The following is a 125,013-nucleotide window of genomic DNA, read 5'->3' as shown; positions in this document are numbered from 1 at the left end:
TAAATCTTTCTTCAAGGACTGTGCCCACTGGCTTTCATTTGATTTCTGCATGAGAGAGAACACGCGTGCTCCGCTGTCCTGCCCCAGCCCTTCCCGTGCTTTAAATCACCGTGATTCGCCCGTGGGTTCCTCTGTTCTTCATCAGAAGCACCGCCAATTCGCTCAACATCTGTTCGCAGGGCACCTTCACATTTCTCCTAACGCCTGGTTCTTTTCTTGAAACACGTGCCATTTAGACAGCTCCCCTAAAGCAAACTCAGCTTTCTGGGGTGATTGGACCACCCGAGGTGGATATCCCCGCTTCCTTCTTATAGATGGCCCACTTCAACCGAGCATCAGTTTCTTTTCTAAAGGCGCCTCACTCTGTTCATCGATTCTTCTTCTATGTACGACTCCGTGTGCTCTTGTTAAGGATTACGATAATCCCCCATGTGTGTGGGCTGGAAAATGAGTAAGTGGAAGCCTGGGTGACTGAACAGATGAATGGACAGGCGGGCAGCTACGAGTGAGACCAGGAGAGGCCTCACTTGGCTTTCACTGGCCCGGGACCTCCGTAGCTATGGAGGAGCCTGAAGAAATCCAAATCCACATTCTTTTTGTGGAAAGAAAGGTAAACCCTAAAGTGGTGAACACATGTTAAAAAGTAAAATTAAAAGAGTAAGAAAAACCAATTCTGGGGCCATCGTCTGTCTTTTAATCGCCAACAATTCTAACTAACAGCAGACGCAGATTGATAAATGCCTTTGGATAAGAAGTCGTTTTTGTTTTTATTGTTTTCACATCAATATGTTCACTCTGAATTCTGTGTAAAACCTTTTCAAACACCCAATGACAAGAGATTTTTTCTCCACTGAACTAAACCACACCGGGGGAAAAAAAAGTCTATCTGTTCATGGGATGCACAAAGCTCGGGTTCATTCACATAGGAATCTGCAGGGAATCTCGGACACAGAAGTGCATCATGGCTCCCATTTTCTTAGTTCAGATTTATAAAAGAAGATTCAAAATTTGCGCCTAAATAAATGAGAAAAGGCTGATCAACTAAAATGGTTGGAAGAACGAGTCATTGCCTTTTAAAGTGAAATCGTCGAGCAAGGAAACAAATTTGCCACCTGCTACAGTCATTGTGTGTATGGGGTCTGTGTCCTGGATTCCGGCGTCGGAGAGGCTAGCAGGCTGAGCTGTGCTGACCTTGCGAAGCAGATAGGCTTCTTCGCTTCCCTAGCCTCTCCGCTTATCAGGGCTGGAGGCAGAATTGAGGCCGGATCAATGCCCACCCCGGGCCCCCCATGGGACAGGGAGGAGAGGGAAAGAGATGGCTGCTGTCTCCTCCTCTCTCCCTTCTCCTCTCATATCTTAAAAACAATTGGTTGCATATGATGAGTAGGCATTTAAATCAGTATACCCGGCTGTTGATAGTCACCGTAGTCAAATGAATCCCAACATTTAACTAAGTGTCTCTAAGCCTACCGGTTTTCACCGGGTCACTTCCAACTCACGGTGGCCTCATGTATGTCTGAGCAGAGCGGTGTCCCCTAGGGGTTCATAACTGCTCTTTGGAAAGTAAAGCACAGGCCTTCCCTGGGAAGTCCTGCTGAGTGGACTCAAACCTCCAATCTTGTGGTGAGCGGCCAAGTGTACCACCCGGGGCCTCTTTTCTAATCACTGCCTTGAGTTGATGCCGGCTCATAGCAGCCTTACGGGACAGGGCAGAACTGCCCCGTGTCAGTCTGCCAGGCTGGAACACGGAGGAGTAGAAAGCCCGGTGTGTCGGGCTCCGCGCGGCGGTGCTTTCAAAGTGCTGCCCTGGCCCAGTGTGTAGCCACTGCTCCATCGGGGCTCCGGGATGGAATGGGGATGGGTGGCATCTATTAGATTGTCCTTGGTCTCGTTATTCTTGCTGGGATTTGCTTTCACTTGTAATATTTTTCTAGTGTGAATAAAACGCACATAACTCAAAAGGTAATTTATTTTTTAAATCCACCTTTTAATACATTTATGTTCTCAGCCAGAGGATTCTGCCTTCTCTGAATGGCACTGGAACAATATTTTAAACGGTGGACATTGAACTGCTTCTCATTATCTGTCTGCAGGCTCTCCCCCTACCCAGCCCCCACACCCCATCCCAAACCCCCTGGCCCAACTGCAAAACCTGCTGCTTGCTTTAAAAAACAAAAAATGGCAATCAATTCATATTGTGAATATAAAAGCTCAGATTGTCTCGTTTGAAGTGGGTCTGTGGTTTTGCATGAACTTATTTGGCATGTGCTCATATGTGACAAAATAGAACACATTGCCTCGGATTCTGAAGGCTGTCCCTCAGAGGGATTATTTTAAGGGAGTGTGGTCCCCCAGTTTTGAACAAAAAATCATCTACAGCCACACGGATGCATGAAGGAGGGAAGGCAGCTGGCACCCTTTCTACGAAGGACCGACTCCAGGGCTTTAACAATTCAACAAAGGGACTTTAGAATGATGCAGAAATGTGAAATGCCTTCAAAGGTCAGTTATTAAGAAAAAGTAACAGCATCTATTTCCCTGGAGGCCCTGAAAAATATAATACAACATTTTTTTTCTTCAGGAAAGACACCCCAGGAATGTCTCTTAACATCTGTTGTAACGTTCCACACAGCCAGCCTCGAAACATCTGGAAACCCCACCAGGAGTCTGCCGCACGCTGGGCAGAGCTTCAAAGCAGTTTCCACACGCAGACTTCACTGCAGAGCTGAAGGTGGGACCAGGCTTCCACTCCCCTCTCGAGATGCTGACGTGGTGGCAGTGGTTCGTCTTCCCTGGGCAAGTTTGCTTCTCTGTTTGCAAGAGCAGCATTCAGTTGGTGTCACTTGTCAGGCCGAGGGGTGGGGGAAGGGGTGTGTAGCGCAGAATAGCACCGGTCAGCTACTGAGGACTAACTGGCAGGCAATTCAACAGCGATCGAAAAGCGCCCGGCAATGTGGGAAGCACAGTGAAAGACCAAGAGCCACTTGATGAGCTCAGCAGAGTCGGAGGTGGGCCCATCTGATGAGACTGACATTGATGCAGGCCTGGCCAGACTGGGCGGCCCCGCGCCCTTGCCCAAGTGCAGGGCGGAACTGCGCTCCCTTGGGGTTTCTCGGCCGTGACCGTTGAGAAGCAGGTTGCAGCCCCATCTTCTGAGGGGTGCACGCAGGCACTCCGTCCTCATTGCCATTGCCCTGATATTTCCCTACACACAACCGTGACTACCTTTGGTGACAACACTCCAAAGGCCAAGGACTAGATGGTTGGGTGGCTGCATTTACCTACTCCTCCCCAGGTGGCCACAAGTCAGAATTCACCCCAAACTCACTGTCCTTGAGTGGATTCCATCTCACAGTGAGCCCATGGGACAGTGGGGCCTTGGAGGCTGCGGACATCTCTCTGGTCTACCCAAGATAGCACCAAGCAAAAGACCTGGGAAATACAAATCATTAGCCCACAAAAAACATGCACGGTTTAAAACAGGACACAACTTTTTAAAAATTGACCAGTAGATGTTACCACCTCTGATAGGTAAAGGTCAGAAATGGCTATCAGAGAAGTCCCCGACACAGCTGGGCAAACTTTACAGGAAACGAGGTGCTGGCACTCCGAGGGGCACCCTGCTGCTCTCCCTGGTGTTGCCGACTTCAGGAAAGAGTTTGGAGAAGTTCCGAAATGCCAGAGATTTGAAGCATGTTCCTAACCCCACCCTCTCATTTTCTGAAGAATACTGAAGTTGACTTAAGAGATCAGCCCCTGGGCAAGGACATCATGCTTGGTAAAGTGGACAGTCGGCCCAAAAAGAGGAAGAATGCCAAGGAGATGGATTGACCTGGTGGTTGCAACCATGGGGCTGCAGCACTGAGACTGTGAGGCTGGTGCAGGGCCTGGAGTGGCTGGTTCTACTGTGAGGCTGGTGCAGGGCCTGGAGTGGCTGGTTCTACTGTACAGAGAGTTGCTGTGAGTTGAAGCAGACTCAAGGGCACCTGGCAGCACACAGCTAAAGCTGGTTGTTGCTGTGTCTCTTTTGTAGCCCTCTCATGAAATAACAATACTGATTTTTACTGGGGTTAAAGTGAAGCAAATATACTAGGGGGTACCCCCGCCAAAAAGTGGAATAGCTCTGCTGGGTGGAGCTTTTGTAAGTACGCGTTTTCCCTACCAGGTGAGCATCTAGCAACTCGCTCAAAGTGGCGTCGCCGGGGAAGGTTCTCTCTGGTCACAGTGAATTTTTTCGTGAAAGCAGTTTCACTCAAACCTCATCTTTTGTGATGGCCGATTTAAGAGCACAGCGTGCAGCTGTGAAGAGTTTTGTGTCCTGCTGGGGGGGGGGGGGAATGCCACAGAAACTCTTGTGATGTTGAACCCAGCTTAAAAGGACAGCGCTGTGGAAAAAACTCAAATGTACAGAGTGGTGTTCTCATTTCCAAAAAAAGGGGAAATGTCGATAGATGACAAACCTCCTTCTGGACATCCATCAACTTCCTGAACGGATGAAAATGTCAACTCATGGTGCAGTTCGAGTTTGTTCCACCAGGTCAGACTGTTCCTGAAGCTTGCTAGTTAGAGGTCCTGTAAAGATTGCATTACAGTGTGAGACAAAGGGCCTGATTTGTGGCAGATATAGGACTGGTTTTGCTACCACCACAAGGCACCTGCTCATACAGCCATCGCAGTGCACCAGTTTTGGGCAAAAAAAACACCATGTCTTTCTTGCCCCACAAACCTCACTCACCTGACCTTGCTCCATGTGACTTCTTTTTGTTTCTGAGAATGAAGAGGAACATGAAAGGACAGCAATTTGATGACGTAGAAGAAATGGAGAAAAAAAAACAAGAGAGGTGCTGTCAGCTATCCAAACAGATGAGTTTGAAAAATGTTTCCAAGAATGGAATCGCAGATTTGACGAATGGATTAAGTGTAATGGAACGTGCTTTGAAGGTAATAAGGTGGTTTTGTTAAAAAAAAATTAAGTACATAGCTTTAGGAAAAAAAAGTCCGGTGTGTTTTGGGTACCGCCTCGTATGAACTTTAACTCCAATCTCTCCCTGGATTCTCACTTGACTGGGCCAGTTAGAGGGGTCACCTCACGGTGAACTTTTCAGAAATGATTAGGAATTTAATTCCTGAGGTGGGTATCAGGGGAAGAAGCTCAAAGCCTGGGAAAGCAGAATAAACATTCCATATCTGAAGATAAACACTTGGGATCTTTATGATATTCAGGTTTAAGTTTGTGTTGGCCATACTGCCTTATGACTCAGCTAGGAAAGGCAAAATATGAATGGAAAAGACCAAATATTTAGGTTTAAGAGAACAATGACTTTCATTTGGAAAGATGGAGTCTAGAATAGCTTAGAAATAAGTGTAAAAAGCCTATTTACTTAAATGACTAATAGAATTATTTCATTGTTTCCTTTTAAAAATACGGTGATAGTCTGGGTTGACTAGAGAAACAAATTTCTAAACACTCATAGTTGTATAAGAAGGAGCTTTATATAAAGAGTAATTGTATATTAACAAAACATCCCAGCCCAGTCCAGATCAAGTCCATAAGTCCTATATTAGCTTATATGTCCCATACCACTCTGTAAATCCTCTTCAGACTCACACAACACATGCAACGATGCTGAATGCAGGAAGATCAGAGGCCAGTGGGTGGAGAACCTTGTGGATCCAGTGGCGGTGGAAGCATCTCAGTGCTGGCATGGGTCTCCACGTGGCTCCTCCAGCTCCAGGGCTCTGGCTCCATCGGCTTAGCTCCATGTGGCTTGTCAACAGGAAGGTGAAGCAGAGAGTGTGGGTCTGGCCTCCCGTGAGCTATTCATCTCTGTAGTGCCTCCAAATGAGGCCATCACGCTGCGACCTGATTGACAGGCTAGACCCCACCCCTTCACTCTTAATAGTCTCACGTTGATACCAGATTATGCAACTTCCACAAATACCAGACCATCATCACACATGCTATATAGCAGAGAAATAGAAATACATATTCTACAGTTCCTCCTTAACACACTCAATTTTCTTTCAGCTGACTTCGGGAAACAATGCTGATACATTTTCAAAAATCTAAATGCTTATATATGAACCAATTTCTCTTTAAGAAAAAACAAAAAACGCTTTCTGTCAGCACCGAACACAATGTCCTGTGTGTCCTTGGGAACATTGTGCCAAAGGAAGTGGTTGACAAGCTTTAACGAAGCCTTGGGGTGGAGGGGTGACTAAAGCAATCTGCTGTGAACAGAATGCATGGCAGCACCAACACCCCAGCCCCTCCCTGAGAGAAAGGTGTGGCGTGTGTTTCTGTAAACATTGCAGCCTTGCAAGCCCATGGGGCACTTCTAGCCCATAGGGGTGCTGTGGGTCAGAATCGACTTCCTGGCAATGGGCAACTAGGAGGGGCCATGGGAAATTCCATTCTCTTTTCATTCAATTTTTCCATAAATTTTTCTAAGTCCCTTCCTATAATACTGATTACATCCAAACCCAAGCAGCTTGTAAGATATCCTACCCAACTCCAATAAACTAAAGTCTCTATAAAGTACCCGTATCCTTCAGGGAAAAGCAGGGAGCTCACTCAAACACATATACACACTCCATCCCCCACCCTCAATATAGTTGCCAGAGACACAGATTCTTCTCTGGGATGTGCACATCATCCGCTATCTCCAGGTAGATTCTAGAGTCTAATAAAGGAAACCTACTTTTCCTCCATCTCCTATGGAACTAGGACAAGAAGTAACCCATTTGCGGTGACCATCCTTATATGCAACGGCCCAGCATTTCATTATCTGACTCCTTCTCGCTGTCATGGAGTCCATGTCCACTCACAGCAACCCTACAGGACAAGGTAGAACTGTCTCTGGGGCTTTCCAAGACTAGAACTCTCCGGAGTAGAAAGCCTGGTCTTTCTCCCAAGTCTTGGATGTGTTCCACAGCTGATGGCAGAGCTGTCACAGGGTCTTGGAAGCCAACACCAGGAAGTCCATGGGGACGGAGAGTCTGGAAATGGCCGGGTGACTGCAGGTGGACACTCAACAGGAACTCAAGGCAGGAGCAACTGGTCAACCGGTGCAGCGATTTCAACATCCTAAGAACTGTCTGCAGGGAAGCCCTGGTGGTGCAGCGATGGTGCTTTGGGCTGTCAGCCTCCAGGGCAGCAGTTTGAAACCACCAGCTGCTCCTTGGGAGAAAGACATGGATGTAGCATAATTCATTTAACAAATCTATTGGTGGTCATTTAACTTCTCTTCCCATGAACAATATTGCAAACATATTCATATGCACAATTTCCCACATTTTCCTTGTCACTGCCTTAGGTTTCCTTTGTGTAGAATCAGGCTCCAAGTAATGCATGTTGTAAATTTTAATTTTAATACATAATTCATACTGCCTTCCAAGAAAGGTGCCGTTTCACCTTCCCAGTAAGCAGTTATGCTAGTGTCTTCGAGAACATTCTTAAGTGATTAAGGATTGAGGCCATTGACTTGCCGTCTATGCCACCAACTTGCAGCTCTGAACATGATTGCGGACATGGGCTCACATTTGGGTGAGCGGCTTGCCAGTTACATGATGCTGCTTCCGTACAGAGCAGCCATGGAACTAAGTGAGATTACTAGTGGTTCTCAACCTGTGGGTCGTGACCCCTTATAGGGGTCAAACAACCTTTTCACAGGGGTTGCCTGATTCATCACAGTAGCACAATTACAGTTATGAAGTAGCAATGAAAATAATTTTATGGTGAGGGGGTGGTCACCACATGAACTGTATTAAAGGGTCGTGGCCTTAGAAGGTTGAGAACCGCTGGGTTAGACCTATAGTTGTATGTATCTAAAATATCACAGCAAACTTCACTTTTTCATATTTCCCACTGAGTGTGCGGTGTACTCTTTAAAGCACTAGGGTGTACTAGGTATATGCATTCTAGCTAGAGAATGCGCTGTGAATGCTCTCTCTCCTCCAGAGAACAGGCACAGCTCAGGGCAGGCTGTCTCACCTTCAGACGCCCGCCGTGCTCCGTGCTGAGCAACCATGCTGCCCTCGAGGCACTTGGCGTGCCGCACTTACGGACACTTACAGTCCTGCGCCGACCGTGCACTTGATGGCTGCCGGCTCTGCGCTGCGCCGGTGCTGAGACCCAGCAGTGAGTACCAAATGCGGGGTACCTGGCCTGCGGTGATTGTCCCTTCTAGAAAAGGCGGGCCGGACCTCCTGCCAGCACGAGGCTAGTGTGGACCACCTCTGAGTATTGTGCTGGGCAGGGGGCGCTGAGAGGTTTGCCTAAGTAAACGTGCCATGGGAGCTGGGTTTGGCAGGGAAGGAAGAGCTCTCTCTGATCAAGAAGTGGCATTCCAGGCAGAAGGAAAGGCCTGGGTGAAAGACAGGGTTCAGGTTTGGAGGATGTGGGTGCACCAAAGCTACAGTATGGCAGGGGTCGGGCCAGATCTCAAGGAGCCTTGTGTGCTGTGTGTTAAGGTGCCTGCACTTTGTACTGGTTTCACAGAGATGGAAACTGAGGTGCAAAAAGGTGATGTGACTTGCCAGGGACTCAGTACATTATTGAAGAGCCTCATCGCGTGTTTCAGTAAATTCATTCCTCACTATGAATAATAATGCCTTATAATTTCCCAGGCCTCTGAGTTTGTATTTGTTTCAAAGCAAAGACCCAGCCTTAGCTGACATTTACATATAATATTTACTTTGTTCAAAGTAAAATAAATCATCCGACTTCTAAACTGACTCACAGGAATTTTTGTTTTTGTTTTCACACCATTTAGAAACAACCACACAAGCCTTGCTTGAAAAAGAAAGAAAAGTTAAAACATTGCGGATAAGCCAGAAGTCCCTTTCTAGCCTTTATGCCAACCTCAATTCTATTCCTCCCCCCAAAGTAACTCCGTTTGTTGTTACCTATTGGCTATATCTCCTTTTGGATCGTGGTTGTTGTCATTTATGTGTGTGTTGACTGAAAATAGAAAACTGCCCCATTCTTCCCTCATCTTAGAGTGTCACCCTTATTGATTCTTCCCGACAGTGTACAGGTCAGCTAACCCTTGCCTTCCCTACATATCATAGATATCATAAGAATTCGCATAATGCCTCGCACATAGTAGGTGCTCAAGAAATGTTTACTGAAGAGTGAAAGATTGCCGTTAAAGCACCTACTAATTCTCACACTGTCCGTCGGCGTCGACTGGACGGCAGTGAGTTTGGCTTGGTTTGGAAGGCACTGATTAGGTAGGTGGACTCGGCCAAGTCAAAGGTCAGCCACCTGGATGAAAAAATCCTGGTCAGTAGCTGGGTTGTCAGCTCCCTAGTTCTAGGCCCACGGAGACATCATTTGGCCTAGAGATCCGTACTAGAATGGAGATTAATAATGGCATTTCATCAGGAATGGCACGGACGCACCCCCCAACACCTTGGTCTGGCAAATGGCCCAGGGTCTGCACCAGCGCCTCATCCTGGGGTGAGACCTCGTGCTGACTTGTTTCCGATGCGCTAAGACGCAGCCGCGCGGCTCTGGGTGGGCTGGCCTTCATAAATCTGATTAGCAGCCTTGGCAACTGAAAGCCAGCCGCGTGATGAAGTAAATGCTCTCCTTCCAGATGAGCCGGCATGTTCTCTTTGAGCGGGTCTGCGGTCACAGAGTTAATTCATCTAGAAGGCGGAGGGCTTTCTGTTTGGGAGAGATGAGGCAAGATTGCTGCTCTGGGAGAGAAGAGACAGATTTTAATAGCACTTGCATCTTTTCTGCAAGGTGCTCAGACCAGGGGTAAAATAGGGGGTTGGAAATTAGGATCCGCTCCCAGTGTAAATCATGAGAAGCAGCAGTGCATTGAGCTAGCTAATTAAAGCCTGCGTCCTGGGCCCCTCCAGGCAATCATTAACAATCCAGTCTAATCTCACCTCTCCCTACAAACCCATCACTTGCTCCTGAACCCAGTTGATTCGCAGCAACCCTGTAGAACAGGGTAGACCTGCCCCTGTGAGTTTTTGAGACTGTAACTCTCTCCCGGAGTAGAAAGCCTCATCTTTCTCCCACAGAACAGCTGGTGCTTTTGAACCCAACATGTAATTCACGACACCACCAGGACTCTTCTGCCTGAACCTTAGCAGGTTCAAAATACAGGTTGAATAAGAGGTTTGTTTGGTTTTTTAAATTTCAGCTAGTAAACATTTCCTGGTCCCTACTATGTACCCGATAGGAGGCTGGGGACTCCTCAGAAGGTGTGGCATGGGCCTCAGGAGAGAAACTGAGTTTCATGACGATGTGTTTCTAAAGGTAAGTATCAAATGGTCAGTAGTGGCAACCAGGCATCCTGGGGTTTTCAGTGGCTGATTTTTGGAAAGTAGACTTGCAGGCCTTTCTTCTGAGGTGCTTCAAGGTAGACTTGAACCTCCAAACTTTTGGTTCACAGATACATTGGAAGTCCTTAATGAAAATCACCAGCATCAAATTGAGTAGGCGCCTACAAGGAACTCTAAATGATCAGGGTCACAAAGGACGGATCCTTACAGATGGAAGAACTATATGGAAAATGTCTAGACGGCCTGGTCTGATGGAGACAAGGGGACTCCGAGAGACAATCGATTGCCTGGGATACACATTAAGCCTCAAACAGAAATGATCCCTTGAGGCCAGCTTTTAACTAACAGATTGGCTCATAAAATACACAGTGCCACCTCTGAGTGATGACTTCCTTTTAAAAATCTTCTACCAGACACCAACCGGTCCAAGATTACTCTGAAGCAAAGGCGAGGAGGTAAGCCACCACTGCCATTGAGTCAATGCTGACTCAGCGACCTTGGGTTCCCATGGCTGTCAATCTCTCCCTGAGCAGAAGGCATCACCTTTCTCGTGCACTGTGACTTTGCTCCTAGTGGACGGGCAGGGCTGCAAGCAGGCCCACTCGAGTACCTGGAATGGTGCCAGCAGAAGGTCAAAACCGAGAATGAGGCACAGTGTGAAAATGTAGCCAGTATCACTGACTGGTTGGTGGAGACTTGCTTTCCTTCCCTCAGTTCTTTCACCTTGAGATATGCTTAGCGTGTTCTTCCTTTTTGGTTTTTTTAACTCTACATCTTTGCACATTTCCTTATAATACTTTTTTTCCAACTGTTATACTGGCATATAGTCACATGTAGTTCGGTAGTTCAAGGACATCAAGAAGAGTTGTACACTTATCCCCACAATCAGTTTTAGAAGAACACGTTCTTCGGTCTTGTACTGGTCATTAACTCCACGTTTCCTCGCACCATCCCCTGCCACACTCACTCCAATCCAGTTGCTGTTTCTATATCCTGGATTTCATACGTCACGTTCTTATTCTTAATAAATCATTTTATTGGCGCTCTAACAACAATCCATGCATCAACTGTATCAAGGACATTTGTACATGTGTTGCCATCATTTCGAAAACATTTTTGTTACTTGAGCCCTTGGTATCAGCTACTCTGTTTTCCCCCTCCCATCTTTGTGAACTTTTGACAATTTATAAATTATTTATATTTTCATAGTTTACACCATCGCTGCTCTCCGTGATTGGTCCGTAGGTGCTTTTTATCCTCTCCAGGTGCCCTTTGAACTTTCTGTTCATTTCTTTGACTTCATCATTTCTTCCCTTTGCTTTCGCTACTCTATATTCAAGAGCAAGTTCCAGAGTCTCTTCTGACATCCACTCTGAACTTTTCTTTCTTTGCACTCGATTGCTTTTTTGCTTTCTTCATGTAGATGGTCTTGAGATCACCCCACGGCTCATCAGGTCCCCTGTCATTAGTGTGCACTGAGTTAAACCTCCTTGGAAGCCAGGAACTGTCACTTTACACACGGTGCAATATTATTAAGTAAAAAATATGCTTTTACACGTGAAGTAGAGTTCACAAGGAGAACAAAAAGAATTTTCTCCCCAATAAGCACGGTTTTAACTCACCACCGTGCAGGGGAAGATATCCTATGCCAGGAATGTGAACCCTGGCCACAGGAGTAGTAACCAAGTCGTAAATGTGTTTAATTGACTTCATTTAAATTAATCCTGCATAAATCTGATAGCGTTTTCTTTAAAAGAATTCTAAGGTTCTGTAGGCCTACCTGCGATGGTAATCTCTCTCCCACTCAGTTTGAAAATGCCAAGGGAGCAACCAGGTGCCAAAATCCATGAGCAAAGGCTAGATACTGGACTGAGAAACCCTGTCTGCAGGAGAGCTTTCTATGGCATCCCTGTTAACCGCAGCTGGCATTGTAGAGAGGGAAGGATGGGCTGGCACAGGTAGAATTCATGTGCCATCCCATCTCCCTCGGGATCTAAAGCATCCCCCTGCTGCCTTCTTGGGCCCCCCTGTAGGACGGAGTAGTCTTGCTCCACGATGTTTCCTAGGCTGCAGTCTTTGCAGCAGCAGGTCCTCAGGGCTTTCTGGGGGAACGCCGTTGTTAGGACAGTGTCTAAAAGCACTGGCTGCCGCCAGCAGGATGAACTAGGTTGTGTCCAAGTGAAATAATAACAGAAACAAAAGCTTTGTAAATCTCAGGCTCCGAAAGGTAAAGGTCATTTCCCTCTCTCCCATGATGTATGTCCAGAGAAAATTCACCGGCAAAGAACATGGATCTGGAGCGAGAAACTCGAAGGTTGTCCTTAGGGTTCTGCCACCGGACCCACCTCAGTTCTGCTTTTCTGTGGTCCAGGCTGATGCTTTTCCCCCAGGTCCAGGCTGATGTCCTTACAGTCCCCAGTGTTGGGGAAAGAGTTTCTCCTCCCTGTGAGCCCCACAAAAACCTCAGCAGGAAAAATTTGAGTCAAATACCCGTCCCTGAGCCAGTTCTATGAGAGATGAACATGCACGGCGTAGCCTAGAGTTCATGGCGGGCTTTAAAAACAAACAAACAAACAAACCCACACAGTTACCATCGAGTCTATGGTGACTCAGGGAGACCTCCCATGTGTCCGAGCAAACTGTGTGTGCGCCATAGGAGTTTCACTGGGTCATTCCTCTGAAGGCCAGTGTCAGGACGGTGCTGCCAGGTGCCCCTGAGGGATCCAGTGCCTCCCATGGAGAGACTGGCCCTGTCCCAATTAAGTCAGCTGGAACTGAAGAGGAAGTTATTCAAGCCTGGAAAATCCAGGGGATATTACCAGATGGAGGGAGACTGGATGTTAGGCAGACCATGATTACAGTCTAAGGCTTGAAGTCCATTTACAGGTCCAGTGCAGGCCCTGATGGTCTCCATGTTACAGGGGGTAACAGGAATGACCCCTATGTTCTCCCTTGACTGCTAGAAGACAGAATTATCCCATTTTATTTCTTCATTCAACAAGTAGCTATTGAGTGCCTACAATATGCCAGGAAATCTGCTACCTGCTCCGATCACAATGCCAAATGAAATACAGTCCTTGCCATCAAAGAACTCCCAGGACCAAGACATGGAGCACATAGTTCCCAATGGCTGTGCTATTAGAAAAGGGGCATGCAGGGAAATGCCAGGTGGGTGGCATTTGCCCTGAATTGACTGGTCATTGAGCTCATTGTCCCAGATCAATTCTGAATCTCCAAAAAACCCCACTTCAACCCAATTTTTTTAAAAGTTCCAAGAAAAAAAGGCTAGTATTTTTTTTCCTACGAACACAATGTTAAATAATAACCAGGTTTCCAAAGATCAAAGGCTCACTTGTGACTTCTTTGTGGTTTCCCTGTCGATCTTGGATTTAAAATGAGGTGGATAAGTGGCATTCTAAGACCGTGTCCAAGTTTAATGTGCCCTTGAAAGCATTTCTCTTTCTTTTCCTTCAAACAAAAATAAGGAAGGCCTCGGGGAGATAACCGTCACCCATTTGGGGGAGGAGCAGTCAATGAGATGCAATCTCATCTGTCATTCAAAAGATAGCAGAGCTCTCCAGAAGGGACTGCCTTAGCCCCAAGCAGCTACATCAGGGGAGGACCCGGGAGGCCCAGAGTCCAGCTATGGCCATCAGCTGGAGGAAAGCCTTGAGTGACTTGGATATGAAAGGAGTGGATCGTTCATCCGACATGTGTGCTCTCTTCAGAAATCACAGGAAGTTGCCTGGAACACACAACAGGGAGGAAGGAATTATGCGTGAAATTTGCAATTATTCCTGAAATGAACTCAAATCAGATGGTGACAGGTCTTCTTATCTTTGACTCAAAATAAATTCATGCTAGGGAGAACGTGGGCACGGGGGATTAGAGCAGAGCAGACCGACCAGACTTTATTTACTTCCTTTTGTGGAACATTTATCGAGCACCTACCATGTACCTCATGATGCTCGGTGATTTGCATGCAAAAAAAAAAACCCCAACAACGAATATTACACCATCCTGTCTGGTCTCCCTGTCTACAGGGAGGGAAGGGCATAAACAATAGCTACAGCATGATGTCACGCAACAGGCTTTTACATGGTGCCGGAGGAGAGTGCAGTGTAGAAAGTCTTGTTGGAGCCAAGTCTTCAAAGAGGCGTGGCTGGTCCCCGAGTTGATGGGGGCAGAAAGAGCCATCTTAGCTTGAGTGTGTTGTGAACAGGGAAGTTCATTCAGGTGCGGGGGAAGAGGGAGGCACCGGAGGATTTTAAACACGTGAGCCAAATGATCAAGGTAACGCCTCTGGAAAATCCTCCTGGGGGTTCCAATCAGATGGAGGCACGAGAAGCAGACATTCTGATCCTGCTGATATTCAGTTCAGACACGGGGAGGGCAGTGAAGTTGGTGTGGGGGGGCCATGTTGGTCAGTTGCGGGAAAAGTAAAAACAGCAGGGCTGGAGGTCCGTTATAAGGGGGGCCAGGGCAGGGCGGGTTAAAGGGGAGGGGTGTGTCCGGCGTGGCTTTTAGGTAGGCTCAGCCTTCTGGTCTGAGACTTGCTCAATTGTATAGGCCCCCACGTAGAAAACGTCCCATACTTGGTTGACTGCTCGGCTGGCCCCATCTTGACATTCTTTGTGTTTGAACAAGGAGCCCCCTTTGCTCCAGGCCTGCAAATCACAGAGCTGGTCTTGTTCCCAGGTTTCCGTCTTGAGCTAGTGGGCGGATCAGGGTGACAATAATTGAAAACAGAAGTGGGGAAAGGAGCACATTTTATTGTACCAGGGCTGGTTGAAAATCTGAGTTCGGTCATGCACACATGAAGTGCGTATGCCCACTGGTCATCAAAGGAGGCCTCCTGGTGCTGTGCAATAAGAATTGGGCGGCTAACCACAAGGTCAGTCCGTGGTTTGAAACCACCAGCTGCTCTGAGAATGAAAATGAGGCCGTGGGTTATGGTAAAGATCTGGTCTTGAAATCTTTTTTTTTTTTTTGGTCTTGAAATCTTATAAAGGGTCGCTCACCCTGAATCAGAATTGACTTGATGGTAGTGGGAGGGGTGGGTGTGGTCATCCAAGAAGAGATACTCAATAGATTGCTAGAAATTCAACATAAAATCCTATAAAATTGGAACCAGGTACGGACTGCAGATACAGGTGTAGGGGCCACCACAGCCAAGGTGGTGATGAGAGCCATGGGCATGGAGGAAAACATTCAGATGAAAAATCTGCTGTAAATAGAACCTTTGAGACATCAACATTTCCTGATAAGAGGAGGACCACTGAGAAGACATTTTGGAGGGAATTGTGTTCTGGAAGGGGAGCCCTAGTCGCAAAGTGCTTACACATTGGGCTTCGATCCGCAAGGCCAGTGGTTCAAAACCACCAGCGTCTAAGGGAGAAAGGGCTTTCTATTTCCATCTAGACAGTCACAGTCTCGGAAACTCACAGGGGCAGTTCTTTGTCCTATACAGTCCCTATGAGTCAGCATCCAACTTGATGGCAGTGAGTGTGATGTTTGGTTTTGTGTCCTGGAAGCCCAGGAGTCTCAAGACGGAAGGCAGGACCATCTGGAGCACACGTTACAAAGCAATCCAGGCCCGTAACAGTGCGGAAGTGTCCTTCCCATGTGGCAGTTGGAAGGCTGGAGACAACAATGAGGACGGAAGCCATGTTGTAATGGAATAGAGGCGAGAAGGAGGCGCAGCAGGCAACCTGCTGTCGAGGACCCTTTAAGACCCTAAAGCACGACGCCAGAGGAAGGAACATAAAGTAGAAGGTGCACAGGAAGGCAGGGGGTTGTTACTTTAGGTGGGAGCCCAAGGGAGCAGGTTTGGGAGGGAGCACTCACAGTAAATGGAGGCAAGAGCACTGCTGTCAGGTAAGAGGAGAGCACCTTTCAAGGACAAAAATAATAAAGGGGGGAACAGAGCTAGATGAACCCAAAGGTCAGCAGTTTGAAACCACTAGCTTCTCCCAGGGAGAATGAGGAGAGACTCTACTCCCTTAGAGTGACACTCTTGGAAACCCACACGGGCAGTTCTACCCTGACCTATGAGTCGGAACCAACTCGATGGCAGCAAGTTGTGTTGTTTTTAATAGAAGCAAAACCGCGGGAGGCTGCAGCAGGGCCCGTGCTGCTCTGGTGAGTGATAAATTCATCACCTAAACCTGAGGCTGCAGCCTCCCTGGATCCACTAAGGGGGTTTTACAAACCGGTAATTCAGCTTCGTCTGGGGTCTAATGATTAAACTTCCCTGAACCGTTTTTCATTACAGCAAAGTTAAAATCTCACCAACTACCCACTTAAACCTCTCTCCCTGCACCGATTAATTAGAGAACAAGCAAAATCTCTAGACTGGACAGACGACTATTGTCCCCAGGTTGCCGGGAGGAATGCTGAGCAGCGCAAGTCTTGACTCCAGCCACACTGAAAGAACTAAGACAACTCTCAGTATGTGAGTGAGTGAGTGAGTGTGTGTTTGTTCCTGGCCAACCTCAACCCCCGCCCCCAGGCGATAAACAAGCTTATAGTCACTTATTTAACCAAAGAGTCCTAGTGGCGCAGTGGTTAAAGCCCTTGGCTGCTAACCCAAAGGTGGGCCTTTGCGTTGTTCTTGTCAAGAGTACAGCTTGTGAAATGCTGGGGGCTGCTCTCCTCCTCCCGGGTAGGTAGTGATGAGTCACAATTGAATGGCTGGCGAGAATATGTCCAGGTTTGGGGTTTGTTTTTCTTAACTAAACTGGTCACACTTTAAGAGACCCTTCCATGCATGCCTTCACCCTCCCCTCTCCACTTGTAGAATGTGGAGCGCCTCTCTAGAATGGTCCAGGTTGTGCTTCCAGGTTCATGGGTGATGGGTAAAGCGATCACCAAAGTGTGTCCATCGAGGCAGGGGCTGGATCGATGCTACCGTCTGGATTCTGCTAGGAGGTCGACTTTTACAACTAGGTGGGTAATTGGAAGCATTGAGGTCTTCCGTGGCCTGAATGCGCGCGCACAGGTGCCCAAGGAAGGGTAGATCTCTACTCCGAGTGAAGACATTGCACGTGGCGCGAACTCCGTGGGGCCGCCCTTTAAGGAGAGGGTTAACCCGCCCTCCCAGAGTGCGGGGTGCGGGCGTTTCTCGCCTTGGGCACCTTTTCGTGACTCACTTCTTACAAATGTAAATGTTCGAGTCCGCGGGGCGGGGTGGAGGGCCCGATCCGCACGTCCTGGCATCCCAATCGGTACACCTACGACCCAGGCCAGCCGGGACTCATCCCGCCCCCCACGCTGGACCGCCGAGCCCTCCACGCACACCTCTGCGTCGCGGCGGCCCCGCAGCCGCTCGGGGAGAGCCCAACCCCGAAGCGAGCGCCCGCAGACGCGCCCTTAAAACAAAAGAGGAGCCCCTGAGGGTTGGCCCGCCACTCACCTCCACCCCCTCCTGACCAAGTGGTGGCCTCCCGCCGCCCGCCCCCTCCCTAGCCCCTGCCTGCCGTGTGCGCATGAGCAGAGACGCCTCCCTGGGTTCCTCCCCAGGCGAAACTTTCCAATTCCCTTCTTTGGGCTGAGGCTGCCCGGGGTAAGCCGAACAAAGTGGCGCCGCGGCCCCCCGCCCGCCCCCCACCATCCCCGGCTTCCGTGGGAGCGGCAGGAAATGGAAGGGCTCCCCTCTCCTCTCTGAACCTTGGCCTTTTCTCTCCCCCTCTCCAGAAAGCGAGACGGGAAGAAAGGGAAGCGGCTCGCCGGACGCGTTCTCCCCCGCCGCCGGCTCCCCTGGGCTGCAGAAGTCGGACATGGGACTGCTCCAGGTGTTCGCTCTCGGTTTCCTAGGTAATTCTGTGGGAAGCGGGGGCCGGGAAGAACCCCGAAGCCGTTTGCTTCCCCCCACCCGGAGTCGTGGCAGCTTTGGGGGAATAAACGCGGCCCCTGGGATGAAAGGCCAGCGCCCTGGCCTCGGTGGTGGCTGGAGACGGCGCGCGTGGAGCAGGAGCGGACCCGTATCCCTGGGCTCCGGCGGCCGCTGCTCCTTGCGCCCCCCGAAGGCTGGGTGTCCCCACCGCGAGTGGGGGTGGGGTGGGGAGGTCTCCCAGCGGGGAAGAGGCTCGCCGCGAGGACTCCCTGGGAACCCGTTCCCGGGCCAGCCGAGCGCAGGCTTCGTCCTGGGCTGACTGGGGCCATGTGGCTTTAATTAACCCTCGCTGATCGCCTCCGGATGGCACGAGAAACAACTGCACCCGAGCTTCCCTGGAATGGCGAGGGGTCCCTGCCCCTCCCGAGTCGCCGGGGCAGCCCACGGGCCCCTTGCTGGGAAAAGCGGCCCCAGCTGCTCGCGCGCCACCTCTCCGGACCAGGCGTCCCCAACTCGCGCGCGCCCCACTGGCGCCTCCGCGCGCAAAGATGTCCGCAAGCACACACGCGCGCACGCGCGCCCCGGGGATGCACAGGCCGCCGCGAGCACGCGGGCTAGCTCGCGAGCGTCCCCCCACGCGCGTCCCCGCGGTGTGGAGTGGCCAGCATCTCTGCGTCCTGCGCCCGGGCACGTCGAAGTGGCCGGGATGCGCGGGAACCCTTCGTGATGGACGCTGCCCTCCCGGGCCCATCGGGGTGGACGCGGGCGTGTGTGGGTTTCCCACGCGCGGTGCGCCCGGCTGATGGACAAACGTAGTGACGTGTCGATTTCTTTTTCTGCCTTCCTCCCCCTCCCCCTGCCTTCTCTGCTTGCATGCGCCTCTTTCCCTTCTGTGCCTTCTGCTTTCTCTGGAATCTACCCCGACCCCCCATGTTCTGGCTCGCTCCCCTCTCGTGATCGCCTCCAGCCCTTTGCGGAGGCCGAGTGTGCGCCCAGGAACCGGAGTTCAGCTACGGCTGTGCGGAGGGCAGCTGCTACCCGGCCACGGGCGACCTTCTCATCGGCCGTGCGCAGAAGCTCTCGGTGACCTCGACGTGCGGGCTGAATAAGCCCGAGCCCTACTGCATCGTCAGCCACCTCCAGGTGAGGGCGGACTTGCGCCGCCTCCGCGCCAGACCTGAAGGGGCAGGCCCAGGGGACGCCGCGTCCTGCCAGCTATCCAGATAGGAAACGAGGCTAGCCTGGGAGTCCTAGGATTAGGCTGACAGCACACCCTTTATCCAGACTCCGTTTGCACAGTTGCATCCGCCAAACGTTTCCTGCCGCCCCTGCCTCTCCAGAGACATACTCGACCCAGGGCTCCAAAAACCCCTATTTTTCCCTTTAATGTGTTCTTTTTGGAAGTGTGTATTAGAAGCAGCACTCCACCCCCCCCCCTTTCCTGTACTAAACAGTGATCTTGGATTTCTCCCAGAATCTTATCGCTTGGGTAAAGGGCGTCCAGCAATGACAGACGCCTTGCAAGGTGACCTCAGTTACTGAACTGGGTTTCCTTTCCTGGTGACATCATGTTTCCACCTCCCTCCATTGAAGAGCAGGGACAGATGCTTGGTTTCACAAGAATGCCCTCACTTTTTCAAACATGCGGGAGGCCAGTAACATTTTAGGGTGTTTCCTGAAAGTGTTCTTTTCTAAAGGGTTTTGGTAAAAGTGAACCAAGGTTTTAGATTTCGAAGGTCGTGAATTTACCGAGTCAAAATTGATTTTAAGAGAAGACACCCAAAGGCTAAAGTATTCAGCATCCCTTCCCAGAATTAAAAAGAGACCGGACATGTCTGGCCTCTAACTGAAGACGCTAAAGGCCACATAAAGGACATGCCCCAGGCCAATTCCTCTAATTCTAGTCACTACCACCTGGATACCTGCCCTTGCCAAGGAGAGTGTTGTGTGGTTTGCACAGGTGATGCCTTAAAGTGGAGTCAGCTTTGCAACAGGTTAGGAAGAACCCATCGTGGAGATGTAATGAAATAAATAGCAGGAATGTGGTAAAGTGGATTCCTCTCATTTGCTTCCAGATTTATACAGAAATGTCTAGACGGCTTCCTCCTGATTAGAAAGGAGACTATAATTATGCTGGTGTTTTTTTTTAAGTTCTGGTAATTGTTCCCTAGCACTCGTTTCCTTTACTACAAGCTAATGAAGGCATTGATGTTCCATTGTCTAATGTTAGCATTCAGCTTTTTACCTAATAGTTTGTGCCGTCATTCAAAGACCTAACCATCCTGTAAATGAATCACTCGACCCTGAAACCAGCTTGGACCAGAGTTAGAGTTAGACTGTCTCAAAAGCCAGTAGGGCGGGCTCTCCTGTTTTTGATTGGTCATGAAATTGGGACGTACGTCTCACTTTTATCAGATACAAGGACCAAAAAGAAAAGATTGGTTAATTTGCCTCCAACATTTAGTGGGTTTAAAAAGGTGTAAACGCACTGCTCCACCACGATTCCTACTGTAGACCCTCACCGCACAAATTAAAAAAACAAAAACAAACCACAAACGCTTCTCTAGGTGCCCAAAAGTTGATTCTTATTCATTGTGACCCTGTAGGATGGGGTAGAACTGCCCTTACTGGTTCCCAAGATTACAAATCTTCGTGGAAGCAGCCAGCCTATTCTTCCTCCCTTGGAGTAGCTAGTGGATTCAGAGTGCTGACCTTGTGGTTGGTAGCCCAATGGGAAATCCCTGTGTCACCATGGCTCCTGTAGAACCGAAAGTGGACCTTAATTTCACAGTCCGTGGCTGATGCCAGCACCTAACATACTAACCAAAAGGTTGGGATTTCTTTGATAGCAAGGCTTGATCTACTTCTGAGAATTCTGCCCACCGGAACCTCTGTACAGCATAGTTCTCTGGCACACACTGGGTCACCGTGAGTCAAGGTTGACTCAAAGGCACCTATTTTTGTGTGTTTCCGGATTCCAAGAATGCCGGTCCGTTTGGGGCTTCCTTGGGTTGTCACTAGCTTATAATGGTCCCCCCATCTTCAGGGCAGCCTGGTAGCCCCTCCCCCAGATAACCTGAGTGCTGTGTAGGTTAGCCTGCGTGCCGCTGCCTCTGCTCCACTGAGCAGATTTGAAGCTAAGGATGCTGGTTCTGTAAATCCCAAACCCTCTCTAAATGTTTCTGCCTAATACTTGATTCCTGCCTTTTTGTCAAGGTTTTAGATCAGGTCAAATGTATTGCGCTCTCCTTTTTTTTTTCTTTCATTTTCAGTTTCTTTATATCAGCAAAAATTCCCTAATACCCCTTTTGCCTATAGGTTAAGCTTCTCGCTATTTAAGATTAAGATTTAAGCTTGGGAATAGGGTTTTGATTAAATTAGTAGCTTGTGGAAACAATGCTCTCTTTTACTTTTTGCCTGGGATTTTCAGAGGAAGAACTTCTTTCCAGAGGTAGCGTCGACTTGGTAAATCAACGTGGTCGGCTTGTGAGGGGCTCGGGTGTGTCACATTCACTTGCCTTGAAACAACTAGGTTGGCCTTTGATATTGTGGGCTGGAGTCCTTGTTGCATTGTGAGATTGTTTGCCAGACTCATGAAACACGCTTTGTTTTCAGGAGGATAAAAAATGCTTCATATGCAATTCACAAGACCCTTATCACGAGACACTTAATCCTGATAGTCATCTCATTGAAAATGTGGTCACCACCTTCGCTCCAAACCGCCTTAAGATATGGTGGCAATCGGAAAATGGTATGTGGTCAGTGTGGGAACAAGTTCAGTGGCATGTGGTTGGATGGGGTTATGGGCTTTCGTGTGTGTGTGTGTGTGTGTGTGTGTGTGTGTGTGTAAAAATACCGAGGAGTCTCTGTCCTGTAATTACGGCCTTTGACAGATTTATTGCCTGGAGCACCAAATTCTCTGGGTAAAATCTCATGGTTCTTTCTGAAGCATGCACTTCCTCAAAGAAAGCAGTCTTTCATGCTAGCCCAGGGGTGCTCCCTGGTTTTTATCCTGAGAGGGAGGGGGCCCGCAGGAATGTTTCAGTTTGGAATGGGGGTGAAGTCTGGGGAGGGTGTGGGAAGGGCCCTGTACTGTCTCCAATCTTGATTCTTCCTCTGAAAAACATCGCATCTTTGATTCACTCAACCCCAGAGGAAAGGGCAGATGGACAGTTCCGCCGCCCCTTCCACGCAGAGAGAACTTGATACTGTCCTATGAATGAGCACCAGGTTGTCAGTTTTTCAAAGACTGTCAACATGGGTGTGACTCAAAACTACTGGCCTCGTGGTGGTTTGCATCCAACCCCTTGTCTTTTCTCTGTCATTTGGCTTTGCATTTAATAAATTCACCAAGTAGGCTAAGGTACAATCACTGTACACCTGAGCCTAGATTAATTTCACATTTGCTTCATAATAGAGACGCTGAAATGTGGGGCCTAAAAGTATGGTGTGTTGGTTCATTAACAATGTATCGTCATACTTGGGTTTGGTTGCTTTGTTTTTTAAATATGGGAAGTGATCAGAAGCCCTGGACTCTACTAGAGCATTTAATTGAAAGCCCCACACCTGGGAAGCTTGTGGATGCCGGCACTCATTTCTCATTCTGCCAAGAGTAACAGGGTTCAGTAAACTTCCTTGTGGTTGACTGTTACATGTATTTTTCTGGAGAACCGTGGTTCTTGTTGGTAGATGGTGTCCAGTCGGTTCCAACTCACACCGACCCTGTTTACAACAGAACGAAACACCATCCGGTCCTGCACCATCAACACAATTGTTATATTTGAGGCCATTTTTGAAGCCACTGTGTCAGTCCGTGTCGTCAAGAGTCGGCTCCTCCTCCTTCACCGCTCCTGTGCTTTACCAAGCACGAAGTCCGTTTCTAGGACTGATCTGTCCTGTGGGCTTGTCTGAAGCATGTGAGACGAAGTCTCGAATCCGTGCTTCCAAGGAGTGTTCTGGCTGTACTTCTTCCAAGACAGCTTTGTTTGTTCTTTTGTCAGTCCATGGGGGTTTCCCCATTCTTTGCCGGCACCAAACGTCAAAAGTATCCATCCTTTGGTTTTCCTTATTCAATGTCCAGCCTTCCCATGCAATGGCCATCTGTTTTGAGAGATGACTCCTAGGGAGCGTTATTCATAAGTTGGCCTTGGGGGCCCTTTGGTTGCAGACGCGGTTGGGATAGACTGCTTTCTTGGAAAGCACACATCATCTAGAGCAGCAGCGTGAACTTCTTCCAGGAGAATCCTTGGTCGGAAGTTCAGTGCACAGCAGTGGTCTCTGTAAAAGTGCGCTCACATCTCAGAGGAATCCTGAAAGTAGCATAGAGCTTTCGGGGAGCAGAGAGGGAGGATTTCCTGTGAAACAGAGAGACCTCCGCAAGAAGAATGGCTACCGAGTTCAGGTCAAGACTGTCCCGCTTCAATCGGCAGTCAGGAAAGGTTTTTCAAGTGCTGTTGTGCCACGGGCAGCTTTCCTGAATTGGGTCAGGGACGAGTTGACTTCTAGACCTTTGAATTCATGGGACAAAAGGGACTGAGGGCCAGAAAGAAGGAATTTCTAAATACGGGGGCTTTTGGGTTCCCAGCTGCTCTGCTGGGAGCCCTGGTGGAGTAATTAGGGGTTATACATTGACCTGCTAATTTGAAGGTCGCAGTTGGAAACTGCCCCCCACTCTTCACACAGATGAGGCTTTCCACTGTAAACAGTCAGAGGCTTGGACAGCCCTGGGGGCAGTTCTACCCTGTTCTGTAGGGCCACTGAGAGTCGAATGGACTTGAGGGCAGTGGGTGAACTGCCTTATCAGAACTGTTTGGATGAGATTAGTCATCAGGCAGATGGTTAGAACCACCTGTCATCGCTCAGCTGTCTGGTTGTTCGCAAAGACTGCAAATCTGACTTCATGGATTCTCTGTGCTGTACATGTGCCATACCTCATGGCACTGAGTCACCATTGCCCAGGCACAAAAGTGGCCGTGCTGTGGCGTTTGTCCAGGTGCTTCTGATTTACCCATAATGTGGAGCCATGTCTAGGGTTGACCCAGTCAAGTATAGGAGAATTCTCTTCCACATTGTTTTGCTTCCCACATTACAATAAAAACAGCAGTCCTTCACTGGGTGAGCAGCTGTAAAATGGAATGCATTTGGGGTGACTATTGGAGCCTGTGGTTTTACAGTACCGATCGGGCCCTCGCCCGGCTTTGTACCGTCTATTTCCCCCCTCATCTCTTCATTTTGAACACATATTGCAGGTCTTTCAAAGCCTGGCAGAGGGGGAGGGACTGTGGCTTAGCTGACATTTTCACTCAAAAAAAAAGCATGTCCAGGGTAGGTTTGTAAGCCAGTTCTATTTAAACAAATTAGATAAGGTTAATGAGTGTGGTGGTAATGTTTTTCTTTAGCATTCCAGCTAACTCATATCCGTTCCAGTGACCACTCCCCCCCCCCCCCCCCCAGTAGATCTGGCAGTTGTCCAGCAGGAGGGTTTATGTCAAAAGGTTCTACTGGTTTTCTGAAAGCACACCATCCTGTGACAGGATTGGTTCTGACACATCCCCATGTGTTTTCTTGCATCTGAGACTTCTTTCGCTCGAGATGGAGAGACAGTCTCTCTCTCTCTCTCTCTCTCTCTCTCTCTCTCTCTCTCTCTCTCTCTCTCTCTCTCTCTCTCACACACACACACACACACACACACACAAGAACTGCAGAATGGCTTCCATTATCTAACTGAGCTCAGCCCGAGGGCCTCAGGAATGGGGTGGGGACGAATTCTGTCCCTGGAATTCCAGTGTGTCCAAGCCAGGCTGGTTGACCCTGGGGCACGGTGCAAAGGCTCATTTGTTGGTTCAGGCTTTGGCCTGAAGGGGAGATGTTAGTGTCTGTTCTAGGCCAGTTTATTGATCCGACCCTCCTTTTCTCCCTCTGGCATTGTCTTTCACTTGTGGAAGTGCACTCTAAGGCTTTTCTGAACTGAATTGGAAGTGGGGCTGACTTGTGTGGTGGGCACTTCTTTTTTTCTTTTCCCCCTTGCTGCTGCAAAAGAGAGAGAAAAGGAATATGTGTGTCTATTGTAGAAGAATCTTGTCCCCAAGCTTCTGACTGCAAGCTGACCCCCCTACTGTGCACAGGAAGTATTTTCCAACCCCCTCCCCTGGGAGTCATTGGCTCTGAGGGTTGGGAAGCTGTTTTACTTCATCCTCAGCAAAGGATGTCTTTTTTGACAGCAGTTGGAGGCACTCTGCCAGCCGTCGTGTTTTGGAGAGCAGTTTTACTACGTTGGGCTCCAGGATGATTTGTAGACAACCAAAGAATTTGCGCTTCACCACCCGAATTGAGCCGGGGCTTTTTTTCATGATCTTACCTGTGGGTCTTCTGGGCCAGGTGGGATCCAACCGGGGATTTCTAGGAAGAAAGACCCTGCAGAGTATTGAAGGGGAAACCGTTAATAACTGCGCCCTGCGGTTTCTGTTGGCCTTGCTGTTTCCTTCTGTCATTCTTAAACCATATTTTTTTTATTACCTCGAGGCATGGAAAATGTCACGATCCAGCTGGACCTGGAAGCCGAATTCCATTTCACTCATCTCATCATGACTTTCAAGGTAAGGAAGCCATATCGTTCTCACGGAGTCATAGGGGACATCGGGTAATGTGGAAACGGCTGTGTGAGTCACTTCAGTGTTCTCGTCGCTGTAAATTGGGTGGTGAAACAGGACGGTGACATATGTGCTTTCTGTGGCTGGAAGGAGAGAGCACCCTCTGCTGAGGTAGTTCAGTTGCACGGTGAAGTTTTAATTCAAGAGCATTGTTTATTTCCCCATGGAGAGAGGTGGCCTTGACTTGCTTCCAAACCACAGTGGACATCTGGAGAGTAAATCCCTGCTGTTTATGTTCTAGGGCAGAGTCTGGTAACTGAAGAAGAAATCGTGTTATCTTTAGCTGGTAAGGTTTTGCAGAAGTTTTGCAAGAATGGTGTGACCGAGATAATGCGATTCCTCCTCCAATGTGGATTTTCTCGTTGTTTTTTTTTTTCCATTTAGAAATGTAACGTGACTCTGAGACTAGGGAATGTCTCGGTACAAAGTCCCTTTGTTTTCTACAGCAGCTGCCTGCTAGTGACAGACTTTGCATGGCTTAAAGTATGTGTCGGTGCACATAAGACCCTTCATTTGCTTATTGCTTCTCAGATGGAAATTACTTTTGAATCATCCTTCCCCCCACCCCCGTTGGAGGTGTGGCCCATATCTACCCCACTCTCAGGTTAGACACAACTGTGAGGAGTGGATTTCCCATAGGCGTAAGGAGGGTGGGTCAAAGGCTCACTTATGTCCTCTGCTAATGCCTGTGAGGGACGTCTGGGAACAAAGATGGGTCTAGAAGCCAGAGAAGGACGTTACTCAACTCATTGGTGTCAACTCCATTCCCACTCAAAGCCACCGTGTAGGACATGGCGGGAGCATGAAGCTGACTCTTGCTAGCAGTTCACCAGGTCACCCACTGCCTCGACAGGACTGTAGGAGGGACATTGAGGCTGAGCAGTTCAGTCCTCCGCTCTGCATCACCATGCCCACTGCCCCACCCGTCACTGTAAGGCAGGAAAGGTTCATGTGACTTTGACACCCGATAAAGACTGGGGGGGGGGGACTTGCCTTGAATAGCGTATTCTTTGTCACACAACCCTCTCCCTCACTTACAACCACACGCCCATCCTGGTGCTTAGAATTTACCATCAGCTGCACATAGTCTCATGCGACCCGACACCTGAAAGTCCTCGTCATCGTTTTCGTGAGTGTGTGTGGGGCCTGTGTTTTGGATATCATCTCTGTGCATGTGAGCAGGTCTGCGTTCATTTATTATATTCAGAAGCCCTTTGGGTTATACTCTGTAGTTGAGTACTCACTCATTCGAGGGAATGCAGTGGACCCACCTCCGTGCAGAAGGCGCAGTCGAGATGGAGATTGAACTGATCCACGAGGAATGGGTACAAGCTGTCAGAGTTCTGTTGATGGGAAGAAACCTGCCCATTGGGCCCCAGCTTGTGCAGGAAGAGCATCTTTGGGTTAGACAGGCGTGGGCACGAACCCCCAAGCCTCTGTTTGGCCATCCGGTGGCTTTCTCATTGATCCAGTGGAAACACTGTTGCTTCGTCGTCTATAGGTTGTGTGAAATCACTCCCTGCGCTGGAAGCAGGAGGAACCTTGCAGCGCGTAGCAGAGATGTCGTAAATCATATATGCTGATGCTTGACATGTAATTGCTATGTGTGGGTGAGTGGTGCATAGCTAAATGTATCCAGCAACCTTCTGTGTGCCAAAAAAACAAAAAACAAACCCCTGCCCAGTGCAAGATGGCCAAGCCAGACGGGCCACTTCTTTCCAGGGACTTCCAGTTCTGTAAAGGAGAAGCTGCACTGGTAAACAGGGCATGCTACCTGAAGGAATGTGCTAGCCGCTGTGGGAGATGTCCAGTGAAGGGGATGCGTTCAGTACAGCTAGTTTCCCCCGGGATGCTGAAGAAAGCCGCATGCACAAGGAGAGGACCAGGATGGTATTCCACTGGACACAGGACACGGAGCGAGATGTCTGTGAGAGGTGATGGGGGGAAATTGTCTGCAATCAGCAGGGTTACTCGGGGCTGGCCAGTTCAGGGTGATGTGCTGCCAGCATCCTCCGTCGGTCTGCCTCAGGTGTAAGGAGACAGCGAGTGAACATTGAAAAAGCAGGCTTGTGCCCGCAGGACTTTGCTCCCTGCGGAGTGTGAGCTTTGTGGACCGTTTGGGAGCCATTGACTAGGAACTGAGAGGTAGGGAAGGAGTGGAAGGGAGCCCAGAAGGAAAGAGGGAGGCGCGGGGGCCGGGAGAAGAAAAGGCAGGTTGGAAGGCCCTGGTGGAAGTGCAGGAGGAGGATGTGACTTGGCCGGCCATGACACTCGCCCAGGAAGGCACTTCCCCCAGCGACCCGGGGGTCCCAGCAGCTTCACTTGGAGAGATTTTTCAGATCACACCTCCCTCCCTTGTTGCCATACTCTGAGACCTGCTGCTGCAGCCGCTGCCTTTGCGGGTCAGTGCGCCAAGGAGCGCCTGCTTTCTAAAGCCTTAGAACCAACGGCTGGACCAGGGATTGGGAAGGACGCCCCTTGAAAAGACAAGAAGCAGAGCAACGGGAGAAAAAGTAGAGGAATGTATGAATCAGAGATTGCCTAGATGCCCAGGCTGGGTCAGTAGCAGGATGGGGATGCCACTGAGTGTCCAGAACAGAGCGGAACTAGAGTTAGGCGGGAGGAGGAAGACCACGTGACTGATTCTTAACCTGCGTTTGTCATGGCATTGGCTGGTCACCCACTGGCTGGCTAGGGTTTCTTAGGCTAGCTAGCAGATCTCCGTGTCTGTGCGGTCTGTGTTTGTAGAATAGCCAGGTGTTTTCAAAACTCACGATTCTCTTATTTATTATAAATTCGGAGGCAGCTTTGCAGAAACAGACCGAAGGAGTTTGAGGACTAATGAAAGACTTTTGTTCTTTCGCTAGCATGTGGCCCCGTTTCCACAGGAAGTTGGGTAGCTCCTCACTGCCCTTGGGGACTTGGATCTTTCCAGAAGGGCGGGAGAAGGAAGCGCAGCCAGGACCGGCTCAAATGTGCTTCCTCTCAACTCCCTTTTAGCCCCGAGACACCCGCCAAGGACTCCCTTCCCCGTCTCTCTCCTCGTCCCCCCCTCAATCCTATTAGGATTGAGTTTGGCATGCACGGTTGGCATGTGCGGTCCCGTGTATTCATTGCTTTCCCCCTTGAAAATTCTCGTCACACATCCTCTTAGGCCTAATGAAGTGCTGTTTCTTTATATTCCCACTCGGTTCACTTTCAAGAGCAGGAGCAGTTCGTAAATGAGGAAGTCAAGGGCTCTGTTAAAGTGTGAGCCCCATTTGGCTTAATCCCTAACTCCCCTTTCTCAGAGAAAAGGGGCCGGCAGTGCTCGTCGGGAAGAGAAGTGTACATTTGAGCGTGTGCTGGTTCGCTCTCCCAGTTCCATCAAGACGTGCTTGGCATAGACTGGTCGCGGTCTTGGTTCAGGTTCTGTTTTCCAGGTCCGTTTGCTCTCCTTTCTCTGTAACCTGCCTTCTACTTGCACCGGGCCCTCGCCATGTTCAGCAGTGTTGCAGCGTTCCCCATCTGCCTATTTTGGGTGCTCAGTCTGCCTCACATTTCCACCGGGCCACCCACAGCACCCTCCCAAATCCCCATCCTGCCCTGCTTGTCTGAATCCCTCATTTTCTACTATCTTTTCAGTATCCATGTCTCAGTCTTCTCCTCTGCTTTGAGTCAGTGAGGGAACAACATAGATCGGGTCATATTTGGGTGGGGGCGGGGGTAGCTTCGATATTTCCTGGAAAAATGGAATTATAAGATTATGGGGTTATCCTTGCAATTTTTTGAAGCCCCCTCATAGACTCCTGTCTGGTACCAGTAGGGAATCATTGAGTGATGAGATGGGCGAACAAAGGACGTGGGCACTCATCAGCCATATTGCCGGCGTGATGGCTAAACCATACCGACGTGTGTTTGTTACCAAGGCCTGTCTGCTCACGGTCAGCTTCTAAAGAGAAGCAGGGTTCGGCTCACTGGGCGGGTCGGGTGGGAGAAAGTGTAAAACTCAGAGGCCGATCACTTTCTTTGCTAAAAGAGGCTTCGCGGAGCAGCCTGAAGCACGTGACATCCAGCCACGGTGTGAAATGCCAACCCCATGCAGTCGGGGCCCGCCGCACACCGCTGCGTGATCATTCCTTATGAAACCTCGAAAATACAGGTCCCAGATGGAAAGCGCCAGCTGTGACTTTTCCTCCCCGCCCCCAGACTTTCCGGCCAGCCGCCATGCTGATCGAACGCTCGTCTGACTTTGGGAAGACGTGGGGCGTGTACAGGTACTTTGCCTACGACTGTGAGAGCTCATTTCCAGGCGTTTCCACGGGCCCCATGAAGAAAGTTGATGACATAATTTGTGACTCCCGATATTCTGACATTGAACCCTCAACGGAAGGAGAGGTTTGTGTTTGCTTTGTAATGGCCTCCTTGCAAAGGGACCTTTGGATCGTTGCAAACATGCCACTTGCGCTTCTTTCTGTCTCTTCGTAGGTGATCTTCCGGGCGTTAGATCCTGCCTTCAGAATAGAAGACCCGTACAGCCCCCGGATACAGAGTAAGCTTGTTTTAAAATCAAAGCGTTGATGGGCAGCAGCGTCCAGGAGGTACTGTCCTCATCGCCCTCCGCAGAGTGGAAATCTTAGGTGCTACCCCCCCACCAGCGTCGTCTTCCTTCTTCAGGACCCCACCCCACGCCCTTGCCATGCATACTAACCCAAGTCCTCCCTGCTTGGGAGCAGCAGGGGTCAGGGGAAAGACTGTTGGGCTTCCCGCCAGCAAGGTGAGCAGGCGAAAACCACCAGCCGCTCCGTGGGAGAGTGTGGTTGGAGTTGAAAGTCCTCACTGGTCGGGAAGAGCATGTGGAATTGTTAAAGATTGATAAGTACTTGGGTAATGTCTGTGGTCATAATACTGTATTTTATTGCTCGGTATTTTCTTGTCTGGATGAAGCTGTTGTAACAAAGTAGCCCCCGCCCCAAGACAGTGATTTGAATAAGATAGATGTTTCTGGTTCCTTTACAAAATTATGCAGAGGGATTTCCAGCGAGCTCTGGTGGCGTCATGAGTTAAGCATTGGACAGCTAACTGAAAGGTCAGCAGTTTGATCTCACAGCTCTTCCACTGGAGAAAGCTGTGACAGTCTGCTCCTGTACAGGTGTACAGCCTCGGAAACCCCATGGGGACGTACCTCTCTGTCCCATGAGTCCGCCTTGCGGCACTTCCCACCACTGGTTCCCTGGAGTTTGCCAGGTGTCTTCTGTCTTTTACGTCTTTGTTCACGTTTCCTCATTCCATCCTGTGGGCAGTGGCAACCTGGAGGGCAAGCAGATTCCCTCTAAAGGGGAGACTCGGAAGCTGCTCCCCTCTATTTCTGCACGAGGTGGTGGGCAGTCTCTCTAGCCAGATGCCTAGGCACTGGGCTTTGTGTTGGGCGTTCTCATTGTTCAGGGAAGATGGGGAGAGATCCTGTAACCATCCTGTAGCCATGCTCAGGACAGCGAGGGCTGTATGTCCGTTTGACGGATGACTCAGCTGAGGGTCAGAGAGCTCTGGTCACAGGTGTACGGGGATGGGGCTGTAAATGGCAGAGAGAGATCTTGGCCCCTCCCCCCCTCTATGTTCTGAGCCTCAGGCCAGAGCTCTCTGGGGTCTCACAGAATGAGATTTTGATTTGGGGAGGCAGACTGTGCAGCGGCTGAAAGAATGGATTTAGAGTCAGACCTGGCTTTGTATACCGTTTTTCACTTATTGTGGCCAGGTGATCTTCAACAGCAATTAAGGTTATCCTACACCCCCACCCCCGCTTCTTTCTGTCTTGAGCCATGGTGCCTCTTCTGTAAGATTAGGAATTTTGCTCTTAGCATCATTCCGGGGTGGACATGTGTTAATAGATGCATGCCATCTATCAAAGTGCCTAGCACATAAAACCCCAACTCACTGCCGTCAAGTAGATGACTCACAGTGACCCTACAGGACAGGGTAGAACTGCCTGTCAGTTTCCAAGACTCTTTAACAGGAGTAGTGAAAGCTCAGCCTGTCTCCCAAGGAGCTGCTGGTGGTTTCGAACTGCTGACCCTGTGGACCACAGCCCAAATCGTAACGACTACCGCCACCTGGGCTCCTCACTGCCATCGAATGATTGCTGACTCAAAGCAACCCTCTGTGGGTTTCAGAGTCTCTTAGAAAGCTCAGTCTTTCTCCCTGCAGGGGAGCTCCTGCTGTTTTCAAACTTCAGACCATGCGGATCACTGTCCATCGTGCCATCAGGGCAGAGTCCATGCAGTGCTCAGTCCATGGAAGCCGCTGCTAGTTGTTGGCGTTGACGCCATCGCTGTGCATAGGTCTTGAGCAGTGATCCTGTATGCCCGCGTGCACAGACGGCCTGGCCGGCCTCCTCCCCTGCTCTCGTGCAGTCAGTCCGAGGAGGAGGGGCTGGCCTGGTTTCCCCACTGCCTTTCTGATAGTAGGTGCTTGGCTGTATAACCAAGCCCTTGTGGAATGCTATGAAGCCAGGAAGAAGTCCAGGGAATATTTCCAGCAAAGTGCCCTTTCCCCGCTTAATTTTACACCTGACCCAGTCTCTGGTCCATAGTTCTCCCCTTGCGTCTGTCACAAAACACTTTTTAAAAAATTTTATCATTCCTCATTTTATGGGGAGCTCTTACAGATGTCATAACACTCCATAATTCAAATAGGTCAAGCATAGTTTTACAATTGCAACTACAATCAGTTTCAAAATATTATCTTCTCGAACTCATTGATATCAGCTCCCATGTATCCCCTCCCTGTCCCACCCTTCCCCCCAGTCAAACAGATATTGAATGACGTGTCCAGTCCACTGCCAGCTTCTGAGTGACTCTCAAAACCCCTTTGGGAGAAGTGCCCATGGCAAAGTCCCCCTTAGTACCTTTACAACTACGTCGCCATCTCCTTTTCAGGAGAAATTGGTGAGCCTTGAACAGTGTGTTGCCTTTGTTATCCGGTGTTCCCCCTGGTGGGTTGGCTTGGGAAAGCCTGTTTCTGCACAAAGGAGAATGAGTCTATTCTAGCCGGTCATGCCTTGGGTTTGCTTGGTAAGCAAAGGAACCATGTCGTGTGTGAGGTCCTCGTTGGCACCTCTGAAACCCACTGCAGAAGTGAACTTCCCCTTAGAGCATCAGTCTGCGTGAGAAGCTGGCTCGTTATCTGGGTGTCGTGCACCATGGAGGGGGAAAGTGGTGGGAGCATATTTGCCCTCTCTGCGAGCTGCCCCAAAGATCAGTTCAGGGTTATTAGCCACTCCAGCTGCTGGTCAATAGACGCTTGTGCTCGCTTTTGTGCAGCAGATCTGGGCTGGCCAGGGGGAGATGTTGGCATGCTGAAGGCCTATTCAGCTAAGTAGCACCACGGTTTCTCTGTCGCCCTTTTGATTTTGCTGAGTGCCTAACTTCAATGCCTGGAATGTCTTGTCAGCCCACAGCCGTGGCTGTAATCATAGCTGTAAGGTCTGTGGTCTTATAAGTATTTAAAATGGCCTTTGGGTCTTTGGAACTGTCTGATCTATTCAGGTCACTACCCCCATTGTCTTGGGCTGCAAATCATTAGCACGCATCAGCATAACTGAAAATAAAGCTGAGAAGCAACGTGAGGTTTCAGAGCCTTTTGGCTTCCACTTCAGCAAGAGCAACTTGGTGATGAACGAAAACACCAGTGGGGAAAGTTGAGTGGCTCTTTGTCAGGTGACTACAGACTGTAATAGATAGTCCAAGTTCAGGCCAAAGTGGAGGTCGGCAGACCTAGACCAAGGAAAAGTAAGATCAGTGAAACTGACCCACAACTCACTTATAGGGGGAAAAAAATTGCCCCGACTCCCTAGCACTAAGCTCCTTCATCCTTAGACCGTGAAAGTGACTTTGTATAGCTGTCATCAAGAATCGTCGAAGGAAATGTTAACTTAGTCTCGTTGGATTGTAGCTTTTCTGTGGTGTTAAATCTATTTCAGTAACTTAGATTTCCTTACAGGGGTGAGACCTTTCAGGTGGCTTTATCTTCCTCACCAGCAATAGATGCCGCGATTGCTCTGGGAACCAGGAGGCGCTGCAGCTGTGGCAGTCTAGTCTAAACGGTTTCCCCACTTCCAGCCCCCCCAGAACACTGGCCGCAAACAAATCACCGTGAAACACACTTTAAATCTAATTAAACCGGTGGTCATGGCCACGGGGAATGGCCACGTGATGTTATGCTCTAATATTCCGGTTCGCTGCTGTCACGCACGGCCAGGCCGTCCCATAAAGAGAGATGCCATTATGTCATTGCACGAGACCTCCTCTTTGACCGGACTTCTCCTCCTCTTGATGCCCATCCCAGATCTGTTGAAGATCACCAACTTGAGAATTAAGTTCGTCAAACTCCATACCCTGGGGGACAACCTTCTGGACTCCAGAATGGAGATCAGGGAGAAGTACTACTACGCCGTGTACGACATGGTGGTTCGAGGCAACTGCTTCTGCTACGGCCATGCCAGTGAGTGTGCCCCTGTGGATGGGCTCAGAGAAGACGTGGAAGGGATGGTAAGCCCGCGCCTGTTTCCGCATTACACGGGGGGGGGGGGGGGGGGGGTCTGAACAACCAGTGGCAGCCTGTCTGGCCTGAGACTTTTCATGCTTTTGAAGGGTTTCCGTTTCCCAGATGGACATCTTGCCCCGCGGGGGCTTGGTCCCCGATGTTCTCGTTGGCAAGTCTCTTGGAACACGAGAATGTCGGGACTGCTCATTTCGTCAACACTGTGTTAGCTTGTGGAACTTGTTGCTAAAGTTGATATTTTAATCAACACGGATTAAACGATTGTGTAAACAACAATCCGGTTGCCTTTACGCACGGGGAGATTAGAAACCACAAAATCCAAGCCGTCCCGCTGGGAGGCATGAGTCAGTCCCCACCCTGAGCAACTGAAATGTCACCCAGCCCCAGCAGATGCGCCTCAAGATCAAGCAGACTTTGTTTCCATCTCCTTTGCTTCAGAATTCCATCCCTGCCCCATCTGTAGGCTGTGTTTTCTAATCTCGTACCTTTTTTGCAAACATCCTGGATTTGAATGGTTTGCCAGGTGGGTAGCAAGTTTTGCGAGTGCTTGTACCAGCCTCTCGATGAATTCCTAGCTACTGATAGAATGTGAAAACCAGACAGGACTTGACAAGGTCACCCAAACCTGGCCGTCCAGATCGGAGGAGACCAGGACCAGCGACTAAATAATTTGGAAAACCCGAAAACCTCAAAACACACTGCCATTGAGTTGATGCTGAGCTGTGGGTTTCCGAGACTGCAGCTCTTAAAGGAGTAGGGAGCCTTATCTTTCTCCCGCGTGGTACTTGGTGGCGCTCTGCAGGCCGAAGCATAACCCGCAGCGCCACCAGGGTCCTGCTTTGCCACAGGGAAGATCAGTATCCGATATTAAGTGGGACTGGACTCCAGCTCTTGAGACTCCCCCAGTGTTGTTGTTGTTCCCACCAAACGTACATCTTCCTTTTCACTTTTCTGACCAAGTTTATTGTAGATGACGTAACACTGGCCATTGTATGCATCCCAGTGGGGCTAATGACTGACACTTGTAGCCATCATCCTTGCCTGTTCTCAGAAGTTTTCATCATTCTAAACATGAACTCTCTACCCATTAATTACTCTGTTAGATCGCTCGTGGGACTGATATACCTACCTCAGTCCTTGGCTTTGCGCGAGAGAGAATTCACGCCGAAGCCTGGTTTGTGCACCAAGTGGGTTTATAGAGGATAGAAGCCGCACAAATGCGTGGGACTGTGGCCCTGCCGTGCTGCACTGTGTAGCAGCCCCAGGGAGAGAGGGCCAGAGAGCAAAACTTCTGGCTTTTCAGGACAACGCCCCTTCCTCCCTCCCTCTCCCCCACCCCTTAGGAGCCATGCTCCATAAACTGGTTGACCTCATTGGCTGAATCAAATTCACCTGGCCTAGATGGGCCAATCCAGGTCTACCACCTACCTAGGTGTCCCACCCCTTCCTGGCGGGGAGCTTGATCCTAACAACTCCTTATCACCCCTCCACTTCTGATCTGCTTTCTGTCTCTGCATAATTGTCTCCTCTTCAGTGCCTGGCTGCTAGCTGAAAGTGGATAGTTTGAACCCACCCCCGTGCGTCCACAGAACCAAGGACCTGGAGATCTGTTCTTATTCGACGGGCAGTTGGTTCTGTTCTGTCCCACTCTGGCATAGAGTGGCTGTGAGTCTGGGGGTCAGAGTTGACTCAGTGGCATACGACTGTTCATCTCGGTAGAATTAGACAGTCTTTGCTCTTTCCTTCGGGCTCTTTCACTCAGCATGACGTTCTAAATGCCCATTGATGCCGTGGCATTCCTTATTTTGGCCAAATCATGTTCCGACCAGGAGTCCTGCTGGCACCATGAGTAGTAAGCGCCTGCTGCTGGCAGTAGGGTTGGCGATTTGATGAGCGCACCAGCTGCTCCATAGGACAAAGACGGGCAGTCCGCTCGGTCAGTGATGAGAACCTGGGGCATCCTGAGAGGCAACCCTTCTGTTCTTTCTCGTGTCCTCGAGATGAGTCAGAATTGACTCATCATCAGCGGGTATTAATAGTTCATTTGCTGCATCTTGTTTGTCTGGGTCTCCCTTCCTGGTGAATCGTGTTTTCGGCTGGCTTACTTACCTGTCAGAGGTCAATATCCTGGACTAAGCAGGTGCCGGCTTTAGTATCTGTAACCCTCTTGCAGCATCGGCATTGCCGGGACTCCAGGTAGATTTGTTTTTTTTTTGCGTAGGTACAGTTGAACGTTTAAGAGCCTGAGGAAGGGCTGTGTCTCTAATCCTGTGTTCCTCTGGGAGAATCCGAGAGAGGCTGCATTTACTTTGCAGTGTAATCAGCCTGGTGCATCCTGCAGCTCGCAGCATGTTCTATTGTTTATTCCGAGACCACAGAGGCTTGTGGTGTGTGCTTTGGAATGGCTCTCCTTTCTGTGAAAAACCACCTTGTAATCAGGGGATTTCCGCCTTTGCTAACTGCACTGATGACTAGGTGGGCCCCGGGTGGACCTGTCTGCCAGTTCCTGAATTCCCTTCTGCAGCGCGCAGTCGGAGCCGGGTGCTGGTGCACAGGCGCATTTGTGGGCCCAGAGTACTCACCTCTCACGGGGACGCCTCAGGGTTCATAAGCATGTGACAGGATTCAAAGTGGTGCCCCAGGGACCCTTTGATAAAGCAAGCCCGTCTGTATCTTCTGAGATGGTTCTGTTTCCTGAAAACAAAATGAACACACACACAAACGCCCATGTGGCAAATGGCTAATTTTTTAAAATCTCATTTTGGTTGGAGGTTTTTTTGTGCTGGCCCTGAAGTTGAAGCAAAGTGAATAACTGCCTTTGTGGTAGGTGGGGTAGCAATAAAACATGCAACTTGGCTCCCATCTGATGTGTGTGCACTTCAGCATAGATTTCTTTTACCCCAAAATATAGGTACATACAGATTAAAATATTAAAATGAATTCCATATTTTAACATTTTCTGCATTTTGTGCATCTGGGGTCTTGGGAACTTGGTTGAAATGTTTGGGGTGTCTTAGGTAATGAGAGCCCGCCAGAGAAGGGGCGAGCACAGATTGTGGGGGCCAGGGAGAAAGGACCAACTCAACAGAAGGAAATCCTCACTGGAGATCCGGAGCTAAGGCTGAGCGGTGCTGGAGGTTTCCCCCCTGCTTGCGGATCAGAGCCGGCCGGCCGCATCTCCCTTAACCTGGGCTCCATCTGGCTTTGTAACCTCAGGTCCACGGACACTGCATGTGCAGACATAACACCAAGGGCTTAAACTGTGAGCTCTGCATGGATTTCTACCACGATTTACCATGGAGACCCGCCGAAGGTCGGAACAGCAATGCCTGTAAAAGTAAGTCTCCGTAGCGGGCACTAGGGCCGGTCGGGCTGCCCGGATCCGTTTTCTGACTAGAGCGACTATAATAACAGTGCGCCGTGCTACCGAAGGGGGAGGGATCAAGATGTTAGTCTTCTCCTAGCCGTGGCCTGCTCCTCCTAGGAAGCCAACCGTCCCACTGAATTCAGTTCAGCCATGTATTCGGTGCAGACGCTTGCTCAGTCAGAGCCATGTGCTTAGCCCTGGGCTGGATGCTTTGACAGTGTGAGTGAAAACCCGAGACTTTCTCCTTGACTTGGTCCTTGTCTTTAAAGGAAGATGATGGGGGAAAACGAAGGGAAGTATGGCTTTGAAGATCAGTACGGTCTAAGAGGTCCATAGACCTTAAGAGTCACGGGGCCTTGTTTCCAGGGCAGCTCCGATGTATCCATCCATGCCAGGGTTCTCTGGGCAGAGCTTTGGTTGGACACACTGCCATTCCTCCCCACAAACAGACACCCTGCTGTTTCCCTCTCCCCTAGCCCTACTGGAAGACTCTTGTAGAAGTTCAGAAACTCCTGAAGATTGCTCAGGGCTAGCTTAGGAGGTAGAGATCTGGGGGAACTGGTCTTGGGTAAATAGCTGCCATCCTTCAGGGAAAGAAAGGAAGAAGGACGGAGGAGAGGTCTGATAAAAGGAACAGGAGATGAGGGACATTCTTGTGACCCACCCAGAGCACTTACACTGGGAAGTGATTCCAAGGTTGAAATTCAGCCAGTGTGTTGGGGACAGAATTCTGCTAGATACCAAAGATTCAGGAGTGGTTAAGACTCTGGCCTTCCTGGCAGGACATTCTGCTGCAGGGGGAGGGCAGTCCAGTTGGGAAGGCTTGCACCCAGTGCCCGCATGAGGGCCAGGCTGAGCTAGGAATTGTTGTGAGCAGGGAGGGGGGATCCAGGTGGTTTGCTGGCTGAAGAGATGATTGACATAGGTTGGAGCAAGGTGACTTTGCCAAGTGGGTGAAAGAAAGCCAGGGCCGCCGTCGAGAAGATGTCTGCTCGATGGACATTCCTTCCTACTAAAGGTCCTGGCATAGCAGGGGGTGGGGGGTAGTGGTCATAGAGATGGGAAGCAAGGGGCTCAAGGCCCTCAAACCCATGGTCCTCCAAGCCTGGAGTCCAACCTGACTTTGCCAGGAACCTGTCACCCAGGAAGTCCTTTGAAGGAGCCCCACTCTGTGTGGGGTCCAGAGGCAGGAGGTCCCGCCGGTAAGTTTTCTGGGGAACCTTCCCAAAGGTTTTCCTGTTCTTAATGCTTCTCCAAGGAGGGCAGATCATTGTACTTATTTCATCGAGGTCACGCTTAGAAAGTGTCCGGCCTAATTGAGCGTTCAATGAGCGTCTTCAGTAGACAGACCCTTTTTCATCCGAGTTTGCTGGTTAATTGCCTTTGTGGCTAAAGAGTAAACCCTTGAGTTTTCTGAACCGTGGCCTCCCTCCTTCCGTGACGCGCGCTCTCCTGCAGAGTGCAACTGCAACGAACACTCCGGCTCCTGCCATTTTGACATGGCCGTGTTCCTGGCGAGCGGAAACGCCAGTGGGGGCGTGTGCAATGACTGTCAGCACAACACCATGGGGCGCAACTGTGAGCAGTGCAAGCCGTTCTACTACCAGCACCCGGAGAGGGACATCCGAGACCCGAACATCTGTGAACGTATGTTGGGGCCCATGGCTTGGATATTGGTCCAGTGGAATGGGCTGATTGTTAGTTACACCTCCTTCTCGCAGTTTCTAAAGAGAATCAAACCCAACACTGTCATTCTCGTTGCTGCGTGGTATTCTGGGAGTGGGATTAGTTGGGTTTTCAAGCCTCCTTTAGTAACAGCCTCTCTGCCTCACACTGTTTCCTGGTGGTGATAACCCGGTCCTTTCTGTTCTTAGACTGTACCTGTGACCCAGCTGGCTCTCAGAACGGGGGCATTTGTGACAGTTACACGGATTTTTCTGTGGGCCTCATCGCTGGCCAGTGCCGGTGTAAATTGTACGTGGAAGGAGAACACTGTGATATTTGCAAAGAAGGCTTCTATGGCCTCAGTGCAGAAGATCCGTATGGTTGTAAATGTAAGTACGTTTGCTACAGGCGCTGGGGTAGACGCGTAGGTGTGTGCATGTAACTATTTCACATTGTCGTAGATGCATAAACCATTTGTGCATTTCGACGACTTCCACTCACGTGGCTGGTGTTTCCCCACCTTCTGTGTCTTCAATAAAGCTTGCGCTTGCAACCCCCTGGGGACAATACCTGGAGGAAATCCTTGTGACTCGGAGACTGGCTCCTGCTACTGTAAGCGGCTGGTGACAGGACGGCGCTGCGAGCAGTGTCTGGTGAGTAACCCTCCTCACCTGAGCCAGCTGGTGATGCTCTGAACAGAGGCTGCATCCTGCCACTGCTTCTGTCCTGCCTGTTCAAAGACGAGTCGAAACCCATAGACCGGGACTACTGCTTAATCGTTTGACAAAATGTTCACCATCACTGTTAGAGAGGCAACTGAAAACCACAGTGGCATGCCAGCTTTGCCGATTGCATGGGCAAACCTTTCGTAAAATTCTGTGTAACATTCGAGATGGCACAGTGCGCTCTGCTGGTCGGTTTGTCCCTCGGAAGAAGTGTTTCGTTGAGACATCATAGTAGCTCTTGGAAATGTGCCCCCTCCCTTAGCCACCCCTCCCGCTGTGACCCACTCATCCCCTTCTGACATTCCGTCATCCTGAACCGATCACGAAATTGGACAAAGATGGTGTAATCAGCAGACGGTCCCTTGCGAAAGGCTTGGGAGCAACATTGGGCAAAGAAGCCCATCTGGGGACCTCTTTACAGCGTGCAGGTTGGTTGCCGTCGAAAATGGCCGTAACATGAGGAAATGCTGATGCCGTGATGGGAAGGGAAGAAAACAAAACGAACCGAGCCCAGGATGTGTTAGGAGCTGATAGTCTGGAGGTGGGGAAAAGGCATCAAACACAAACTCCGGAGGGAAATCCACCACAGTAGTCACAGGAGTCTTCTGGGGGGAGTAGTTACGGAGCCATTGAAAGCAATCTCTCTCTCGATTATACCATTTTTGTATTGCTTTTTTATTCGGAGGGGAAGCTAGTCGTTGGCCCCAATCGGTGCTCTGGGCCCAGTAAGTAGGGTTATTTCCCTCCTTGCCATCCTGCTGAGAGTCTTACAGTAGATTTCTGGAAGTCCGATTTAAATTGGTGAACCTGCTCATTCAGCTCAACTCTGCTGACTGCCATCGAGTCCGGGCCCTCAGCATCCTGGTGTGCCAGGGCAGAGCTGCCCCTGTGGGTTTCCGAGACTGTAACTCCTTACGAGAGTCAAAACCTCCTCTTTCTCCTTTGGAGCCGCTGGCAGTTTTGAACTGCTGACCTTCAGGTGTGGTTAGCAGCCCAAGGTATGACCACTGCTCCACCAAGGCTCCTTCTCTCTGCTCATTAAAACCAAAAGAACTAAACTCCCTGCCTTTGAGTTGAGCGCGGAGAGATCTCTGTCCCTGTGCAGAGCCTGCCTCGCTTCCTGTTAGTTCTGGCTTCGAGGCTGCCAAGACTCTGATCTCTCACCTTCCACTTGCAAGAATTTCTCTGGCTTTCTGTGGTGTTCCCACAGAGGTAGCTGCTACGGGGTTTGCCTCCAAGGGGCTTGCGACAGACGAGTTTAGAAGAGTGTACACATCTGCCAACTGTTTGCCAAAATATTTGTAACTGTAGGTTTAATTTGAATGAGGAAAAGCGGCATCTTTATGTCTTGCTCCTGTGAATGATCAAAAGAGATCTGTGTGCAGGGCAAACAGATTACTCTGTGGGCTGGCGTTTTCAGGCGGTTAGAGGTAACCTGATCTGGCGCTAGGGACCCCCAGTGTGGGCTCTTTATTTCAGGGTACTCATCCCTTTAGTTAGCTTTCTGCTTTGATGGGGAAAATGAATGTTTGATGGAACAATCAACGCACGCCATAGCTTGTTTCTCGCTGGGTCTATTGTGTAATTACAGGAACCTACCTTTAGATGTTTAATCTTTTATTCTGCAGCCAGAGAATTGGGGTTTGAGCAATGATTTGGATGGATGTCGACCTTGTGACTGCGACCTTGGGGGCGCATTAAACAACAAGTAAGTGGCAATTCACCTAAACTCTTACACCCAGACTCCACGGAGTCTTCAAGACCTCAAGGGAGAAGTATGATAAATGGCTTTTGTTTTCCTATCTGTCTCAACCCTTTATTTAAAAAAAAAAATCATTTGGTGACTCTTAGAGCTCTTAGCATAATATGTACATACATATATACATTGTGTTAAGCACATCTGTACGTTTGTTGCCATCATCATTTTCAAAACATTTTCTTTCTACTTGAGCCCTTGATATCAGCTCCTCATTTTCCCCTCCTTCTTCTACCCCCCACCCCCAAACCCTTGGTAATTAATAAATTATTACTATTTTATGTCTTAACACTGACCAATGTCTCCCTTCACCCACTTTTCTGTTGTCCATCCCCCTGGGAGGGGGTTATATGTAGATCATTGTGATCGGTTCCCCCTGTCTCCTCCCACCTTCCCCTTCCCCTCCTGGTATCACTGCTCTTCTTGTTGGTCCGGAGGGGTTTATCTGTCCTGGATTCCCTGTGTTCCCAGCTGTTATCTGTACCCATGTACATGCTGTGGTCTAGCCAGATTTGTAAGGAGTCTCAATGTTTCAAAGCAGTTTCTCTATCCCAAGAGTTGGCTTTGAAGTATTCTAATAACTTTATAATTTTGCTTTTAACGTTGTTGCTGTTACTCATTTTTATACTTTTCTGTATTTTTTAACTGATGGAAGCCATATATGCTTATTGTTTTAAAGATATTTACACATACTTCTACAACTTATTTTCATCTGGAGCTCTTGGCTCAGGCCAGCATGTAATTATCTACCTCCTTCTTTTAAAAAAAGCTGTTTGGTATTCTAGTGCAGATCTCTGGTGGCGAGTTGGGCTGCGCCCTGCCAGGGCAACAGTTTGAAAACATCAGCCTGTCCAAGGGAGAAAGATGAGACTTTCCACTCCCTGAAGGAGTGACACTCTCAACAACCCATGGGGCCCTCCTCCCCTGTTCACAATGAAATCCGAATTGACTCTGTGGCGATAAGCTTGATCATGTGACAGTACCGTGATTTGATGACTTCTTTTTACTTTCTATAAGTTTCATCATAGAAACCCGTGTAGATGGTGTGCAGATACGTGCGCAGTCCCAGGCCTGCAGTTGCCACGTCAAAGTACTTGTGCATTTTTATGTTAGTCGCGACTGTTCTGCAGAGAAATTGCTCTTGTCTCTTTTCTTTTTTAACAACCAGTTCCAAAGTAAGTTTTGCCCGTTCCATCCACCTAGTGGTTGGCGTCATCAGAGGTTCTCTTTTTTGCCAGTCGAAAAGATCGAGTCCTGTTTCAATTCATGTAAAGAATTTCTCATCTTTCTTATCTCCCAAGTCCGTAACTGCAGCTCCCATACACTGGTTTTCAGTTAAAGTGCGCTTGTGTTTCTTGAATCGGTGCAGCGGGAAGCTCTCCCAGGATATTCAGCTGTGCGCCCTTGGCAAGATGTAAAACTGGCGGGGAGAGGAACCACCTTTGAGTCAAAGGGAATGAAGGGCTCTGTTTGTTACTGGCTCCGAGTCAGAACATCTGGTAAAGACAGGGTGAGTGTCTGCTGAGAGAGGAGACAGATGCTTCCTTGCTGCCCGGAACCTGCCCCGAGAGGACAAGCTGGCTCCTGGCCTCCTGGATTCAAAGTTTGACTCTCCTACAAGATCAGTTCCCGGTATTGAAGCACCCTGCTGGGAAGGCGTATTTTATGTAGAAAGAGCTTGTCCTCTTTGGCCTCCTTATTGGCGTTTGTTCTGGCCCGGCTCGTGGAGAGGACTCGGGATGGCACGAGGCCTCGGAAAGCCCAGAGCGAATGTCTGTTCTTAGACTCCCTCCAGAGGAAAGACGGGTGCGATCACTGCGTAAGAGCCGGCGGAACCACAAAGCTGCTCGCCCCGTCTTCTCTGACTTCCCTTGGCCCCTTCCAGAACGCATACCGATTCCGTTGCTACTTGATCCGCACGCTTAAAATCCTGGGTTGAGTGGAAGAGGCACCCACGATTGTGCATACCGCGTCCTGAATTCCGCAGCGTTCGTGTTCCCGTGCTTTCTACTGCACCCTGCAGAGCCATTTCTGTTCTTTGCACTCACGTCTGTTTTTCCATCTCACACTTGTGCCTCTCTCAGAATCCGCAGACCTCCGAACGTGCCAACTCAGAAAGTTTGCGAGGCAGAAGCATTTCTTAGAATGTTTGAAGCACATCTTTTTTTAAGGAGGTTTTTTCAGGAATAGTTAGGAACAGATTTGCGTCTTATCAAATGCTCTCTCTGCCGCCATCAAGCGAGCATATGGGGTCCCCTCCTTCATTTTGAGGATGTGCTGAATCACATGGATTGTTTTTCTACTACTCAGCCAGCCTGGCAGATTTGGTCTGAATCTCACTTGACGGTAATGTCTTATTTATTATTTTTTTATTACTTTTACTGGGGACTCTTACATGTCTGATCACGATCCATACATCCATCCATTGTGTCAAACACATTTGCACACATGCAAAAGCAGATCTTTTAAGCACGATTGGTGAGATGCCCAATCTTTAGGCATCGTCATTTTCAGAATGGAGAGAGGTGTGTGTGTAAAGATCTCCGCTAGGCTGGAGATTGTACACCATCTTCTGGTGCTTTGTGGTTTCCCTCCAAGAGAAATGTCTCTACTTTCCCCTCTAGGTGACAGAGGCTAGCTCTCCTGAAGCACTAATCCTACTCGGCATGGCCCGCAGGAAGAATAAATGACTTTTTACCAGTGGATCTTCCTGGCCTTTGGCTTAGACACATAGTAGACATTGGGGAAATGCTGCTTGAGATGAATGGTCTGGAGAACAAAAGATTTTAAGAAATCTGTGCTCCTCCCCCGTGGCAGCCAAAGCCAAGTGCCCCACACACATGCGGACGTAGACAGTAGAATGTGTTGGTTCACAGACTAGAAGGCCAAGCCTGCGCAGCAGCAAGGCCAGGCAAGATCTCCCCAGGCGTGCCTTGGCTCAGTGCCACAACTTACCTCCGCAGACACACGAGTTCTTCCTTCTTTCCTCTTGTCTCTTCTTTGTTTTAGGAACACCTCCCTCCCCCCCCCCCCCCCACGCCAGCAGGGTCTCCGAGTCACTGATTGCATCTTCAGAGACCCTGTGGGCCAGGGGGCAGGACTTCAACGTAAAGTTCACGTGTTTTGCTTATTGGGGTGTTAGAAGAATATACTAAGAGGATGATAATCTTAAGTATTATATATATTGCCAGCTAAGCTAAACTTGAATATTTGAAAAAACAGGAAGAGCTAACTAATTTGAATAATGAATTCAAAACCGGTTACTGAAGTTTCCTGCCTAGTGGGGCCCTTTCAATGAGTAAGTACAAGCCCGTGGCCAGGATTTCTATGTAAATGCCACTTGTCAATGTTTAAACTTAATGAGACAATATAAACCCCTTTATAGCTTCCTATAAAATTAATGCATTAATTAAATTGCAGACTTTCATTTCTGGCTTGCAGGCTACCTAAAAAAAAAAAAACAAAAAACCTTCCTGACGGCCAGTCCCCAATGCTGTCTTTGTCTCGGCATCACATAACCACTGTTGCTCCTGGCCCTGCTTTCATTCTGACTTGCTCTGCAATTGAACGTGTTTAAAAGCCCTCTCTCTGGAGGGGCTGTGTCCTAGTGCGTGTTTGTTTTATCTCCCTTTGTTCATAGTCAGCGGGCCTTGTATGTATGTCCTCGGTCAGTGAGCAAGTGGAGTTGATTATGCTTTGAAACCAGAGCAGAAGCTAATAGATGTTTTCCTCAGGGTGATTGTGGTGCATCCATCCATCCTTTGCAGGTTACCATGGAGGAGACACATACAGAACAGAACCCTGACCCTTTAGGATCCTGGTGGTGGAGGGAGGGTAGGAACAAGTCATTGTGAAGCCAGCTCTTCTTTGTAATGAGAAATGACAGCAGGGATACCAGTGTGAACAGAGTGGTTGCTTTTCATACTTTATCTGATAAATCATTAAAAGACTCTTTGAAGAGTCTTAACTTTTCTCTGTGACTAAGTAATTAGGTAGAAAACATCTTGGTAAACTTGATTTACTTACCTAATTATTTAGTCATAGCGAGAAGTTAAGACTACAGTATTTTCCGTCCTCGTTTCTATATAAATTAGACAGTTTTCCTCCCAATGGGTTTCATTTGTCGACTTATAAACCGTCCGTGGGTTTACAGTGCAACCTTGGCCTCATGTCCCTGGTGGCGAGGGGAGACGACAAAAACACCTTTGGGTGAAGCCATAGCAAATGATCTCAATGTGGCGGCTTAAAGAAGCACAAAGCTCCAGGTCGGAAGTCCCCTTCACTTGATGGAGACTTGGGGGCCAGCAGCCGGCATTTCTTGAGACTCGGTGGGCCTCAGTTTCCTGCTCATTTGGGTTGTCGGCAGAAGCCAGAGGGAGGCGGCCGTGTGATGAGCCTGCTGGTTTCTTGCTGGCTGTAGGCAAGCCCTGGCCCTTTGTCCCCGCCGTGAGCCCTCTCCCTCCAGCGTCTGCGCCAGCCATGGTGGGTGGCGTCCTTCTCACGGCACATCTTTCTGACCCACCATTTCAACCTGCCTGGTCTACGTTTAAGGAATCCTGTAATTCAATCCAGCCCACCTGGTTAATCCAGGATAATCTTTCTCTCTCAAGGTCTAATCATTTCTTCAAAGCCCTGTTGGCCATATCAGGTAAAGTACCCAGAAGTCCCGGCGGTGGGGACGTGGCCCTCTTTGGGACTCATTATTCTGTCCACCACAGGGCTTCTCGGCCGTGACTCTTCCTTACTGACTCGGTGTCTAGAGACAGGGTACTGCATGGTGGGAGCAGCTACAAGGGGGTCACTATTTCTATGAGCCATGACTTTGGAACACAGGAAAGAACATGGCTTCTAATAAATCCTTGTGCTCCCTGTGGAGGAAATGGAATTGGAGCTTGGTTTTCAAAGGTGATTCATCTTTGAAAGATGAGACCGGTGGACAGGGAGAGCCTTCTAGCTGCAATGGAGACATGTGTGCCTGTGGCACTTTCAGGGGACAGACACCCCCAGACCACTGGCTCCGGTCTTCTGCGGTTTTCCTCTGACTGTTTATCATGATTGCGTCTGTCTGCCACAGGCTTGGCAGTTAGCATTCTGATGCTGGCTAGACAGCGTCCCTCTGTTCTTTAAAAATCCTTCTTTAAGATAAATCCCATTATCTCTACGGCAATCCTGGATCTTGCCTTTCTGGCCCCGTCTCTGTTTACATTCCTCGTGCCTCACCCCCTTTTGCTCTGGTCATCGCCCGCCTCTCGTGCCTGTGCAGCCCCTCTCCTGCGTGCCGGCCCACCTCTTCCATCCAGCCTCTGTCTTCCCGGTCAGGGAAGCCCTGCCTGTCTGGACACCCACAGTGCTTTGCTTATGGCTCTCTGCCCTGATCTGTTGTGTTAGTCAGATGCCTGATTGTTTATCTCCCCAATTAGATGACACATCTGCTTTTCCTAAATAAATATTTCATTAATTGACACCCCCCCCCAATTTTTCTTTGTGTCACTTGGACAAACCAATGGACTTAGCAAGGAAGTCACAATGGGTTCAAGAGGCAGTTTGACAGTGGAGGAAACTGAGGGCATCGACACCAGGAACACCACTTCCAGGGCCAGTGTTTGCTCAGGAACTACCTGCAGGAGAGTGAGGAGTGCGGGTGGGCGGGAAGCAAAGGGTCGTGTCAGGAGAGACGCAGCTGCTTGTGGAGGCTGGGTTCTGGAAGTTGCTGGCAGCCAGGCAGAGGCACCATGACTGGCCCTGGCACATAGGCAGAGGCAGGGGTGGGCCCTTGTGAGGTGATGGATGCCGTGCCATGGGAAGAGTGGACTGGCAGTGATGGGTGGAATTGGCAGGACACAGAAGAGAGATAGGTTTGAAGTCAGTGTAGGACAGTGGTTCTCAACCTGTGGGTCTTGACCCCTTTGGATGTGAAAAGCGAGACTATAACTCTTTATGGGAGTCGAAGGCCCATCTTCCTCCCTCTGAGCGGGCTCAAACTGCCGACTTGTCGGATTGCAGTCCAGTGTGTTACTACGCCGCCTCCAGGGCTCCTGGGACAGCAGCCGTGGACGTGGGGAGGAAACACCTTAATTGAGAATCCTTCTGAAGGACTGAAGCTTGGTCCTTGAAGATAAAGGGAAAGGAACGTGTTCTCTTCCCTCCCATGAGGAAATGTGTAAGTTTGCTGCCAGCAGCAGGAGCAGAGTCAGCCTTGGGAAGAGCAGTTCAGGGAAGATGGAGCGCAGGCGGACAAATCTCGGGGCTCCCCCCTGAGAGCTGGCTGTCAGTGCCACGAGCTGTCGGTCTGAGGGCCATGGGGCTGCAGAGCCTCAAGAGACTGAGCTCACTGGGGCACTGAGTGTTGGCGCCAGGCCTATCACTGGCAACAAGCCAGTCTAGACCCGAAGGGATTCCTTTCAGGGGTCAGGTTCTCCTCATTAGAGTTGTGCTATAGGGAAAGGGCAAGCTCAGGAGTCTGCCTGGAGCTTTATCCTCCTCCCCCTCAGTGACTTCTTCCTGGGTTGGCAGGTGAAGAATCTGCTTGTTGCCTTCAGTGGTCCTCTGTGTTTGGAACACTGGTTCCCCCAGCCAGCATCTGCTCGGGAGGAAAGAAGGATTTTCTTTGATCTGTTTGATGTTAAGTTAAACGATCTGATGTTTAAGTTTCCATAAATGGCTTCTTTCCCTTGGCTGACTTCGGCACTGGCTGAAGGGATGTCTCCTGTAGGACAGTAAGGGCCCACAGCACTCAGGGAAACACTTCCGCTGGACCGTGGCAGGGCTGCCTGGGGCATTTCTCAGAAACTTCGGGGGCGGAGGGTGGGCAAGTCTTCCAGCGAGCTGTAACTTGCCTTGGGTGCTTGCTTTAAAATGAACTTTGAACATGGGAGTCCGCCCGTGATCCCGAACTGCACCTTGACTTCAGTGATGTGAAAATACACGTGGGTCACTCAGCTCTAACTGGTCCCCAAGGACGCGTGGCTCTTTGCCAGGCGAACTAGGGTGAAGGGCATTGGGAAACACGAGCAGAAAGGAACGCTCGGGAAGCCGTTGCCCGGGGTGTTTGAGGAATCGCATGGAATGTTAGGCAGAGAAGGGCCAGACCCTGGAAGTCGTGATGCCAGGGGGTGGTAGTGCAAGCACCCCGAGGTTGTCTTCCACCCACACTGCAGCCAAGAAGCCCCAGGGGCCTGTTCCAGTCGTTCCCGCCTGGGTCTCCGTGTGTCCAGCCCAACTTGATGGCAGCAAGCTGGAGTTGCATTTGGTCCTGAAAGATCGGAAGCCGCCGTGTGGAGGGCGGCGGTGTGGGTACTAAGTAGGAAGACTGGCAACAAGGATCCCAGTTGAAAACCCGTTCCTACCACTTGCTGTGAACCCGAGGGAAGTGGCGCGTTCGCACAGACCGTAGAAGGAACCGAGGTGCACACGCGGACTGGTTCGCGGTTGGATGGTGCCCGCACCTTTGAGCTCTCGGGCTGAGTTGGCTCAGTGCCTTCACCCCGGGAGAGAACATGGGGGAGAGGGCGCTGGAAGGTGTGGCCGGGACTGTACTGATACCTTGATATCGGGGGCCCCTGGGACAGCAAAGCTAGAGGGGTTCATTTGAGAACCCAAACCGAACTTGGCGCCATCAAGTCAATCTGGAGCTGTCCCGGGGAGCTTTCTGTTTTCAATCCTTTTATTGGGGGCTCGTACCTCACATCCAGCCATTGTGCCGAGCACATTCGTTGCCATCTTCATTCTCAAAACATTTGCTTTCTACTTAACCCCTTGGTATCAGCTCCTCATTTTTACCCCTCCTTCCCCCCTCCCTCAGGAACCTTTGATAATTTATAAATTATTTTGTCATGTTTTACACTGTTGACGTATCCCTTCACCCACTTTCCTGTTCTTCCCCCAGGGAGGAGGTTATATGTAGATCCTTGTAATCGGTTCCCCCTTTCTCCCTCACCTTCCCTCTTCCCTCTTCCCTCCTGGTATCACCACTCTCACTCCGGTCCCCAGGGGTTCATCGTCCTGGATTCCCTGTGTTTCCAGTTCCTGTCTGTACCAGTGTACATGCTCTGGTCTAGCCGCATTTGTAAGGTAGAATTGGGATCGTGATAGTGGGAGAGGGAGGAAGCATTAAAGGACTAGAGGAAAGTTGTATGATTCATCGTTGCTACCCTGCACCCTGACTGGCTGTCTCCTCCCTGTGACCCTTCTGTAAGGGCATGTCCAGTGGCCTGCAGATGGGCTTTGTCCCCAATCTGCACTCCCCCTCGTTCACAGTGAAACGATGCTTTGCTCTTTGATCCCAGGGAGCTTTCTTGGCTGTCCCCTTGGTGGAAGCAGAGCTCTTCAGCAGCACTGGGGGGTGGGGGTGGGGGTCAGAGGGCCGACCCTGAGGGTGGTCACCAAGGGCAAACCTTTCGACATCCAGGAGCGGGGAGATGGTCTTTAAGGAGTTAGACACTTGGATGTGAGGCCAGAAAGCGAGATTGCGGTTGTAAAAACGATCACCAGAGCAAGAATGTTTGTGATGTGGATGCAGCTTGAGGGAAGCAACGGTGATGGAGAAAAAGGACCAAAGAGAGCCTTCGGGTGTCGTGCTTCGGGGTTTGAGATCGCTGTCGTTCAGGCGGTGTTTTTTCCACACGTTCTTTTATTGTCTGGAGGAAATTCGAGCGTTCTCCGACACTCTCCCCAGCTGATGCTCCTGGCAGGCCGGCATGCTGGGAGTGCATGTCCTCGTGTGTGTGGAGCACTCAGCTGACCGCCGGCTCTCTCTCCCTCAGCTGCTCTGCGGAGTCCGGCCAGTGCTCCTGTCGACCCCACATGATCGGCCGTCAGTGCAACGAAATGGAGTCTGGCTATTACTTCACCACCTTGGACCACTACATCTACGAAGCAGAAGAAGCCAACTTTGGGCCTGTATGTAGGGAAGTGCTCGGCAGGCTGGTAAAGCGGCATCTTGTGGGTGGAGCGCTGGCGGTGCCGTGGTTAAGCACTTGGCAGGCCGGTGGTCCAAACCCACCAGCCACACGGCTCTGTCTGCGTCAGTAGTGATGGCAGCCTGGACCCCCCTCTGGGGCAGTTCTACTCTGCCCCAAAGGGTCATCAGGAGGTTGCAGTCTGCTGGGCAGCAGTGGATTTGCTTTTGGAGGGCGGGGGTGGTGGTTTAATGTTGTGTGCACACTTCATAAGGAAGCCCCTTGAGGAGCACTTTTACAGCTTTTGTCTGTGTTCAAGATCATGCTGTTTGCAGAAAAGCGAAGTAAGCTTGCAGGTAACCAAAGTGAACCTAGAGCTCACAGGTGGACCTTGGCACATTCCCAAATAATGGCTTTGGTGTTTGATCATCCTGTAAGGAAAATGCTTCCCCTCCTCTCTCTGCTGGAACTGCTCCGAAGCTGTTGGTGTAGCGTCACAGATACTCAGGGCATTCTCCCTGTGTCTACTGCCGAGCCGCACAGGAGCCCCGGTGGCACAGTGAGGGCACACTCAGTGCCAACCAGTTCAAAACCACCAGCCACTCTGCTGGGGAAAGTTGCGCCCCCTGCATCCAGGAAGATGAAGTCTGAGAAAACCGTACGGGGCAGTTCTCCTCCGTCCTGTTGAGGTGCTGTGCTTGGAATCGACTCAGTAGCAGTGGGGATATTTTGTTTTGATTTGGTTTGTTTTGCATAACACACTATCCTGAAATTGTAGGGGCTTAGAACGTAAGCCTGTCTTACAGTCTTGCGATGTCCCATGAGCTTCCTCGCAGCATGGTGGATTCAAGAAAATGAGACTCCTTGCACGGCATGGAGCGTCTGGAAGGGAAGAAGTAGAAGCTGCCAGGTCTCTTAATTCCAACGGGGAGGGTAGCGTAGGGGTGGCACCTCTTGGATGTGTGAAGCAGTAAGCACAGACCTAGAGTGGGCAGTTACTGGCAGTCATCTTCGCAGACAACCGACCAGGGGTATTTCTCGAACAAACGCACCTGTCTGCTTCAGTGAGGCCGTTCAGATGGCTGGATTCACAGTGGCATTTCTTCAGCAGTGAGCTTCGATCATACCCGCCCTCTTTGTGTGTCCCCGGAGCTGGAAACGGGTCCAGGATGGAGACGGGCAGAAACCCACTAGATGCTGGACTCTCGTGGCCATTGAGTCATTCTGGCACTGGCAACCCTCCAGGCCAGACTGGAACTGCCCCGGTGGTTTCTGTGGCCGCCCTTTTTCCAGAAGCCTAGCAGACGGCCACCTCTCTCACAGCTGGTCAGCTGGTGGGTCCACACAGCTGACGTTTGGGTCAGTCACTGAGCACTTAACCACTGGGCCGCCAGGGCTCCTCAGATAGTTGATTGAAACTCACTCACTGCCATCAAGTCGATTCCAACTCGGCCACCCTAGCAGGCAGACTCAGACTGCCCCCGTGGGTTTCCGAATCTTTACGGGTGCAGACAGCCTCCTCTTTCTCCTGCAGAGTGAGAACCACTGACCCTGCGGTTAGCACCTGGATTGCGTAGCCCACTCTACTACCGGGCTCTTTCGATCCTGGACGAGCCTTGTGGCACGTTTGGGAAACACCTCGACGCTCATAGGCTGGCTTATTACCACACATTTGGGCTCTCCTCTTCCTTTATGCCAATCCCCCTGGGGATAGCCTAGGAAGTGGGGTCCTCCACTCCTCTCCCCAGTGAGCCAAGCCTGCCCCATGTACAAGACTACAGAGAGAGCAAGAGCCTGCTTTTACATTCCACGTTTTCAGTCTACTAGCAAAGAACCTGTGACTCCAAAAAGAGATAGCTGTCCAGCTCTCGACATCTGGGTGACTTGAAATTTCTTCGACCATTAGAATTAGTTGAATTCCATCTCCATCTCGCCTGTTGCTCTTGCCCTCAGGAGGTCAGCATTGTGGAGCGGCAGTATATCCAGGACCGGACTCCTTCCTGGACTGGAGCGGGCTTCGTCCGAGTACCCGAAGGGGCCTACCTGGAGTTTTTCATTGACAACATACCTTATTCCATGGAGTACGACATCCTAATTCGCTACGAGCCCCAGGTAAAGAAATCCCACGGGCTGCCAGGAGGATTGGGGCTATTACTACTCACTGGCGTGCTATGTTTTTGTAAAACTTGGAGGCCGCCTCAGAATAGGTCACCTTCTGGCTTGCTAACCTGCATCACAGAATTTAAAACATCTGTTTTCCTTTCATTTTGTTCAGTAAACATTTAGAGAGCTCTTGCTATGTCCTGAGATGGTTCTGAGGACTGAGGTGGTAACAAGGCATGAGATCTGCTCCTTGCCCTGGCAGACTGCTTAGCCCAGTGCAGGACGCAGGGCCCGAACAGCAGCAGAGGCAGGGCAGGCAGGGCAGCTGCAGAGAGAGACAAGCAGTGACAGAAGACAGAGAGGTTATTGGTGGCTGGGCAGGGCCAAACTTTCATAAGAAAATCAAGACCTTTCGGCACACTGTATTTTCTCACACAACTCACGCACACATGTAACACGCATGTGCATGGTGTGCATGGGAAACGAGTATGTGAGGGGCTTCCGTAGTGCTGTGTGAAGTGCATGTTCCTTGCATTAAAAATAAGGGGATGGAGGGAAGGGGACGGGAAATGAAACTCAGCCCCGAGTCAGAATTCAAACCAAACTCACTGCTGGCCAGTGCATTCTGATGCATAGGGATCCTTGAGGACAGAGTGGACCTGCCCCTTGGGTTCCCGTGACTTTTAAATCCCTACAGGAGCAGACAAAGCTCATCTTTGTCCCAAGGAGCAGCTGGTGGGTTTGAACTGCTGTCCTTGAGGTTCGCAGCTCAATGCCTAGCGGAGTTGGAGCAGTCCTTGCAAAAGGATGGTGCTGGAGCAGGCTGACGCGGTGTCCTTCTGATTGCTTTCCCACTCTAGTTACCCAACCACTGGGAAAAGGCTGTCATCACAGTGCAGCGACCTGGAAAGATCCCGGCCAGCAGCCGCTGTGGTAATACCATACCCGATGACGACAACCAGATGGTGTCGCTGTCACCGGGCTCACGGTCAGTGCTCCAGCACAGAGGAGTGTGTCCTCTGATCTTGCCTTGCGAGCCGTCGGCACCGCCTCAGAGCCAGATGCTCTCCCCTTGGGGTGGGACAGGGAGGGGTCACCCACCTGAAACCAAACTCCTGGCAACGAGTCGATTCAGACCTCTTGAGACCCTCCAGTAGGGCAGAGTCACACTGCGGCCCCTCTGGTCTCCAAGGCTGTGTATGTCTCACAGGAGGCTGTGCATGTCTCACAGGCGGCTGTGCATGTCTCACAGGAGGCTGTGTACGTCTCACAGGAGTAGAAAGCCTCATCCTTCTCGTGCAGAGTGGCTGGCGGTTTCAAAGGCCTGAGCTTGTGGAACTTGTATGTTTTCCTTTCTTTTCATTCTCCACGGTTGACTGTTGTTTTCCTTGTTGCTGCCTTTGTATTTGTTTTGGAGCAGATATGTGGTCCTTCCCCACCCGGTGTGCTTCGAGAAGGGCGTGAATTACACCGTGCGGCTGGAGCTGCCCCAGTACACCTCCTCCGACAGCGAGGTGGAGAGCCCCTACACGCTGATCGACTCGGTGAGCAGGGGGTCCTCCCAGGCGGGGCAGAGCGCCCCGCAGTCCCCACCAGTGTGACTTTGGGTAACATCCAGAGGTTCCTCGGACACATTCTTCCCCATCTTAGAAGCCGTTTGGCTTGTTTTAATAACTTGCCCACCCTGTGGAAGGGGTCTATTCCAAGTTGCTTCCTCCTGGAGATCGGAAGTAACTTTTTAAAGCCCTCTCAAAAACCGTCAAGCACATTCAAGTATCTCTAGACCCTTGCTGGCACATAGACTTAGTATGGGGAAAGGTTTTGCTTTGGTATGTGATGCGTCTCGTTTTCTTTTTTTCATTACATTCAGAAACTTTTATTCATTTGTTTTTTATTTTAATCATTTTGTTGGGGGCTCGTACAACTCTTATCACAATCCATCCATTGTGTCAAGCACATTTGCACATTTGTCGCCATCATCATTCTCAAAAAATTTTCTACTTGAGCCCTTGCCATCAGCTCCTTATTTTTTCTCGCCCTCTCCCCCATCCCCCTCCCTCACGAACCCTTGATAATTTATAAATTATTATTTTGTCATGTCTTGCGCTGCTCGACGTCTCCCTTCCCCCTCATTTTCGAGGATCCAGGAAAGGTCTGGGTTTTTGGTTTGCTTTTGTACATCCTTGCTCTCGCGGAAGCTAAGGGGCCGAACCGCAGCAGTGTGCCCTGCTTGCTTCTCGCAGCTTGTCCTCATGCCCTACTGTAAACCCCTGGACATCTTCACTGTGGGCGGTGGCTCCGGAGACCAGCTGATCACAAACAGCGTCTGGGAGACTTTCCAGCGGTACCGCTGCCTGGAGAACAGCAGGAGCGTCGTGAAAACGCCCATGACGGATGTGTGCCGGAACATCATCTTCAGCATTTCTGCCCTCTTACACCAGACAGGCCTGGGTAGGTCATGCTGATGAGCCAGCAGGGCCGCGGCTGCTTCCGCCTCTTGAGAAGCAGGACAGCAGGTACCTGGGGGTACAGATGTGAGAATGCATGCCCTGACACGTGCCCCCAGTATCCTTTCAAGATGATCCTCTTGTCGCGTGTGGTTACAGAGCTCATTGAAGATGGAGTCAGAAATGACAGCTGACGAAGGGGCAAGTCCATGAGAAGCAGCAGCTTCCACCCAAGTTAGGGAGATGGACTGGAAGCATCAAATAACTGGGATGCAGGCTTCCTCTTAGAAAGGTCCCACCAACTCCCCCTCCCCCACTGGGGGCTTTGGTTGAATGGCTTGTGATATTCGAGCTCTGAAGGCCTGGAGAGAGAACCTTCCTGACCTCCTGCCTGGACAAACTGCCTGCTGGGCCCTCCCTCCCAGACTTCACAGGCTGGTGTTGTGTTACAGGCGTGGGTAGAGGAGAGGCAGGGCGAGCGAGCGCAGGGGGCAGGTCTGATGTGCTGGCTTCTCTCTACCCTGCAGCTTGTGAATGCGACCCTCAGGGGTCTTTAAGCTCCGTGTGCGACCCCAACGGAGGCCAGTGCCAGTGTCGGCCCAATGTGGTGGGAAGAACCTGCGACAGGTGTGCTCCTGGCACCTTTGGTTTTGGCCCCAGTGGATGCAAATGTAGGTGAATCAGAAGCATGGTTGTGTCCTTGTGTGGGTTCTTTGATCACCAGTGGGGTATGGGGGTCGTGGCTCCCCTCCTGGGAGCAGGCTGACTCTTCCCCTTAAGCCCGTGGTGGAAGAAGGGTGCTGTCACCTGGGGTGTTCTCACATGTAACGGCGAGTTCCTTGGCTGCCTGTTTCTCCAGCTTGCGAGTGTAACCTGCAGGGCTCCCTCAGCGCCTTCTGCGATCCCGTCACCGGTCAGTGCCACTGCTTCCAGGGGGTGTACGGGCGCCAGTGTGACCGCTGCTTACCTGCCCACTGGGGCTTTCCGAGTTGCCAGCCGTGCCAATGCAATGGCCACGCCGATGACTGCGACTCAGTGACGGGGGAGTGCGTGAGCTGCCAGGACTACACCACGGGCCGTAACTGCGAAAGGTATGTGGGCGCTGCCTCCTCTGGGCGGGCCGTGGCAGGGCAGCCATCCTGGATGGGCCCCAGAATTCATCTCTACCGTTGCTCATTCACTGCTGCCCACCTCACTGCTTTCTGGGCATTCACTCAAGCTCCCTGGACGGATTAGGTTAGCATTCCCATGTGCCAGCCACTGTTCAGCTGCCGGGATAAGGAAGGGGTCAAGGGGCCTGCTCTTGGAGATGCATTCCAGGGTCGCTCTAGGATTTATATTGCACGCTCAGCAGATTTCTGGCCTAGCATGCAGGTCATGGAATGGTGGGAATACTCCACTTGACTCCAGGTAGAAACCAAACCCAGGTGGGGATTAGTCATTGGAAACAGCCTTGTAATTTTAATGGGAAAAAAAGAAAACCGTTTGAGGCAACTATTGTTTCCAGAAGGTGGGGCTTGCACATTGGGCAGCTGATCAGAAGGTCAGCATTTAAAACCAGCAGAGGCTTGGAAACCCACAGGGGCAGTTCTGCTCTGCCCTATGTGGTTGCTATGAGTTGGAATCATCTCAGTGGCAGTGAGTTGGATTTTTTACTTTTTTTTTTTGGGGGGGGGGTCCTGAGACTATCGACAACCTACGAAGGTAGATCTGTCCTCCAGTTAGCAGGTGTGCATCGACCAATCACCATGGTTGTCAAACACTGCTGTAGAAACAGTCAGAATAGGATATAGGCCATGCCTCCAATCACAGTTTAGCTCGGGAGGAAAAAATAAAATAAACACTTCCATGCTCATTGGATATCATTCATTACTCCTTCATTATGTAATAAGTGGATATCATTCATCATTCATTCCTAATAAGAAAGGCAGATGTACTGTCAAACTCCATTTTTTGGAGGGTGAGAATCTTCACCCTTCCATATCCATAAATGTTCTTCTCTACTACGCCATCCATTGTGTGGTACATGGTTTCAAAAGCCGGCTGGGCTCGACCTGTACAAAAGTCACTCTTGAGGTGAGAGAAACTCTTAGTGGAATTGAGTAGGGCGGGACGATGGGACAGGAGTCCCAGGCCCCAGCTCTTGCTGAATGGTGTCCCAAGAACTTGGAGGGTCCATTGATGATGGCTCTTATAAAAGTTACTCCTCCTAATCCCCAAATTGCACTGTAAAAAAGATGACATGAATGAACTATAGACCATCGTAAGGAGGAGACTAATACATCAGTACCCTCCCTCTCTTGCTTCTTCTGTAACTTGCTTGTTCTTTCAAGACCTCTGGGTGGGTGAGCAGAGGTCAACCACAAAGGTGACTGCCTGTAAGGCTGGTTCCAAACCAGTCCTGCTGCAGAATGGATTTGGGGGGGGAAGGGCAATCCCATGAGAATGGGTTGGTTTGTATCTGGCTGTCCTTTGAGTTTGATTCATCAGAGTGTTTGGATGCTCGAGGAGGCGGGTGAGAGGCCATGGGACGAGGGGGTAGCCAAGACTATTTATTGATCCGTTTATTTATTTGTTGGCATTGGGATTTTGCTATCTCGTTTAACCAAGATTATTTATTTATTAGCATTTGGAATTTTGCTGTCTAGTTTAAGCCAGTAACTCATCCTTCCCGTTCTTATTCCAAGTTCACCAGAGTTCCCTCCCAGGAACCAGCAACACCAAGAGTCTAGGCTCAAGTTATTCTCCGAGGGGCAAGTGCGCAGGAGACAAGACGTGAACCTGCAGTTTTGTCACCTGGGTTTGCGCTTGTTTCACCTCGAAAAGCCCCGTAAAGAACGTCCTCAGAAACCCTCGTACACATTTCTTATCGCTGTACCCTACTGGCAAACTTTTGAGATGGAAGAGCCGATTCAGTCCCTGACCGTTTAAAAATTGTTTAAGAGCCATGAATATATTTTTTGCAAAATAATCACCATTAACTGGATAAAAGCCTGTAAAAATTTTCAGTTTTACTTCAGAGCTGCATGTATGTTCCTAGCGAGCTGCATCGTATGTCGCCCGAGAGCCAATTCCTGCCCTAGCATAGTTAGGAAACGCATCCACGTATTTTATCGTCGCGCACGGTGTTTAGTTCAATAGAAAGTTTGTTTCCTCTAACAAATGTCCCCTCCTACTTCTGCCTTCCCAACTTTTCTTAAAGCTGTAATATTCCCTCTGCCTCAAAAGAACTTGAGAAGCAGATGAGACTTAACTTCCAAGGGCCCTTTTTGCATCCCACTTGCTTTATAAACCTCTGAATATCCACTTTCTGCTGTAAAATAACTACTGTCTATATTCAAGTATACGCCGACACATATCAGCCAAGGCACCTACTTTTACCACAAAAAATGCATTTAAAATGTCCTGAAAAACCTGGCTTATACATGAGTCTATATGGTAAGTTGGATTAGATGGGCCCCAAAGGTCCTTTAGACCCTTGAGAGAAGATCTGAAAATAAGCCAGTCACCGTTCATCTCGAGAAGCAGCGTGATGTGGTACAAGGATTTCTTGTTCGAAGGAGTCTCAACTTCATATGAACTACCCTGTCAATGAAGAGATGGGACCCATTGGCTGTGGGTGGCCGATAACTGGCATCACCCGAGGGCAGACACGGGATTCCCCCCGCTGGAGAGCCTCCCAGTCGGTTGTATGACTGATAACAGCAGGGTTGCAGCCAGGACATTACGATCAGTGGCCACTGTGGACATCGCCCCACCCAGGCCAGACAGACAGCGTCCAGTCACCCACATCACACCCGCCCACCCCCACTTCCCTCGAGGGCAGGCCCTTTAGAGACAGAAGCAGGAAGGTCAGAGACCGATGACTGGATGGGAGACTGCAGGTGTGAGAAGTCTTCTCCATCAGTGAAGACCGGGCCAGGTGTGCTCCACTCCTGCAGTGCCGCAGGTGTCCTTCTTGGACCAGCAGCTGCAGCACCTGAGAACCTGGTAGGCGTATACATTCTTGGGCCCTTCCCCAGACTGACTGAGAACCCCCAGGGGAGGAGTCCAGCAGTCTGCATTTGTTAGGCCCTCCAGGTGAAGCCCATGGGAACCACAAGAAACAGGAGTTGGGGAGTCAGCGTTCCCCAAAGGAGTGTCTTACAGCTAGCGCTCACGGCTCTATCTCTTCCTCATCTGTCTAGGTGCTTGGCCGGTTACTATGGCGACCCCATCATTGGGTCGGGAGATCACTGCCGCCCTTGCCCTTGCCCAGATGGTCCCGAGAGCGGACGCCACTTTGCCAGTAGCTGTTACCAAGATCCTGTTAGTTTGCAGCTTGCGTGCATCTGTAGTCCTGGATACGTGGGTAAGTAAGGCGCCTACCTTTACTGGCAAAGAGGATTGAATAAGATGGGGCATTCGGGGTGGATAAGCTGGCTGATTTAGTTTCTGTTTTACTAATCCTGACCACAGCGGTTCTCAGCCTAGGGGGTCACGACCCCTTTGGGGCGGTCGAACACCCTTTCACAGGGGTTGTCCGATTCATAACAGTAGCAAAATTAGTGATGAAGTAGCAACAAAAACAATGTTATGGTTGGGGGTCACCACCACAGGAGGAACTATATGCAAGGGCCGCGGCCTGAGGAAGGTTGAGCACCACTGGTTGGTATAACCCTTGGACTTGGATTTCAGTAGCAAAGCCACCTTCAGGTGGTCGAATCCTTATTTAGCTCAAGTCCCATGGGTGAAAAGGAAACTGTTAAAACTGCTCACCAGGCCTGGTGAGATGGCAGGCTGCTGTCTCTGGGCATCGCCATAGGACATACTGGGGCGCCCTTCCCTGGCTCGTCCGCGTGGAGAGCACCCAGGTTCTCCTGAGCCACTGTGGCTCTGTGGCTGGCAGTGCTGGCTCCAGCGGCGGTTCTCGCCTCTGAAGTGGGCATCCCCCGGCTTGGCAGGGTTGGGACGGGCTGTCCCTGGGCGGGGTGTCAGCTGAGTGGTGAGCTCCCCAGTCATCAAGCTGACAAAGGCGTCGTCTTGGCTTTCCTGGACAACAGGCGCCAGGTGTGATGAGTGTGCCCCAGGATTCTTTGGCAACCCCTCGGCTGTTGGTGGGACATGCCAGCCTTGCCAGTGCAACCACAACATCGACACCACGGACCCCGGCGCCTGTGACAAGACCGGCAGGTGCCTCCGCTGCCTGTACTACACGGAGGGCCAGCACTGCCAGCTGTGCCGCTTCGGCTACTACGGAGACGCCCTCCAGCAGGACTGCAGAAGTGAGCCCGCCCCGGTGCCCACGCGAGCACATCTCACCCCCGCCCCGCCCCTCCTCGCAGCCCACACGAGCACACGTGTGCGGGGAGAATCTCACCCCCTCCACGCAGCCCACACAAGCACATGTGTGCAGAGAATCTCACCCCTCCACGCAGCCCACATGAGCACACGTGTGCGGGGAGAACCTCACTCCTGCCCCACCCCTCCACACGAGCACACGTGTGCAGAGAATCTCACCCCCTCCACGCAGCCCACACGAGCACACGTGTGCGGGGAGAATCTCACCCCCGCTGAGGACAGGGGGAGACCGGCTCCCTTCCCCTGGCATTAAGTCATTTCCTGGCGGGACTGGCCCTGTGGGGAAACCACCCCAAGGGAAATGCCCAATGGCATTCCTTGATTTCAAGTTCTGCTGGTGAGTTTTCTGGTTGGTTGGGACTTAGCAGATTCTAAATGGCCCGCCTTCGGCCCCAGCTTTTCTGGGACCATGATGAGGTTTACCCAGCTGAGGAAGGAGGAAGCAGCAACTGTGAAATCTGTCCCCAAACTTCCTGCTCTCTCTTGCTCTTCTCTGAACCTCCGAGGCACATCCCCCTGGCTGGCTGCTGCCAACCCTCGGGCCCCTGTCTCTGTTTATACAAACACTTGGCTGGAATGTTGGGGACCAACAGGGCTGGATTCCTCAAAGCCTTACTAACTCAGAGCTTCTACCTGCCCCACTCCCCACTCCCCACACACTCATTCCTGCCAAGAGTTTGAAAGGAGACACCTCAAATCCCACTTGATCTTTACGATTTTCACTCTAAATCCTCGCCTTGCCACTGCTGGCAGCTTGTTAATGTGTGTGTGATTTGAAAGTAGCCACTGGGCAAAGGAAGCCCCTATGCTTCTCTGCCTGGGAAATGTGCGGTGCAGCCTGGCGTGAGAACTTTAACAAAACTCAGACTCCCGGCCGTTGAGTCGCTGCTGGCTCCTGGAGACCTGGGCAGGTAGAACTGCCCGTGTGCGTTTGCATGGCTGGTTCCAGGAGTAGGCAGCTGCATCGTTCTCCTATGGGGCAACTGGTGCTTTGGAACCGCTGACCTGTGGGTAGCAGTCCAACTTGTAAATTCTCCGCCGACAGGGCTCCATGAGGATTTTGGAGGAATGGTAATTTTAGGGTTGCAGGGCTGGAGGTACAGGGGCTTTGACTCCGAGTCTCTCTTTCAGAGTGTGTCTGCAATGACCTGGGGACCGTGCACAGCTACTGCAATGGCTCCGACTGCCAGTGTGACAAAGCCACTGGCCAGTGCCCGTGTCTCCCGAACGTGATCGGGCAGAGCTGTGACCGCTGTGCGCCCAACACCTGGCAGCTGGCCAGCGGGACTGGGTGTGGCCCCTGCAGCTGTGACCCTGCCCATGCCTTTGGGCCATCCTGTAACGAGGTGAGGGGCCTGGGGTGTGGCGGTGAATGGGTTCCCTCTCTTTGTGCTCCTAAGGGTATCCTCTGGTGGCTCGGCCCCCAGGGAGCCGGGGGCAGCTCTGCAGGGAGCGCACAGCCTGGGCTGAATCTGGGTGCTCACTCTTCCCCCTGGCTGGAGCTGACCCTACACAGCGCTTGGGGTGTCCCCCCGTACCCCCGCCCCATGAGACTTTCTGTCTGTGAAGCTTAGGTAAAAACCAGTAGGTTCAAACAAACAAGAGTCAGGACAGTGGCGCAGGACTCAGCCGTGTTTGGTTCTGTTGTCTGTCGGCGGGTCACTATGAGCTGGAGCGGACTCAGCTGGGAGGAACCCAGGAGCCAAACCCAGCACTCTAGAAAGTTCGTGTGTTAGCTCACAGACGCGATTCGAGTTGTGCACCTATAGTTGGGTGGCCGAGGATGGCTACCGATCCCTGAGGACAAGAGGGGGTCTGTCTGACCACGGTCTGTTTTTTGGCACAGTTCACAGGGCAGTGCCAGTGCATGCCCGGGTTTGGAGGCCGGACCTGCAGCGAATGCCAGGAACTCTTCTGGGGAGACCCCAATGTGGAGTGCCGAGGTGAGAACGGTGTGCGGGTGGTGCTCACGGCTGCCTGGGACCGGGTCAGAGGGCAAGGGAGCAAATAGGTGCAAGAGCGTGGTGTCAATGACATTTCCCAAATAGGGAGTCGATTTGGACTCAAGCCCACAGGACAGAGTAAAGCCGCTCCGGGAGGTTGCCAGGGTAGACAGCTCTAGCTTTCTCCCAGGGGGCAGCAGCTGGTGAGTTTGCCCCTTGTGGTGAGTAGCCCAATACCAAAGTCTCTGTTCCACCAGGGCTCCTTAAACTCCAAAGTGAGGCTCAGCATCTGTCTATAAAAGCTCTTCGTTTAAGTACAAAAGAAAGTCCTCTACTCATTGTTTAGGAAACCCCAAACCAGCATGTCTGACTGCTTACTGCTCCAGGCCCACTGGAGCTCAGGGGTGCACTGGGCTTGTCTCTGTATTAGAATACACGCACACTCACGCTCGCGCGCGCACATACACACACATCTCTCTCTCTTTCTCTCGCTCTCGTCTTTCTCTCTCTGTTTTCAGTGCTTTTCACCAAAACAGGCTCATGTTACTTACCTACCAAGGGCGTTCACAAAATGAGTGGACAAATTCCGTTATCTTTGGGTTGACTCTGCGTCCTGAGCAGCCCCCCCTTACCCGCCCCTTGCAAAGAGCGCTATGCCGTGGTCCAGGAAGTGAAGCACTTCTTGAAGTCTGGTTTTGCCCCCCAATTTTTCAGTTCAACTCAAGTTACAGCCCTCACATTTATAAATACCCTCCAAGGGCTTGATTTTACCCCCCAGATAATTGTTCTGTCCTCTCATTCCCTGATTTTATCAGCGTGTGCTATTGGCGAGATCGCTTTGGCTGCCAAAACTTGCTGACCTTTCGCTCCATCTCAGCATTGTTAGCATGAAAGGTCTGCCACCCGAGTCAGCCTCAATCGGAGAATTGTTCGCTGAGTGCTCAGAACCTTACCCCTCCCCTTTGATCTGTCCTTCAAGCTTTGAGCTCTCAAGCCGAGAGAGGAATCACAACATATCTGAGCGTCATCGACTTGGGTGGGTTAAGAGAGAGCGAGAGCGCTGGCGTCAGTGTTCGCCAGCTCCCTTGTTCATTTTACCCAGAAGAAAGGTCACCTTGTAGCGAGAGGAACTGGCCCTCAGGAATGACCAGCCAGCAGTGCAAGCAAAACCCATCCAGCAAAGAACTGGGGTGATTTGCATGGGGTGCTTGTGTAGACTCCCTCCCTCTGCTTGAGAGGGTTAAAGGGCTCAGCTGACAGCTGAAAGGTCTGCCAGTCACACCCACTAGTGGCTGGCTCCTAGGGAGACAAGTCTTGGCAATCTACTCCCATAAAGATAATAGTCTTGGGGAGTGGGGTGCTGCCCTGTGGGGCAGTTGTGGGGGTGGGGTTGCTATGCATCAGTCACCCAACAGCACCCTGGGCAAAGAACATGAACTCTTCTCAAAGGAAATGACTGCCAAGTACTTTCCTTTGATTTCCATTGAAATGGTTCATCGGAGAGCACAGATTGAGACTTCCGGGCACCATCCCGTTCACCATCTGCTTATAGAGAGGCTTAGGTCATAGCCATGCATTCATCTTATGGAGGGGTGGGGGGGTAGTTATATAAAAGACAGATGAGTTGCCTAAAACTTACAAATGGTTGAATGTTCCTTTTGTCCCCCCGGGTCGGGGCTCTTGGCCAGTCATGCCAAGTTTGAACAAGCCCACCACTGTGTTGGGGTGGAGAGAGAATCCCAGCCACCCACCCTAACATGCTGGAGCGAGGTCCCCCGCAGGGCTCTGCATTGTGCCCTTGGGAGTCACAGGGCCAGCATGAGGACTCTTCTGTTGATTCATAGAAAGCAGAGAGAGGGCAAACTTTCCTTGTGGGGCCTCGGGCTCTTGGAAAAGGACAGTCTCTTTAAGGCCAGCTGATGGGGACTGTGGGGCATAGGCGGGTCCCTGGGACAGCTGGCTCTGAGAAGGACATGGCTGTCCTGGATAAGGGACTATACAGGCTATGGCACGGAGGTACCATCAGGAGCCTAATCGGGAGGATTTGGTTTCATCGGGTCAGCTGAGATCAGTCTGAAAAACCTTTAAAATGCCAGGTCATTAAGGGTGAACTTTATTCTGAGCTGCAGAAGAGGATGAAGGAGATAAAGTGCTCTGTGGGTCTGACTAATAAGTACTTGGGGAACTCTGATGGTGTAGTGGTTCTACATTGGGTTTTGATCTGCATGGTCGGCAGTTCAAAACCACCAGCAGCTCCTTGGGGAAAAAGACCGGGTTTCTGCTCCCATGAACACTGACAGGCTCGGAAACCACAGGGGGCTTCGCTATGAGTGCGTCCGGGCTCGCTGGCAGTGAGTTTGGTTTATTGGAGGCTGCTGTTTTAGGCAGTTCTGGTGGTTTGGTCGTTAATGCACTGGGCTGCTAACCTTAAGGTGGCTGATTGGAACCCACTAGCCACCCCTCGGGAGAAAGATGACTTCCAGAAAGATCGCAAGACTAAAAACCAAGCCCACTGGCATCAATCAAGTCGACTCCAACTCAGCAACCTTAGCTAGCAGACAGAGGAGAGCTGCTCTGTAGGGTTTCTGAGAGTGTGGCCCGCTATGGAACCAAACAGCTACATCTTTCTCCCAAGGAGCACCTGGCGGTTGCATCTGAACCACCAACCTTGTAGTTAGGAGCCCAATGCGTAGCTCACTGCCAATAGGGCTCTTTTCCCATACAGATTACGGCCTCAAAAACCTCATGGCCTTGACTCGTGTGGTGTTTTGCTTTGGGCCTCAATGGCTGTAAAAGTGAATGCAATATTCTTCAATTTGGAGCCCTGGGGGCAAAGTGGGTCTATGTTGGACTGCTCACTGCGAGGTCAGCAGTTCAAAACCACCCGTGGCTCCTTGGGAGAAAGACCCATTAAAAACTATAGTCTCGGAAACCCACAGGGGCGATTCTGGGTTCTCGTTAGTTGGGATCCACTCAGTGGCCACTTAGTACGCTATGGTGGCCCAATTAGTCATGCATTAAGCTGCTAACCCCAATGTTGGGTTCAAACTCACCAGCCGCCACTCTGAGGGGGGAAGGGAAGGCTTACTGCTCCTGTAGCGACTTCAGGTTTTGGAAACCCAAAGCGACAGTTCTACTCAGTCCTTGTGAGTCACGATGAGTCTGACTGGACTTTATGGCTTGGACACTTTATTCTTCATTTACATGTCTCTCTGGGATCACGTTTTAAATGATGAAAAAGCTTTGTCAAAGTAAGAAGCCTACTGACCCCAGAATGAACTTACCGAAACAAGGAGCAGCCTTTGGGTCCTGGCTGTGGTGGCGGTCCATGTTTCCAACGTGCTCTTTTTATCTGCAAGGTGTGTTCACCTTAAAGATGCATCAACAACTTCTGCACACTCACACTCTTCTGCCACAGGGAAAGTGTGTGGTCATCTGCCACATCATCCCATTCCCTAAAGTACCACGGTGCTGCCACCTCCTATCTCCTTGGGCAGGCAGGAGAAAGCCCGAGGCCAGCAATGCTCGTTTATGATCTCCACCCTACTGGGTGGGAGGCGATTGGCACAACCCTGTCATCTTAGTGTGCGAGTGGCATTGGAATGGGCCAGCTGCGTGCCAGGCTTTCTGGAGTGTGGCGGGCTCTCAGAAAGGACCAGTGGGAGGTCTTCTCACCGGGGTGTGCATGTGGCCCTTCTACGGCTGCCCTCCCACGTGACATGACATGGTTCTGGAAACGCCACAGATAGGGAGTGCAGGGTGATAGGGCTGTGCGTGGCTTCCCCACTTCAGTTTGAAATGCAAGCAGGCATTTTAGAGGAGAGGAGTCCTTGATGTCAGGATCGACTTTGTCAATGCTGAACCGGCAACAGCCCAGCCCTCTGGGTAAGGGATGCACGGGATGTTGAAGCCAACAGCAACTGAACAGGACTCTGTCTTCTGGAGCGCTTCAGCCTTTGGAATGCTGGCCTGAGCTGAACTCCTGGCGCCAGATGGGCGGGACGCCTGAGTGACAGTCCTGCAGTGTCAGGCCCGTGTTTGCCCTCAAAGATGCCCATGACAGAATGAGAGCAAGACATGCTATTAGTGATGAAAAAAAAAAACCAAAAACCATTCACTGGAGAAGTTAAAAAGAAGCGTGTCCTGTGCACACGTCTCTTGCCCCAAGCAAGAATCCAGTCAGAGCTTGTTTTATGACTGACTGAAAGTGTTCCTTTGCCTTTCCTATGGGATAGAAAGAATTTTCTGAGCAAACCAAACAAACAAAAAAAAAACACCCTGGAGCTTCTGTGTCCCAAGCCCAAGGTAAGTAGGCAGAGGGTCACTGGACCCCCTTCCGGAAGGACACTGAGTTGTCTTAATGTTCTCTGTTTTACTTCTCTGGGTTCTACTTTCAGTGTAATGGATACGCAGAACTCAGACAAAACTCACGATTCCAGGGCTTACTCAGAAAGCTAACGAGTTGTAATGACAGTGGGAAAGGCTCAGGATGGCGTAATCGGCACAAATCCCAAAAAAATGCCCAAAGGGCATACCACTCCACCTTATGCCTCAGCCCAAAGGCACTCAACCCACTTCCATGGGTCAGCAAGCATAGCTTCCCCAATTAAGTGCCCAGAGGCCCCCCACTCCACAGCCAGCCGCCCACACACAAGCACTCCGCTTTACTTGCTCCGTGGGTTGGGAGTCCATCACGCTGCTCTGCTCTGGCTCCTGGTGCTGCTGACGCCCTCTGACACTAGCTGCCTTTTGGTGTCCAGAGACCACACTCCAGTCCTGGCTCTTGCTGCAATTGAGATCCTTCCTCCTGCTTCTCCAAGGGCTTGTTTGCTACACAGCAGGAAGGCATTGCAGAAAATCCAGTTACTCCCAGGTGAAGCCTTTCAGAACCTTCCCCCATCTTTTTACCAGGTTCATGCAAGGAAGTGCCATTTAGTGGGAGTTAGATGCTTGGGCTGGAAGAGCCACATGAATACATTCACTGTCCCTGGGGCTGGGAGGGCGGGAGTAAAGTCCCCGGGCTTCTTGCATGAGACATGCCTTTCCTTTCCTCTACTGGCCTAAGGCCTTGCGCTTGCACATCAGCCTATGTTGGCGGACTTCCAGAGCCCTGGCTCCTTGCTCCAGCTCTGCTCTTGGAAGAGTAAAGGGAAGCTTGGGGGTGGGGTGGCAATAAAAATTCACAATGTATAAAAGGCAAACTAGAACAGCTAGAAAAATGACACAGCGTTCTTCAAAGGAGCCTTGATAGCACGGTGGGTTAAGCAACAGACTACCGACTACAAGGTTGGCAGTGTAGGCTCACCAAAAAGATGTCACAGTCTGCAGACTGAGAGCTTCCGAAGCCCTGTGGAGCAGTTCCGTTCTGGGTCTGCCGGATCCGTATGAGGTAGATTTGACCTGATGGCACTGGGCTTATTCAGGGTTGGGTCTGTTGACCCTCAACATCCACATCACCTGGGGACCTTCCTAGGGATGCTCATTCTCAGGTCCTGCCCCAGGCCCCTGTGGGTACTTGGGAGTCGGGGCCTGAGATACTGTGACGTGGTCCAGAGCCTTGCCGCTTTCTGGAAGGTGACTGATTTTCCTTTAATGATAGGGAGGGAGGTATTGAAATGGAAAGCATTCCTACACTTTAAGCGTCCTCAACCATTTCAGGATGTATTTTCTTCCTTCACTCCTTAGAAATCGATGTATGCTTTCCTGATCTCTAGGGTGTCGCAGGGAATCCCACTAGGGAAACCCCGTGGGCCTTTTAATACAGTCTTTTAATACAGCTAGGTAAAAACAGAGTGAAAGAGTTGTTTGGGTTTTTGCTTCCTGCAGACCACCACCCGGGTTTTAAGGGGCTGGTGTGTGTGTGTGAGTCTCTCAGAGGAGGGTGTCGGCTGAGCTGCCTTGCCCAGACGCCCTTGACTGTGTGCAGTGTCTAGGGAGCAGCGTGGAGCTCGCACCCGTGGAGCAGTTGGAGCGAGCCGCAGGGGCCGCTCCTGCCTCCGCGTGAGAGCAGCCCAGAGAACCAGGAAAATGCCCGCATGTGCCTGGTGGCCAGAAGCAATCGTAAGGAAACCTGATGAAGGGAAAGGTCGATTTTTTTTTTTTTAACTCCAGGCACCAAAGGAAGGCTGTCCTATTTTTAAGTCCTGAAGGTAGAGGACTTCAAACATCCCGAACTTCTAAAGCTTTGAACGATCATGGTGGTGTTGGCAATCGCCCCTCAGAATCCCTGTCACACTGCTCTGCTTTAGTCCTCTATTTCTCCAGTGCTACAGTAATTGAGCCCGGGGAAAAAGCATGTAGTGTTGACCTTGCTGTTACTATTTGTATCGACAGTGTTCTACACAATGATGCATTTTTGCTGGGGGGAAGTTGCATTACTGCGTTTCAGCAGTACTCACCCTTGGGTGTGGCCCAGCTAGTTAGATGCCTTGTTTTGGAGAGCCATTGTCACATGAAGTACACTTGAATGGTCTGTGCCGCTGTGACCTGCAGGGCAGCCAAGCAGAGGGGCGTGGAGGAGGGCGGCAAGGGCAGGTCGCCGTCGAGCACGGGCAGCGGAGTTGCAAAGTGGTTGTGCTGTCAGATGGGGCAGGTCGCGCGGTCCTCTCCACAAGGGCTCTGCCGCTGGGAGTGTCATAGGCAGCACCTCAACTCGGGCCACAAAGCATCGAAAGCATTGCTGCAAAGCCTGACACCTCGTAACTGGTCAGTAAATTAGTTTGCTTTCCCCCTAGCATACCGGTATTACCAGGAAGCCGCCCCACAGTGGTTCACGAGGGTTGAGGGTGAGCTGTTAAGCCAGTGATGCAGCCCCTCCATAAGCCTTTGCTACATGGTGGTCGGTTGCCGACGGCGTCCTGTGTGACAGTCAGTGGGCGTGCTAAATGGCGCCCTTGTCAGTAACGTCTGCGATCAGCAGGTCAGCTCAGCACTGCCATTTCTCTTGCAGCCTGTGACTGTGACCCCAGGGGCATTGAGACGCCACAGTGTCACCACTCCACGGGCCAGTGCGTGTGCATGGAGGGCGTGGAGGGGCCGCGCTGTGACAAGTGCACACGAGGCTACTCGGGGGTCTTCCCCGACTGCACGCCCTGCCACCAGTGCTTCGCCCTCTGGGACACGGTCATCGGCGAGTTGACCAACAGGACCCACCGGTTCCTGGAGAAGGCGAAGGCCTTGAAGATCAGCGGGGTGATCGGGCCGTACCGTGAGACTGTGGACGCGGTGGAGAAGAAGATCAACGAGATAAAGGACATCCTGGCCCAGAGCCCCGCGGCCGAGCCGCTGAGAAACATCGGCAGTCTCTTTGAGGAAGCCGAGTAAGTAGCTCACGAGCCAGGATTCCAATTTGCGGGATGTTGCTGCCTGACGAGCAAACAGCAGAGCTCCTGGCGGGGCCCGGCCAGCTCTCCTTCTACCCCACGGGGGAGGGCAGCATTGTGAGTGCAAACAGAGTCAGACTGGCCGTTCATGCCCCGCAAGCCAGCCGGGGCTTGAGGGTGAGTGAGGTTCACACATCCCAGGGAGCCGCAGTGTCAAGTGTGTGCAGGCTGGTGACGAACGCGCCGAGGCAGTGGAGTGGGAAGAGGCAGACAGGGCGGAGGGTGAGCTCTGCTAGGCTTATGAACTTGGAGAACTCACTCAACTCCTGAGGCTGTTTTCTCACCTGTGCGCATGTGTTTATACCTGGGCGAGAGGAATGCTATTGGCCTCTGCCTTAAACAATAAGGAACTCTGACTATCTAATGGTTATGCCTGGGGCTTCCTTCTGCAAGGCCCACAGTTCAAAACCGCCTCAGGAGGAACACGGGGCTTTCTACTCCTAGAAAAAGCCACTCTGAAACTTACGGGGGTGGGGTGGGGTTTCTACCCTGTCCTACAGGGTCGCGATGAGTCAGTGCCAACTGGATGACAGTGAGTTTGGTTTTTTTTAAACCCATTGCCTTTGAGTGGATTGTAACTCATGCTGTGACCCTCTATTTTGGACAAAGTAGACCCAACCCAAAGCCACTGTCATCATCAGTTCTGCCGCATGGTAGGACTTCTGAGGCTGCCAACTTTGATTGCTGACCTTGCAGGTGGCCGTCCCTTCCCTACCTGACAGGGCCACCAGGGCTGCCTGGGCAGAGCGGAATGGCCCCATCAATTGCCATTGTTGTAAGATTTGCTACTCTTGGGGAAATTCCGTTACCATCAATAGCAGTCCTTATTTCCAAGTGATTTTTTGCTCCTCAGCCGTTGATGCACCAGGCTAGTGTACCACTCACCTAATTCTTCCACGTTCTTGGCACTGAGAAATAACCCTCTTCCCAGCCCGTGAGTCCTTCCTGCTGCGCCGCAGTGATGATTTCCAATGGAAGCAGAGGGATGGAGCTGGAGGGTGCTGAATGAACCACTTTTCTGTCCTTTCTCTTACCCTCATCTGTTCCAAGTGCCCCGTGTCAAGCATCCCATTGCCAAAAATGACACCCCTTCCCAAACAACAACAACAACCCAGCACAAATACAGTCTAGAAACTGAAGAAGTTCACTGCTGTGAATCTCCAGACTCATCACCACGAGGCAGGGCACGGCAGCATTTTGGGATGGGAAGAGTCTCATCAACATGTCTAAGAAGACAGCTCATAGTTGCTGGTGGCCCAGAGGGTTAAGCATCCACTTGCTAGCCGAGAGCTTGGTCCGTCGGACCTCCTCCCCCTCAGAAGAAATGGGCCGCAGTTCTACGCCATCCGACAAGAGTACTGACCGTGAGCCCGAACTGACCCGATGGCCCCTGGTCTTTGTTTCGCTTGGTTTTATTGTCTCCTTTGGTTTTCAGAAGGCAGATAGGCCTTTCATCTCACTTGTTTATGAAAATCAAGAAGGGAACTAGTAACATGAGCTTCCAGAGTGAGCTAGATCCTAAGTAATGGAGTGTCTCGATTTGACTCCAGCATTGGGTTTTGTGCCCAAGACTGTGTGGGACTCTTGGGAACCGCCAGGTGTGGCCTGCTGCATTCGATGAGTGCCTTTATCTCATGGGGAAACACGAAGATACAGCTCAGCCTCCTCCTGTGCAGTGGCACACGTTTCAATGGCAGCAGTTAGAGGCTCAGCCCACTGACATGGAGGAAATGCCTCTCGGCCTGGGCACCGGGCACCTTGGAGAGCCGGAAAAGACCTGCTGTCCTTTGAGAGCCCACCACAGCTGTGTCGACCCGTGCTGGCCGTACATCGACACGGGAAAGCTAGTTCATTTCTCTCCCCCCACTCCACCCCCAACACCCCAGGCTGTCTTGGGCTCCCAGGTAGCAGTTTCCACCATAGAGGATTTGACTTTTTTTTTTTAATCTTCATGCTAACATCTATGAGACCTGAAAAAGAACTGAAAGCCTTCCATGATGAACCAATGCAAAAGATTGCACATTATATTATCCTCAGGAAAGAAGGTTACTGAGCTTGTTAAAGGCAATTTAATCTACCAAATCCAATGATCTGTTTAAGTTGGTTTTCTTCGAGTTAATCTTGGCACCCTCAACCTTCTAGCGCCTCTCAACCTCTGGGCATCTCCTGGTGTCCCCGCTTCTGTACCGACTGGCATCTCTGAGGAGGTGATGGGGAAGTGATCGAGGATAGTCCATAGCTAAGGTCTAATCAAGTCTTCCAGGTAATTTTCTGCGCACATGCTGCATCTGCACCGCTTGAATAAATGCCTAACACGGTGTCAGATGTAGACAAGGCGATCCTGAACCACACAACTGGATTCAGATTGCAAGTGAAGTATTAAGGAGGTGAAAAGTTGACCATTTCTCTCTTTCCATAGATAGTACTTTCTTTTTCAGGGCAAATGAAAGGACTGCTTGTTGCCAAAGGAGGAGGCCCCTCTGGTGGAGCCTGCCTGAAGTGGGGGCGGGAGTAAGAAAAGCTGGCTTGGGTGACACCCCATTGTCTTCCTGGAGGGCTTCCTCCTGACGTGTTTCATCTCCACGGAGACACCTCACTCAGGCTCAGAGAGAGGCAGAGGTCCACACGGGAATCCTTCATGTCTTTGCAGCTGGTGGGTTGTGTGCGCAGGGAGCCGTTTTCTTCCGAAGCTGGGCCTCCACACTCTGGCCTGTGCTCTGCCGTGGTCACCTGTGTTTCCCTTCCACGGCCTTGAAGAAAGGCGGACAGACTGGATAAGGAGGGTTAACACCGTATATAGGAAGAAACGAACTGTAACAAGTTGTTTGAAATGACACCCAACAGCGGGTGACAGCATTCCCAGGAGGTGATGTAAAAAACGGACATGTTACAATACCTATTTGCTGCTTCTCTTCCCAGGAAACTAACCAAAGACGTGACGGAGCGGGTGGCTCAGGTCGAGGGGGCGCTGTCGGACACAGCGGCACGGAGCAACGACACCGCCGAAGAGCTGGACTCGCTGCAGGCCGAGGCGGACCGGCTGGACGGCACAGTGAAGGAGCTGGTGGAGCAGCTGGAGTTCATCCAGAACTCGGACATTCGGGGTGGGCATCGGAGGCAGCGCTTTGGGCGGGGCGGGTCTTGGGTTTACCCCTGTGGGAGCCAGGGTCCGAAGAGGCTTAGGTGACACAGCTAGACCCCCCACAGACTGAGTGGCAGTGGCTGACGTAGAGCAGTATCTGTGTTCTCATTTCTCCAGTGAGCATACTCCCTCACCCCAGGCTTGGGTTGAAAGGGAATCCTTTGGAATACTTAGAACTTAAGTGCATCGTGCCGCAGGTTCGTGTATGTTGTAGGACGGCCAGTAATTCTCCTGCCTTACGGATGCGATAGACTGAGTGCAGAGCCGAGCCCAGAGCAAACCCGTGGCTGTCAAGGTGGCTCCAACTCAGCGACACTATGGGACGGCGCCGAGCTGCCCACGGGGCTCCGGGCCTTCATGGAAGCACACTGCCGCATCTTTCCTCTCAGGAGGGCCTGCTAGGGTCGAACAGCTGGCCTCTCCGTGAGCAGCTGAGTGCTTAACCACAGCGCCACTAGGTCTCACACTCAGGCTATCCATCCCTGCTGGGTACACGTGACTCTTCCCTTTGGGCTGGCTCCCTAAAGTAGAACATCGTACTGTTGTATGTGCATTCTGGTGCTTTGTATGGCTTCCACTGACTGACCAGACCTGATGGCGCAGTGGAGTTCAGTACTGACCAGCTAGTCCAGCCAGCAGGCTGGCAGTTCAAAGTCGTCAGCTGAATTTCTGCTCTGAGTGGGTGTCAGCTTGACAGCAGTGGATTTGGGCAAAAAGTCTGGGGAAAGGGAAGCATACAGGCCGCCCCACACCGGCTGTGCCGAACTAGCTAGGTGTGGGGATACTGTGATGAAGTGCAGGCTTCTCCTGACCAGAAGTTCGGCCCTCTCCAAACCCTCAGCACAGGTTCCTGGAGCGTCAGAGAGAACCCGGACTGCCTCATGAAGAGGTCCACTTCTTGAGTTTGAAACCCGGTCATACAGAGAACGGAGGGGCTCCAGACACCGAATAGGGGGGGTGCGTGTTGGCTTGGAGGGAGACCGGGTGTCGTGGGACTGATGGCAGGCAATTTCCCTTGCTGCCGCAGGCGCCTTGGACAGCATCACCAAGTACTTCCAGATGTCTCTGGAGGCCGAGCAGAGGGTGAATGCCTCCACCACAGACACCAACAGCACCGTGGAACAGTCGGCCCGCACGCGAGACAAAGTGGAAGACTTGATGCTGGAGCAAGAGTCCCGGTTCCGGGAGAAGCAGGAGGAACAGGCTCGCCGCCTCGATGAGCTGGCCGGCAAGCTGCAAAGCCTGGACCTTTCGGCCACCGCGGAGATGGTAAGGTCTGGGGGCCTGGCCTTGCGGGTGGGCACTGTGCTCCGGAGTGGAAGCCAGCAGCTCCATCTTTATCCAGAGCCTGAGGCACGACAGTTAAGCACTCGGCTGCTAGCCAGAAGGTTGGCAGTTTGATGCCCACAGCTGCTACCCGAGAGAGCTGCAGAGTCTGCTTCCATGGAGATTGACAGGCTCAGGAACCCTGGGGGGTGGTCCACCTGCTCTCGCTCTGGAAGTCGCTGGAAGCGGGAATTGGCTCGGTGACAGCAGGCAGACTTATCTCTACTATTCACTGAGCAAGTGACTGAGCCAGAGGGAGACCCCCCAGGTTCAGGTTTCTGTTTGGTGGTGTGTGGTGTCCTTGAGCAAGCTGGATTCAGTGCAGCTGTACGGGTGGTTCCAGCTCTCTCTCCCTCCCTCCTTCCCTCCCAGCTGTCTCTGTAGCCAAAGTCCCACCACGTGTGGGCACCCCTAACCACTGCCATCGAGTCAATGACAACTCAGAGTAACTCTTTAGGGCACGGTTAGAACTGCCCCCTGTGAGTTCCCAAGACAGTAACTCTTTATGGGAGTAGAAAGCCCCCAACTTTCTCCCTGCGTTCACCCAGTGACTTATTTAAACTTGGTCCTCTTGAAACTGTATACTTTTTTTTCACTTTGTTCTTATTCATCTCCGTGGAGGAATTCAGAATTATTCTCATAGGAACTTCCTACAAAAAGCAAAACAATTCAGAGTGCCAAAGGAGTTTTTCTTTATGAGTGTTAGCTAAAATGTTCCTTTGTTCCAGTAACTTTACCTTGTGAGGATTAGCCTCGGAACGGCCTAGAAATCAGATTCATTTCCCAGAAGCTTTTAAAGAGTCACTCTGGAGCCAAATGAAATGGAATAGCGAGATTAATGAAAATCAGACAGGCGGCCAGAAAAGGCCAAAGGGAGCCTGCTCCCTCATCCTGCTCCTTTCTGTGCCGTCCCTGGAAGGGGCACCTGGCTGGGAGAATTCGGGGGGTGTTTTCTGTGGACTAAGTCTTGTGTTTGCCGGGCTAGAAACGCAGGTGAGTAAGATGCTGTGAAGCATGCGGTCGGTCTTCGCCATCCTTCTGAATGTGCGATGTGGGTGGGCGCCCGCTGTCTGCACTGTGTCATTGCACTGATGCCGACGTTTTACATGTAGCAACCCAGGAAGCTTTCCAGTAGCTATCGAACTAGGGAAGGAGCCCTGGGTGTGTAGTGGTTACGTTTTTGTGCTCAAGGTCAGCAGTTCAAAACCACCAGCACCAACTCAGAAACTCACAGGGTAGTTATACCCTGTCCTGCAGGGCCACTGTGAGCCAGCCAGGACTTGATAGCCGGGACAGAGTTAAATCCTTGGAAGCCCACAGGGGCGGTTCTACCTTGTCCTATTGACTTTGGTGACCGTGACTTTGGTTTGTTTGGTTACGGAAATGGAGCATCAGTGCATCATCTCCTGTTTACCATTTAACAGCTAGAAGCCTGGAGGTCCCCGGAGCCTTGTGGGCCTAGCAGTTGACAGGGTATATAGAGAGGAAGGTCCATTTTGTTTTCCTTTCAGTACCGATTCCTTCCTAGCAGGCCCATACGATCTGTGCAGACTGAACGTGAAGGAGCAGCTACGCGTGCAGGAGGACTCCGCTCTGCAAGGGCAGTCAGTCTGTGGTGGGGTGCAGGAGGGGTGGCTTGTGGTCTTTCCCTGGGCTGAGCTATTGCTTCTGTTCTCTCCCAATTCCGTTGTTTACTTTTTAGTCTTACTGACAGGGTCACAGCAGAACCAATCCCCGTTTCTACACCTGCAGCTCAGACATTGATTGCATGCTGAGCGGTGCAAGCAGCCTCACCCTCATTTTACTTGCTCTTCTCTCATTAACAAACTCTCTGCCTCTGAGTTCCTATTTAATCCAGCTCCTGTTCATTAATTTTTGGATTGATTAGTCCATGAAAATTCCCGACTGCCATTTCCCTGTGTACAGTGTGTGTCAGGTACCATCAGTCTCTGCTCGGGTGTGTAATTAGCAAGAACCTTGCGTTTCCCTTGCCGTCTGTTGAAGCAAAGCAGTCTCGTGTGCATGCAGGCTGGTTTCAGGTCTCCCTGAAGCCTCACACTTGTCTCCATAATGGAGATTGACAGTCTTCTCACAAGCAGGATGGATTTTATTTGCTGAACCTCTTTTGCATTGTGAGAGTGTATTTATTATGGTTATTGGTTTGAGAGACAAAAAACTCCCCTCCATCAAGTCAATTACGACTCAAGGCAACCCTATCGGACAAAGTAGAACAGCCCATGGGTGTCTGAAACGGTAACTTCCCTTGGTCATGTTTCTCCCAAGTTGTGTTGTGGTTGACGGTTCGGAACTGCTGGCTGACCTTGTGGTGCACACCCCAACGCAAATCCACTACGCCGCCAGGGCTCCTGATTTGATACAGTGACCTGGTAGTATCTGTCCTAAAATCATTAGGCTAAAGCGTTTATTGAGATCCATGCTAAAACTGGTTTTTTTCATTCCTAAGGAGTTTTTTAGTTGTCAGTGTTTTTTCTGGCTCTGGCCTTCCCACCGCAGGAGAGCTCTGCACACACTTTCTCCCTGCTGGCCTTCTGCCTCATGGAACCCACTGGAAGGGTCTGAATCTGTGTGTGAAGACCTTGGCTGTGGCATCATCTTGGAGGTTCTGATAGATTATAAAGGATGGACTGGTGAGGGGGGCAGAGTCTCTGGAAAGGCTACACCCGTCTCACATCAGGAATGCCCTCCCTCTGTCCCTCCTCCGATCCCACCAGCCAGCAAATCCTCCCCCACCTCTTACAACCCTGCTCCCTCCTTTGTCTGCTCGCCATCATACTTCCTACATCTCACCTTGCCTGGTTCATGTGGTGGGGACCCAACTCCCTAACAAGATGGGAGACTATAAAACCAGTAGATCCCTGAGCTCTTATATCCCGGGTCATCAGAGCAGTGGCATGGCCTGGCCCGGCCCCTGGGAGATTCCAGGGCAACCCCCAACCCCCTTCAATCCACCTGGTGAGCAGAAGGGGGAGACAAGCTTTCGGCTCTCACATGGGCAGAGTTCAGCGTGACAGTGCAGATAATGTCTGCACCCCGGGAGTCATCAGGGTTAGATAGGACAGTAAACTTTCCTTGGTGTTAGCAGGTTAAGTGATGCCTGAGCTCTGTCCTGCCGCTAAGGACCACCCACATGCTCCCTGAGGCCACCCAGGCCGCACAGCTGTTCACCGCAGCACACGCATGCCCTGAGCCCTTGTTTGTGCCTAACCTTGTGTTACAGACCTGTGGAACGCCTCCAGGGGCTTCCTGCTCCGAGACGGAATGCGGCGGCCCCAGCTGCAGGACCGATGAAGGCGAGAGAAAGTGTGGGGGGCCTGGCTGTGGAGGTCTGGTCACTGTGGCGCACAGCGCCTGGCAGAAGGCCATGGACTTTGACCGAGATGTCCTGAGTGCCCTGGCTGAAGTGGAGCAGCTCTCCAAGATGGTAATTCAGTCCCTGTCATTGCTTGCGTGCTTGCTTGCTTCCAGTTGTGGACTGGAGCATCCGAGGGATAAACCAACTCTAAATGCTGCAAATTCCACAGGGAAGTATGGAAGCCTGTGTTTATGCGGTCAAGGAAAGGGGGGCACGTTTTATTCAGATAGTTGAAAAGAATTTGCTCTGCTCTTAACTCCTAGTGGGGAATATCATGTGCTTCACAGCAAGAAGCCTATATCTCACACCACTGACTTTGACATAATGGTGCTACTTGCCCTGAGTCCGGCCAGCTATACCTACATACAACCTGCACCAAGCGGTTGAGCACTAATTTTTCTAGAGTGACCCTCGCCTGGAGTATTGATGTTGATGAGACTGAGTCAAAGACTGGGGAGTGCTGTTTAGGTCCTGAAACGTTTGGGAGAAGTTTGACAAAGAAACCTTGAGCTTCTACGTGCTAGGCCTAGCTGTATAGAAATACTGGATGCTTCTAGCCTGTAAATAAATAACCTTTTGCTGAAGGTGAGAAAGGTGTTTCCAGAAGCGCATGACTCCAATGGCGTGCTAGCGTTTCAGCCTCCTTTCCCGGGCCAAGAGTAACACATTCCGCCTGTTTAGGTCTCTGAAGCCAAACTACGAGCCGATGAAGCCAAGCAGAATGCGCAGGAGGTTCTGCAGAAAACCAATGCCACCAAGGAGAAGGTGGACCAGAGCAATGAAGACCTGAGAAGCCTCATCAAGCAAATCAGGGACTTCCTGACCCGTGAGTAGCTTTCCCTTGTCCCTTTCCTCCTGAACATTGGTTCCATTTGGGCACATGAGACTGCTTTTAGCATACAGGGTTTTCTGTTTGCAAGACCAGGGCTCAAGCCAGCGTTTGGGATAAGATCCATTTCTGGCAGGGATAAGGGGTCACATCTCGAAAGAAGAAAAACCCCATGCTACAGAGTGTCCACCTCTTCAAAATGCATGCAGGCCCATAGACAAGTGACCGCCTCCAACGTTACACAGACACTGACTCCCCCTGAGGGTGGTGGGCATACTCAAGTAACAAGCGCAGCATTCACCGGGAGAACGGAATTTGGAATTGCTATCAGATTACATATGAGTATATCTCAAGGAACTGGCACTTTTCACTTTGGCATTGCTTTGTAACCGTTGTTTCCACACACTGTGCCTCTGGGTGACGCGTCAGAAGTTCGAAACCCTCAGCCCCTCCATGGGAGAAAGGAGGCCTTTACCTCCCATGAAGATTCCATCTTGAACACCCACGGGGGCAGTTCTGCCTGCAGTTAAACAGAGTACCTAATTACCCTATGAAGAAGGGGGGGATCTAGATTGTGTGATCCCGTTCATAATTACCCCTGATCAGAGCTTGAGAGAGATCAGGAAGGAAGGTTTCACCTACAAGTTATAGAAAAACTTCCAACGAAATTCAGTTAATCAGAAAAGATGTTTATTATCTCATATAAGCAGTCCGGTCACAGGATTGCTCCATGGTTCAGGGACCCACGTACCACTGCCTGTCATCTTTGTTCACAGGCTCCTGGTAACATGACTTCATGTTAGAAGTACAGTACCCCATGAAAGAGGCCGGCTATTCCTTTGCTCTGTTTTTAAAGAGAGGGAAACCTTCAGTCCATCTCATAAATCCCATTGGTCAGAAGTGAGTCACATGCCCGGGCTTAGATGTTGAACCCTAAGGCGGTCACTTTTTTCATAGAAGTAGATCCCTACAGCAAACTCAGGATCCTGTGAACCAGGAAGAGGGAGAGATGGGTCAGGGGCCGGCGGAAGCCACCATGCATCCCCGTGTTTTCCTGGTGGTCAGGGCACTGGGGTCCCTTTTGCTGTTGACAGTTTCTCAGAAAGGGAGGAATGGGTCACCTCTTTGGTCTCTTTGTGTCGTGTTGGCTTTGGCGTCTCTCGGTTCTGGATCTCATCCCTCTTTCTCTGCTTCGCCGAAGGTCATTTAGAAGGAGTATCTATTTCTGTGGCTGCGTTTACCATCGTATCGTAACTGTTCTTCTAGCCTCAATGAAAAGTTGTCATTGCCTTTTAAGATAAAACTTAACCACATAATGCGCTGCTCAGTCTGGCCAGCCAAGAAATGTCCCTCTTTCAGATCCTAACCCCGTCAGTTCCCTCATCCTCCCTAGTCACTACCCCAGCCTGCCACAGACTTGGGGGTGGGGGAGTGCCCTTGGACTGCACTCACCTTCTCCTGCGTAGAGGGGTCATCCCGCCACCAGCTCAGGTGATGAGCTCAGCCGGGAAGTGCCCCTCTCCCGCATTAGCTGGATGTGCGTGCACGTCTTTGCTTTCAGAGGAGGGTGCTGATTTGGACAGCATTGAAGCCGTGGCTAACGAGGTGCTGAAGATGGAAATGCCGAGCACCCCGCAGCAGTTGCAGAACCTGACAGAGGACATCAGAGAGCGGGTCGAAAGCCTCTCCCAAGTCGAGGTCATCTTGCAGCAGAGTGCTGCTGATGTTGCCCGAGCCGAGATGCTGTTGGAAGAAGCCAAAAGAGCCAGGTATCCGAAGCCCGCGATGGCAAATGGGTGGCTGGTGTTTTTAGGAGTGACCCCTGCAATCTACCCTGGCTCATTTCTGGAAGACTCTTCTCTAAGAGGAATGGTCTGCAAGGTCTACTAGGAAGTGCTTTCTCATATTCTCGTTTTTCTTATTCTTTTACTCAGCAAAAGCGCCACCGATGTGAAAGTCACTGCAGATGTGGTGAAGGAGGCCCTGGAAGAAGCAGAGAAGGCCCAGATTGCCGCAGAGAAGGCAATCAAACAAGCAGATGAAGACATCCAGGGGACACAGAACCTGCTGACATCGGTGAGCTGCCATTTGTCCTGGGAGAGCATCCACAAACACACATACATTTATTCATTCATCCGAGAAGGGGCTTTCCTAGTTAACCCACCAACAAAATGTCTTAGAGTGGAGTATTGCAGGATTCCTTTGATTGCAGTGTTGCGACCTATCCCATCAGTACACCCACACCAGAACATTATGCCCACTTTCATTTTCTCCAACACAAAAAGCCGATGAACATTGACTGCTGTTCTTCCAGAACGTGGCACGTGACCCTGAACTAGCATGCAGTACCGTCAACCTCTTGGCAAGTGCCTGGTAGCAAAGCACTGCCATCAAGCAGATAGTATAAGTCTTGTTTACTCGGCTCCCCTATAGCTAGGTCAGCGTTGGCAGTCAGTTCAAATCCTCCAGCAGCTCCTGAGGAGGATGGGCCCGTCTGGTCCTGGAGGTTAGCCCCAGAAACCCTAAAACAGGGTGATGAGTTGCACTCCACTCAATATTCAGTGTGCACTCATTTTCTGTGATGCAGAGACATGAAGCTGAATACACACTGCTGGAAAGGTCACACAATACGTTGTTCAGTGCAGGGTTGCTACAAACCTTCCACAACAGAACAAGACTCGCTATCTGCAGAGCCCAATGAATCTAAATGCATTAAGGCGGCAAGGTGCCGGGGTAGGATTGACCTCAAAGGGCCGGAGGACAGCACCTCAGGTTGTAAGGCACTCTCACCAGAACTTAACTGGTCTCCACCGAAAGTGAACGCAGGTCACACACCCACTTTCTTCGGACGGCCTCCTCCTACAAGAAGCTAAATTGATAGCACGTTGCACACACATTCTAGACAGGTCAGCTCCGAGGCTGGCAGCTATGAGAGGCTCTCTAAACTCTCCTCAGTGTGTGGCTGGAGATAGGTAGCAGCTCATCCAACCAGTGTTCAGAGGACACTTTGAAATGGGGTGCTCACCGCACTGTGTGCTGTCTCCTCGGGGTGACCTTCCCCCCCCCCCCCCCCGTTTACCTGCTCACAGATGGCTTTGTGGGAGGTTTCAGCCAGCCACTGATAACAAATCTCTACCGTTGTCTTTGCTCCCAGGGAACCATACTGCCAACCATTTTAAATTCTTCCATCTTGAGCATATGAGGGAGCTTCAAAAAGTTCATGGAAAAAAGAATGGTTATCTTTCAATTCCATTTTTCCATAAACGTTTTTAATACCCCTCACACAGGTTCCTTCTTTAGTCTCTGCTCAGTATGAGAAACACCATCTCCCGCCCGCAGGTGCTGTGAACGTTACTGAGCTGTGGGCATTCCGTTTGAACTCATTCTCCTCCGTGCTATCCTAGGGACTTACCTAATTGGGTGACTTTTTAAAAGCAACTTCAGAAATAATGAGCTTGATGCTCCAAGTTAATATGGTGGGGTTTTCAGGGACCTGGGTGAGAACAAGAAGTATGTTTCTGCTACTAGCAGAATCTCAAACTGCTCGTGCATTTAAAAGTAAAACTATAAAGTTTATCTTCTGGGAATTGTAACCACTCTCCAAGAAGTCTTTTGTTTATTATCGTTAATAAGGGGAAATTTCGTTTTTATGCAAACTGAAGCTCCCTTGTTCACAGGGAAAATTCACTAGGTGAAAAAAGTGGTTAATGTGTTTGCGTATGAGAACACGTGCCTATCCTGACCCATTCATTTGACGTGATTCTTGTTACAATGGAATAGGCCCATCCATTTAAAATCAGTTCCTCCAGAGCAGATGGTATTTCCTCATGGTTGTCCGGCTTGAGTTGTTCTGTTCTGTATCATTGACTGCATGCTCTTGCCTGTGACTATAGGCCACCCCGCAACATTTCCGCCTTTTCAGGTCGTGTGCGAGGCGCCATAACATTGCTACAGGAATTTCACATTCGGAGCTGAACAGAAAAAAAATGGTGGCGAGTTATCAATCCTCTCTCCCTGCCCACACGCATTTGAAAACTGGCATGGAAACCGGGCTTCTCACATCTGCTTTTCCTTGCGGAGGTTCCCTGCCAGAACTTGCAGGTGGCCATAAAGTGCTTGCTCAACCCACTGAGCCTGCCTGAGGCAAGGAAAACTGCAGGAATTTCAGCCTAGATTGTCAGAATTGGCGAGAGTGGGTTTAAGTGAGATGTTACGATTTAAAGTTGGGCACTTTTTCCTGTAAACGTTGATTAAAATTGCACTTTCATTTTACTTTTGTGCTAGATTGAGTCTGAAACAGCGGCTTCTGAGGAAACCTTGCACAACGCGTCCCAGCGCATCAGCGAGCTGGAGCGGAACGTGGACGAACTTAAGCGGAAAGCTGCCCAGAACTCGGGGGAGGCCGACTACATTGAGAAGGTCGTCTACAGTGTGAAGCAAAGTGCAGATGATGTTAAGAAGGTAAGTAGGAGCAGCCAGTCTCCTCACTGACTTTTTGGACTAGATTAGGGACATGACCGACCTAACACAGGTGTTCCTCAGAAACAGATCAAAGGCCTGTTCGAAATAAGAGTACCAAGACAGAAGGGCCAAAAAGGGAAGACGATGCATGAGCTCTGACCCATCCCTCAATCCCAAGCCAACTTCTAGGTAGCAGTTTTAAGCCTATTGAGATTGTACTTCTGTGACTACATATCAACTAGAAAGAGCTTTATGGCTTCAAGTAGTTACTGCTGAACTTCTAAGGCAGGGCAGAAAAAGGTGGGAAAGTTTACTACAGGAGATAGCTAGCGGGAAACCAAATCCACCACCCTCGCTCTTTTGTAATTGCCGTCATCACCCCCACTTCTCTTTGGAAGATACTTTGCAGAGAGCGGCTACGCCAACAGGAAGTGAAGTATGTATGCCTTGAACACATTCCAGTTCTTACTTTGTATGGACATAGGCCCTTTTTAAATCTGGAGGGGAGCTGGCCCAGCTGTTCCATCAGACTGGACACAATGGGTAAAAATGTAGACCAAAACTCCACTGGAGCAGTTGAGTCCAGAGGATGCCGAGAATGTTACTCTCTGAACCTTGAACTGAAATCTTCCCAAGACCACCTTTTCATAGACTACTACGATGAACACCCAAAGGATAAAGGACAGCGATGCTCTACTTAAAACAAAACCATGGAAGCACCAAGATGAGGAGCGGTCAGGGCAGCTACCTACAGTCCTGGAAATGGAACCAGTAGGAGACAAAGAGCGCCAGTTAACACCACTGAGCAGTTGGTATAGAAATGGTCAAGTTAGAGCCTGACTGGCTGTGTCAGCCTTGACCTAAAACATGGCTGCAAACAAAATTAGAGGTGTTGAAACACGGAATTTCTGGTGATCATTTCATACCATTCGAGAGTTTTCCTGGAAGTGAAAACTTTAAAAAACTAACTTTTTTTAGGTCTCACGGCAGACCTTTCTCCCCTCATTTGTTGTCCGTTTCCTGCAGTTCTGAGGTCGTGACCCTCCCAGTGGTGGTCTTGCCGAGCCTTGCCAGGAGTAGGCCTCCCAATTCACACCCCCACAAGGAACAAACATTTCCACACTCGCAGCTGTTGTTTGAAAAGTGTTTCTCCAAAGAATCATTTACAACCACCTCTCCAATTCCACACCCAATTTCTCCAGCCTCACCCACCTTTTGGAATATGCTGCCATCTTGGCCTCCTTTCCCACTCTGATAACTGGATTATCAAGATTTAACGTGTCCCAAATTAGTTAAGATCCAGGCAGTCCCCCTTCCATTTCTTCCGAAGGAGCCTTCTTTAATGTCTGTAAATGTTTGGATTTCAGCAGATCTATTGGACAAAAAAAATCCACTGTAGTTGAGAGCTGAGTTTTGAGCCAGGTTCTTCCAGGGTCGGTTATGCTGGTGAAGTGAACCTGCAATGTGGGTGTCCCAGAATGGGGGGAGTACGCTGCCATCGCCCTGTTGGAAAACGAGGGCAGCACGCACACCGCACAGCAACCGTTAACAGCAGCTTTCGGCTTTGAACATGCTGCTTGCCAGGGTCACGGCAGGAACTGAGCCTCCCAAAGGTCTCGCAGTGCTGCTCCTGTTGTAAGGATTCAAAGACACATTCTGGTTACCACTCCACATCACCTAAATTGTTTAAAAATCTGGGTCTGTTCTAATTTTATTACATTTAAAGAGCCCTGGTGGTCCTCTGGGTGGAGCACTGGTTAGTGGTTCAAACCCACCAGCCACTCTGTCGGAGAAAGCGGAGGCCATTTCCTCCCCACAGGATGAAGAGTTTCAAAACCCTATGGATGGGTTTGCTCTGACCAGGACTGGTGTTTGGTGTGGTGCAGAGAGCTGTTCCTTACTTCTATCCCAAAAATACCAAGTTCACTGCTAGCACGTCCATTCCAGTTTCTGACGCGATTGAAAATCTTTATGGGAGGTGGTAGCCTCCTTAGAGCCTTATCTTTCTCCCAGAGTAATCCAACACGTAACCTTCTCCCTTTGTAGATCATGCTAATCATGCTCAGCTCTAGATATCAGCTGCATCTCTAAAGTGGCTTCCAAGTGTGTCTTCTTTAAAATCTAATTTTGCATCAGTCTACTCCCACTCTTGATCCCAGAGTACTCGGGGAGCATAATCATGTATGTAACCACCCAAGCTTGCTGCTGTACATCTGCTTACATACTAACATCGCCACTGAGTGTCATAATGTGGAATTGCAGAGTATGGAAGGGGAACTCGATGAAAAGTATAAGAAAGTAGAAAATCTAATCGCCAAGAAGACCGAAGAGTCGGCCGATGCCCGGAGGAAAGCAGAAATGCTCCAGAGTGAAGCAAAAACCCTTCTGGCCCAAGCTAACAGCAAGCTGCAGCTGCTGAAAGGTGGGTCATGTCTTGTTAATGTTGGTTTTAAGAGATTGGTTCACTTCGGCTTCGCAGCTAAAGCCAGCCTTTCAGTCAGGAGCAGTGGTCCAGGTAGATAGAGATCAGCACAGTGAAATTTATATTTTCTCTCTTCTCCACCCCCAGATTTAGAGAGAAAATATGAAGACAATCAAAAATATTTAGAAGACAAAGCTCAAGAATTAGTGAGACTGGAGGGAGAAGTCCGCTCGCTCCTCAAGGACATAAGTCAGAAAGTTGCTGTTTATAGCACCTGTTTGTAACGCAGGAGGGCTACAAGTTTAAGAAGCGGAGGTGACCACAGTAACAAGATAACTACATTTTTAAAAACCGACTTAATATTCTTCAAAATAAACTCAGTCTATTTAATGTTTTTAATTACCAGATTTTGTATGGAGTTAAATAAAGTACAGTGTTTTTGTATGACTATCTAATCTGTAATTCTTTAGCCTGTTTGTTACTTTCATTGAGTGCCCATGAATCTCACAAAGAATGTTATGTATAAAGTTGCGCTGCCTCCTGGGAGAGCCCACTTCCTGTGGTGTGTGTAAACAAGCTATCACTCAGCTGCTTGACGGATCAACACATCTGCAAACTCACCTCCCAGTGGGCTTCCCGGCTGAGGAGGAACAGTGTGAATAGTGCTGCCTCCACCACTGCACGACTAGTTACTCCCATCGTCTCCCCAAAGTCTGGAAACACACCTTGTTCAAAGAGAACATAAGCAATCTCAGGGTAACTGGGGCCTTGCATTACGGACCTACAATGAGTCCAGCGTTGCCGAGGGGTTAATGAGACTTCCATGAATGGAGCCACTTTATGGACCTTGCCATGCCAGTCCAGCAGTGCTCAAAGAGTACAGAATGCTACAATTTCTCAGCTTTTGTGTTGTAATTTAATTGGCTTCATTACTAAAATTTCTGTTAGCATCTGTGGGTTTGACCAAACAATCATATAATAACCAGATACTTTATCGACAGGCTTAAAAGCTGGACTGCAATCAGTAAGCCTGTGGCATCAGTGCAGTCCTGAAACGGTTTTCAGACATTCCTCATGAAGCACCACCCACAGCACCGCTGCACTCGAAGCTAGGCCTGCCTGGACCGAAGTTATGTGAACAGCTGTAATCTAAATAAGCTACAGAACGTCTCTGTGGTTCAAACCAACTATCGCTTTTATTTAGGATAAGAATCCTAATAACCAGTGAAAGCAGGTCTGCCTCAGCAGCTATTGAAGCAACTAATTTTCCTTGGCTGTCTGATTAAAATGGGCGCACCCCTCATTCCTCCCGATTCCTTATATTTGTAGCTGATGCCAACTCCTCGCCTGTCCGTTCCTGCAACACAGCCAAAGATCTCACCACTTGGCAGCTCAGTGCCATCCTTGACAATCTAAACATACTGAAAACCAGACCTAAGGCCACTACATATGAGCATTTAACAGTTACAAGCGTGAGTCAACACTACCTGCCGCTGGGGTTCCAGTGCAAGCATGCAGGGGTGTAGGCTGACTAAGCATCTGCCATTAGTGGGTGACCACCAGCCAGTTTCCTTGTCAGCACTTGTCTTAGTTCTGTGCGGTGCCCTTGCAAAAAAAAGGGGGATACTTATGCCATGGGGGGAAAGGATTTTGAAGTGAGGACTAATGTCAAATTTTTTAACAAAACTCATTTTCCTGAATCTCTGTAGCTTTGCAACAAGTTTTTGAGAATGCTGCCGCCTATTAGTTTTCAGCTGGATCAGCATTTTTCAAAGATGAACTGGAGGACAACTCGGGTTACAGCAATTGTTTGGGGGATCCCAAAGAGGGGAAAGCTTGACTGTTTTTTCTCAAAGGACACAGGACAATCAGGGACTTACTAGGAAAAATTTCTAAAAGACCAAAAATAAGTCAGGAAAGTTGTACCAGACAATGTTTTCCCACCACAGCAATGCATCTGTCATCCACGGGGTCAAAGTCTGTCTATCCTAGGAGAAGTTCACTGGAAAACACCCATCTACCTCAGCCATCCCCAATCCTGCCATCTCGGTCTCTGTTCTTCAAGCGTGTTCCTGGGTGCACTGAAAGCACTGACTTCTTCAGGGAAAGGTTAACTGGAAACGCTGCCTTCACGAGTACATAGATGAAGAATATGTTGAAAAACAATCGCTTCACATTTCGATTTTTAGTAAAGAGTTCTATGATTTGTAACAATACAGATTTACCATCCATTTGCACTCTCACATTTAGCTATTTTATATCTATCTCTAGGTGGGATTTCCTATTGTCTTTCAGTATTACCCAGGTTGTGAGCCCAGTGAAGGGGGTTACACATTAACTAGGCTACTAGCAGTTTGTCACCGACGACTCCGGGGGAGGAAGGCTTTCTACTCCTATGAAGAATTAGTCTCAGAAAGCCTGACGAGCAGTTCTTCTCTGACTGACACACACACACACACACACACACACACACACACACACACACGTTTTTTTAATCCCTGATCAAATGGGACATGTCTGCAATTTAAACAACCATTGTACATATTGTTGGGGCCACAGGAAGCCTTTAGAGGCAGAGTCCTTAAAAGGGACAGTGTAGCGCACAGCGACCCAACCCTCCTGCTGCCGGCAACGGCTAACTTGGAGCACGAGAGAAGAAAAATGATAAAGGTGCTAAAGAGACAACAGCAAGGAGTGGAAAGAAGCTGACACCCGGAAGGCTGAGTGTCCCATTTTCACTCCCTTTTCATTTGATGGACTAAGCAACAGAATGACCACACCATAACCCAACACTGCTGGACAGAAGAGGAAAATGTGACTCACAGGTAATGCGATCGAGCCCTGACAACAGCTACACATTTCCTTCAGATAGGTCTTGATGGTGTCAAGACAGCTTTAATGTAGCCCTACAATGTAAAAAAAGAGACCGTTAGTTCATACATTCTGAATCACATCTAGGATCGTAGGGGCAAGGATATGCTCTAGAGGTAGTCAGAGAACTGAAAGGACCATCTTAGAACAGAATAACCAGTAAATGAGATTTATTTCCGTATCTTCACAGTCCCCGTGTAATATAGTTCAGTGTCCATGAGTTCTATAGGTGACCCCCATTAATATAGGTGATTATACAATGATCCTTCAGACTTGCAGACCTCACTGGAACCTTTAAAATCTTTTATCTGCTGTGAGAATTTGGGGGTTAAATAAATGAAAACATTGGGGAGGGGTGTTATTTACATCATTTCTGTTTACCGTATATACTTGTGTATAAAGCCGAGTTTTTCCGCATTTTATATGGTTTTGTGGTAAAATTAGGTGCCTTGGCTGATATTCAGGTCGACTTATACTCGAGTATATACGGTGTACATATTTTTGACTCGTTTTAATGACTTGTTTCCGATAAGACCAAGTTTAAAATAACTTGATCATCTTTCTTCAAACCCAGTGGTTCATATGCTGTACTCCAGTTCCATCATGTAGGTTAACCCAACCCCACCCTATCAGAGGTACCGCTTTACAGAAACTCACTGACATGGACCTTTCTTAGAAGCATGACAACTCGGGTTGATGGACTTTCCAAGATGCATTTATAAGGAGCACTTTTCCTGCAATACGAACGCACTGAAACAAAATATAAGTTTATTTAAATTATAGATGTGGGATTATTCCATCCTGCCCAATGCTAGTAAATATCCTCCAAAGGTTTCTTAATCCAGTCTTAGAAATTCTTGGAGCTGTGAGCATTTCCTGTTCAGAAATGTGACTTCTGTAACAGCTCCCATAGCGTTAATCTTCTAGAAGTTGATTGGTTTGCCAAACGATGCAGCCAGGTTTGCCTCTCGGAAAGCTTCTGACAGGGTCTGCAAGGGAAGACATGCACCGTTAGCTGCAGCATCCACGGGTTAAGACAGCCGAGCAACCGCTAATTCTGTGTACCATCATTATTACCGGATGTGCGTGGCACACTCTGGCTATATCTTCACAGGATGCTCCATATTCCAAAGCAAGGGCAGCTTCATTTACCATTTCTCCAGCACCCTTTAAGAAAATATGCCAAGAAGTCATTTTAGTTCCCTGACAAAGACAACTATATGCTCATAGAATACCGGATAGTTAAGAGAACAGGACACGTTCAACCTTAAAAGTGTGTTTGTTGCTCCAAATCCCTTTAAGAAAAGCTTACTTGGCCAACAATTAAGCTTTGAGAATAAATATATGTGTACAGAGACAGGTGTATCTGTTGGCATATGTATACACAGGTGTGTGCGTGCACACGCATGCTTATGTATTTGTACAATAAGCCATAAGGGGAATACAGTCTGGACTTCTGAGAAATAACACCCTGTGAGAAGGCTTTCCTGAATTCAAACACTTTGGACCAAAGGTGCTCCTGGGGGATAGATTAGGTAATAGGCACACCATAGTTCATAAAAGTACACTAATAATTCCACTGTGGCGAGTCATTTCTGGGATTTTTAACATCTTAAAAGTAGCTGTCTACCATACAGCTTTTGCTCTCTCCTCATTTGGAGCAAAAGAGAAAAAGGGAAACCAGATACTCAAAGGAGAGACTGGTCTACAGTCTGCCATGTCCATACATAGGTTCCGGAGCTCACGTGGCCTACTTCCCCTTTTCCAGAAAAATGACTCAGCACAGCGCTGGCAATTGGGAGCTTTTGTCCCACAGCCTAATGTTCCAGATGAAGTACAGGTATCTGCTTTCGCAGCCTCCCTGGACTGTTCCCGCAGACACACCACACACCCCATCCCCCAATGATACTGTGCACTTTGAGAAACACTGGTCCACACTGGTCATTATCTCTCCTGAAATAAGTGTCCAGCTGCCACTTACTGACCATTCTGATCATTTTTAAAAACTCTTAAATTCCCAGACTATAGAACTCCCTACAATGTAGACACCAGGTGCTGGTTTCAAGCTAACTAAATATGCTTTTCAGGAATCTTCCTGGCAATTCTCTGGCTTTGTAAGACTCACCGGCCCTAGAATATGTGCTCCCAAAACTCTGTCCGTTGATTTCTGCCCAAGAATCTTCACCATGCCATCTGTGTCGGCATTCGTCTTAGCCCTGCTATTAGCAGCGAAGGGGAATTTCCCGACTTTGTACTCCACGCCCTGCGAGACAGAAAATGACAGCCCACCTAAACAAGGGACCACTCACGCCCACCGACGACACCAACTACCACCTGTTCAGAAAATAAATAAAGCTCCAGATGGCAACTCCTCAAAGACCATGTATAAGGAAAGACTCAGTGCTAATCAACTCAACTTTGGCGTACAAATACAAATGTATCTGCCTGTATTTCAGTATCAAACAAGCTCTCCCATGATTAGTACCACGCAGGCAATTCACTCTTAGGTTTGTCATGGATAAACTTAAAGACTGCGTGATCGCCTTCACAAGGTGAACAGAAGGGAAGCTGGGCTACAAACCTGGGAGCATGTTCTGCCTCGTATGTTCTCAACAGCATTTTTACACAAATAACACATTCGAGCTTTTTCCACACCACACCGCTCCCTCACACTTCACGTTCTTATCTACACTGTGTGCTGTGTGCAAGGGTGCCTTACTGGTGAACGCGTGGCGTTTAAAACGGCATCAACCAGTAATAGTCTAGTTCTCTAATGCCACAACAAAATGCTGTGTGCTCAGCCATCGGTGTCCATTAGCCCAATCTGCACAGTAATGTAAAGCCACCCACCCAAGTTCAGGATTACCTCCTCTTTCAACTGCTCCTCTGACTTGCCAACCCAAGCCACCTCGGGATGCGTGTAGATCACCGAGGGGACGCAGTTGTAGTCGATGTGCACAGCACCGCCGGCCATCCCTTCAACGCAGATGATGCCTTCATCCTCCGCTTTGTGAGCCAGCATGGGACCAGCAACCACATCACCAATCGCATAAATACTGCCGCGGGGATCAAAACAGACACAGTGAGTCCAACTCTAAAATCTCAAGTACATTCTTTACTAATAACATTATTTTTTAAAAGTTTCTAGTGATTAAATCGCCAAAATATATCAAATACAGTTCTTCAAAGATCTATGATTTTGTTCTTTCTAATCTTTCAACAGTGAGAAAATTCAATTATTCTTATTTAATACCTGAAGTTTATCATCCTTCTCCAAAGTCAGGTCTTAATGTATGACAAGTTTTATTTTTAACAGTGATGTGTGAGATAAACTTTAAAATTACTGAAAATACAATTTTCCAACTTACTTTGGAATTTTAGTTTGGAATCTGGTATTCACTGGAATCCTCCCTCTGGGATCTAGTTCAATTCCAAGTTCTTCTAGTCCCAAATTCTGAGTAAAGGGTCGCCGGCCAATGCAAACCAAGAGGACATCGCAAGTGATAACTTCAGCTTTACCGCCAGAAGCAGCTTCAATACTAGAGAGTGAGTAGTGTATTACTGTTAAACACAAATCTACACAAATGGCTTATTTTGAAATTTAAGACCAGAGACTGCTCAATGATGATGTTTCTAACAAGGTTTAATTTATTGCAAGCATAACAAGGATTAGAACAAAACAAAGAACCAAACTCTGGGTCATCAAGTCAATTCTGGCTCAAGAAGCTGCAGGTCCCCGAGGCCGTTTACCGGAGTAGAAGGTGCCTCCTCTTTCTCCCTTGGTGCACTGGGTTCGACACTGAACACACACACATACCTCCCAGCGGCCTAGCCCTCAAACCTCCCATCTACAGAGACTGACTGGATTAAATCTTCCTGCGAGGTCGGCAGGAAAGGCCGCGGTCAATGAGAGCTAAGATGAATTCAAAATCGGAGAAATGCTCTCAGACGGACTGTGGTCCTCTTGATACGACTGAACTAATGAACTGTATGACATGTTAATTATACACTAATAAACCTATTTGAAAAAACTCATAAAACAAGTCGTAAAAAAAAAACAAGTCGTGAGCCCAATGGTTGAGAATATGTCATAAAAGTCAGCAAGATTCACATTCTACTCTTGGCTCTGCTGCTACTTACCTTCATGCAAGTTACTCATTAAATCACACAAATATTTAAAATGTAGAGTGTTGAGCATGTAGTAAACTATTATTTATTATCAGGGATTTTTACAGAGTTGTCTACAAAGATTTAATTAAACTCAATGGAAGTTCTAAAATTGCAAAATGTATATTCTGGCAAGGTATATTATAATATCAATTTAATTTTTCCACCATCAACTTAATAATGAACTTTAATGGAACAATGCAACAAGCAATACTGAATTATGTTAAGCACTAATGTAAACTTGAGTTTTTTTTAAAAAAACTGTAATCTGCTAATGTGATTTTAAAATTTGAGTGTTCTTAAGAGAACCAAGAACCACACAGATAAGGAGGATAAAGAAAAAACAGACACAGCATACTTACGAAACATCGATTTTCCCATCTGACTTCTTGGTAGCACCAGTAACCTTTGTGTTCAATTTAAATTTGAATCCTTGTTTTTGAAGGATACGTTGAAAGTTCTTAGATATCTCCATGTCAATTCCAATTCCCCCGACATGACCCAGAAACTCAACTGCTGTCACATCGGCACCGAGCCTTTGCCAAACCGAACCCTGCAAAGAACCACCCATCAATCGATCCGCATTTCTTTAGCAAATCTTTAATAAATCATCTTCAGTAATTTCCTGTTTTTCTTTTGTTAGTATATTCCTGTTAGAAGCTCTGCGCTTTACAATGAACACGGTGGCAAACAGATACAATGGGGCTTTCAAAAAGTTCATGGGAAAATTGAATGAACAGAGAACTTTTCCCACACACTTTTGAAGCCCACTTGCATCACTCCACATTCCTTGAGCACCTACTGTGTGCCCCAGAGGCACAGTAGGTACGTGTTCAGTTGCTAACGGAAGGGCGGCAGTTTCTCCCCAGGGGAAAGACGGGGCAGTCTGCTCCATAAAAGAAGGGCAGTCAGAATTAAAATGGAAATTTTAAAAAGTTTCAATACTGCGGCCAAAAAGGCCTCACTGTGAGCAACATTAGTGTAAAGACAACGAGGAGTGAACGCCCCGCGCTGGGGAACAGGGCGCTTTCCAAGCAGAGGGCCCTGAGGGGAAGAAGAGCATTCTTACTGCTACCAGTGGCTGCTATGTGTAAAATACTAAACGGACTTTGCAGTTTCTCAAGGAAGGTAAAAATATTTATTCTCATTCAATTACAATTTTAACTGAGATTATGCTTGCTTTTGGAAACTAAAAGGCTTTACCCAGAAATTACACTGAAAGGCATTATGTCCGCATCTAAGGAAGCAGTGTCAAAATTTAGCAGATTCATTTAGTTTGGGACACCACTGACAGGTGATCGTGACAGACTGGACTAATCAAACGGATGACAAACTGATGGATCTGGTGTCTGTGAGACTGAAGAATTAAGCATGAAGCCAAGCAAAGGAGCCTCAACCCCAAGAAAACGCAGCAAGCTGACGATAGGAGCTCAAAGTCTTAGGGCAGACAGTCACACGGAGACAAAGGCAAGGGAGAGAGACAGTGGCAAGGTGTACTGCGGACTCAAAGAAGCTTAAATACTGATGCTATCAACACGTGTGTATATGGTGGTCCCAGTAGTAAGAGGTAGAAAAACTGTGATCTTGTGCTACCTGTACACAGATCAAGGCAGTCGTTCACACATAATAATCTGGAGCGGCTGTGGCAAGGTTGTAACCTTTTACCACAGACATTTAACCTGAGTGCTAAGCAACTAACTGAGAAACTGGAGCCTATGAAGAAAACTCAGCATCAGGGCTAGAGGGCTCACTGATGATCTTCGAAATACAGACGACACAACTTTGCCTGCGGAAAGCCAAGTGGGCTTAAAGCACACACTGAAGACGACTGAAGACTGCAGCCGTCAGAATGGATTAACTTCGACACAAACAAAAATTCTCACTACCGAGCCAGCAAACACCGGCCTCCAGAGTATGTGAAGAAAAGACAGAGCCGTCCAGGATTTCTTTGTCTTTGCATCAACCATTAGTGCCCACGGGTGGAAGCGGCATCGAGACATCAAATGATGTACCACCCTGGGCAAATCTGTCACACGAGACATCTTCCAAGTGCTAAAGAGACTAGGGTGTGCCTGACCCAGGTGATGACGCTTCTCAGTCGTCTCATATGAGAAGAACTCATGCCCCTGACGTGCGGTGCTGGTGAAGAAAACGGAAAGTCCCGTGGATGCCGGAACAAGACGCCTGTCCGTCAGGAAGGAAGCACAATCAGAATAGGTCACAGACGGATGACCAGATTTCCTCTCACATACTTGGGCAAGTTATCAGGAGGGCAAAGCCCCTGGAGAAGAACAAGCCTGGTCAAGGATCCACAAAAACGAGGAAGAACTCCAAGGCGAAGGATTGAAACAGTGTCTACAACAATAGGCTGGAGCACAGAACAACTGTGTAGGTGGTGCAGGACAGGGCAGGGCTCGATTCTGGCTTTACGGGGTCATGAGGTGTGAGAACCGGCTGGCCGGCAGCTAGCAAGAAAGCACATCAGAGTACGTATTGTATGCTAGGCACTGCTGTGCCTCAGTAACCTCCCTCAAGTCGTGTATATTCATGAGACTCCATGGGACTGATGAAGCCCTATGAGGTTCCTAGGCAGTAATTTCCATGGGACAGATTGTCAGAACACAGACTGAGGGGCAGGCTGGAAATGAGCCGGGCACAATAGCCATGGTCAAGTCAAGCTGGATTTCAAGCAACAATTCAAAATTTGGACTCAACCCAACAGTAGCGGTGAGCCACTGAAGGGCTGTAAGGAGAGAGAGCACACAATGAAATCTGTGTCTCAAAGAGCCCGCTCTGGCCACGGCGGGGAACCGATGAGCACAAGCCAGGGAGCCCAGGGCCAGGCTGGTGCTACTCGGAGGGTCTGTGTAGGATGAATGAAAAGCAGGTTTATTCAAGAAAGTAGAATCACGTTCGAACTCAGAAAGTCAGATGTAACTCCCAAACTTCTCTATTAGTCTCTACATGGATTGCACCGATCATGAATATGGGAAATATGTGAAGAAAAACGGTTTCATTTGTTTCAAGGAGTTTAGAGTTACTAATTGTGTGCCTGTGAGATGCACACAAAGGGATACCTGTAGCTAATAAAAGGCCAGAGGCGAGAGGGGATGTTAAAGATGACGCTGGGCTGCAGGCATGTGAGTCACTAGACGGATCTGGACTGGATGAGACGCCGGGGACAGGATCTCGAGCAATGCTCACATCCTGGGAAGGCGGGGAAAGGGGACCTTGCAGAGAGACGGAAGGTCGGCCCGGAGCAATGTCAGACCAGCAGAGTTCGGTTTCAGAGAGATGGGGGGAAGTCTCAAAACCAAGAAAACCAGCAATGCTGACGCGTCCAAATGAAACACTGAAGAAAACAACCCACTGCATTTGGCAACCCGTCCACTCGTGTCCCGCCACGAGTTCGTTAAACCGCGAAGTGAGAAGTTCACGGAATAGCATGGACAACAACCCCAGTATTTGGGGGTGAAGAAAAGGAGAGAGGGAACAACGCCAGGACAGACAGACAAGGGGTTAAGACAAGGCTTCTTTGTATATACATGCCTGTGTCTGTGAAGTGCTTACATCTGACATGTGTTTTGTGGCAAAAGGGGCACAGGCATGTTTGAAGTAGATGAGAAAGCTGAAGTAAAAACGTTTGAAGACTGAAAAGGGCAAGAAATAAAAAGCCTATAAACCACAAAGCCAAGGCTTTAAGAAGGCAGGGGCTGATGTGTTACAAAGGGATGGGTAATGGGACTCATTTAGAGAAAACAGCAGCATCTGCTTAGTAAAAAGCAGGGTGATGAAAAGGCAGTGGGACAACAGGTACGGTTTTTAATTCTGGGGCAATCCCTCAAGCTGAGGAAGCCATCAGCGGATGGAGTCTCTTCTATGTGACACTCTGTGACATTTAGGAGACACCGCCATCTGTGGGCAGGGGAGCAAGACAGGCAGCACCCGAGGTCTCAGAAGAGAGGTAGATGGAAACGGTCACTGCAGGGACCAGGACCGTGAACCAGGCGAAACAATGGCATTGCCAGCATTCCTGACCCAAGAACACAGAGGCCCCAACCACCTCCAAAGTTGTGTGTGTTTCTCTCCAGGTGCAGTCAATAGCCTGGCTTCCCCATGAAAAAGGAGACGGTTGGTTCTAACGTTGATTGTGGTGGTGATTGAAAAACTCTTGAGCAGGAAACCAATAGAAAGGTCTACGGGGCAGGCCCCAATCCCAATTACGTGGACAACACTCCCCCACCCCACCCCACCCCTGCAGAAGAATTACTTCAGAGGACAGCACTGAAGCTGCAGCTCAAAGAGAGGGACATTTCTGATCAGAGCACACAGGAGCAAATGAAGGGGGAGGAAGAGAGAGTGCAGCACATCCTGGCCCACCAAGCCCTGAGGTCGATATTCCTTCTCAGAGCAGCCAAAGCACAGAGAGGACTATAGGGCCAGCCCCACTACAAGACACAACGTCCCTCACTGACCCATAGCGCCTCAGGAGACAACACTGGAGACAGTGCGGGAATTGCGCCTGATTTGACCCCACCACACTGAGAGGAAACACTAACGGTGTGCAACAGAACAGCAAGGGGATCAGGGCAACGAAGGCCCCAGGGAATATAAAAAATAGGCGTGGCCCCCCATCAGAAGAGAAAACACTCCTAAAGGTCAAGAGACCTTGAACTAATCACAGGCTTTTCTTTTTCTGTCCTTGGTTTCTGTTGTTCTTGTTTTGTTTTCTTTTGCGCATATGATCTCTGCAGGGCTAGCTAGATAAATCTGGAGGAGAAAACAATGGGACAAGGGGACATGGGAGATGAGGCTGTGGGGTAAAGGAAGTGGGTGTTGACAACCCCAAGGACAAGGGAACAACAAGTGATCCAAAATCCATGGTGAGGAGGGGGTAGGAGGCCCTGTAGGGCTTGATCAAGGGCAATTTAACTGAGAAGAATTACTGAAACCCAAATGAAGGCTGAGAATGATAGTGGGACAAGAGGAAAGTAAAAGGAGAAATAGAGGAAAGAACTAGGAGGCAAAGGGCATTTACAGAGGTCTAAATACAGGCATGTACATATGTAAATATATTTATGTACGATGATGGGGAAATAGATCTATGTGCATATATGTAGAGGTTTAGTATTAAGGTAGCAGATGGACATTGGGCCTCCACTCAAGTGGTCCCTCAATACAAGAAGACACATGGAACTGGCATTCCATGATGCTCAATTCCCAACAAGACTGCTGAATACAACTGTGTGCATAAGCAAATGCGGTGAAAAAAACTGATGGTGTCCAGCTATCAAAAGATATAGCATCTGGGGTCTTAAAGGCTTGAAGATAAGCAAGCAGCCATCTAGCTGACACATCAGCCTGTGTGATCACAAGGTGTCGATAGGATCAGGTATCAGGCACCAAAGAATAAAAAATCTTATCAATGTGAATGAGGGTGGGTGGGGAATGGAGACTCAAAGCCCATCTGTAGGCAACTGGACACCCCCTTACAGAAGGATCGCAGGCAGGAGACCAGCCAGTCAGGGTGTAGGTCAGCACCAATGAAACATACAACTTTTCTCTGGTTCTTTACTGCTTCCTTTCCACCACTACCACGATCCCAATTCTACCTTACAAATCCGACTAGACCAGAGCATGTACACTGGAATCCAGGATAGACAAATCCCTCAGAGCCAATAATGAGGGTAGCAATACCAGGAGGGTAAGAGGAAGGTGGACTAGAAAGGGGGAACCAGTCACCATTGTGACTACATATAACCCCCTCACTGACGGACGGACAACAGAAAAGCAGTGAAGGAAGACAGACAGTGTAAGGCATGTAAGACATGACAAAATAATAATTTATAAATTATCAAGGGTTCATGAGGGAGGGAGGGGAGAGGGAGGGGAAAAATGAGGAGCTGATACCAAGGGATCAAGTAGGAAGAAAATGTTTGAGAATGATGAGGGCAACCATTGTACAAATGTGCTTGACACAATGGATGGATGTATGGATTGTGATAAGAGCTGTATGAACCCCCCATAAAATGATTTTTAAAATAAGTGAAAAAAAAGTCTTTTGAATATATCCACACCAGTAAATTACATGGTATGAGTTAAGTCAATAATAAACACTATGTAAAATAAGTAAGAAGGTGCCAGGCGAGTTGACCTGGAGCTTTGTCAAGGGAGTGCTGAACGAGCAAAGGACAGGGCACACAGAGGTTACAGTGACGGCCTGTGGGATCTGAGCGGAGCGGGAATGTAGTGCAAAGACAGCCAGGGGGAGCTGCGGACTACAATACTCGGCAAGCTCAAGGTGCAAAAGAAAGGCAGCCACGGTTAGAAAGCAGAATGCCTGAACTGGTCACGTCAGATGCAGAACAATTCCAGGGCACAACGGCCCTGGGGAAAGAAACCTAGAACAGAAGGAGAAGCAGAAATCATCAGATATGCGAGGAAAAACGCCGCGGGGACAAGCAGGGCAAACACTGCAGGAAGGGATAGTGTGGGGTATGCAGGGGCTAGTCAGGGAATGAATGGCCAACAGTTTGCAGTTCCTAAAACCCAAGTCAAGGAGGACTGAGGATGGAGAAGCAGCCAGGAAACAGATCATGGAAGTCCGGCAAGCAGTATAGTCTTTATCTGAATGCAACATGCTCAGCACAAGAGCTGTCGTCAAATATCCACAAGGCTGGCAGACTGAGATCAACTGACCAATTCTAGGGACCTGAAGGAGTGGACAACAGAGCAAAGAATTCTTGTTTTGCTCTTCAAATAAAGAACACGTTAGCCACTAAGCATATAAAGGGTTTGCTTGCGGGGTGGGGAGGAAGGTGAGCTCTTCATTACTACATGTATTCAAGCAAAATGGACTGTGAGTTGCCTCAACTATTACACAAAAAATTAAAGAGGAAACGTTTAAGCTCCCAACTCCATGGCAGGAACAACACACTTACCAGCTCCACCCCTATCACTCCGGCCCCGATGACAACCATCTTCTCTGGCACTTTTTTTAAAGACAAAGCACCTGTAGATGACACGACTGTATCTTCATCAATCTTTAAGAAAAACAAAACTACTCAGAAAAACTCAGTGATTTGCACACCGGGACCTCCTGCTGCAGCAGGACTAAGAAACACTATCATTTGCCTGGAAATATTCGCCTCAGTGACCTTTGTTATGTCCCATTAAAATGCTACTTTAAATTTTTATTAGTGTTTCAAAACAAAACAGCCAATCTTAACTTCATATTTAAATATACCTAAATAGAAAAGATTCCCCATTGAGTCCCCATCACTGCAGAATATACACCACAGCTTCCCAGAGCTGAGCTGTCAAAACACAGGCTTTTTTAGTCCAAAGCTGCTCATTCCAACTCCACAAACAGTGTGGCAACAAGTAGCGGATACAAAGGGGATTTCTAGGGGAAGTTATGGCAGCTGCATAAATACCGTGATTCCAGGAAAGGGCGTCACTTCTGAGCCGGTAGCGATGAGGATATTCTTTGTCGTGATGACCTGCGTGCTCCCATCAGACTTAGAGGCAGTGACCTGGTTTTTGCCCGTGATCTTTCCATAGCCATTTACATGAACCACCTTCACCAAAGGGTTTACAAAACCAGAGTTCAAAACCTCTTTTAATGAACACACCTACTAGGAAATGCATTAAATAAATTGATCAACTAGAAAATGCTTCCTTCTTCTGGACTGCTATACAATGAGCAGCCCCCTTGTCCACCCCACTGTCCCCTGCCTCAAAACAAAAATAAACAAAATCTGTCTTTGCCAGAGAACTCTAGTTTAGGTTAGCGCACTGTTGTGATTTTTAAAAAAGAAAACGCTGCCCAGTAGCCAGACCCAAGCACCATCATTATTTTAGCATAGCACAATGCTTAATGTGTGTATAAAGTTAAGCAGAAATCACCTTGCAAGTCTGACTAGACCAGAGGATGGACACTAGTACAGATAGGAACCAGAAACACAGGGAATCCAGGGAGCATGATCCCTTTAGGACCAGTGGTGTGAGTGGCGAAACTGGGAGGGTAGAGGGAGGGTAGTTTGGAAAGGGGGGACTGGTTACAAGGATCTACATGTCACCTCCTCCCTGGGGGACGGACAACAGAAAAATGGGTGAAAGGAGATGTTGCACAGGGCAAGATATGACAAAATAATAATTTATAAATTAGCAAGGGGCTATGAGGGGGGGGGAGCAGTGAGGGAGGGGGAAAAATGAGGAGCTGATGCCAGGGGCTAAATGGAGAGCAAATGTTTTGAGAAGGATGAGGGCAATGAATGTACAAATGTGCTTTACACAATTGAAGTATGGATGGATGGTGATAAGAGTTGTATGAACCCTAATAAAACGATTAAAAAATTAAGCAGAAATCTGAGCATTAAACACACTGACCTTATTCTGTTTGAATAAGTGGGCAATTCCACCCGTCAAAGCCTTTACTGCAGTACTTTTCTGCTCCATCATCTTCTCCAAATTCAAGCGAACTTCAGACACTGTAATAAGTAAATAAATCTTTAATCCTCATCTAAGTTCTTGAGGCTATGAGGAATATTTTCAACTAAGCAGGATCTGGGAATTTTTAGTCAAATGGCTCCTATAAGGGGTTTCAACATTTAGTGACCCACGGGGGCCGGAACAAAGCTATGCTCCACAGGGTTGTCGGTGTCTGCTTTCCCCATGGGCATCGCCAGGGCCTTTCTTCCAAGGCACCTCTGGTCACCAGCCAGATTCTGACTAACGTCATCACTTAGGGACACCACTAGGCTTACAGGACTGCATGGAATGCAGCATTGAAGGCGTTTTCATAATCACAGCTGACAAAATAATAACAACATCAGATAAAAATGAGTCTTCCTACTGCAATAAAGCTTTACCGTCTTAGAAACTCACGGGGCAGGTCTATAGCGCACCTATTATGAAGTCACTGTGAACCAGCATTGACTTGATGGCAGGGAGTGATTGGTGGTACAGCACTAGAAAGAGTCCTCAGGGCACAGTGGGTTGTATGTTGGGCTGCTAACCACAAGACCATGAGTTCTGACTCACCAGCCACCCAACAAGAGAAAACGAGGCTTTCTACTCCCATACGGATTTACAGCCTCCGAATGCCCAGGCTACTCTATCCTATAGGGCTGTTGTGCATTACAATTTATTTGCTGGCAGATTTGATTTGATACAGCACTGTTAAGAGCTCCGGTGTCAGAGCAGCTAGCCACAAGGTCAGCAGTTCAATACCACCACAAGAAAATGAAGCTTTCTACAATGAGTTACAGTCAACGTGATGCCAGTGAGACTTTTCAATTGCACTGGAAAGATCCGCCCCTGGGAGAAAAGAAGTCCAAACTAAAATAACACCCCTCCTCCTGCGACAACACACTCTCCAAATGCTCATGATGGACACAAGTCTAGGCGAGCTATCAGTAGAAATTACTAAGTAAAATATCACCAACATTTAAGAAATAATGAAGAATTTCATGAAACAAAAATGCAAATGCCAGGTGGAACGTAATGTAAAAGAACTATTATCTTAATTCCTCACTTCACTCTAAAAAGATCTAAAACAACCTAAGATGAAAGTGGCCCCTAAAGTAATTCTAGAGAAAAGAAGGGGTTCTCAGTCAGTCTACGCAGCCAGCACCACCTGAGAGATCGCAGCTTTACCCGAGGACCACGCACGCCTACAGTCACACTCTGCCACTGAGCCAATTCCAACTCACACGGGCCGATTGGCTTTCCGAAGCTATACAGCCGCACAGGAGCGTCTCAGCTTCCCCCTTGGAGAGGCTGGCGACTTTGAACCACTCCAACACTTACCCGAGAGCACTGCCAGGGCGTCTCTGACCCACGGACATCACTGGACAGAGAAGCCTTGCCTAGGATGCCGGGCTCTGACGACCTCATCCTTCCTTTCCTGACACCATCCCATCTCTTTTAGTTTAATGTGACATTTACTTTAAGGTACATACTATACCCACTGTTCTCTGCCAAGTTAGGCAGAGCTTCTTCCTTCTTCATTTTATCCGCCCCAAACATTAAAGGTTCTGAATGAACTATACACCGAATGCATGCAAACACACACACACACACACACACACACACACACACACGGTTTTTGGGCAAAGACTAGTCTAACCACCTCTCACATTGCCATCGAGTCAATTCTGACGTATAGGGATCCCACAGAGCCGGGTAGAACTGCCCTGTGGGTTTCTGACACGGTAACACTTCCCCGTAAGTAGAAAGCCTCATCTTTCTCCTGAGGAGGAGCTGGTGGTTTCAAACTAACCTGGTGGTTAGCACCCCAGCATGTAACCCACTAAGCCACCACAGCTCCCAACCACACACCAGAAAATGCCACAGTAGGGATCTAGATTTCATTTCTTTCCAAAGTGACTTTCACCACCGTCATCTCTCTCATGGACAAAATCAATAATTAATCAAACACACACACACACACACACACCTTCCCCAACCCCCCAAGTCGTTGACCACAGAGCCAAGTGGGCGGTTCTTGGGAATATTGTTAAATGTGAGAGGTGTACTTACTTTCAATTCCCCTAGATGCAAAATCTTTTCCATGGGCCATATGGTAATAATGAGAATTATTTAATAAAGCCTAAAGGAAATACAAGGGTGAAATTATCAACTGTTTACACACAATTAAAAAGCCCTAAGAAATATTCCACAACGTACTATGTGGGATAGCGCATAGAATAACATCCCAGTTCTGGTTCTAATGTAAATAATCTAAAATAAACAGTAATTATATAAAAGATATTCCACAAACAAAAATTGAGCACACAGTGACTTCCCCCAGAGGAAAGCAGAGGAGTGGGCGCACACACTTCAGCGTGGCAGGCGTCAAGGCTGTCATGTTTACATTCATAAATGACTGACAGAAGAACAGACGACCTAGCATTTGCCCCAGATAGCGCATTGGGCTCCTAACTGCAAGGTTTAGGGTTCAAAGCCACCTGCCACTCCGATGGTGAACGATGAGGCTGGCTGTTCCTACAGAGTTAGTCTCAGGAATCCTAAGGAGCACTGCTGTCATCTGTTCTACAAGGGGGCCAATCTAAGTCAGAATCAATTCGATGGCAGGGGGCTTGGGTTGAGGTTTCTGTCTCACGGGTAAAAGGACGCTACGGAGAATAAATAAGATGTCAAAATGTGAACGGAAAGATTCGGCTCTGAGAAAAGGAAGCCATTTCCAGAACATGTGGCAGATCAGAGACTAATTTTAGGTTTTACAAAGAAAAATTGTGCTTTTATCACTTATGAGTTTATTTTACATTATTACCTTAGTCTAGTATTCATTCTACAGCTTTCTAGTTGCACATTTTTCTAGTCCACAGTTAACTAAAAATTGCTTTTTGATACAAAATGTATGCTCACCTTGGAAGGAATACAGCCAACATTCAAGCACGTTCCACCAAGTGTTTCATTCTTCTCAATGCAGACTGTCTAGAGCCGAAGAAGACATTTTTAACTGCACATAGCTTACAATGTTTCAGTACATTAAAATCCCAAATATATTTTCCCTCATTCTTCTATAAACCATACTTCTCAAATTATTTAATATTACCAAATATAGCTTTTAGTCTTCTTACTACCTTCAAAAGTATCATCAGTCGAGAAATTAAACATTTTGTGAACGATAATGGATTTGATCATCCATTTCATGAAAATACTACAACCAAATGAAACCTTTATCTTCATAAGTTTCAGGGTTAAATATATACTAGTGAGTTAAGAAACATTTGCTGTGCTTATTTATAAATTATTTTGTGAATGTGATCAACTATCCATATAAAAATGAATGAGCATCTAGTTTGAGCTCAGAACTCACCTTGAACCCTAACTGGGCAGCTTTAATAGCAGCAACATATCCGCCAGGACCAGAACCTATCACTGTTACATCAGCATCAACTACGAGAAAACAGAGTGAACTGGAAAATTGCTCAACACTTACTAAAAACAGCTCATTAGAAGATCAAACACAAAAAAACTCTTCTGATATTTAAACCTCCAAGTAAACACAAGAAACATACTTTCCTACTTTTTTATCTCTAGGTATCTGATGTATTTTGGTACTATTGAAAATGATACTATTTTTAAAATTTCATTTTCTATTCATTCACTATGATATATATACATATAACTCATATACTATTCCTGCAAAATTCTGTAGAGGTCCCCCCCCACCCACCCCAGTTTGTGTTGGAAACAGAAAGATTTCTTCCCCAAACATATGCCAAACTTAGCTGCTTGCTACAAGTGGCAAATGACTATACACTTGGAGGTCAACAGTCAACAGAAGTAGGTCAGAGGTTATTCTCCCTAAGGGCTATCAGCCATCCAGAGCAAGCAGTCACCACTGTTTATGCCACAGTAAGTAGGGCCCCCTCCCTTCTGATAAGGATAGTAGTAGGTTTCACTGAAGGAGAGCCCAGGGAGGTTGAACTCACTCAAGGGTGACCAATGTTAGACCACCATCATGAATCTTGGGTCCGCCCTTGTCACATGTATACCCCTAGTCCCTCCCCTTCCTAGCATGTGTACACCCCTAGCTCATCCCCTTCCTGTTACACTTATGCCCATTATATATCCCCTTCCTGTGACGTGTGTGACTGCCTGTAATCACGCCCCCAAAGAGATATAAACCTTGATTAGCCATAAACATCTCTCTAGGGCTCTCTCAATGTGGACCACCAAGCGGGGCTGAGGTGAGCCTGCTACTACCATGAGATATGTGACTCCATTATTTCAATCTCTCGTCTAGCTCTTGCGCCTACCAGACCTGTGAAGTTTTGTTAGGGGCTCTCTCCCCTGACAAGTTTGGTCTAAGGAAATATATGTGGAACAAAGTATTAGCCATTTCAACAATTTCCACTTGTACAGTTTAATGACATGTTCATCATGTTTACCATCACCCTGAACAGAACCACAAACATTAACCAGTGAGTCCTCCTTTCCCATCCTTGCCCACCTCCAGAGAGCACTAACAAACCCTGATTTCTGTACCCCTGCCACTGATTTGATTCTGACTCATATCCATGGCTGTAAATCTTTACAGGAGCAGATAGCCTCAACTTTTCCCCATGAAGCAGCTGATGGGTTTGAACTGCCAATCTTGTGGTTAGTAGTCCAACACTTATCCAACGAGCCATCAAGTCTCCTACACCTACTTGCCCAATCTAGATATTTTATGTAAAGTGGGATATTCATCCTTTTGACTGGCTTATTTCACTCGGCGTGTTTTCAACGTTCATCTATGTTGAATGTAGCATGTAACAGGGCTTTGTTTCACTTTATGGTTAAATAATATTCCACTGTTTATGTGTACTATATTTCTGTTTAACCATTCATCCTATTGACCTGTAGCATATGTAATGATAATGGACATGTAGTTAGTGACCATAAACCTCTAGAAAACAGCCTGAATGATGGGAGAGGCCGAGCTCTAGAAGCTGACACACATGGCTGCACATCTCAGCTGTGCCACTTCCTAATGGTGCGACCTTGGCCAAGGGACTTAACTTTTGTGTTATACAGGAAGGCAGCAACGGTGATGTAAGTAACTGATGTTTGCAGAAGTAATTCTGTATAATATATTTCTGCTTTCAGTAAACTTAAGACCCCATTTCCCTTCCAGGTCCTTCATTACAAAAATATGAAAAATATGTCAGCTTCCCTATATTTTTTAACATTAACTGAATATTGCTAAATTTTTATAACTAACCAGAACATCCAATTAACTATTCTGGATATTTATCCTATAAAGACCAAATATCAAAATTTCACTTTGATCAGCAGCCTCCGGGAAATAATAATTGTAATACAAATGTACAAATTCTAGTCTCTGTGCCTGTGGTTATAAGCACACTTTGGAGGGAGTTCTCTGCTACAGGATTAAAGCAAATTCACTACCACTGAGTTGATGATTTCCACTCAGCAACCCTCCAGGACAGCACAGAACAAGATTTCTCAGACTTTCCATCTCCACAGTAGTAGACAGCTACATCTTCTCCTGTGGAGCAGTTGGTGGATTCAAACCACAGACCTTGTGGCTAGTAGCCCTGTGCATAGGTCACCAGGCCACCAGAATGTATTGTCTCCCTCTTAGGAGAGGCGGTGAACCAAGTCCCTACCCTGTTTCCTTGTACATATGGCCTGCGGAAAGGCAAAAACCACGCCTCCATCACAGCCATCCTCTGCATCTCCCCTGTCTCTGAGAAGCAGAAAGAACTCCCACGACCTTCAGAAGAAGAGTCACCAGTGATGCGCATTCAAGATCTCAGTCTGAAGTGGCCAAGGTCTTTAATTTAAACGCATGTTGAGGTACTGGTGGACAGTGGGATAGTACACCAAAAGGGAAGAATTATTATGAAAATATCATTACTCTGTTAAATGTAACTGACAGTGCAGAGAGGAGAGATTCCAAGAGCCGGGTCCAGACTGGGCTGGGCCAGTAGAGGAAACAGAGCTGTGCTGTGCCCCAGTGCTCGTCTTGCGAACCAGCATGATCTGCTCCCGGCAGCCCTGGCCTCTCAAAGTGCAGGAGGGTTGAATTGCAACACCATCCATGACTGAGTCTGGCTGACCCAGTCTTGACCAGCTGGGCCTGCGAAACTACCAACGTAAGGAAGAAGCACAATCTAGACAAATGGGAGATGCAGGGGTGACAGGGGCCACGCTGTCCTGAAAAGCACGATGTGCTGCTTTCCGGCCATGTGATTTTCCACCTGTGACAGCTGCAGCTGTTTAACAAGAAGGAACAGCAAGCAGGCTTCATAATCTCTGAGATTCTGCTCTATTGTTCAAATAGGGTTCCTGAAGCTAGAAATCTTTACAGGAACAGAAGGCCCAGTTCTCCTTCCAGAGTGGTTGGTGGGTTTGAACTGCCAACTTTGAGGTTAGCAATCCAAAGCTTACCTGGCAACACAACCAGGGTTCCTACATAGTCTATAACCCCAAAAATCCAATTCACTGCCATCAAGTGGATGCTAATCCACAGTGACCTTGTATAGGAAGGCATACTATAGTCCAGGAAGAATAAGCCTACAGTAAAGCAAACCTAGGTTCAGTGGCTCTACTTCCTCCCAAATCCTTGGGCAACTATTCATCTTGGCTTTGATGTAGCATGGGAACACTGACAGTTACCCCAGCCAAGGGCTCCCATGATGAAACTTCAACACATCATATGCAGTTTTACTTATAACCCATAAAAATAAGTTCAGTATGTCAAATAACTATATATATATATATATATATATATATATATATATATATATATATATACATACACCCTTGCTAAGTAATACCATCCCAGTTGCCAACGAGCCAATTCCAACTTGTGGAGAGTCCAGGTGTCAAAGCAGAGCCGTGCTCTGCTGGGTTTGCATGACTGGTTGTTTTCTGAAATCGAATGCCAGGTCCACCTTCCACGGCACTTCGTGGTGCTCAGTCTCCTGCCTCTCAGGTAGCAGCTGAGCACACAGACCATTTGCCCCATGCAGGGATCCCACCCTGTCCTGAGAGGCTAAAATGCCTTCATAAAAGCTCATTAACTTCCATTTTTAGTATTTAAAAAATAAAACACATCCTTCACAGAAAACTTCAAAAATAAAAATAAAACCTTTTAAAAGATAATATTATCAATAGCCCTCTTTCAAAGTACTTCCTTCTAGTTATTACATTCTATGTACACTTCTACTCCTATTTCTTCAGTAGTTCCCCATCCCACTTGGAGTAAATTCCAAACTCACGGTCCTGACTTACAAAGCACTCCGTGATCTAACCCCAGCCTACTTCTCTGATTCTACACTCTAAGGGCCACTGCCCCGGTCCGGTCATATCTGTCTTTGGCATTCCCTAAACCTCACAAGCTAACCCCATTCAGACACTTCAGTGTCCTTCCCTCCAACTGAGATAACCTCACTCACTGACTTACCTGGCCTCCCGCTCAGAGCAACTCCTCGGAAAGGCCTTCCAGGTACCTCTCAATTCCCTGCTTTAACTATCACTTATCACTTCCCAAAATATTTATCTGTTAGTCGTGTATTGTCACTCTCATCATTGGACTATAAAGTCCCCAAGAGCTTCATCTTGCTTACTGCCTGGAAAACACAAGGTATTCATGAATTCTAATTATTCTTTCTTACATTTTTTGGCTTTTCTATTCATCCCCCCCTGATGTAAACACAAGGGAACTATCGAGCATTATAAGGGGAAAACCTGTTCCACTCATTAAGTACTTACTCGGCTGATCTGCGTAGGTTCTCAAAGGCACTGCAGAAACTCCCTGGAGGCCATGAGAGATCCGGCTGAAATGGCCTCTCTAGGAGAGAAAATAAAGCTCCTATTAGGTGAAAAAATGAACTCAGCACATGACTACAATAGATTAATAAAACTAAAATTACTTTAGGTAAATCTAAATAGAATTGAGTGTTTACTTATCTCCCACTGCAACTTCGAAGTTACACCACCAATATCTCCTCTTTGACAGAAACATTCATTTAACTTTCAGTGTCACATCATGTCACTTTTTTAAAAATAGTTTTATTGGCATACAAGTCACATCATACAATTTAATCACATTAAGATTTGTGCAGCCATCACCACAATCAAATGCCGAACATTTCTTCCCACACACATTGTGGTTAACGCCAACCACCCCTGGCAAGCCCTTAGGTAAGTATCAATTCACTGACTGTCTATAGATCTACATCTACCTATCCTGACTTTCCTATAGAGGAAATCAGACAGAACCCAAAGCAGCAGCAAACAATGATGAAGCAAAACATATAAAAACCTCAATCAAAAAGACTAAAACCTGAAACAACGTTAAAATTGGTCAAAAAGGAGAGCAAATGATAAAAGCATTACATTTTAACATTCTAACTACATCTGCCACAATCAACTTTACACTGCTGTCTGACAGAAGGTCACATTCATATCCCCGGACCTACATGCAGAGGGGTTTCACGAGAGGCTTAATCCACGTGGAGGCCCTGAGAATGAATTTCGGACTTCTACCGTCATCCTAGCCTTCTGCAAACCAGCTGGTCACAATTCAAGCTGATGCCATTCCCTTCTTCTGATTTGAATCTTATTCTTTACAATCCTAGGATCGCACAGCCTGGTGTGCTTCTTCCATGAGGATTTAGTTGACACCTCACAGGCGGTTGCTTGTTTGAAGATAAGCCTTTAAGACCCCAGACTCGATTCTTTGTGATTGTCAGGAACCATGTGGTTTCTTCACCACACTTTGCTATAGCACCCACCTCTCCCCATTGAGGGCAAGCATCAACCGGGGCCTCAGCCTAACAACTAATTCTTGGATTGGGGCTAGAATCAAGTGGGAGCTCAAAATCCATCCATCCATCTCTGGTTTATATATGTCTCTGGTTCACTTTAGAGACATTATCACAACTCAAAAACCAAACTGTCAAGTTGATACTGACTCACACCGACCCGAGAGGACAAGATAAACTGCCTGCGTGTTTCTGAAACTAACTTTATTAAAAGATCATTTTATTGAGGGCTCTTACAACTCTTATAACAATTGATACATCTATCAAGCGTATTTGTACATGTTGCCATGTTCTAAACATTTACTTTCTACTGAGCCCTTGGTATCAGCTCCTTTTGTCCCTCCCCCTCCACCCTATCCTTACCCTTGTGTCCCCTTGAAAAATTACAAATTATTATTTTCATATATTACAACTGCTATCTCCCTTTTCCCAGTTTCTGCTATGGTCCCCCTGGAGGGTGGGGTGGTGGTGATGTGTTGATCATTGCAATGATGTACACATAATCCCTTCCTCCCCTTCACTCCCCCCACCCTCCTGGTTTCACTACTTCCATTCTCGTTCCTGGATTCGGTTGTTTTATGAGCTCTAATCTCGTATCTGTACCTGTGTACATGCTCCAGCCTATCCCAAAGTGAAAGGCAGGACTGGGGTCATGATAGTGGGGGCAAGGAAGCCTCAAGGAACCAGGGGAATATTGTTGTGTTTCATTAGTGCTATATTGCGCGCTGGTGGACTCATCCCTCCCTTGGGACCATCGTGTGAGTCAAGTCCTATTGTCTACACATGGGTTTTGGGTCTCTGCTCTGACCCCCCTCCTCATTCTCAACAATGTGGTTTTTTGTTTTGGGTCTTCTGATGCCTGTTACCCAATCCCATTGACACCTCATTATCACACAGGCTTGTGTGCTTCTTCCATCACAGAATGCCAGGCTGTGAGAACAAAGTGTTCTTACATTGAGGGTGGGCTTGAGCAGAGGCCCAAGTCCATCCACTACCTCCATGTAACACTTTATGGGAGTTGAAAGCCCCATTTTTCTCCCAAGGAGTAGCTGGTGGCTTCAAACTGCTAACCATGAGTTAGCCCAACATGTAACAAGCATACCATCAGACCTCCTATTTAATAACAGAACATTATATATCACCCCCTTGGGAGAAATGGCTTTGCTTTTGATAGTGTCATTAATTTAGCCAGTGGTACAGAATTTAAAACACTACTGAGAAAAGGAAATTATACAAGTTAGGCAGGTTTCAGGCAGCACTACATGAATTGTTGACATGTACAGATTAAACTCAGTAAGTGACTGGTACATTGTACACAACTATTGGTGACAGAGCAAAGCTTGAAATAACACTAATTCACTAAGGCAGAGCCATGCCTCCCAGATTAATACATGTCATAAGAAAGGTATTAAAATAGTGAATATATAGTAGTCCCCAGCTACCTGTCATTGAGTACTCTCAAAGCAAGGGATCCGAAACAAAGTCAAACAACTGGGAATCCCATAACCTTAATCCCATATCCCATAACCTTGGGATAGCAGTCATATACTTCGACTCACAGTAGGGCATTTCAACCTTAAGTCCAAGCGAGTACCTTGGTTCCTTAAATTAGCTACAGGTGAGTTTGAGGTAAAGCCCAGTTCACTCAATAGGGTTTCCACATCAAATCCTTCGGGTATGGCCTATGAAGGATGTTGTGCACCAGGCAAGGGTAAAGCCTAGAGCAGTGGTTCTCAACCTTCCTAACGCTGCAACCCTTTCGTACAGTTCCTCATGTTGTGGTGACCCCCCCAACCATAAAATGATTTTCGTTGCTACTTCCTAACTGTAATTTTGCTACTGTTATGAATTGGGCGACCCTTGTGAAAGGGTCGTTCGACCCCCAAAGGAGTCGTGACCCAGATGTTGAGAACCGCTGGTCTAGAGGCTCAGCAGTCTATGGCACATGGCCTGGGTCACCAATAGCTGGTTAGAAACTAGGTCAAAAGTGTCCAATTAGAAATCAAATACGGACCCTATTCTCCCGCTGAGTTCTATTTAAGTACTGTTAAGTACTTTTTATGGATGTGAGATTACTTCACCCAGATTACCCACCAATAGAAATCTAACTGCCTCCTCTAAGATATTCATATTCCTCTCCCCATATCACAACTTGAATTTCCACTAAGGATCGTTTGTTTCTTGTAGGAATGTCAGTTAATTTGGTGAGACCTTAACACAATGTTTCATGGCAGCAACGGAATGGTCTTCTCTCTCCCCATCTTGATAAACTGACCCCAGCTGAAGTAAACTATCCTCTATAGAGGTGTTTTTTAAGATATACATATACAAGATGGGGTTACTTGTCACTTTTAATGTATATTCAACAAACCACATCATACTTGTCCTAATAAGGAATGAACTAAATGGTGTACATTGTACTGTTTTCAGAAAACATGGCTAATTCTTTAGGGCCAGTGATCATTTTAATGTCATAATCAAAGCTCTTAAAGCTCTAGCTTAGTTGTCAGAACAATCTACCTCGATAATCCACTTAACTTATAGTTATTGATTCCTGAGCCTAATCTCCCCTATCTGCACACTCCACCTTTACCAAGAACATGAACACGTTCCCCAGCCATCAACTAGAACAGAACATCGGACAAGGAAACCTAAGACCAAACTCACTGCCACAGAGTTGGTTCTGACTCATAGCGACCCTACAGTACAGGGTGGAGCGGCCCCAGTGAGTTTCCAAGACTGTAATTCTCTCCTGGAATAGAAAGCCCCAACTTTCACCCTCTGAGCAGCTGGTGGTAGGTTTTCAAACTGCTGACCTTGGAGCTTGCAGCTCGGGGCATAACCACTACACAACCAGCCCTCAACTAGGAATAGGACACTAGGCAATGCAATCTAAAACCAAGCTCATTGCCGGGGTCGATTCCGACCCACAGCAACCCTTTAAGCTCTGGTGGTGTGGAAGAATAAACACTGAGCTGCCAGCCAGATCAGTGGTATGAATCCCCCAAATGCTCAGTGGGAGGATGAAGCTATTCAATTCCTGATAAAAGATTGACAGCGTTGGAAACCCACAAGGCCAGTTCTGCTCCGTCCTATAGGGTTATAATAGGCTCTACAGCAATCTCTGAACGTCGGAGACAACCATTCCTAAAGAACAGTGAGGCACAGAAGCAAAATACAGGTATGTCCTATTTGAAAGTTCACTTGACACAACTTACTCTTCTCCAAATACCTACAGTAGTTACCTTTTGTCTACCCACATTAGCACTTCTACTCACCTTGTTTAAAGAAAAATTAACTACAGTAACCAAGTCTGAAGAGGAGTTTCGCTTTTATGGAAAACGGTGAAAGGTATAAAACCGGAGTGCAGCAAGGGCCACCAAGCGTGTCCCCTCCACGCTCCCTCCGGAAGCTGCACTCAGCATCTCTGCAACAAGCTGCCCTACCTATGAACTGTGTCAACACTGTACTTCAATGTGATTTCAGGCCTTATGTGTTCTTTGCGGCCTATTTTAGTCTGGGAATGCTAAAAAAAAAATCTCATAAATTAACGAGAATTATATTTAATTGCTTCTTTGTTTTACCAAAAGGTATCCTAGCTCTTCAGATAGTGGGAGAAACCTTATACCACAGCTGGCAAATGGGAGGCAATGACAAAACACACTCATGGGGCAACGTTCTCCAGTCCAACGCAACTCTTGCATTAGACCTGAGTTTTAGTGCCCGTTCCCCGTCGCACTTAGAGCATAATATCTTAGCATGCTAAATTTTAAGCTTCATTTTTGAAGCAATGGGATTTGATATGTATGTTATCCATAAAGCCTTCACCCTTCTGGGGGCAGCTGTCACCTCTCTGATGAAAGGGGAAAGCTGTCTTAAAAACCCGATGCAATGAATAACACCGGTCTCTAAAAGCACCTGAGGATGGCAATGGACTGTGTGAAATCGCGGGAAGGGGCCTTCATGAATTCCTGGGGGCATCTGCGGGGTTCGCTGTCTGGGTCTTTCCAGCACTGTCCCCCTGGGTTACCCACTCACAGCGGACTTAGGTCACTCCAGGGCCCGGATTACGATCGGGGAAAGAGCAGGACATATCCAGGGCCAGACCGTACGGGCCCCGGAGCGGCTTCCACGTCCTCCACCAAGGTGGCGAGGCTTTTGTGAGACTGGCCCGCCCGTCGGCGCGGGCTCGGGGGTGAAGTGTGTGACTGTTGGCCACGAGGACTCTCCCGGGCCTGCAGCAGCCGAAAAGTGGGCCGCGTCCTCGCGGCCGCGGTGGTCTAGACGGGCCGCCGGCCTCTCCGACCACCACCGGCCGCACCCCAGAACGCGCCGGCGGCCGGCCTCAGACGTGTGGCTCTGCACGACCCCCCGGTCGGCCCTCACCTTGGCCAAGGAGCAGTACATGCGACTCCAGCTCTGCATTTTGCTCCCGTACTTTCCTTTCCGCCTGCGCTTTCACCTCCGCAGCAAGCCTCCGCCACCTCGCCAAGGTCTCCCCGCCCTGCGCATGCACAGGCACCGCCTGACGTCATCCCTTCGAGGCAATGTGATTGGTCCGCGCCATCTGGGCCCGCCCCGGACGAAAACTTGGTCAAGCTTAGTGTCGTGCGCTGTCGTAAAGAGGCGGTGCTTTGCGGCAGCAGGGCGAGTGAGGGACCATTTTAAGGGATAGTGTCAAAATGTCTAGAGACACAATGGAAGTTTGTGTTTGGAAGCCCGTAGAAGTAACCAAATAAAGCTATCGTTACATAAAATAAAAGCTTGTCAAGCTCTTCGTTGCGCCGGGCATTCTTCAGCTTTTCCCAGGTATTATGCATTTTATCCTTACAACATCCACATAAAATGATTTCATGGATTTCGAGGGCGAGACCCAGAGAGTTTAAACAATATTCCCAAGATCTTGCAAGGAAAAGACAACTGCCACCTTGACGCTTTAACTACTACTTAACTACAGAACTACTAACCTTCAGATCAAATGCTGTATTTGTAATATATGTTTGCCATCTATGTAAATACCACATAAAGTTTGGCGGCATCATAGCGCCCTCTGCAAGGGGCTCTCCAGTGGCCTACAAATGGACTTTGAGTCTCCACTCCGCACTCCCACCTCATTCACTATGGTAAAAGTTTTGGTTTGTGATGATGCCTTATACCTGATCCCTTCAACACCTTGTGATCACACCGGTTGGTGTGCTTCTTCTACATGGGTTTGTTGCTTCTGAGCTAGATGGCCGCTTGTTTACCCTCAAGCTTTTAAGACCCTAGACGCTATATCTTTTGATAGTCGGGCACCACCAGCTTGAGACAAGTTTATATGGTTATCGTTAGATGCCGGGAAGTCGATTTTGACTCACACCCTATGGACAGCAGAAGGAAACACTACCCAGTTCTGTGCCATCCTGGAAAATGATTCTGTTTGAGGCCATTGTTGCAGTCACTGGGTTAACCCATCTAGATGGCAGTGTTTGTTTTTTCTGACCACCTACTTTTCCAAGAATGATGTTCTTTCCCAGGGGGTCGTCTCTCCTGATTACATGGCCAAAGTACATGAGACAGTCTTGCCGCCCTCATTCCCAAGGAGTATTCTGGCTGTACTTCTAAGGCAGATTTGTTTTTTCTTGTGGCAGTCCATGGTTCATTTACTATTCTTCATCAGCGCCACAATTCAAATGTAGCAAATTTTCTTCAGTCGTTATTCATTGTATAACTCTCATATGAAGCATATGAAGCAACTGAAAATATCATGTCTTGGCTCAGGCCTATGTTAGTCCTCAAAGTAATGCCACTTTCTTCAACACTTTAAAGAGGTGTGCAGCAGATTTGCCCAATACCCATCCCCACCCCAGCAGAGGCCTGTGGTGTCAAGGCCCAGAGGTGGCAATGGCAACAATGGTGTCTTAACCAGACCCTTTCGTTGGAAAGCCTTCTGGAGGTGTGAGCACCTAGCTTTCTGCCAGTTCGCCCAGTTTGTGTCACAGATTCAGTCACTACCTGATATCAAAAACTCACTGCCATCGAATCATTCACAACTCTGTCGACTTAATAGTCTGTCAATAACTTCATTTTGAATAAATCTGTTTGGTACACAAGGGAACCAAAAATTGTCTCTCAGGTTCAAGTGCCAGACACTTGAAATGGGTTATTTGGAAAAAAAAAAAAAAACCAGCTCCTGTGGTGCAAGACTACTGATCCCAAGTTTCCTTGGCTTAGTTTCTTGGTCTGTTAGGTTACAGATTGGCTCAGATGTTTTTCAGAAGTACTGCTTAACAGCCCTCTCCCTTAGATACTTTGTTTCATTAAGAAAATAACTACTTCATTCATTCTTGTAGGAGGAGTGGTTTATTTACTGTGGCTTTTTTAGCCAGTTTCTATCTCCCCTGACCACCTTTCCCTGCGTGGGTCTGGTGAAAAGGTGGGGGAAGATACTGATTATGTTTCACCTGTGAGTAATTGGGACTGGACTCCCTGGAATGCCATCCTTCTGCATGTAAATGAGTCCTCTGAAAATCAGAGGAGAGAAGTTCATGACCAGCAAAAGCCAACAATGGAGTGTTCTCTAAACCTGAGGTCCTTGCACAGTGGACCTTGTAGATCCAGCAGACAGGATTCCATCAGAGAAGCCCCAGCAGAACCAGAAGCCAGGGCATGGAATAGAGTGGTGGACTTCACAATCTACAGAGCAAGTAAAGCTGAGTGCTTTTGTGCCAAGACTGGCTTTTGGAGTGGGGTGCCCCTGGGCACTTAATTGGGGAAGCTGGGCTTGCTGACCCAAGGAAGTGGAGCTGAGTATCTTTGGGTTGAGGCTTACTGGGGTAGAGTACCTCTGGGCCTTTAATTTAGGGAGCTAGATCTACTGACCCACCGAGCTTGAGCTGAATGCCCTCAGGTGGAGATTTACAGCTGAGTGATAGGCCCCTTTGGGCATTTATTAGCTGACCTGAAAGAACTATGTAACCTATCCTGATAAATAACTGTCCTGAGCATTTCTCACTGACATTACAACCTGTTAACTTTCTTAATAAACTCTTTAATCATTAACTTTTGTCTGCGGGGTCTGTGTATTGCAATGGACATTAGCTCCTAGAGAGGTGAAATGAGAGAGAGAGAAACTTAATTGCCATCAGTATCTGACTCCCAACAACCCCTAGAACAGGATGGACTGAAATTCTTTACCGAGTAGAGAGCCTCATCTCTCTGCCTTGGAGCGGCTAGTGCTTTCAAAGTTCTGACCTTGCTATTAGTAGCCCAGAGCTGTAGTGTCCCACTGTGTCGCCAGAGATCCAGAGGAGGTTAAAGAGAGAACATTAATTAAGTCAACAGCTTTTACCCTCTCCTTTTTGAAGAAACTTAGTTTTCTTTGATGGTGCATGAACAAATTGTATCAACATATTAACCTGAGTATTTGTGGTTAGTTTGTAGGTACTGATGAGTTACAGTGTACTTAAATGTATCTTAAACAGACAGTAATTAGGCTGAAAACACGTAGTACTGTCTGCCCAGCAGGGGGCAGTGTTACTTTTCCCTGGGTCACAGCCTGTGGCTTCTTCCTTTAAAGAGAAAGCTTATTAAAGCAAAAGTGCATGTTGGTGTATTTATGCAGGGATTTATCGTTAATGCTTCAGAATGATTACAAATGCAAAGGTCACTGGTGTACTATATTCAATAAATCGGCAATTGCCAAATACTTTACAAATGATCACCTAGCCATTATGTAAGTCAAAAACCAAACTGCCATCGAGTAGATGCCAACTCATAGTGACTCTGTGTGACAGGGTAGAACTGCCCTGGCAGTCTCCGAACCTATAACTTTGCGGGAGTAGAGAGCCCCGTCTTTCTCCCTCCGAGAGGCTGGTGGCTTCGAACTGCTGAGCTCACAGATCACAGTCCAACACGTAGCCACGCCCCTCCCAGAGCTCTTTGGTTATCAGTAGAACTGATGTTCCTCCGCGTCGGATCACTTGCTACCTACAAAACACTGTGCAGGGCACTGAAGACAGTGCAAAAAACCGGATCGGATCCGCGAATCTCTCTGGTTTCAGAAAGTTCACAATTTCATTGAGAAAAGCAGGCATTGCGTGAGCAGTCAAGAAGCAACCCTGGCTGGGCCTAAGGCTCACCTCTCCCCCAGCCAGCTCCCCACCAAACACAATTAAATCAATGACTAACTCACTTGCCTCCTGTAAGTCCTTGATCAAAGGTCACCTTCTCGGAGAGGCCTGCCCTGACCACCCAGCATATTACAATCCGCCTTACCTCCACCCTGCAAGCTCATTCTCCCTGAGCAAGCTTTTTTCCTCACAGCACTTACCATCTGCTAACATACTGTGTAATTACTTTATTGTGTTTGTTTTACAAAGTTATTTTGCTGCCACCAGGATGTAAGTGTCCTAAGGACAGAGATTTTGATCTGTTTTGTTCAGTGATTTATCCTCAGAGCCTATAAAAGTGCCTTGAACATGATCCTAAAACCAAACCCAGTACCACCAAGTGATTCGAACTAATAGCACCCCTACATAGGTTTCCAAGACGGAATCTTTATGGGAGCAGACAGCCTCCTCTTCTGTGAAGCTGCTGGCGGGTTTGAACTGCCAAACATCCAGTTAGCAACTCAAGACCTAACCCTCCGCACCACTGGGGTTCCTTTCAAACATCATCACTGCCATGGAGTCCATTCTGAATCTTAGGGACCACTTAGAACAGAGTGGACCTGCCGCTTGAGGGTTTCTGAGCCTTAAAGAGAAAACCTTCACAAGAGCAGAGCAAATGGTGGGCTCGCACTCGGCAGAGAGCAGCTCAGTGTTGGGCGCACTACATCACCAAGGCTCCTTTCTTGAACATCATAAACATAAAAAATAAATGAAGTGAGTAAAAAAGATCTAAGTGCTGAAGGAATTTTGAGGGCGAGAGACCATAATGAGCTGTGCTCCCAAAGGAAGTTTTCATCAGGTGGGTTTTAAATCTTGTGAAAATGTTGATTCTAATTCAGTCGGGGGAGGGGGGGGCAATCAAATTCTGGGGGGAAGGAGACAAAGCAGAATGAACTGGTTGAAAGCCACAGTATTCAGGCAAGGTATAATGATGTAAATTGACCTTGACAGGTGACCAGGGAGAATGTCTGTGCTGTCGGACAAATTCGGTCACCTCCCTAGATTGTTTTCAGTAAAACAGAATAATCGCAGATTCTTAAAAAGTATCAGAAAACGTTAATCTACCTGGCACATCCCAAAACCAAATGAATTGCCATCGAGTTAATTTTAACTCATGGCAAGTCTTTAGGAGAGTGTAAAATTTTGCCTGTGGGCTTCTGAGACTTCAACTCTTTACAGGAGTAGAAAGCCTTTTCCCCCTATGTTGTGTGGTTGGTAGTTTCAAACTGCTGAGCTGGTGATTAGCAGCCCAACCCATAACCACTAGTAGGACTCACAAATAGAATATAACTGTAGCCCAATTAAAAAAAACAACCCAAGAACAATAAATGTTGGAGAGGGTGTGGTGAGATAGGAACTCTTACCCACTGCTGGTAGACTTATAAATACATACAGCCACCATGGAAGACAATATGGCAATAACTAAAACAGATGGAAATTGAACTACCCTATGACCCAGCAATACCATTACTGGGCATATATCCAAAAGAAATAAGAAACAGATCATGAACAGATGCTTGTTCCCCCGTGTTCATGGCATCACAGTTCACAATAGCAAAAAGCTGGAAACAGTCTAAATTCCCATCAATAGAATAGTGGATAAAAAAAAACTTTATGGTACATAACATACAGTGGAATACTACACATCCCTGATAAAGCAGTAATCAACTCATGGATGGATCGGAAGACATTATACTGAGTGAAATTAGTCAAGCACAAAAGGACAAATACTGTATGAGTCCACTGTGGTAGGAACAAGCCGCAGAACAGGCACAAACTCAAAGCTGTAGGGCATCCGGTCTTCTGGCAGGGGACCAGACAGCCTGGTAAAGAGCTGGACCAGTGCCAATGAACCACACATCCTGGGCTCCAGGTATGTCTAATGTAGGTCATTTGGCTGGAGGGCACCTCATGACAGCTGGGATCAAACAATCAAAGGAGAAGTGGGGGATGCTGTCTGCTGTGTGGTAGCCATGTGGATCTGTGTGAGGTCCCCCAGAGAGGGAGGCAGCCCTGTCAGAGGGATGAGGCTCACTGATGGGAGGGGCAGCACGGGAGAGGAGAGATTGAATGGTCAAATTTTTGCAAATATGTGCGTCTGTTGGGGGAGGGAGGGGTGACCACAGGTGGAGGAGGAGAGACTGAGGAAGATCTTGGGATGGTTAGGAGGGGAGGGGTTTTAGTGGCATGCAGCGGGAGGGCAGACTGACATAGGGCATCTGGGGGTGTCCCAGGAACCCAGGCCAGGTTCTGTAGAACACTGGGACACTGAATCCTGGACCTTCAGTGCGTGTTGAGCTCCAGAGGCTTCGGTGAGACCCCAAAAGGAAACTCCACTGGGCGAACTGGAATCTACTCCAGACATACATGTAACCTGAGGACTTATGCTGGAAAATGCATGTTTTATGAGGTAGAAGAAGACCGCTGTACAAAGAGCAGTGTACTGTGGGTTGGTGAACAAAGTCTTGGTACATCAACGCTCCGTGTGCTGTATTAAGATATGTATTATCCCAGCAATTCTGCGACGGCCATTCGGTTATAATCTGCTCATGCTCTTTTATATAAGGGTGTACCTCAGAGGCGCATCACCACTGGGGCTCACCTTCTTCAAGCTGCGTCACTTCTTTCTTTATTTTTTGGTAAATGAAACCCAGGGATGTTGAGCCTACAGGGAGAGAAAATAAAACAAGGGTTTGGGGGAGGAGGAGGAATCGTGAGGAATGGGGGAGACATGAGGGAGATGAAGCCTAGAAGTACGGGAAGGAGAAGTATGTTTTGGAAAACATGCTAATGGAAGAAATTGTACAATTATGTTTGACATGATTGAACTATGGCATGATATGACATATGTATTGACTCCCAAGTTACAGCAAATTAAAAAAAAAGGCATAGATCCAGGAATGGGTTTGGGGCTGGATCCCAGTTCCAACATAAGAACAAGCAGTTCTTTATCTTACAATGTCTCACACGCCCAGTGAATCTGGAGCAATAGCAATAAATCCCACTTCAGATGCCAAATGAACGTCCATAACACGGGGTGGCCTCTGCCCTCTTCTAACTCACCAAGGGGGAAGGAACAGACTTACCAATGCAAGTTATAAAACATCTGGCATACTATAACACCCCACCGCGTAGTTGTGTAAAACAGTATGGATACATCTATCTGTATTTAAGCATCAGAATTGACACAATGGCAGTGAGTTGACAGTTTTTGTCTATTTTTGCATTGAAACGTAAATGAAAGGTTGTTGATCAAACTGCTAACACTGAAGGTGCCTCTACATCACTTTAAAAAATATTCCATTGGTACAATTATTTAAATATGATAATAGATAAGGTATTAAAAAGAAATCTAGATATAAGTGGAGCCCTGGTGATGTAGTGATTATGAGTTGAGCTGAGATCCGAATGGTCAGCAGTTCAAAACCACCAGCAGCTCCTCAGGAGAAAGGTTAGGTTTTGGACTCCTGTAAACCGGTTCAGTTTCAAAAATCCAAGGAGTGGGGAGGGTCGCTATAAGTCAGCACTGACTCAAGGGCAGTGGGTATGGATACAAGTTTGTAGAGGCATTTTTATGTCTTTCATATCTAACAAATCGCTGTATATTCAAGCTTATATTGGCTATCCGAATCTCTGAAATGTCTGCATGGAACAAATGCCACAAAACATAGGAGAAGACAAATTCAAAATTGGAGAAATGTCTTCAAAATATGGCAAAGCTTTAATATTCCCACTATTCAAAGTGGACTTAAAAAGCAATTTTTTAAAATTTTCCTTAGAAAAATTGGTGAATAACTACAAAAAAGATAATTTACAAAGACAGGACATAAATGTTCCCAAGCACACCAACTTTCTCTGAACTATGGCCCATTGCTCTCTGGTCATCTGCAACTCTCCAGCCTGATGGCCCGAGTAGAGCTGCTCCACGGGGTTCCCAGGCTGCAAATCTCCCCAGGAGCAGAGCGCAGAGCGTTCGGCTCCTCTCTCAACGTTGGGGGCGGGTGTCCATCTGCTTACCCCATCAGATGAGAGGCCCTTTATTGAACTAGAAACCCCATGAAAAAGTCTCACTTCTTCAACTGTGGAGGTTGAAACTTTTGTAGCCTGGCTTCCAAACTGACTCTCTTGAGCCTCAGAGCCAAGTGCCAGGTATGATTTTGTTTCCATTTCATAGACAAGGAAGCCGAGGATTGAGGTTGATTAACTCACCGGAGGTGACCAGCTCATTGGTGAGGGGAAGAAGTTTAAATTCAACAGTCTGGGTTTAGGAGTCCTGGTGGTGCAATGGTTCAGTGCTCGGCTGTGGATTGAAAGGTCGGTGCAAAAATGAGGAGCTGATAGCAAGGGTTCAGGTAGAAAGCAAATGTTTTGAGAATGATGACAACAAATACACAAATGTGCATGACACAATGGATGGATGGATGGATTGTGATAAGAATTGTATGAGCCCTAAATAAAATGATTTAAAATAAGGAAAGAGAGAGAGAGAGAGAACAGGGAGAGAGAAAGAAAGGTTGGTGCTTTGGTGCTTGGAACCCGCCCCTCCACGGAAGAAAGGTGTGGTGCTCTGCATCCATAAACATTTACAGCCCTGCACACGTTAGCCAGCAGTTCTGCCTTGTCCTACTGGGTTATTATGAGCTGGACTTGACTCATTGGCAATGGTATGGTTTGGCTTTTGAGTCTGATCCTAGAAATCTCTCAACATTATGCTATATTTCAGTGCAAACCTCCAGGTAACATGCAATCACGCTGCCTGCCTCCCTATCCTCATCCCATTTCGTACACCCCCCTTTATAGTTTCTCCACCACACCGGCTCCTTTTTGAGCCGCACACATTTCCTGCTGCAGGGTCTTTGCACTGTTGGTCCCTCTACCTGGAATGGTTGGTCTTCAGCTCCACTCAAGTTGCTTCATTCATTCACGCAGGCGTGTATCCATCCATCAATGTCTCCAAACTATGTGCCAGCATCTACTTGAGGGACCCAGAATGAAGCCGCAAACAAATCTGAAGTGAATCCTAGTTCATTCTCATCCTTTGGATTTCAGACCCAATGTGACCTCCTTGAGACATCTTCCTTGGCTATAGCTGGAAAAACTTATCCTCAGCTTTAGTTATGTCTTTTGTTTTTTAAAGATCATTTTAGTGGGGGACCCTTGTTTTTTAAGTCGCTTTTTATTTCCTTATAGTTATCTTGCTGATTTGATTTCACTTTGTCATTTTCAGCCTCATCAGGAAGGCCTCTCTAACAGGTCAGGGACCTTGTCAACTCTATCCCCTGAACCTAAAGCTTGATAGTTATTGACTAGATAGGGATAAGAATCAAATATGCTCATTAATGTTTCAGAAATGCATTTTTAGTTTTGTTGGGTTGATTACCCCTACCCCCTTTCTCCTTTGGTTTCAAGTAAGATATTTGAATTAGATTCATTTGAAATCATGTCCACTGGAGAAACCAAACCAACCTATTCTAACTCACAGTGACCCTACAGGACACAGAACGTCCCACAAATGTTCTGAGACCACCAATCTTCACACGAGTAGAGAGCGCTTCCTCTTTACCCCTCAGAGTGGCTGGTGGCCTCGTGTAGAAACTAACACTGAAGGAAATATGGCCAGGACTATATTCCTTAACTGTTAACAGAGGGAGTCTGGAAAACTAATATTCCACGGTAGGAAAGACACCACTTTGGTAAGTTAGAGATAAAGCCCAGGTACATTATCCTGCTTTAAAAGTCATTCCCACAGATTCTCCCTAAACACTTATACTGCCTTAAAGTGAGCACATGGGTGACTCTATCTCCCTGTAGAAGCAGACATTCTTTGGTCCTCTCCTCCTGCCCCTGGCACCCATCCCCCCTCAGGCCTTTCCTGAATGCAGGTGTTGGGTTTCCTCAGGGTCTTTACTTGGTTACCACCCACTTTGTGACATATGTAACTACTGAATATGCATGTCTTGTGGCTACCTATAAAAGTTCCAGGACAGTAAAGAAGCTCTCTCTGCGCGGACCTGGCTGCTGGGGTCATGGCCGTCCTGGAGATGAACATGCTACCATGAAATGTGTCTGACTCCTCTCCACCAGAAAACACTCCTAAAGATCAATAAACAGACCTTGACCTACTTACAAGCTTTTCTTTTTTCTATCATTGGTTTTTCATTGTTGTTTTGTTGCTTTAATTTGCTCTGTTTTGTTTTTTGTGCATATTATTATCTCTTCAGGTCTATCTAAATAAGATAGGCAGGATAATCTGGAGGAGAAAACAACAGGACCGATGGTTGGGGGGGGTGGGGCGGGGGTGGGACTGGGGGTGGGGGAAGGAAGTGGGTCTTAACAACTCCAGGTACAAGGGAACAACAAGTGATCCAAAATTGATGGCGAGGAGGATGTAGGAGGCCTGGCAGAGCTTCATCAAGGCCAGTGTAACCAAGAGGAATTATTGAAACCCAAATAAAGGCTGAACATGATAGTGGTACAATAGGAAAGTAAAAGGAAATAGATGAAAGAACTGGGAGGCAAAGGGCATTTATAGAAGTCTAAATACATATGTAAATATACTTATATGATGATGATAGGAAAATAGATCTATGTGCATATATTTATAAGTTTAGTATTAAGGTAGCAGATGAACATTGGGCCTTTACTCAAGTACTCCCTCAATGCAAGAACACTTTGTTCTATTAAACTGGCATTCCATGATGCTCACCTTCCTGACACGATTGCTGAAGACAAAGCAGGTGCATAAGCAAATGTGGTGAACAAAGCTGATGGTACCAGGCTATCAAAAGATATAGCTTCTGGGGTCTTTTTTTTTTAATATGGATTTGCTGGTTTTCTTTTCTTTCGTTTTTTAAAAAACATTTTATTAGGGGCTCGTACAACTCTTATCACAATCCATACATATACATACATCGATTGTATAAAGCACATCTGTACATTCCTTGCCCTAATCATTTTCAAAGCATTTGCTCTCCACGTAAGCCCTTTGCATCAGGTCCTCTTTTTT

General features: G+C 48.6%; 2 protein-coding genes across 3 annotated transcripts; one reads left to right on the top strand and one right to left on the bottom strand.

Annotated features, from left to right (window-relative positions):
- The first annotated feature begins 17,739 nt into the window (after positions 1-17,739).
- LAMB1 (laminin subunit beta 1) lies at positions 17,740-85,959 on the top strand. Of its 2 annotated transcripts, XM_075558556.1 has the most exons (34): positions 17,740-17,869; positions 18,001-18,120; positions 19,107-19,282; positions 21,755-21,890; positions 25,661-25,734; positions 29,977-30,165; positions 30,256-30,319; positions 34,111-34,313; positions 37,543-37,663; positions 39,152-39,340; positions 39,568-39,747; positions 39,899-40,011; positions 41,712-41,791; positions 50,602-50,737; positions 52,690-52,848; positions 53,700-53,827; positions 54,260-54,383; positions 55,083-55,290; positions 55,814-55,957; positions 56,146-56,377; positions 59,474-59,637; positions 60,329-60,550; positions 61,758-61,972; positions 62,473-62,569; positions 69,519-69,888; positions 72,871-73,055; positions 74,121-74,362; positions 77,658-77,861; positions 78,474-78,618; positions 80,183-80,390; positions 80,556-80,697; positions 82,906-83,082; positions 85,345-85,504; positions 85,652-85,959. In XM_075558556.1, exons 2-34 carry the CDS (start codon positions 18,084-18,086, stop codon positions 85,786-85,788), a joined length of 5,361 nt encoding a protein of 1,786 aa, XP_075414671.1. In that variant the 5' UTR covers positions 17,740-17,869; positions 18,001-18,083; the 3' UTR covers positions 85,789-85,959. The 2 variants fall into 2 exon arrangements, with proteins under 2 accessions (XP_075414671.1, XP_075414670.1); XM_075558555.1 differs by lacking the exon at positions 17,740-17,869 and having other exon boundaries at positions 17,924-18,120.
- A 2,569-nt stretch (positions 85,960-88,528) lies between these two features.
- DLD (dihydrolipoamide dehydrogenase) lies at positions 88,529-114,387 on the bottom strand. The gene is made up of 14 exons (XM_075558557.1): positions 114,244-114,387; positions 108,803-108,881; positions 104,391-104,470; positions 103,937-104,005; positions 103,088-103,157; positions 100,934-101,034; positions 99,979-100,122; positions 99,484-99,585; positions 92,905-93,095; positions 91,744-91,914; positions 91,242-91,431; positions 90,501-90,638; positions 89,453-89,542; positions 88,529-89,364 (listed from the first exon to the last, which is right to left on the bottom strand). Exons 1-14 carry the CDS (start codon positions 114,280-114,282, stop codon positions 89,299-89,301), a joined length of 1,530 nt encoding a protein of 509 aa, XP_075414672.1. The 5' UTR covers positions 114,283-114,387; the 3' UTR covers positions 88,529-89,298.
- Positions 114,388-125,013: the final 10,626 nt, after the last annotated feature.

The sequence above is a fragment of the Tenrec ecaudatus genome, chromosome 9 (genome assembly GCF_050624435.1).
Source record: "Tenrec ecaudatus isolate mTenEca1 chromosome 9, mTenEca1.hap1, whole genome shotgun sequence".
Classification (NCBI taxonomy): domain Eukaryota; kingdom Metazoa; phylum Chordata; class Mammalia; order Afrosoricida; family Tenrecidae; genus Tenrec; species Tenrec ecaudatus.
Note: the sequence above shows the minus strand (reverse complement) of the source record. Positions and strands in the feature narration are given on the sequence as shown.

Bases quoted from the DNA above. Each gene is read 5' to 3' on its own strand.
- DLD (XM_075558557.1), bottom strand. From the start codon at position 114,282: ATGCAGAGCTGGAGTCGCATGTACTGCTCCTTGGCCAAG. The intron at 100,123-100,933 runs GTCAGTGTGTTT...CCTTTGGTGAAG, and splicing joins ACTTATTCAAACAGAATAAG to GTGGTTCATGTAAATGGCTA. The intron at 93,096-99,483 runs GTAAGTGTGTTG...GGTTCTTTGCAG, and splicing joins GAGTGATAGGGGTGGAGCTG to GGTTCGGTTTGGCAAAGGCT.
- LAMB1 (XM_075558556.1), top strand. From the start codon at position 18,084: ATGGGACTGCTCCAGGTGTTCGCTCTCGGTTTCCTAG. The intron at 21,891-25,660 runs GTATGTGGTCAG...TATTACCTCGAG, and splicing joins ATGGTGGCAATCGGAAAATG to GCATGGAAAATGTCACGATC. The intron at 59,638-60,328 runs GTAAGTAAGGCG...CCTGGACAACAG, and splicing joins CTGTAGTCCTGGATACGTGG to GCGCCAGGTGTGATGAGTGT.